The 141438-nt window shown below is 41.0% G+C and overlaps 12 protein-coding genes across 36 annotated transcripts in view; 8 read left to right on the forward strand and 4 right to left on the reverse strand.

Moving 5' to 3' along the window:
• The first annotated feature begins 298 nt into the window (after positions 1 to 298).
• On the forward strand, positions 299 to 26743 carry LOC117901132 (gamma-aminobutyric acid type B receptor subunit 1). Of its 2 annotated transcripts, XM_034811773.1 has the most exons (17): positions 299 to 948; positions 11907 to 12164; positions 20570 to 20704; positions 20786 to 20956; positions 21030 to 21246; positions 21315 to 21480; positions 21559 to 21802; positions 21868 to 22017; positions 24333 to 24475; positions 24540 to 24663; positions 24723 to 24839; positions 24894 to 25101; positions 25170 to 25426; positions 25479 to 25616; positions 25678 to 25873; positions 26007 to 26076; positions 26372 to 26743. In XM_034811773.1, exons 2-16 carry the CDS (start codon positions 11910 to 11912, stop codon positions 26045 to 26047), a joined length of 2562 nt encoding a protein of 853 aa, XP_034667664.1. In that variant the 5' UTR covers positions 299 to 948; positions 11907 to 11909; the 3' UTR covers positions 26048 to 26076; positions 26372 to 26743. The 2 variants fall into 2 exon arrangements, with proteins under 2 accessions (XP_034667664.1, XP_034667665.1); XM_034811774.1 differs by lacking the exons at positions 299 to 948; positions 26007 to 26076 and having other exon boundaries at positions 11910 to 12164.
• Positions 22056 to 24287, forward strand: LOC117901133. Its single transcript, XM_034811775.1, has one exon. It carries the CDS (start codon positions 22087 to 22089, stop codon positions 24268 to 24270), a length of 2184 nt encoding a protein of 727 aa, XP_034667666.1. The 5' UTR covers positions 22056 to 22086; the 3' UTR covers positions 24271 to 24287.
• Positions 26744 to 29395: 2652 nt separating the features above from the next.
• On the forward strand, positions 29396 to 31761 carry LOC117900326 (protein yellow). The gene is made up of 3 exons (XM_034810656.1): positions 29396 to 29709; positions 30499 to 30904; positions 30974 to 31761. Exons 1-3 carry the CDS (start codon positions 29477 to 29479, stop codon positions 31649 to 31651), a joined length of 1317 nt encoding a protein of 438 aa, XP_034666547.1. The 5' UTR covers positions 29396 to 29476; the 3' UTR covers positions 31652 to 31761.
• Positions 31678 to 42057, reverse strand: LOC117900327 (anamorsin homolog). 2 transcript variants are annotated; one of them, XM_034810658.1, is made up of 4 exons: positions 42046 to 42057; positions 32523 to 32662; positions 31954 to 32447; positions 31678 to 31892 (listed from the first exon to the last, which is right to left on the reverse strand). In XM_034810658.1, the coding sequence occupies exons 2-4, from the start codon at positions 32656 to 32658 to the stop codon at positions 31779 to 31781; spliced, it is 744 nt and encodes a 247-aa protein (XP_034666549.1). In that variant the 5' UTR covers positions 32659 to 32662; positions 42046 to 42057; the 3' UTR covers positions 31678 to 31778. The 2 variants fall into 2 exon arrangements, with proteins under 2 accessions (XP_034666549.1, XP_034666548.1); XM_034810657.1 differs by lacking the exon at positions 42046 to 42057 and having other exon boundaries at positions 32523 to 32681.
• On the forward strand, positions 35385 to 38377 carry LOC117900325 (suppressor of hairless protein). The gene is made up of 4 exons (XM_034810655.1): positions 35385 to 35735; positions 36713 to 37593; positions 37656 to 37863; positions 37931 to 38377. The coding sequence occupies exons 1-4, from the start codon at positions 35385 to 35387 to the stop codon at positions 38237 to 38239; spliced, it is 1749 nt and encodes a 582-aa protein (XP_034666546.1). The 3' UTR covers positions 38240 to 38377.
• A 3204-nt stretch (positions 42058 to 45261) lies between the features above and the next one.
• Positions 45262 to 60708, reverse strand: LOC117900085 (myosin-VIIa). 4 transcript variants are annotated; one of them, XM_034810291.1, is made up of 11 exons: positions 60596 to 60708; positions 54258 to 54391; positions 53201 to 53461; positions 52263 to 52612; positions 51999 to 52199; positions 49543 to 51937; positions 48030 to 49480; positions 46611 to 47966; positions 46397 to 46543; positions 46210 to 46330; positions 45942 to 46148 (listed from the first exon to the last, which is right to left on the reverse strand). In XM_034810291.1, exons 2-11 carry the CDS (start codon positions 54273 to 54275, stop codon positions 45942 to 45944), a joined length of 6507 nt encoding a protein of 2168 aa, XP_034666182.1. In that variant the 5' UTR covers positions 54276 to 54391; positions 60596 to 60708. The 4 variants fall into 4 exon arrangements, with proteins under 4 accessions (XP_034666184.1, XP_034666182.1, XP_034666181.1 ...); XM_034810290.1 differs by having other exon boundaries at positions 60389 to 60669; XM_034810292.1 differs by lacking the exon at positions 60596 to 60708 and adding an exon at positions 60263 to 60368.
• A 279-nt stretch (positions 60709 to 60987) lies between these two features.
• Positions 60988 to 62490, reverse strand: LOC117901635 (transcription elongation factor S-II). 2 transcript variants are annotated; one of them, XM_034812466.1, is made up of 3 exons: positions 62372 to 62490; positions 62144 to 62230; positions 60988 to 62071 (listed from the first exon to the last, which is right to left on the reverse strand). In XM_034812466.1, exons 2-3 carry the CDS (start codon positions 62213 to 62215, stop codon positions 61202 to 61204), a joined length of 942 nt encoding a protein of 313 aa, XP_034668357.1. In that variant the 5' UTR covers positions 62216 to 62230; positions 62372 to 62490; the 3' UTR covers positions 60988 to 61201. The 2 variants fall into 2 exon arrangements, with proteins under 2 accessions (XP_034668357.1, XP_034668356.1); XM_034812465.1 differs by lacking the exon at positions 62372 to 62490 and having other exon boundaries at positions 62144 to 62365.
• Positions 62491 to 62795: 305 nt separating this feature from the next.
• On the forward strand, positions 62796 to 77644 carry LOC117900092 (ATP-dependent RNA helicase vasa-like). Of its 10 annotated transcripts, XM_034810312.1 has the most exons (9): positions 62873 to 63019; positions 66727 to 66803; positions 69740 to 69792; positions 69850 to 69952; positions 75703 to 75977; positions 76050 to 76793; positions 76852 to 77065; positions 77135 to 77403; positions 77488 to 77644. In XM_034810312.1, the coding sequence occupies exons 3-9, from the start codon at positions 69772 to 69774 to the stop codon at positions 77539 to 77541; spliced, it is 1680 nt and encodes a 559-aa protein (XP_034666203.1). In that variant the 5' UTR covers positions 62873 to 63019; positions 66727 to 66803; positions 69740 to 69771; the 3' UTR covers positions 77542 to 77644. The 10 variants fall into 10 exon arrangements, with proteins under 10 accessions (XP_034666202.1, XP_034666195.1, XP_034666196.1 ...); XM_034810304.1 differs by lacking the exons at positions 75703 to 75977; positions 76050 to 76793; positions 76852 to 77065; positions 77135 to 77403; positions 77488 to 77644 and adding exons at positions 66872 to 66901; positions 70140 to 71163; positions 72453 to 74592 and having other exon boundaries at positions 62815 to 63019; XM_034810305.1 differs by lacking the exons at positions 75703 to 75977; positions 76050 to 76793; positions 76852 to 77065; positions 77135 to 77403; positions 77488 to 77644 and adding exons at positions 66875 to 66901; positions 70140 to 71163; positions 72453 to 74592 and having other exon boundaries at positions 62815 to 63019.
• On the reverse strand, positions 65647 to 69167 carry LOC117900094 (plasminogen activator inhibitor 1 RNA-binding protein). The gene is made up of 4 exons (XM_034810313.1): positions 69020 to 69167; positions 67941 to 68741; positions 66415 to 66684; positions 65647 to 66343 (listed from the first exon to the last, which is right to left on the reverse strand). The coding sequence occupies exons 2-4, from the start codon at positions 68701 to 68703 to the stop codon at positions 65829 to 65831; spliced, it is 1548 nt and encodes a 515-aa protein (XP_034666204.1). The 5' UTR covers positions 68704 to 68741; positions 69020 to 69167; the 3' UTR covers positions 65647 to 65828.
• A 982-nt stretch (positions 77645 to 78626) lies between the features above and the next one.
• LOC117901079 (anoctamin-8) lies at positions 78627 to 116943 on the forward strand. 10 transcript variants are annotated; one of them, XM_034811692.1, is made up of 19 exons: positions 78627 to 78859; positions 79361 to 79762; positions 103557 to 103809; positions 103975 to 104345; positions 104407 to 104699; positions 105112 to 105267; positions 106540 to 106605; positions 109801 to 109936; positions 110001 to 110131; positions 110192 to 110476; positions 110534 to 110863; positions 110925 to 111296; positions 111361 to 111452; positions 111608 to 111712; positions 112060 to 112345; positions 113136 to 113234; positions 113550 to 114063; positions 114843 to 114988; positions 115049 to 116943. In XM_034811692.1, the coding sequence occupies exons 2-19, from the start codon at positions 79489 to 79491 to the stop codon at positions 115280 to 115282; spliced, it is 4143 nt and encodes a 1380-aa protein (XP_034667583.1). In that variant the 5' UTR covers positions 78627 to 78859; positions 79361 to 79488; the 3' UTR covers positions 115283 to 116943. The 10 variants fall into 10 exon arrangements, with proteins under 10 accessions (XP_034667583.1, XP_034667585.1, XP_034667584.1 ...); XM_034811694.1 differs by having other exon boundaries at positions 78648 to 78701; XM_034811693.1 differs by having other exon boundaries at positions 78651 to 78701; positions 79349 to 79762.
• A 20410-nt stretch (positions 116944 to 137353) lies between these two features.
• Positions 137354 to 141438, forward strand: part of LOC117900353 (protein shuttle craft-like) — an 8950-nt gene continuing 4865 nt past the window's right edge. Inside the window, exons 1-2 of the mRNA XM_034810700.1 lie at positions 137354 to 138316; positions 139471 to 140246. Of these exons, the coding sequence (XP_034666591.1) occupies positions 137369 to 138316; positions 139471 to 140246 (1724 nt within the window). The 5' untranslated portion in view covers positions 137354 to 137368. The remainder of the gene's footprint in view (positions 138317 to 139470; positions 140247 to 141438) is intronic.
• LOC117900355 (V-type proton ATPase 16 kDa proteolipid subunit-like) lies at positions 140589 to 141214 on the forward strand. Its single transcript, XM_034810703.1, has one exon. The coding sequence runs from the start codon at positions 140632 to 140634 to the stop codon at positions 141178 to 141180; it is 549 nt and encodes a 182-aa protein (XP_034666594.1). The 5' UTR covers positions 140589 to 140631; the 3' UTR covers positions 141181 to 141214.

Consider the following 141438-nt stretch of genomic DNA (forward strand, 5'->3'; position numbering starts at 1 on the left):
TAATGAAAAAAAAGAATATATAAAAAAAATATATTTAATTGAGTTTTCAGGCATTACCGTGAGTGAGTGCGCGAATTAAGAAGAGTGTGAAATTGTGTGTGTGCAGGGAAAAAAATTATCTCCGTGTAAATCCTATAAATTAATAATTCAGTTCGGTGTAAATGCAAGACAAACACATGGAAAATATATAAGAAAAATTGGAATGCCAAAGAAATATATTACAGTAAAAAATATATAGCAAAAGAGGCATCCCAGGATATATAGAGCAGTAATCAGGATTCAAACCAAAAGTTGATAAAGGAAAAAAAATCCAGAAAAAGCTCACGCCCCTCCCGAGTTTGTCCCTGTACTTTTCTTTACCTTTTACTTTTTGTCTAACTTTTTATTTTTTTTATGGTGAAAGTGCAACAACCAGAGATAAGAAGACACAGATAGTGAGTGGAAGAGAGAGCGAGTGTGGAGGAATACTCATCATTTGGGGATTACGGAATTGGTTTCATTAAAATGGATTTAAGCCAATGCCGATGCGCTGGGTTGCATTTGTGCATGGGATTATCGATTGTAGTGCGCAGTCATCAAATTATGTTTGAACAACAAAACCGCCGCCAAACCTGGAGCGACAACAATTGCTACTGCAACTGCAACAACAACAGCAACGTTCAACAAATTCAACAACAACAATAGCTTTAACACAAACACACAGACCCTCACACTGAGCATACATCGCATTGCGCCTCCAATCCAGTGAAGAGATAGATTGCGTCTTATGAAACAATTGAGGCACCGGCCCAGGCAGCTAAAGCAGCAGCAGACAACGACAAGGACAAAAACGAAGAGAAAGACTAAAAAGAAGAAGTTACAGCAACAGCAACAACAAAAGAAGCAGGCAGCAAATAGAAATAGCAGCAACCCAGAATCGCATCGCATTTTTAAACGGCAATACGCAAAGTAAGTGAAGTTTAAAAGAAGAGCAGGAGAAAAAAGGCAGGGAAAGGGGGATGGGAAAAAAGGGATGTGGAAACGTTGACAAAGTTAACCATACAGGCAGAGTACACCGCAAAAAGATATATAAATTAGACATAAATTCACGGATTCTAAATTAATTTACATATGTATGTATGTATGTAATATAATATAATATAATACGTATAAGGTACATATATAATATCTTAAAATATTTTTTTAAGGTTTCAATAATATTCCCACAACATCAATGAGCCGAAAAATGTAAAACAGATAAGCGTTATTAATTGGTATTTGTATTGCCAAAGTATGGTTTTAAAATCTATAATTACACAGACGCTTTTTATGCCTACGATTTTTGCGATTTTGGGACATCAATTAATTCTTGAACGTTGGCAACATTTTTGGTTACACATTTAGATTTATCTGTGACTATATTTTTTATATTTTTGGATTCCTTTTAAATGTGATTTAGCTGATTTTTCGCAGTAGCACATGGTCAACGTATGACCTTCGATATATCCATAGCTGGAAACTTCAGGAAAACGTTACCTCAGCTACACGTGTGCCATATTGAATATTTAACAAGGAGGAACGTTGTGAGACGTTCTTACGAGTGGCCACCTTTTATACCCAGTTCTATGTCAGTACGTACACATTTACATGCATACATACATATGTATGTACATATGTACATATGTGTTTAATCTGAGTGTTATAATAAGTAAGTGTGATATAATATATTTTTAACAGCGATGTATCCGAAAAGCATTAATCTTCAAAATGATGTAGTCCAAAATGTATCAGAACTTACCACTGCAGTGCACTGTTCAGTTATCCGCTTTTTAACAGAGCTGTTATATGCTCTGCATAGCAATGTGCACGTTTGTGCACTTTCTCAGCAATTCAAGTTTTTAGGATGAAACATAAGGTCTGAAAAACTCCGACTTCTTTTCAATGTTGACCTCAGTGAAGAAGAAAAGTGCAAAAGAAGATGTCAACTTCCATTGCATTTAAGCGGTAAAACATATCTCTAATTTTGAGGATGATAAAGAATCTTCTAAATAAAATTTAGAATTCGATTTTTCGATTAATTTGAAAAATTGCACGCAAACTTAAGACAGTTCGAAAGAAAATGTGCAGATTGGTGCAGAAATTCGTGTACAATCGTACAAATATAATAAAGTTGAGACACTGGAAGTGTCTCTGCACTCACGTGCAGTTTTCAATTTTTTTAAATCCAGGAACGCTTTGTATATATGTATGTATGTATAATATAGCATTGCTGAACATTTTCTCATAATTTTTTCTTTGATACAATATAAAAACGAGAAGGGACGTGTGAGACGCTTCTTACGCGTCACAACTTTTATACCCGGCACTCAGTACTACATCTGCACTTTAGCGGTTATTTGTCAAATTTTACATTTTTTCTTCATCTGTCATCTACATCAACAACACTACTCACGCCAACACGCTCCTTTAGCTCGCCACCCTCCCCTAGAAACACACACTGCAGAGTCGCGGCAGAGGCAGCGGCAGAGGCAGAGGCACTGACGTGTCAGGGGCCAGGCCATAAACTGCGCGAAGCAGAGTGTGCGGCTATAAGCTGCGGGACGGGGTGGGTTTGGACACTGAAAATTATTTTCTTCATTGTGGCTATAATAATGATCCAATCGGATCCCAATTTGGTGATCTAATAGATATGGTCATTCCCTATGAAAAGGCGTTTTTAGTTTTCTGTTATCTTTAAAATTGTAGATTTGGAAGGTTTTCGCCTTTTTGCGGGGGCGGAAGGGGGCGCGGCTCATTTTTGAAATACACTGGTTTCAGTGTGAGCATACAGCAGTCTGGTGCCAAAATTTGGTGGCTCTAGCTCTTATAGTCTCTGAGAACTAGCCGACAAACAAGACGGACAGACGGACGGACGGACAGACAGACATGGCTCAATCGACTCGGATATTGATGCTGATCAAGAATATATATACTTTATGGGGTCGGAAACGTTTCCTTCTGTGCGTTACATACAACCGTTATCCGCACAAATACAATATACCCTATTTACTCTTCGAGTACCGGGTATAACGAGAATTGACGTGTGAGACGTCTCTTACGCGTGACAACTTTTATACCCGGTACTCAGGCAGTTTTTTTTTTCGAATTTTACATTTGACATTTTAAATTTTTTCAAATTTTTGAAGTATGTACACTTGTATTAGTGTGAGCATACAGCAGTCTTAAGGCAAAATTTGGTGGCTCTAGCTCTTATAGTCTTTGAGAACTAGCCGACAAACAAGACGGACGAACAGACATGGCTCTAACGACTCGGCTATTGATGCTGATCGGGAATATATATACCTTTTGGGGTCGGAAACGTTTCTCTCTGTGCTTTACATATGTACATGCACTTTGTGCACAAATACAATTTAGTTTTTCAGTGTGTGTGTGCGGGTAACTAGGTCACTAGGAAGTTAGTCCCCCTGTTAGGCCCCCCCAACCATCACAATCCCCATCCCTCTTTTCCACTCACCTTCAAAAGGTGTCAACTCGCAAAATCTCCAACCACACCCCAAAACCTAGCGGCAACTCCCTCCCAACCCCTCACAACATGATTAACGGTTCAGTGCGATTAACTATCAAACAATTTTCGAGTGTTGGAAGGGGGACGGCTGGATGACTGGTGAGATGCTCATGCGTGTCTGTTCATGTGTGCGCCTCTGAGTCTGAGTGTATAGCGAAATTATGTTGCCTACTTTCGAGGGCACTCATTCAATAAACGCCGACAGTAATATGCAAACGTACCCCTGTGTAGATGTGTTAATGAGTGCGTTCATAAAAGTGTGCATATACCCAGTCGGACCTAGTTGCTTCCAAACAGTACTTCTTTATCGCTACCTTTTCCACTAAGCATTAGTACACAATGCGTGACTTTTTTTTTCAAATTTGAAGGGGTGAAACACTTGGGAATCAGTACCTTTTTTTTCTACATAGGTAAGAACGGTTCTTTTGAAACGTATGTAGAACTGGTGGTTGTTTTAAATTCGACTTCGTGAAACACTCGGGTTTCCCATCCAGTGTAGAAAGAAGCATTACAGTACACATCTTTGGAATGCATCTAAATGCGTCCCTTGGGAATGTATGGAGCATGCATATAATATCGTGCCACAGGAACCTATTAAAAACTTTTTCGCAACTGTTCAATGGAATCATTCCAAAGCACATCTGTGGCATGCATAAAAGAGCGTTCTCAAACAACTCAAAAAGAAGAGATGTTGGCTATGTTACAGATAAATGAAGGCAAACTGTAAACATGTACAATAAATTGTACAATAAATGTGCATATCCATATTTTGAAAAATATAAAAACGGCATAGAAATATTAATGTAACTACATATGAATATAAAAAGGAGATCAGATCAGTTTGAATATTATTTAATAATCATTTTTAATATAACTCACCGCATTTCTGTTAAGGTACGGTGCAACCCTTGCTTCTTTTGCTACCTGATCGATGATACTTACATACCTATGACGACAAACAGATACAGTTATATGTGGTTCTACATAGTCTACCAGGGAGGGGTGCAAGATCGATTCTTTTTCGCAACCACTTCAAGTCGGTCCGACTGGGTACTCCACCTTTCGCACAGACACACGCACGAAAGAGGCATATGTACATACATACAAGGCTACAGAGACGCTTCCGGCGACACAAATCAACTGGTAGACACGTTTGTGAGACGCTTCGTACCCGTCACTCAGTGAGTATATACATGTGTTGTATGTATGTATGTACATTTATATGGAAGTAGCCTTAGTGTAATACACATGATATGTATGTAATATAATAGACCCACCCCAAGAGAGCAGAGAGAAGAGAGCATATGTAGGTCAAAGAGGAGATCGCGAGAGCGAGAGAGCGTGGAAGCGTCAGAGCACAGCGAAAGAGCGGTCGGCAATCCGTTGTCAGTCGTTTAGTTGTGCAGTCGTTGCTGTCGTAGTTGAAGAAGCCGTTGAAATATGTTCTAGATACTCCGGTATCAGTTATAAGCAAGCGTACGCAAAGGTGCTGGAAGGGATGGGAGGAAGCCACTGCAAATATTCATTCTGGCTATAATAAGGATCTGAGGCGATCTTAATTCAGGGATCTGATAGATATGGCCATTCTCTACGGAACTGCGTTTTTAGTTTTCTCTTATCTTCAAAATTGTGAATTGTGGGCCGTGCGAAATTTTGAATTACACTTGTAACAGTGTGAGCATAATTAAGTCTGGATGCAAAAATTGGTTGTACTATCTCTTATGGTCTCTGAGTACTAGGCGCTCATAAGGACTGCCGGCGGATGGACAGACAAACATAGCTATATCAACTCGGCTATTAATACTGATCAAGAACATTCGAACACAAACCTTATTTACTCTTCGAGTACCGGGTATAATAAGAAACAAACTAAATCTATTAGCACGAACAAAAAAGAGATATTGGAAACGGTAGAAAAGCAAAATCTAAAGGGGAAGATAAGAGAAATAAAGCCAATAGGAGCAGAACTGGGAGTTCTGTTAAAAACAAAACCAAAGTAAAACCGATAAGACTCAGGCGCTGAAGCGCAAAATACCTTTTCGCAGAATATGTTCAGACGAAAACGATCACGTGTGAGATGCGAATGTAACTTAGTGTGATACATTTTTATATACATATGTACATATGTACATACATTATGTTTATTTGAAATTTTAAATTTTTTCTCTCTTCTCTTCTTACACCAACACGCCCTTTTGGCTTGCCACACTTCCCCAGACTCTCACACTGCATGAGGCAGGGGAAGCCCCTGCAAATGAATTTCGTCATTCTGGCTATAATAATATTAATCCAATCTGACCCTTATTTGTCGATCTGATAGATATGGCTATTCTTTACTGACACATGAGTCTTCACACATTTGGTGACTCTACCTCTTATGATCTCTGACATACAGATGCTCATCAAGACGGACGGACAGACAGACATGGCTATATCGATTCGGCTATTGATGCTGATCAAGAATATATATTCATTATGGGGTACATACAGTTGTGTTCAATGAAATAGTAGTGCCGCACCCCATCACTTTCACAACTATTTTTGAGACCCTTCCACTCTTTCAAATTAAACAATTTATACCTTTTTGAAAAGATTGGAACGTAAGCATTATAAACCCGATGAAATCTTATTCCATTTGTATTCCATCTTCTTGTTTTACATGAATTTAGAAAAATACCCATGAAAACTGCTGTTCAATAAAATAGTAGTGCTGGGTGCAAGTATTAAAAAAAAATTAAAAAACAAATTAAATCAATTCAAAAGAGTTACCATCAGTAAGCTTAGTTTATATATTGAATATTTTGATGAAAGAAATGTTTGAATATAGCGGTACTTTTGTTTTTGGAGCGTAGAAGTAATCATTGAACGGTCCAATATGGGAGACTTTAGAATTAGACTAAAAACTAAAATCAGGAGGTATAATGGAATTCAAAACTAATTTGAATGTGCTTTTACTGTTATATTTAATAGTTTAAACTAAAAAATGCACCCTGAAAAATGATTTTTTATGCGAAAAAATTGTGTTTTAGTAGATGGTCGAAGGCAAGGTCAAGGTCTTCAATATCCTCAAAAATTATGAAAACAATTTTGTATCACACTGTAAGTGTTATGGCAGCTCGTTGACGAATGACTTCATATTATTTAATTGCAAGAAGTCCCAAAAAAAAAAGCTACGCGTTTGTCTCTGAGAGTATAGGGGTATACAGCTAAAGTTTGCAAGAACGCATGTGGCTGAGCTGTGTCGCAGTGACAAAAAAATACTTTTGACTGATGAGTGTAAAGTTGTATAATATGGTAAGAAATAACAAAAAGAATAGGTTTGGCGTTCACAGACATCAGATTAGTGTTCAAATTCTTGAAAAAAACGGTATTGGGCATGTTGGGCTGATCCTTATGAGCTCCAGTCCTCATGAAGTGGTACTTCCTAGCCTCCTAGTTGGAGCATTTTACAAAATTGTGTGGGCCAGCATGCTTTTTCATACATAACATTCATATTCCAGTTGAAAAAACCTTTGAAAAGGAGCTTTCAACAAGATAATGATCCTAAATACTCAAGAAAGCTCGCCAACTGGGTGGGTAAATTGTTTTTCATCTAAAAAGGTCGGCGTTTTTCGATGTTCAAATCAGTCCCTGGATCTGAATGTTATCAAAATCTTATGGGGAAATGCCAAATGCATTATAATAAATGCAATTTCGGCATCCAGAGTAAGGTTAGAGCCAGTGGTTGAAAAAGGATTGGCTAAAATCCTATTGGAGCTTGGGCAGGACCTTATTAATTCCTTCCAGGCGGGAGTAAGGAAGTAACTAAATCAAAATTATTAAAAAACTAAATATTAAACCTCAAGAAACATATAGAATATGAAAGATAGGTATTAACTTAAGTTTCGGTTTTTTTTTAGATTTTCAAAAAATTCACTACTATTTCATTGAACAGCAGTTTTCATGGGTATTTTTGTAAAGTCATGTAAATCAAGAAGATGGAATGCAATTAATCCAAAATTCCTTCTGGTTCGTAATGTGTACATTCCAGGCTTTCTAAAAAGGTATCACTTGTTTAATTTGGATGATTGAAAATGTCTTAAAAATAGTTTTGAAAGTGGTGAGGTGCGGCACTACTATTTCATTGAACACAGCTGTACATATGTACATATATCCCATTTCGAGCACAAATACAATATACCCCATTTACTCTTCGCGTATCGGGTATGAAAACGAGACCAGAAAATATAAACAAAAGAAACACAAACTAGAAGGAACGTGTGAGACGCTTCTTACGCGTCACAACTTTTATACCCGGCACTCAGTGCCACATCTGCGCTTAGGGGTTATTTGTCAAATTTTACATTTGTTCTTCATCTGTCATATACATCAACAACACTGCTCACGCCAACACGTGCCTTTAGCTCGCCACCATCCCCTAGAGCAGGGCTCGGCACCTATACAATTAACGAGCCGTTTTTGCGTTTGTGTGTGAAGACGCACGCAAAACGGAACATTGGTATTGGTACGAATCACTGTAATACGCTTGTACGTGAGGGCAGCGCAGCCGCAGCGCAGCAGCAGCGCCTTGTCCCGCACCCATGGGATAGGGCCGTGCCGAGCCCTGCCCTAGAGCCACACACTGCAGAGTCAGGGCAGAGACGCGGCAGAGACAGAGGCCGCAAACACTACGCGAAGCAGAGTGTGAATGAGAGAATGTGAAAAAAACAAATATAAGCTGCGGGACGGGGTGGGTTTAGCCACTGCAAATTAATTTCTTCATTGTGGATATAATAATGATCCATTTGGATCCCAATTTGGTGATCTGATAGATATGGTCATTCCCTACAGAATGGCGTTTTTAGTTTTCTAAATTGTAGATTTGGGAGGTTTTCGCCCTTTTGCGGGGGCGGAAGGGGGCGGGGCTCATTTTTGAAATACACTTGTAACAGTGTGAGCATACACAAGTATGGATCCAAAATTTGGTGGCTCTAGCTTTTATAGTCTCTGAGATCCAGGCGCTCAACAAGACGGACGGACGGACGGACGGACGGACAGACGGACAGACAGACATGGCTCTATCGACTCGGCTATTCATGCTGATCAAGAATATATATACTTTATGGGGTCGGAAACGTTTCCTTCTGTGCGTTACATACAACCGTTATTCGCACAAATACAATATACCCTATTTACTCTTCGAGTACCGGGTATACAAATAAATAGAAACTGCTCATTTATTTATTTGTTTCGACAAATCGCAATTGAAACAAAGCTGAAAAGCTTTCAAATCAAAACTCAAATGGATACCGCACACAAGTACATACCGCATACACATCAAAATAGACGCAGATACACACACAGAGACAGCGAGCGTGAAACAGAGAGACAAATAAAAACCTCAGAAAAAGAAACAAACGTAGGGAAAGATACAAAAAAGACAAATCGAATGTTACAGCAAAAAGAAAAGCGAAATTGCGAGAAAGCGAGAAAAGCGATTTCTATTAAATCCAAGTTCAATTTGGTCAGCACTCAAGTGAATTTTTATAGAATTGATTTGGCTTCCAATTGCGGACTATCACCCCAAATAAACTATTCCTATTTACATACATATGTATGTATGTACATACATAAGATAGGAGGATAAGCCTGGGGGAATGTTCTGTGTGGATTCAGATTCTGATTTGGTGTGGCAGCAGCCACTGTAGTTCCTAATGAGATTTGACTAATTAATACAAAAATGTATTTTAATGTGGAAGGATTCCGGAGGTGGTTTTAATTGAAATGTAAATAGTCGATTTATGGTATTATTGGACTACGTGCTAATTGTGATACGCTTTGTCGTTCATTCGATTTTTTCAGAAACAACAAAAACAACCTAAGATAACACTACCCGACACGATTTTCCCTAAAGGAACCAAACCAACTTTTTCTGAAAGAAAAGGGGCTTAGAAATGGTCTGATAATACATATATTTTTTTCTATGACAGAACTTTTTTTTAAGAATTAAAAAAACCGGTATTGTTTCTTAACGTTTCGTTTAGAGGTAGCGCCTTTTTTCACATAACTTAAGTATTTTACATCTGGTTGTAATGGCTTATCCATTCTATAAAGCTGATAAATGCATCCATAATGTATCCCCAAACACTTACTGGTTTTAGTGTATCGTTTGAAAAATATTAAGCTTTTAAATGCAAAAAATGTACGAAATGTTGATTTTAAAAACTCAGGAAAAGTAGAAGAAAATTGTTTCCTGTCTTATATTTTGTTGGCGTAGTTTAAGGTATTGCTCATTGAAAAACCATGGAGAATCGGCTGAGTTAAAATTTTTTGACCAAACCCTCAATTTTCCGTTAACATCCGTTAGGATATTTTTGAACTTTGGTATTTTTTTTTAAATTTTTTTTTGAGTACTCAAGCCAGAAATACTCTTTCCAATGTACTTTTCAGAATGGCAATATAATTTACAATATAATCAAAGATACTTAAGTTATCTACAAAATCGAACCGGTTTTTCTAAAAAAAGCAATGACAAAGAATACCAGTTTGTTTAAATTCTTAGGAAAATTTAGTTTAGTTCCTTGAGAAAAAAAAGTTCAATATAGTCGAGTAGTGTAATCAAACTAATGCAGAAACAACAAGGGAAAATCAGCCAAATTTAAACAGAAATCTTTGATAAAGAACTCCTAGAATATCATTTACATTTGTTCGAGTCGTATTATATCAAGCTTGTAATACCTACAATACTTTTTAAATTAATAAATTTAAAAAAACATTTTCATATATATTTTTCTCTTTTTACTTCCACAATTAAAGACAACAATTATGTGGCAGCAAAATAAGAAGATTTCTATTTTCCCAGACATATTTAATAAAAGAATGCTCCAAATTTTTTCTCCGGATTTCCCAAAGAAATATAAACCCTTTTCATAAAATAAAATATCTTTTTGACATAAAATAGGAAACAAAACCTGAAGCTAACGAAATTTAAGCTGCAATCCTTTCAAAACGAGAAGGGACGTGTGAGACGCTTCTTACGCGTCACAACTTTTACACCCGGCACTCAGTACTACATCTGCAACTTAGCGGTTATTTGTCAAATTTTACATTTTTCTTCATCTGTCATCTACATCAACAACACTACTCACGCCAACACGCTCCTTTAGCTCGCCACCCTCCCCTAGAAACACACACTGCAGAGTCAGGGCAGAGGCAGCGGCAGAGGCAGAAGCAGTGACGTGTCAGGGGCCAGGCCATAAACAGCGCGAAGCAGAGTGTGAATGAGAGAATGTGAAAAAAACAAATATAAGCTGCGGGACGGGGTGGGTTTGGCCACTGCTAATTAATTTCTTCATTGTGGCTATAATAATGATCCAATCGTATCCCAATTTGGTGATATGATAGATATGGTCAATCCCTATGGAATGGCGTTTTTAGTTTTATTTTATCTTCGCTCTTTTGCGGAGGCGGAAAGGGGCGTGGCTCATTTTTGAAATACACTTGTAACAGTGTGAGCATACAGAAGTTTGGTGGCTCTAGCTCTTATAGTCTCTGAGTACTAGGCGCTCATCAGGACGGACAGACGGACAGACAGACAGACATAGACTCGGCTATTGATGCTGATCAAGAATATATATACTTTATGGGTTCGGAAACGTTTCCTTCTGTGCGTTACATACAACAGAAATAAAGCTTCTAAATAAGACAGGAACCATGATATGGATATGCAGAGTGGATATCTGTCTGTATGGAAACGTTAAAAGGTTATCCCACTAAATGATGCATTAAAGTGGTCTAAATTTCACATATCAATTGATTTTTAAGCACTGATTCCATTTTTCCAATAAATATTTTATACTTTTCTCTGAAGCTTTTAAGCTAATACTAAGCCCATAACAATCAATCGAAATTAACCATCTAAATCCATATAAAAATTGTGATTGCTCAAAAAGGGGATTGAAAGTGCTGTCGATCGTTGAACGGGCATTGGTGCACTTATCTTTAACTTCATCCAAGATCACAACGCTTCTCTTAAATATATATCCACACATTATATCCACACACACGTTTGCCCATCTAATCATAAAAATTGTTTGGCACATAAAACGAAGCTAAACGCTTCGTCTGTTTCTGGTTTTATTTTCTCTCTCGTTTTGATTTTCATCGCTTTTTGGGCTTGGTTCGCCCTTAGCCGTGGGCTCTGCGTTCGGGTTGGGGTGTTGTCCTTCTTATTTTTATATTTTTCTGTTTGTATTTGTATTCCCCGATTTGTATTTTTCTGTATTCTCGCTTTGGCAATTCGGTAATCACATTTCCAGCGTTTTATTAGTTTTGCTCATCCTCGGGCTTTTTCTCAGTTTCACTCTCTCTGTTTCCATTTCAGGATATGACAAGTGATGGTGCTGTAACGTTTTGGATATTTTTGCTTTGTTTGATCGCCAACTCGCCGCACCTGAAGGAAGGCGAGGCGGGTAGGCCCGATGAGCTGCACATAGGTGGCATCTTCCCAATAGAAGGCAAGGGAGGATGGCAGGGCGGGCAGGCATGCATGCCGGCCGCAAAAATGGCACTGGAGGATGTCAACATGCAGCCAAATCTCCTACCCGGCTTCAGGCTCATCCTCCACAGCAATGACAGTGAGGTGAGTACTCAAAATATAGGATAAGCTGTCTAGCAATACCGAAATATGTAAATATTTTTGTACATTCAGTCATATTCTCCTTGGCATATGATACTTGTATGTACATACATATGTATATGGGGTCTGGTATGCTCAGACTTTTCCCATTGGGTGCCACTTATGTTTTTTTTTTCTTTTTCTGTTTCACTATTCCACTGATGCCTGGAGTGTGCCTCACCAAATGGTAGGGGCTGGCCGTACTGGCATTCATTAGCATATTTCTCTAGAGACTTTGATCCGGTCTGTCCGGGCTTCGGCCTCCCGGTTTTATTATGATTTCTGTCAGCCAACTAAAGGGTATTTATACTCAACAGTGTTCCACCAATTAAATTCTGCGAAAATTCTGAGCAATTCAGCCAGCCAGTCCTTCATGTAGAAAATTACCATCTCTAGCAATGCACGCATGTATTCATTCACGTATGAATATGTGCATGTATGAGAGAGAGAAATAAGTTTTGAATTCTGTACTTCTCATCTCATCTCTTTTTCGTTTTTTCTTTTGTCTTTTGCCTGCATGTGAGCAGAACATGTTCAGTAACATTTTATCTTTTACTTTTCAATACTAATATAACTTCCCGTGCGTTGGTTAACTAAATTCTGCCCCACACTTCAGCAGCAGCAGTAACAGAAATCTATTTGCCACAATTTTCCCTTCTTGGGATTAACGACCGTACATAAATTGTAATTGAGTTTGAGGTATACGAGGTGACGGCCGGTCAAGATTTGAAGCTGAGCGTTAACCATTACGCAGGAATTTACATTCATCAAACTAGAGTTAGGATAAATCGCTGTTTTATGTGTGTGTGTGTCATTTGTACTCAAAGAAAAGATATTAAGGCTAGAGCATATGGTGAAATTAACGTGAATTACAATGAACAATTGGAGCTAAGGATACTTAAGAAAGAAAATGTGTTCCCTATTTCCAAAAACTTAAAAGATTTCATTGGATTTCATCTATATATTTAATGATTAAAGGTGTAAGATAGTATATTTTTTAACCTTTTCTACAATTTATTGATGTTTTTGACTATCAATGATGATTTAACTAGTTCTGCTAATTAGTTAATAAATAGGACCATAACACTACTCGACAAAATCAAACTTTTTGTTTCCTCGAAAAACCAAACCGACTTTTTCTGATAGATATCGGGTACTCAATTTTTGTGAAAAATACCGCACAAAAATCAACATTTTTGCATTTCAAAGCTAATATTTCCCAGACGGTACGCTGAAATCACAAAGTGTTCGAGTCTACTTTTTAGCTGTATCAAGACGCTGTTCAAATAATCCAAGTTCTTTTTACCCAGATTTAAGATACTAAAGTTTAGATTAGATTTTAAGTTTTTTCTTCATTTGTTATCTACATCTACATCACTTCTTACGCCAACACGCTCTTGTAGCTCGCTCCCTTTCCCTAGACCCACACACTGCAGACTCGCGGCAGAGGCAGTGGCCGCACACAGCAGAAGCAGAGTGTGAATGAGAAAATGTGAAAAAAACAAATATAAGCTGCGGGACGGGGTGGGTTTAACCACAGCTGAGGCAGTGGCGGAGGATCGGCAGGGGCAGCGCCACACACTGCGCGAAGCAGAGTGTGAATGAGAGAATGTGCAAAAAACAAATATAAGCTGCGGGACGGGGTGGGTTTGGCCACTGCTAATTAATTTCTTCATTGAGGCTATAATAATGCTCCAATCGGATCCGAATTTGGTGATCTGATAGATATGGTCATTCCCTACGGAATGGCGTTTTTAGTTTTCTTTTTTAGTTTTAGTTTTTAGTTTTCGCCCTTTTGCAGGGGCGGAAGGGGGCGGGGCCTTCCTTCCATAAAAGCTCTAGCTTTTATGGCCTCTGAGATCCAGGCGCTCAACAAGACGGACGGACGGACGGATAGACGGACGGACAGACAGACATGGCTCAATCGACTCGGCTATTGATGCTGATCAAGAATATATATACTTTATGGGGTCGGAGACGTTTCCTTCTGTGCGTTACATACATTCACTTTGTGCACAAATACAATATACCCTATTAACTCTTCGAGTACCGGGTATAAAAAATGCGGGACGGGGTGGGTTTAGCCACTGCAAATGAATTTCTTCATTCTGGCTATAATAATGATCCAATCGGATCTTAATTCGGTGATCTGATAGATATAGTCCTTTCCTACGGAATGGTTTTTGTTTTCTTTTATCTTCAAAATTGTGGCTGTGGGAGACTTTCGCCCTTTGTGGTGGCTCTTTTTTTAAATACCCTTGTAACAGTTGTAACATACAGAAGTCTGAATGCAAAACTTGGTTGCCCTATCTCTTATGGTCTCTGAGTACTTAGCGCTCATAAGGATGGACAGACGGACAGACGGACGGACAGACAGACATGGCTCAATCGACTCGGCAAAAAACACTAAGGTACTGATACCGGGTATAAATAATAATATACATACATAAATAAATAAATAAATAAAATTGTTGTGACGCGTTCAAAGCGTCTCAGACGTCCCTCCTCGTTTCTTATAAATTCCTTAAAAAATCAATTCTTTGCAGTGGGCAACGCGAGCACATCCAATTCAAAATGAATTCCCAGCCAATATATTTCAATGCTTTAATTAATCTCTTGCAACTCGAATCCCTCGAAGCATATTTAATGGCAGAAAATGTAAAACCTTAAACTGTCAGACAAATGCCGTCGCCACCTACCCACCTACCTCCATCCCCAAGTAGCCATATAAAATGTCGTATATCATATTTAATGGCCAGTAGGAGAGTTTCCAAGGGACCCTTTCTCGAAAGGAACTTTGGTCCCTGAATAAAATACCCCTATCAATGTGTACAGCCCCCAACCCCAACCAACTATCCACATTTACACAACTATTTTTATTTATTTAATATTTTTGCTTTTTTATACCCGGTACTCGAAGAGTAAATAGGGTATATTGTATTTGTGCGAATAACGGTTGTATGTAACGCACAGAAGGAAACGTTTCCGACCCCATACAGTATATATATTCTTGATCAGCATCAATAGCCGAGTCGATAGAGCCATGTCTGTCTGTCCGTCCTGATGAGCGCCTAGTACTCAGAGACTATAAGAGCTAGAGCCACCAAATTTTGCATCCAGACTTCTGTATGCTCACACTGTTACAAGTGTGTTTCAAAAATGAGCCCCGCCCCCTTCCGCCCCCGCAAAAGGGCGAAAACTAAAAACTAAAACTAAAAAAGAAAACTAAAAACGCCATTCCGTAGGGAATGACCATATCTATCAGATCACCAAATTCGGATCCGATTGGAGCATTATTATAGCCTCAATGAAGAAATTAATTAGCAGTGGCCAAACCCACCCCGTCCCGCAGCTTATATTTGTTTTTTGCACATTCTCTCATTCACACTCTGCTTCGCGCAGTTTGTGGCCTCTGTCTCTGGCACGTCTCTGCTACTGCCGCCACTCTGCCGCGTCTCTGCCGCGTTTCTGCCCTGACTCTGCAGAGTGTTGCTCTAGGGGAGGGTGGCGAGCAAAAGGAGCGTGTTGGCGTGAGTAGTGTTGTTGGTGTATATGACAGATGAAGAAAAAATGTAAAATAACCGCTAAGGTGCAGATGTAGTACTGAGTGCCGGGTATAAAAGTTGTGACGCCTAAGAAGCGTCTCAAACGTCCCTTCTCGTTTTCTCTTAATTTTAAGGGTCCGCTTGCGGTACAGTTGTTGCGGTTTTCACTACTACTTTGGTTTTGGCCCTGGTCTAGTCTGGTGGTCCTCCTGTGGCATGCGGTATGTTGAATGGCAGGAGTGGGGTGTAGGGCTTGAGGCATGGGTGCTGTCTATTTATAAGCGCGGACCTCATTAGTTTTAAGTGAGCGAAAAGCTTAACTACTTGTTTTGAGTTTTGAATGAGGTCACTTTACCGCGCTCGCGAGAGCTCGAGCTCTGTCTCACTCTACCTATCACTCACTCTACCTATCGCTCTCTTAGCTTTCAGCTCATCATTTGAGTTATTTTAATTCAAGGCTGACAAGAGGGACACAGACAGACAGACAGACAGTCGGACAGTACATATTATACTTTCACATACTCGTGGCCAGTAGTACGGACAGATGGCTTCTGTATAAGGGAGTAGTAGGGGAGTAGTAAATTTTATTCAGTTTCAGGACTGGTATGGTCTACTCCCCGTTCTCGCCTCGCAGGCTTTGAGCATCCAATGCGTTCCGCTGCGTTGCGTTATGTTTGTGGTTTTGGCAAACAGCTTCCGTTAAATGCTGCATAATTAGTTGCTATCTCCCTGCCACATCACATGGCACGGCGACAAGCGGCAAACGACGCACGGAATGTTTGCCATTGCCTTCTCATTCCAATCTGACAGCTTCAGGCTCAGAGTCAGCTTCAGAAACAGCCCGAGCTTCAACTTTTAACTTTGCCTTTAGCTTGACCTACTTTGATGTGTGAAATGTCCCAACGAAGCATGCACAGGGAGGGCCACGGAGTGGTAAGAATAACAGATTGAAGGGTAGCAACGAAGCTGGAAATACTCTTATAAGTTCAGGGAAAACAATGAATAAATTCCTTGTCTACGATCTTTGGCAGCATTCATAAATACTATATTTTGACTTTCAACTGCGAGATTTATTTTGAATTTTCTTAAACTAAAATTAATATTTCTTACTAATTACACATCGCGACTAAATCAAACTTTTGATTCCTTACGGAACCAAAAGAATTTTTGTCTGAAATTAGATTTGGGGCATTAACATTTTTTAATGAAATATGTTTTTTTTCTATTGCAGAACTTTTCTTTTAAGAATTTTTAAAAACTTATTTTTTTACCCGTTACTTGAAGATTATATTGGTTATATTGTATTTGTGCCCGAAAGTTGATGAAATTTGTTATTTAAAGCACAGAGGGAAACGTTTCCGGCCCCATAAAGTATGTAAATTCTTCTCTGCATCAATAGCCGAGCCTATGTCTGTCTGTCCGTCCTTCCGCCCGTCTTGATGAGCGCCTGGATATCAGAGACTATAAGAGGTAGAGATTCCAAATTTTGTGTGAAGACTCATGTGATATCACACTGTTACAAGTGTATATCAAAATATCGCCCCGCCCCCACAGAGGGCGAAAATCTGCCACATGCTTAATTTTGAAGATAATTCCGTAGCAGTTCCGTAAGGAATCTATCAGATCACCAAATTGGGACTAGATTGGATCATTATTATAGCCAGAATGAATAGCCCGTCACAGATTTTTTGCATTTGCGTGTTTCTTGTTGCTCATTCTCTCTTGCTCGCACACTCTGCCTCATGCAGTGTGAATTACTAGGAGGGTGGCGAGCTAAAAGGGCGTGTTGGTCTGAGAAGTGATGTTAATGAAAAATGTGGAAAAAATGTAAAATTTAACATTCGAAAAAACCACTAAGGTACAGACAAGTTTACTAAGAGATTACCGGGTATAAAAGTTGTGACGCTTAGGAAGCGTCTCACAAACGTTCATTTGTTAAAAGGTAGCCGTTTGTTCACATAACTCAAGTGTCTTAGATTTGGTGTAAAAAACATTTCCATTCTGAAAATACCGTCTGGGAAATTGGTTGGTTGGTTCCTTGAGGAAGAATCGTGTCGGGTAGAGTTATGGGATGAGAAATTACCTTAATATGCCCCAACTATGCTGCTTTCGCTGCCTTGCTAACTTCTCCACATAGATCTCATAATACCCTCTGTTAATAGTATTACCTACAGAGGGGTAACTATTTAACAAGAGCGCTCGGACTCGCCCTGGCAGTGACTCTGGGTCATAATGCGGCATGCCTCGGGTCTTGGCACACATACATAAAAATAGCCAGGCATACACATAGATGATGTTGGAGGGAGCAGCACTTCCAGTACCAGTAAATCGTTGTACAGGATAATGCTTATGCATAAGCAGTCCACGAATACGGAGCCAAAGCAGCAACTAAAAAAAAAAACAATTATAGCAGTTGTTTACACGCAAGGCCCTTAATAAATATGAAAATTGTCGTCAGCGTAGCGCAGGAAGAGTGGGTGGCATCTGTTTGGTGGAGCCGAAAAGGAAGTTGAAGAGGAAACTGAAAAAAAGAGTTTGGCATGTAAATGAATGAATGGAGAGAATTAATAACTGAATGAATGAATAATTCATATGGTCAACGTGGATATACGAGGCCGGGCTGAAAAACATTCGGCCTTCCTAAGAATAAAACATTTTTTATACCCGGTACTCGAAGAGTAAATAGGGTATATTGTATTTGTGCCGAAAAAATGAAACACATAGAAGGAAGCGTTTCCGACCCCACAAAGTGTATATATTTTTAATCAGCATCAATAGCCGAGACGATATAGCCATGTCTGTCTGTCCGTCCGTCTTGTTGAGCGCCTGGTTCTCAAAGACTATAAAAGCTGGAGCCACCAAATTTTTCATCCAGATGGCTGTATGCTCTCACTGTTAAAAGTGAAAAAATATATATAAAAAGTAAAATAAGAAATTTTGAAAAAACCGTTAAGGTTTACTACTATATAAAAGTTGTTTTCATTTGTCAACATAATCTCTATAGCTCTTTAGCTCTATATACCTTTCTTAGCATTTCTCAGGCTCATTTCGTATCATAATGGATAGATGTTTTTTAATGAAACTGAAAAACTTAGTTTCTTGTGGTCGTTTCTTTTTAAGCATTCGCATTAAATATATGTAGTTGTTTTTAGAATTGCTTGATGGCAATGTGAACATTTATTAAGTAATGCTGAACTTATATTTATTAAAGTAGATCCAAGTTTACATTTGTTACATTAGGGTATTCTTAATTATGCGCGTTAACAAAATGATGCGTGACTGCTTAAGTACGAATGGCCACTTCGACTGATCTCTCCTTCTCGCTATCGGCTCTCTCAGAATCAATGGCCGCTCTCTGCAGGCTCTGCAAAATCATAAAGCAACTATATAAGGAGGTCTCGTCGGCAAAATTAAGAAATTCGTGCGAGTGAAAAGTGCGAGTGAAAAGGCTCTCGCTGTATGTGTGAGGGCAACGACAATGGAGTGTGCTGATTAATCATTTAAAGGCAATGTGAAAAAACATAATAATTGTTTAATAATTTAATTTTGAAGAGTTTGCTACATGATAGTGGTCTTTGCTTTGAAAAAATAAATATTTTGAAAAAATGTGAAACAATAGGTTGGTTTCCATTGTTGATCGCCATTGATTTAGTACGATTCTGAAGGTAGATAATGTGGATATTCCGTGTGTATTCCATAAAAATGGCTGTATGGCTTTATTAGCTGGGAAACCCACTTTGGCCGACTTTGGCTCAGAATTATCCTCAGAAACACTGTGCTTTGACTGCTTTTATCTCTGGTGGACTTGGTGCAGAACTTGGTGGACTTGGTGTCCTTATTTTCGTTGAACCACACAATAAGGACACCTTCAATAACAGTACTCGACACGATTTTTATTTCAAATGGTGCTAAAACGTTTAAATATTAATTTAACCCCCATGTGGGAAGGGAAAAATTAATACAATTTCGAAAAACACATTTTACATTGTACATACACACATGTATTCACATAAATACATAGGTACATATATACATATGTATTCTAAAATTCCAAAATAAACTTTGTGAAAATAAATTTACCACATTTTAAGTGCTTTTTTGCAACAAATATTTATTTTGAGTTTATTGAACAGCTGGTAATTGGCAGCAGCTTAGCATTATTTTTTTGTCTATTGAAATAAGTTGCAAACTATTTAAACCTAATAATACAATCCTTATTGCTACACAAAATTAAAATTCTGGGGTTTATGGTGTGTATGAAACTATGGAATATTTAATTTACCATTTATTTACATTTTACAGTTGAAAATCGATTACATTTAATAAGAGTTTAACCACTTCCTCCGCAACAAATCTTGTACATTAATCGACACGAATTAACGTTTTACTAAATCATCCGGAGCACTCGTAAATCTCACAGCAATTGAATCAAATTAATTATTATTTCCCCTTCGCTGACATACAGAAATAAATCACACAAGAGCCGAATTTTCACATAATAAAAATCGTTTTGTTTGAATTTTTATAGCTGCATAAGAACCACTACAATATAAATAATATTCAATAGTACCCCATACATATGAGAGTAAATATCTGAGCCAATAATTCAGAACTTACTTCCCCTCCGCTGACAGACAGAAATAAAAAAGAAATTCACATTTACATACATATTTAAAATCAGAATAGCATTTAGCCGTAGAAAATAAATATGTACATATGTATGTAGATAATCGTACATATAATTGTTCTGTTGGAAAGCCATCGAATGAGGTTGGAAAGCTAATTCACTTTCCGTATTTATATTATTGCCATTGCCATTGACAGTGCGAGCCGGGACTGGGCGCCAGTGTGATGTACAATCTGCTGTATAACAAACCACAAAAACTCATGCTACTAGCGGGATGCAGCACTGTGTGCACCACTGTGGCGGAGGCTGCCAAAATGTGGAATCTCATCGTGGTGAGTGTGCTGCCTGCAAAATTGCATAATGGAATGCAAAATGCAAATTCTATAACGATGCTCTTTCCACACTCTCCACAGCTATGCTATGGAGCGTCGAGTCCTGCCCTGTCCGATCGTAAGCGTTTCCCAACGCTTTTCCGCACCCATCCATCGGCCACAGTGCACAATCCAACTCGCATAAAATTGATGAAGAAATTCGGTTGGTCACGCGTGGCCATCCTACAACAGGCCGAAGAAGTATTTATATCGGTATGTCTCTGCTCTGCTGGTATAGCTGGAATAACAAAACATTGCATTACATTTACATTTACATTTTTTTCAGACCGTAGAAGATCTTGAGAATCGATGCATGGAAGCTGGCGTTGAAATTGTAACTAGACAATCATTTCTATCCGATCCAACAGACGCCGTACGTAATTTAAGACGCCAGGACGCACGCATCATTGTGGGACTCTTTTATGTGGTCGCTGCCCGTCGAGTGCTCTGTGAAATGTACAAGCAGCAGCTCTATGGGCGGGCACATGTATGGTTCTTCATAGGTAAGTCTCCGTTCGTGTCATGTGTCCTTTCACTTATGGGAAATTTATGCGAATTTCTTTCTGTTCAGGCTGGTATGAAGATAATTGGTATGAGGTTAATTTAGTATCTGAGGGCATCACCTGTACCGTTGAGCAAATGCGTATAGCTGCCGAAGGACATCTAACGACCGAGGCTCTCATGTGGAATCAGAACAATCAGACAACAATATCCGGTATGACTGCAGAGGAATTTCGGTAAGGCCTTTCATTTATACATAGTAATAAAATACGGGTCGGTCATTTTAGTAAAAATATATCTTTATCCAATCTTAGACATCGACTGAATCAGGCTTTAATTGAGGATAACTACGACATAAGTCATGGTCGCTATCCGGAGGGCTATCAGGAGGCACCCCTAGCCTATGATGCTGTCTGGAGTGTGGCACTAGCTTTTAACAAAACAATGGAGCGTCTAACGATGGGCCAGAAATCACTGAAAGACTTCACCTATACGGACAAGGAAATTGCCGATGAGATCTATGCGGCCATGAATTCAACACAGTTTCTGGGTGTGTCGGTAAATATTCTAAAACATATCTTTACATCTATAAAATGTTCTACAAAGGATTAACTTTTTTGTAGGGCGTTGTGGCATTCAGCTCGCAGGGCGATCGTATTGCCCTCACACAGATTGAACAGATGGTAAAGGGCAAGTACGAGAAGTTGGGCTACTACGACACCCAACTGGATAACCTTACCTGGTTGAATACCGAGCAATGGATTGGTGGCAAGGTGAGCATTGTACTATCATTCAAACCAAACAAGTTTAGGCTTAAAGCATTCTGAAAATCAATAAGCAAAATGTCTGACAAAGATAACAAGCAAAAGAAACCAAATAATGGCTCAAAGGATACTAAAAACGCAAGTTCCAGCAAAACGCCAGCTCCTCCGGTTAGTCCAAAACCAAAATCAAAGCTCAAAAAAGGTTCAGATACAGTAAAACCTCTCGAATCGAAACAAACAACTGCAGATTATCAAAAAAAGGAATCAAAAATATATGAGGTAAAAGCAGCTACAGAAAACAAAGAAGGAAATGCATTGCCAAGGATCTCCGAACCTTTGAGAGATTCAGAAAATAGGTCCAATCATCAAGAAAGGGAAGCTCTTGAAGAAAGCCAACAAAATGTGAACATCAAAACTAAAGCAAACTTTTCAAATGATCGGGAGTCAGTGGATCAAAATATTACCACAGAGAGAAGCACAGATGCAGAAACTACACAGAAAAAATTAAAATATCTTGATCTAATTGAGACGAATGAAGAGCGGCAAATGAAGGATTATGAAAGTCTCGAGAGTCCTCATACGAACGCAAGTATGCAGACCTCTCAACCACAGAGCGATTCAGATAACAGTTTTCCTCATACCGAAAGGGACTTACCACACTGCGGTGAAACGGTAACGGACCGCAACAGTAATACGCTTCAAGATATCCCAAGTGTTAGGAGATCATCGTTGGACAGTGTCAGACATGAACTATCCATTGGTTTTTTATATCGAAGTGGCAAAGGACGACCTACACCTGATATGACTAGAACTCAGTTTCTAACATCAGAAGATATACAAAAATGGTATGCCCAGCGAGACCTGGAGGAATCTCAGTTGAGAAATCGCAGCAAAGTCAGAACTTTAGAAGAATTACGGGGTCCCAAGGCAACAGGCACGCGCCAGTTATCTGAAGAAGGTCGGGACAGTGTATTGTCTATGGAGGATGAGAGTGTTGATCCGCTTATAAAACATAAATCCATTAATACTAAAATCTCTCGAGTGCCTCAAAGATGGGAACTAGATGATTTTGATGAAATTATCGTATACGCAGCTGAGGAAGAAATGGCAAAGAATACGGAAATAATAGAAGAGAAAATAGAAGAGATCTCTGAGGAAATAAAAAGAGAGCCATCCATATCGCAGATACACTACCACTGTTACGGTCTCCTACGCGACATTGGGGTTAACACAGTAAATCCTTGCGAACCGATTCATGATGATACACTGTTCGATCCGATAAAGCCCTATAAAATCGAAATGAATCACATTAACGAACTTTTTGCAAGGACACAGGCGGAGTATGGGACATATGAGGTGGAAACTGGCAGTAGATCCTACTATGAGGGCTGCAAAAACCATTTTCTGGGTAGAAATCATTGGAATAGACTCTTCCGTGATGACTTCCAGGGTACATACCTAGCTCGACTTCCCATGCACTGGATTTATACGGTTCTATGTGCCGTCGGATATATATTATTTGCGTGTCTCTTCAGCATGGCCTGGATCGATCATGTAACAGAGGTAACTACCGAAAATAGACCAGTTGCAAAGATGGTGCAACCCTATCTAAGTCTTGCTACGATTTTTTCGCGAAGGCTTACATTTGATCCGCGAAACGATACAGATGTCAATGATATGTACACCAGGACATTGGCATTTTTCCATCGATTTGGCGACTCGGGGGAAAATGAACGCTTTGGTCCATGCACAGCAGATCAAAAGTTTGGCTATCAAAGCAGTGCGCCATGTGTTTTCCTCAAAATTAATCGTCAAATTGGTTTCAAAACTGTTCCATATACACATTTCGATCAGGTGGATAGAGAAAACAACAAAAGACCCCATGACATCATATTAAAGAGTCTCTTAAGGAAAATTACAACCCAAAAGACATGTGGGAATCGCATTTGGTTTACATGCACCACCAAACCGAAGAATAAACTTAAAATTGAGTTTTATCCAGAGGCAGCCGTCAGAACGGAATACACGGATATTGAGGAGAAATTTGTACAAAACTCTTTTGATAGAGATGATCTCCACCGTATTGTGGCTATCAAGCTTCGAAACCTGAAGGCAAACGAAAGAGTGGACATCAATTGCAAGATCTGGGCACAAAATATTCATCACAATAGCAAAGATTTTGGTCAGGTCTCATTTTATGTGATCATGGGACATGAACAAAATCGTCAGAGGGTGCAGAAGGCACTCATATATCACGATTAATTGCGATTCCTTATGAGTAAATCTCATGAACATTCATTTCTTATTTTTATATCTGCATTTAGGTTCCTCAAGATCGCACAATTGTTACCCATGTCCTACGCACAGTCTCCTTGCCATTATTTGTGTGCATGTGCACCATCTCCAGTTGCGGCATCTTTGTTGCATTTGCCTTGATCATCTTTAATATATGGAATAAGCATAGAAGGTAACTGATCATGAATGAATTATAGATTTCCATCTATCATTCTTAATACCTTTCAAATTTCCAGAGTTATACAATCCTCACATCCCGTTTGCAATACCATCATGTTATTTGGTGTCATCATCTGTCTCACATCAGTCATCTTATTGGGCATGGACGGACGCTTTGTTAGCCCCGAGGAATACCCAAAGGTAGGTACTGCAAAATTATTCAAACTGTAACTCATATTTGTACCATCTACTATTTTTAGATTTGTCAAGCTCGAGCTTGGTTATTATCCACCGGTTTTACATTAGCCTATGGTGCCATGTTCAGCAAAGTCTGGCGTGTGCATCGTTTTACAACAAAAGCGAAAACTGACCCGAAGGTATAACTAAAATTAACACTAAATCTCCAAATTTAATGTTTTGCGTTTTTGCAGAAAAAAGTGGAACCTTGGAAGCTATACACCATGGTTTCGGGCCTCTTATCAATAGATTTAGTGATATTACTCTCATGGCAGATATTTGATCCGCTGCAGCGTTATCTCGAAACATTCCCACTCGAAGATCCAGTATCTACAACTGATGATATTAAAATACGTCCAGAGCTTGAGCATTGTGAGAGTCAGCGAAATTCCATGTGGCTGGGTAAGTACATATATTTCTAGATTATAATTTTCCGTCAGGAACTTACGAAGAAATACATGTACTTACAGGACTTGTCTATGGCTTCAAAGGACTCATTCTGGTTTTTGGTCTCTTTTTGGCCTATGAGACGCGCTCCATTAAAGTGAAACAGATCAACGATTCACGGTATGTGGGCATGAGCATCTACAATGTGGTCGTTCTTTGCCTGATAACAGCGCCGGTGGGCATGGTCATTGCATCGCAACAGGACGCATCATTTGCCTTTGTTGCTCTAGCTGTGATATTCTGTTGTTTCCTAAGCATGCTGCTGATTTTTGTGCCAAAGGTGAGTCCACAACGAATAACCTTTAACATTTGATGCAAATGTGTGCTTGCAGGTCATTGAGGTAATACGACATCCGAAGGATAAAGCCGAGTCGAAATACAATCCCGATTCGGCCATATCAAAGGAGGATGAAGAACGCTATCAGAAACTGGTCACGGAAAACGAGGAATTACAACGATTAATCACACAGGTAAGCAAATAAATGACAAATTTGGGTTACTCTTACATTTTTTGTATTCATCAATCCGTAGAAGGAGGAAAAGATACGAGTCCTACGACAGCGGCTCGTGGAGCGCGGCGACGCCAAGGGCACAGAACTGAATGGTGCAACGGGCGTCGCTTCTGCAGTGGCAGCAGCGGTAGCCTCAACGTCGCAGCCCGCTTCTCTCATCAATGCATCCACATCCGCACATCCCACACCCGCAGCCACACTCGCAATCACACAAGGTAAGTGATCCACACACACACAGACTTATGCAATGGAATGGATGTGCCCTCCTCACCATAGATATTTGCATGTTGAACTAGAATGTTGTATTCGCTTGATATGATTAATTGTAATGTTTTCAATCTCAATTAGAAATTTTGGCCATTTTCGTGGGTATTGACACACTTGATTAGGTACAACGCCGTAGAAATGGAGTTAAAAGGTTATTTGCTTTCTTTATGCTATGCAAAACTCACACGCCTGCACCTTAAGCACTTAGTTTAATACATATGTATATGTATTTTAAAACACTAAAACAAACACGAAATTAAAATTCTTATCAATCTTTTTACCGGTAAATTAGTTGGTGTTGCTAGTGGTGCGACGGTATTTGCAAGTATCGATTTAGCATTATTCGATATGTAGCGTCTCTCTATCGATGTTTCAACATTTTCTATTGATAATAACCGAATTTGAATTTAAATTGAAACTAATTTAATTGGGATCTTCTTTTTCAGATACTCATGAGCAGCGTACATGAAAAAACTTGTCAATTTCGTTTGCGTGATAGGTAAATTATACAAGTGAAAGTATGAAGTGCATATAAAAAGGATGAAAAACGAAGAAAAGAACAAATTTAATACAAAAAATATATATACCTAATAAACTTTGTATCAACTTTAAGCTGAGCTAAATAAGTGAGAATTGGTAGCAGCAATTTTGTAGATTAGCTGAAATATGTATTGTACCTTAAACGTGTTTAGCATTAATATGGAAAACGAAATACTTTTAACTTACAAATAACTAAGATAAAACGAAAACCCAAAAACTCTACACTAGAATCTCTAAGCAAATTGTTAGGCTTTAAAGTTGAAATATAAAAAAAAAACCCAAAAAAAAAACAAACGTTTAGAAAACCGAAAACAACAAAAAACAAATCAGGCTAAAGTTAGTAATTTTTAAAATGCAATATGGTAAAAGACAAAAATTGTTGTTTTTTCGGCACATAAATAATGCTATTGTTTTCGTTTCGAACATATTTTGCTCAGTGCTGTCTCCTAGAGCTCTATTAATGCATAGCCCACACACAATATGTATTGCCCCTCACCCGCCATCCACCCCTCACTCTCCACCACATTACCCATGGCGGCCTTCTCTTGAACTTTTGTTATTTATTACACGTCTGTATATCTGAACCAGGTCGCGGCAATACAAACCAAACTCCTAGACTCCAGTAGCCAAGCCCAAAGATCTATCTTGGGTCTTGGTTCTTTATAGATAAGTTAGCTTTAGGCATTTTGTATAGATCCAAATGCGTATGTATGTCCGTATGTTGTGTAAAATCGCACCCGAGATCAAGTTTTAATAGTTTAAATTTCAGCGAATCGTAAATAGCACAAATCGAATGGAAGAGTCTAGCAACCTTAGATATTAAAAGAAGATATATATTATATAAATATATAGCTTAGTCTAGTGTAGCCTCAAAAGTTAATATTATATTATGGGATGGGTCAAGGTCAAGGCTCAAGCAACGTTTTAATTTTTATGTACTGTTATTCATACGTGTAGAAGGAAGCAAAGGAAGCGAATGAGCAAATAAACTAAATGTTAATGAGAAATTTTTGAACATACTGTAAGTTCTAAAATTGCATTTATAAATTATATATATTATACACAGGAAATGAAGGAATACCAAGGAACATAAATGAGCGTGTCGTTATATAGGAATTGACTTTACTTAAACTAAAATAAAAACCAAACAGAAAACTGAAACCTACTGAGACAAATGATGATGATGAGAACTCACTTCTCTCTCACACCACACTTTCTCTCTGTGTCTATCACTCGCTATATCTGATCAAATTGGAACACTTTTATAATTCAATGACACATTTAAGCATTCGCAAACACACAAAAAATTAAATTGAAATATGAAGCAAATCAATTCCGAAAAAGTGCTATAAGAAAAAACGCATAGAAAACATAAAATTCCTACGAAATGAAAGACTTTAAAATCTAAGCCGTTAAAGTGAAAGGGAAAACCAAGTAAATCATAACAAAGCAAAAAACGAAGGACACGATAAATCAATGATGAATATATACTACATAACAATATATAAAGATATATGTATGTATGTATATATGTACATACATACATATGTATGAAATTTACACATGGCAAAAAACATCTTATAGTACATTGATATTTGTTAAGGATTGTTGGAATTTGCAGTTTAAATTGGATTGAATTGTATTTCGGTATACATTTAGGGAACGCTGTTAGGGTAGAAATCATGTATGTATGTGTATATTGTATATAGAAAATTTAGCTGCGACTCCTTTCCACACAATTCCACAAAACAAGCCCCCAAACCAAATAAAAATTCTTATGTGTAACCAAATATACTTCAGTTTGATTTTCAATTTTGGCATTCCGTTAAAAAACAATTATTCACAGATCACAACCGAATGAAGAACTTTTAGGAAAATAAGACACACTTTAGCCAAGCTAATTGTTGTATAAAATAAATACGATACATAGAATAAACCAAAGGCAAAACGAAAAATAAATAAAACCAGATTTATTTCCCATGAAAACAACACACACCCCAAAAAAACAAAGAAAAACGTAGCAATATGAAGAGGAAGCCCCAAAGAAAATAAAAAGAACCTTTAATGCAAGAAAAACTCGGTATGTTCTTATGAAAGTAACATTAACGAATAACTTAAAGTTTAATAAAAATGAAAATAAAAGAGAATTTTACTGAATAAAAAACAATACACACAAAAACTGTATTTTAAAAATATCTGGATAGTTTTTGTGGCTTTGGGAGGTCTTTGATTTCAGAATGGATAAGTGTAAAAGTTATTTTTAAGTATTTTTCATTTAAATTATATATTATTTTTTTGCAGGAATTACTCTTATTTTAATTGAACTTGCTTGTTGCACTCCACTCTTGCTGTGCATTTTTAATGAGCGAATCAACAACCTTTCTGCATATCTGAATACAAATATATTTATTTGAATTATTAATATTGGAAACGTGTTGCTGGGGGAATTAATTTCAATCGGATTAGGTAAGCAAATAATTGAATTTATGCAGGTAGAAAAACACACAAGTCAGATATGAGATCAAATTCATTACATTTTCCAATATAAAAATTGTGCAACCTATTTTCAAACCAACGATCCATAATGTCTGCGCCACTCGATCTTATCGGTTCACTGCACTTATGATTTTATTCCAGATGAGCAGACAGACTGCATCCCGAAAGGTTATAAATAATATCCCGAATATATATAAAATATTACCAAGTGAGAGATGCACACCCGCATCGCAACGCATTTTTTTCCTTCCGCTTATGTTGCTAATTTTAAGCATCCACTCAGCAGCGGAAACATCTACAGACACACCGATCTTCCCACAGCTTTTTGGTATAACAGTTCAAATAGATTATAACACTCACCTGAGCTGAGCTTAAAGCTTGGCTGTAAGCATATTACGCTGCTCTTCCAGCAATGATCTTGCACTCTGCGCACAAAGCTCGCATCGAACGGTTATAAAAGCGAAAATCGGACCGAAACGACAGTACTTGGAACAAAATCAAACAGTACAAAAAATATGTATACCATACGAATGGTGAGCGTGGGGCTATTGTTGTGCCTGATAAGCTGCTGGAGCTGGAGTGCGATGGCGAAGCTGGAAGAGAAATTCTCGTGGAAGCAGCTGGCCTTCGACTGGCCCAGCACAAAGGCCGAGGAGGCGGCCAAAGCAAACGGACACTACATCGAGGAGAATAACCTGCCGCTGGGCGTGGAGCGTTGGCAAAACAGAATCTTTGTCACTGTGCCAAGGTAATTTACCGTTATTACCATACACGTATTTATTTTATGTAGTGATCAACAGACCAAAACCCAATTTGTGATTACCTCTTGCAGTTGCTGTTCGTTTTTTTTCGGTTGGTAATTAAATGTCAGGCTAGTCTTGCAAACTCACTGACTGACTAGCTCTACAATATAAACCGGTTTCCCCCTGTTGGCTAGGGTAACTTTTCTACGTAAATTTTCCTTTGTATAAAAAACTATTTTGCATTTTAAATGTTAGTTTCTAAATGCAAATGCTCACGTGAAATTGATTTATAATTAATAAGAGAAAACATTTAAGCACTTGACCGGATTTAATTAGAATCTTTTCATAGAAAAAGGTCAATAAAATCAGACGGTATGTGACGTCAGCCCTATTGGGGGGTTTACCTTAAGAAAAAAAAGAGTCCAAATGAGATAAACAAATTTTTGGTTGTCTAATAAAAACAAGAAACAGGGAAATCAGGGAATTATTAATTATAAGTTGGATGACACAACAATTTGAAGATAAACTCTCAGATATGAGTACAAACAAGAAAAATTGTGTGATATAGCCTTAACGATTTTCTTTTAATTGTTAGGATTTCTTATCACAAAGGTTCTTCAATTTATTTTTATAGCTTTTCCAGGGATCGCTATAAAAAACTTACAACCTTCGCTTAGAAATACTTTCAGTTTCCGTTGAGTAAATTAATCTAGTTCTCAATCTATAAAAAATTTTCATGCCTTTAACTCTACAAAACCTATTTTTTAATTTGAATTTCCTTCTTCCCCATCCAGATGGAAGGCCGGTGTTGCTGCCACCCTCAACTACATTGATCTCACATCGACTGAGAAATCGCCAAAGCTACATCCCTATCCCAGCTGGGAGGCCAACAAATTGCCCATCGATGTCAAACCGCAGGATCAGAAGACGCCCTCGGGTGGACGTTTGGATGCTGACAAGGCGCAGGTTGCTGACATTCAGTTGAAGGACAATGCCACCATCATTTCCACATTCCGCATTCAGGTCGATGTCTGCGATCGTCTGTGGGTGTTGGACACTGGTCTGGCTGATATTCTGGGCAGCCCCAAGCAGATTACACCGAACTCCATTCTGGTGTTTGATCTCAAGACTGATACACTGCTGCGTCGGTTCACCATTCCCGCTGATCAGTCCAAGGAGGATTCGTTCTTTGCCAATATCGTGAGTAATGATGACATGAAAAAGTGATTTACTTACACTACGGAGGGTATTCCATTTATCCAATTGCAGGTTGTGGATGCAGATCGCTCAGAATGCCAGGATGCGTTTGCCTATGTGCCCGACTTGGGTGCCTATGGTGTGATTGTGTACTCGCTGCGAAAAGACAAGTCCTATCGTGTCAAGCACAACTTCTTCCACTTTGATCCACTGCAGGGCGACTTCAATGTCGGCGGCGTCAACTTCCAGTGGACGGATGGAGTATTTGGCCTGGCCGTGGGTGCCATGAATCCGGATCACTCCAAGGATATTTACTTCCATGCTTTAGCCAGTACCAAAGAGTTCAAGGTGTCCAATCGTGTGTTGCAAAACGAATCACATGTCACGGGTGGCGATTCCTACTATGACTTTAAATATGTGGGAGATCGCGGCATGAATGGCCAGTCCACCGCCGAGGTCTTCGATCCGGAAACGGGCGTCATTTTCTACACGCAAGTGAACAAGGATGCCATCGCCTGCTGGAACATCAAGCGTCCCTACACGCCCGACACTCAAGGTCTCATTGACTCCGATTCGCATACCTTGGTCTTTCCTAACGACATGAAGATCGATAGCGAGGGCACCATCTGGGTGCTGTCCGACAGGATGCCAACGTATTTGTACAAGGAGCTGGATCCTTCAGCCATTAACTACCGCATATTGATGGGAAACAATCGCGATCTTATCAAGGGTACACCGTGCGAAATGTAAGCAGCCTACAGACATTCGTTGTTTGATTTGAGCCGCGATGAATTTTTGTATTTACATAAGGCTTTAATTGTTGGTTAGTAAGTCAGCTTAATAAACTATTCTCAATCTGATAGACTGTGCGCATTAGTTAAATGTCCGACTTCAGCAGATTATTAGCCAGCTGCACCTTCTCGCCCGGCTTGAAGGCAGGCATGCCTAGGTAGGGGCAGGTGGAACAGCGAAAAGCGTCGCCCAGGTAGCACTGCAAATACACAGATCATAAATTTTCGAAATGCAATAGTAATATTTTTGGCCTAACATACACTTCCGCAGCTGGATTTGACATTTTCAGTGGCCGTTGTGGCTTTCTTCTCGCTCTCCAGCTCATCGGCAAGGCCGCAGGAGCAATTCTTGCAGGCCTTGCGCTTGCCCGTGGTGCTGCAGACTTTTAGAACAGCCGGATCAGGCTTCAGTTTGTCCTCCTCATCCAGTAGTTCTTCCTCATCGATTAGCTCCTCATCGTCGCCGCTGATTTTCCACACATTCAGAGCACTGGCGTTCTTTTTGGCAAACGAGAGGCGGGCCGAGGAGCCAGTTTCGTAACCGGGCTTCTCTGCTGTCAGAGCATCGGTACCCTCACTGCAGTTGATGAAACCAGAGAGTTTGATTTCCTGCATCAAGCTGCCGGCAGGGCCAATGAACGAAAACAAATGGAGTTTTCCGCTGGGCTTCAGCATGTGCAGCAGCTTTACGAAATTGTCGGTTAGCTGGGCGCACTCAATGACAATCAGGTCGAAGCTGGAGTTGGCGTAGGAGGCTGAAATGGGATGCCGGTCGCTAATGAATTTGCTGACTCACACGGAGCGAAAGCCCAATTTCACACGAAACTTACAAAAAGAAAGGCGATGCTCATTTTCCACAGCCACCTCGCCCTCGGTGGCGATTTTCAGCAGCTCCACACGCTTGTCCAGATCTTCGCTATCAGTCCATATGTATAGAGATTTTTTCAGACCCTTAAATTGTTCCATTTTTCTAGAATGTTTTTTTTTTTTTTTTTTTTTTTTTTTTTTTTGATATTTAATCGCTACTGCGAAATTGGTTGGTCGCAGAGATGAGTCCGCATTGACCAGGTACTTCAGTTTTGTGTTGAATATTATAAAAAAGTTACTGAAAATTTTGAACTCAAAAACGAGTTGTTTGCCGAACGAACACTAGAAATAGAAATTATTATTTTGTGTTATTTAATTGCTACCGCGATATTGGATGGTCGCACGACGATGAGTCGTGACCAGGTACTTCAGTTCGATGATGGGGCTGTCAATATTTTCTTGACTATCGATGGTTTTTAGTGAGACCATGCATGGTGTTGCATTGGTAATTCTTATAATTTAAACAATATGATGCTTAGTTTAAAGTGTGGTCGTGTGTAAGAGTTTAACAAAATATATAGTAGTGAAATAAATTGATGTGTGTTTTTTTTTTGTATATAATCGCTAGTAGCGTGACCGCAAGATTATCGATAAAATATACCGTAAGGGCCTCGAAAATATACCGAAATAAATTTTTTCTTTTCAAAATATACCGTAAAGTAAACTGATGGAAAATGTATTTATTTAATTAAATTTATTTATTTAAATAAAAAACGTATCAAATCATCTTCGTAGACCTTAAAAGACAAAATATTATTTTCCTTTATATTCGCCCTATTCACTATCGTCATTATTTTCAATTTCCTTTGGATTAAGGAATTCGGATTCGAAATGTTTACAACCATTTTTATACCCGGTACTCGAAGAGTAAATAGGGTATATTGTATTTGTGCGGATAACGGTTGTATGTAACGCACAGAAGGAAACGTTTCCGACCCCATAAAGTATATATTCTTGATCAGCATCAATAGCCGAGTCGATTGAGCCATGTCTGTCTGTCCGTCTGTCCGTCCATCCGTCCGTCCGTCTGTCCGTCCGTCCGTCTGTCCGTCTTGTTTGTCGGCTAGTTCTCAGAGACTAAGAGCTAGAGCCACCAAATTTTGGCACCAGACTGCTGTATGCTTACACTGAAACCAGTGTATTTCAAAAATGAGCCCCGCCCCCTTCCGCCCCCGCAAAAGGGCGAAAACCTCCCAAATCTACAATTTTGACGCTTCTTACGCGTCACAACTTTTATAACCGGCACTCAGTACTACATCTGCAACATCAACAACACTGCTCACGCCAACACGCTCCTTTAGCTCGCCACCCTCCCCTATAGACACACACTGCAGAGTCAGGGCAGAGTCGAGGCAGAGTCAGCGGCAGAGACGTGTCAGGGGCAGAGGCCATAAACTGCGCGAAGCAGAGTATGCTGCTATAAGGTGCGGGACGGGGTGGGTTTGGCCACTGAAAATTAATTTCTTCATTGTGGCTATAATAATGATCCAATCGGATCCCAATTTGGTGATCTGATAGATATGGTCATTTGGCGTTTTTAGTTTTCTGCTATCTTTAAAATTGTAGATTTGGGAGGTTTTCGCCCTTTTGCGGAGGCGGAAGGGGGCGTGGCTCATTTTTGAAATACACTTGTAACAGTGTGAGCATACAGAAGTCTGGATGCAAAATTTGGTGGCTCTAGCTCTTGTAGTCTCTGAGTACTAGGCGCTCATCAGGACGGACAGACGGACAGACGGACGGACGGACGGACGGACGGACAGACGGACAGACAGACATGGCTCAATCGACTCGGCTATTGATGCTGATCAAGAATATATATACTTTATGGGGTCGGAAACGTTTCCTTCTGTGCGTTACATACAACCGTTATTCGCACAAATACATTATACCCTATTTACTCTTCGAGTACCGGGTATAAAAAAAATAATTTAAACAATGTTATGATGCTTAGGGGGATGGGATTTGATCCCTATTCTAGGCGGGCGAGCTAAAACTATGTATAAAAGGATGTATATGTGGATGACATATGTAGAAAAAGGTTAAATTTGAAAAAAACCACTAAGGTACAGATATCCTACTGAGTACCGGGTATAAAAGTTGTGACGCGTAAGAAGCGTCTCACACGTCCCTTCTCGTTTTATTTAAGTTTTTCATATAATGGTCAGGGAAATCCTCTCCTGTGTCTAAACGGTCAGGGAAATCCGCTCATGTGTCTAAACAGTCGGGAAATCCTCTCGTGCGTCTAAACGCTCGGGAAATCCTCTCGTGCGTCTAAACGGTCAGGTTGTGACATGTCACGACGTGAAACGAAGAAAACTCGGTCCATGCCCACCTCTAATTTCAAGTGCTGTTAGGCGGTGAAGATATCGCCGGTAGGTGTCAACTATCGTAAATAACAAACCATCGATGTATCGATACAATCCTCACAAGTCGCTTTTTTATAAATTGATTATAAATATAACTCAAGCGCTAGTTACAGCATTAAACAGAAGGCAGCCGCTGCAACCGCTAGTCGCTAGAGTCAGGTGCTTTTCAAAATAGAAATATGTGATTACGGCGTCCAGTACAAAAATCAAGCCTCCATCAGCGAATCCGACCATTCCGCGACCAAGACGAAGAGAGAGAGAGTGCGTGAGAGAAACGACAGCTGCTGGCCGTGTGTGTTGGTGAAGGATAACAAATACAAAACATACAACAACAACAAATATTACACAAAAAGTGCCAAAGTTATAAACGAATTTGCCAAAAAATAAAACAAAAAGAGCCAACCAATAGCAAGCAACCATTAAATTTCATAGAATTCTATGCAGAAGACATGTGCATAAATGAAGAGCTACAACCAATTTAATTTGAACGCCGTTGCCCCGCCCGCCATTGCCTACGAGAACGCAGCCGCAGCAGCAGCCCTAAATTCAAGCAATTCGCCCCTCGATCACAATCAGCAGCAGCAGCGTCAGGACATGCCGCACTTTGGACTGGGCAGCGGTCCTCAGCCGCCGCCGTCGCAGCAGCAGCAAGTGCACCATCAGCAGCAGCAACAGCAACAACAAATGCAACTGTCCATGTTGCCGGGTCCGTACCGGCCGCACATCGAGGAAAAAAAGCTGACGCGCGATGCCATGGAGAAGTACATGAGGGAGCGTAACGATATGGTCATCGTGATACTCCATGCCAAGGTGCGATATGACATGGTGTTGGGGATCTTTTGGTGGAACTCTCGAAGGGATTTTAGGAAGTATAAATGGGGCACTTTGGGTAGGTTCAGGTTAAAAAGGTGGCTGGTAGAGTTCTTAAAGTTCGTCAATTCAATTGAAGAAATTTAAGAGTAGTTTGTTTTAACAATGTTCTTACAGGATATAGAAATGATTTCCAGGAAATACTTCACTAATTTATGTGGAAGTTTATCCTGTTGGAAACATAAACATTTACAATTTAGATATTAGGTAATTTAGGCCAGGAAATTGTTTGTAATTTGTGTCAAATTTCGGTTTGAATTGAATTTCTGATAGATACTAACCACCAATTCAAAGATAAATCTTATTTCTCAGATACTGTGATGACCATAGAATGTTCTTCGACATTACTTACCCATCCAGATGAAGATTGTTCTCTCATCTGTTTAAAATATTCCCATTTAATTCCCAGTCCACTCTATAGTATACTAGATACCCTTTAAAAGAATCCTTCAAGTACCGAAATGTTCTTCAAGTAGGTTTCAAAATTATATTCCCATTCTAATGGGTCAATCAGAGTCACCTCCTCCATGAACACCCGCGCCAAAGTGTCCGATTCGTTTGTCCAGCTTTAAAGTGTTACATTTTTGCGGCTTTGGCGAAAAGCTAAAAAAATGAGAATAAAATTGTCGCGGTTGCTTTTTAGTGGTGGCGATCTTCAAACGGCGGCGACTGCTGCCAAATGGGAATCCTTCACACTCCAGTGAATCCAAATTGAGCAACGCAGCGCGCTCGGTGCGGTTCCCCGTTGCCCGGTTCGGTTCAGTCCAGTCCGAGCCGAGCCGCAATGAAAATAATCGAAATTAATTACAGAAAATTTGCAAAGCTGCATAGCTTGCGGTTTTGATACGATTTGCCGATAATCCGAGCGAGTAACAATTTGTGCTAATTGAATTTTTCGCTCTTTCGTGTGTTGCCAGGTGGCCCAGAAGTCCTATGGCAATGAGAAGCGCTTTTTCTGCCCGCCGCCCTGCATCTATCTGTTTGGCAGCGGCTGGCGACGGCGCTACGAGGAGATGCTGCAGCAGGGCGAAGGCGAGCAGGGGGCTCAGCTGTGCGCCTTCATTGGCATTGGGAGCAGTGACCAGGACATGCAGCAGCTGGATCTCAACGGGAAGCAGTACTGTGCTGCAAAGACCTTGTTCATTTCGGACTCGGACAAACGCAAACACTTTATGCTGTCGGTGAAGATGTTCTACGGGAATGGCCACGACATCGGCGTTTTCAACTCGAAACGGATCAAGGTGATATCAAAGCCATCCAAGAAAAAGCAGTCACTAAAGAACGCTGACCTGTGCATAGCCAGCGGCACAAATGTGGCCCTCTTCAATCGCCTGCGCTCACAAACCGTCTCCACTCGGTATTTACATGTGGAGAATGGACACTTTCATGCCTCGTCCACCCAGTGGGGGGCATTTACGATACACCTGCTCGACGACAACGAGTCCGAGTCGGAGGAGTTTCAGGTGCGCGATGGCTACATCCATTACGGTGCCACAGTCAAGCTGGTATGCTCAGTCACAGGCATGGCCCTGCCGCGCCTCATCATACGCAAGGTGGACAAGCAGATGGCGCTGCTGGAGGCCGATGATCCTGTCTCCCAGCTGCACAAATGTGCGTTCTACATGAAAGACACGGATCGCATGTATTTGTGCTTGTCGCAGGAGAAGATTATCCAATTTCAGGCCACGCCGTGTCCCAAGGAGCCAAACAAGGAGATGATCAATGATGGTGCCTGTTGGACAATTATTTCCACGGACAAAGCCGAGTACCAGTTCTACGAGGGCATGGGTCCTGTGGCGTAAGTTAAAGCTTCTCTTCTCTGTCATGGCTTGATTTTATTGGACTTTTTTCTTCTTTTAGTTCTCCAGTCACACCTGTGCCCATTGTAAATTCTCTTAATCTTAATGGTGGCGGCGATGTGGCCATGCTGGAGCTGAGCGGCGACAACTTTACGCCCCATCTGCAGGTGTGGTTCGGTGATGTGGAGGCCGAGACCATGTATCGCTGTACGGAGACGTTGCTCTGTGTGGTGCCGGAGATATCACTTTTTCGCGGCGAATGGCTTTGGGTGAGTGTCTGCGTGGAAATAGTTTATCTTCCATTTGTATCGCTATCTATAACTCTGATTTTGATAGGTACGACAGCCCACACAGGTGCCCATTTCGCTGGTGCGCAACGATGGCATTATCTACGCCACGGGCCTGACATTCACGTATACCCCAGAGCCGGGGCCGCGGCCGCATTGCAATACCCAGGCTGAGGATGTGATGCGGACACGGCACAACAACAACAACAACATCTCGAACATCAGCAACAACAATAACGCGGGCTCACCGGCAGGTGGCAGCTTGCAACAGCAGCAGCAACAACAGCCACAGCAGCATCAAGCGCTGCCCTCCATCTCAGAAGTGCAATGGAATAGTCATGGTAGCGGCTTGTCCTGAGTGCAGGACATTTGCATCCTACATTTATGTCTGCTAAGTTTTTTATAGTTTCCATTAGAGACCTTAGTTTGTAGATTAACGATTTTTCTAATTCTAATTTCTCCCCTCTCATGACGCGACGCGAACAAACAAACAGAAATTCCTCCTCTCTTGAGACACCTACTATTTAAAATCATCCTACAATTAGTGCTAGTACCGAACCAATAGATGTGTAAATGGAATACAAAAAGCAAAATTTGTATATATGTAACTCGAAAGAGCTCACACACTGACACCACGCCACACGCATATGATATACATATGTATATATTTGTATAGAATATATATATATACTTGTAATTCTAGTTAAATATACATTTTTGTATAAGTATATAGCAGATTTTTTGCCAGCGGTTGCAAATATTTTTTAAAACTTTTATTCTTGTGAACTTCCAAAGAAATGTTAAAGAAGCCACCACAAACAGAATATATAAAACTCCTTGAAAAAACATTAACACAAAAACATTTCATTAATAAATCCCATATACAAATACAAACTGCATTCCTGTAGGAATATTGTCTGTATATATAAAATTTGGTGACATTTCTGGATTTCTTTGGCCCATATCTTTGGAACTTCTCAACGATTGAAGGACCGCGATATTATTTTTTGTATAATATGAAAAGATAGATAAAAGCGATTTGTTTTTAAGCCCAGACAACAATAATAAAAATAAAAAAACAAGATCGAAAGACCGAAATTATGACGACAGAAAAAGTAAAGCATGTCGTCAGTTTATACATATGTATATGATTAACCATGATTTAAAATTATTCTAGTCCACCAATTTTCATTGGATGGTCGGTCTGAGGAGTGTTTTGGGTGGTGCGCTGGAGGAGGGCAGGGTAAATTGCTGTGGGAATATGACCAGATATCGTGTGAATATTTTTAAACAAAACAAGTGCCCCTCTTCCCACGATGGATGGCTTGGCCCTTCTCCTACTCTTTCCCCTTCTTACGGACTTCAGTTTAATTACAGTTTGGTCTGGAATCGCTGAATGCCAAGTCAAGAAACTTGTGTCTATGCCTGTGTGTGTATATATGTATAACACTATTGTTTCCGTTTTTCGGCCAACGTTAAGGAGCCGTGTTTTCTCACAGCCCAAAAAGCAGTGTCTTACGCGACTGCTGTGGCTGCCACTGCTGCTGCTGTGAGAACTTTTACTGCCTTTTGTTGAATATTTATGCATTTTGTTGTTGTTGCTTTTTACAGATTTACAAATTAAGATTCGCAGTTTTAAATTAAATATCGCTTACTTCCGCTTTGGATTGTCGGATAGAGCGGCACTAAAAACTAATCTCTCAAGTTGGGAGACAAAATTTCTTATCGGAGCGGTAGTGCCAGAAGCAGCCAAGCAGGTCAACCCCTAAGAGTCGCTGCACTTATTCGATGGGAAAACAAAAGACTTAAACAGCAAACTCGCTCGTCACGTGATGTGGCTGAAGAAGTTGATGATGATGGAAAAACCACCACCAAAATGTGTCTCAAGTTTTGTAATTGGAACTGCAACTTCTTAAGGTCGCGCGTTGTCCTATAAGAAGCTGAATATGAAATTAGTTTGGAATTTTTAATGAACATTTCCATGAGGCCTGGGCCCGAGCCGACCCCATCTCCGTGTACTACCTTCAGTCTGGTTGGAGAGTTGGGGGCGAAGGTGCCTTGATTGCGGTCGGTCTTTTAGCTGGAAAGGGGGAAGAAAACAATTTCTAAAAGTTCTCAGGACTGCTCGACAACTAAAAAAAATCGTAGTTAATTATCTCGAAGAAATCTAAGTCTATTCCCGTCTTGAGTTGCGCCTCCCCGTTGACTGCTGCCGTTTTTCACACGCTGTGTGGAAAAATGGAAATTCTCCGCAAAATACAACGCGTGGGAAATCGGTTGCGTGGGAGCCCAGCCAAGAAAAAATCAGGGGAATTTATACATGCAAGTCCATCCTAATATATAGTAGACCTACAAAATATTCATACCAGAGTACTTGTATATACATATACTGCTAAGTGCTGTGTTGTCTGTTTGTTTTAGTGTTTAATATATGGAAAATACAATTCCTAGGTCAAGTTGGATCGATCGATTCAAAGTGACATTGAAAAATAAAAAGGAGGAGGACTGAATTAGTCTGTGGTGGCGGTTATAGGTATTCTGCAATTAAATAGTAGGATTTCTTTCATATTTCTTTAAGTTAAACTTGATTTTGTTTAAGAGAATTGGGATTTAGATGTGTGAACTTTTTGATTTTTGAAGACTTATAGACCAATAAAAATACTAGGGCGAGATTATAATTTATTTGTGTCTTATCTCTTCAAGTACTTACCTAATATATAAGTTTTGGTGTACGTTACCTGTTATATTGCATCTTTTAAATAATACGCCATCTAATAAGTATATATGTATATTCCTCAAACTTGTCTTTTATAACCGTATTAAACTTTCAACGTTTTACGTTGATTGTGTATCATCGTGCCTTTATCTGCAAGAAACTCTTGTACTTTATGGATCGTCATGCATCTTCGACTCCTTTAAGTTTTAAGAAGATTTCAAATAGTTCAAATTCAGGCAATTGAGCCAAAGGTTCTTCAAAATCCTTTCCACATTGACTTCTTAAGATCTTTTATATCTTTGCAAGAGCATTTTTCCCAAGCACTAAAACTCAATTTTGCTTTTGGGCAACACACCCAACCCACCATCTATGAAGATATTACCCGGGAATCGATTAAATACCCAATTGCTTAAATATTTTAATTCATAGTGAATGCTATTGAACTATAAGCTGAATCGAATTTAACGGATGCTAGAAAACTTGTACTTTTTAATAATCCATTTCAGAGATGTCAATAAGCAAGTGATATTGGATATTGTATATATCCATTATTGATGCTCTTAACTCTTAACTTAGCAATATTACACTACTCTACACGATTTTGCCGCTTCGATCCAGACTAACTTTTTCTGAAAGATATAGGGCTTAGAAATGGTTTAATGATAATTTTTTATTTTTTTTCTATGGCAGGATCTTTTTTTCACATAACTTAGGTATTTTACATCTAACAGCAGAATTTAAAAAATATTCAAAAAAAAAGATTGACCAATAGAAAAAACAAATTCTTAAAAAAAATTAAAACCCTCATCCTATCAGAAACGAGAAGGGACGTGTGAGACGCGGTTATTTGTCAAATTTTAAATTTTTTCTTCATCTGTCATCTACATCAACAACTCTGCTCACGCCAACACGCTCCTTTAGCTCGCCACCCTCCCCTAGAGCAACACACTGCAGAGTCATGGCAGAGACGCGGCAGAGGCAGAGGCAGAGACGTGTCAGAGGCAGAAGCAGAGTGTGAATGAGAGAATGTGCAAAAAAACAAATACAAGCTGCGGGACGGGGTTGGATTAGCCAATGCAAATTAATTTCTTCATTGTGGCCATAAAAATGATCCAATCGGATCCCAATATCTGATCTGATAGATATGGTCATTCCCTACGGAATCGCGTTTTTAGTTTTCTTTTTTCTTCAAAATTGTATTTTTTGAAATGCACTGTTTTCAGTGTGAGCATACAGCAGTCTGGTTGCAAAATTTGGTGGTTCTAGCTCTTATAGTCTCTGAGACCTAGCCGACAAACAAGATGGACAGACGTACAGACAGACATGACTCTATCGACTCGGCTGTTAGAGCAACATGGAGTATACAGAAAATTATATTTCAGTCATGGCTATCAATATTAGCCAAAAACTTATATTTACAACTTTTGTATATAAAAGTTACAACTAACACTTATTTTTGATTTTTTTCAATAAAAATCAAAATAAAGAGTTATTTTTAATTTATATTTTAAAAATCAAAAAGAGTTCTTTTTGATTTATACTTTAAAAATCAAAAATAAGAGTTAATTTTGATTTCTTTAATAAAAATAAAAAATAAGAGTCTTTCTTGATATTTATTATAAAAGTTGAAAATAAGAGTTATTCCGTAACTTTTATTTTAAAAGTTCAAAATAAAAGTTAACTTGATTATCCTTCGAAGTGAGTGGTTTGTTATCATAAATGTATGTATGTATATTCCTGATCCTTGAGAAAATACCTTTCATGTGATACATCGCATGCCCTTCATGGACGAATTTTAAGGATCTCACTATTTTCCTTTATATTTCGTTTTGAGCTTTCATAATATGTTGCAGTACCATGCGGTGCATTACTTTGAAAAGAAAACCTATAAAATCATATCCCAAAAATCACAAACACCCACTGTAAAAGAAAGAAATGGGAATTATAACGAAATTGTGAATTTATTCAATATTTATTTAGTTTTAAAAACATAAGTTGTTTTATAGAACTTGCGGACAAATTGCAGCGCAAGCCCGATAAAATAAGTTTCAGTGCCGAAAATGCCCTTTCAACGCTGACTTGTGTTGCGGGAACACAATGTATGACCTTTGCCAATTCATATAAGAGGGGATATATGTATTTCTTTTCTTCCCAATAATCCATAATATTGGCATTTATGTCTATTGGCTTCGGAAAATAATTCTTTATTTCATTAATGGCAAGCTGAACTTCATGTTCCTCCTCTTCATCTGACTCCTCATTGCCTGAAGCAAGCTCAATGGAATTGAGGAAAGACCGATCGATAGAGCGCGAGATAAGAGCTTACATATGTATATGCTACAACTTCAGTAACGAAGAAGGTGACATAAAGAACTGGAAGAACGGTCGCTGCAATGCACTATGGGACTTTTACCATTTCTTCTGGCAAAAAGTCTAGGCACACCCTTTCTTGCAATTGCATAGCATAATATTGCATTGATTAACAAACTTCATTAATATGTTATTCGGAAAAATTAAAAAAAAAAAAATTTGTATATTATACACTGAAGAGAATGCGTTGCCACGCCCATTTTCTAACATACCATCGTCTCATTAATATGAGCTTATTAATATAAAAAACTACATAGAACAATTTTGTTTCGTTTTCAATTCATTAAGTTTGGCCACAACAAGTGGTCAATTTCCCCACAGTGCAATGGGTATGCGAATTCGGTAATCAAAGCTTTAGGAAAGTGCGCAGTGCGAGTAATGAACAACTTATGTTTTTAACTGTAAACAAATTGCTGACTTATGGAAACAGAAAGACAATGACTGACCTTTGCCAACATATTATGAAAGCTCAAAACGAAATATAAAGGAAAATAGTGAGATCCTTAAAATTCGTCCATGAAGGGCTACGATGTATCACATGAAAGGTATTTTCTCAAGGATCAGGAATATACATACATTTATGAAAACAAACCACTCACTGCAAAGGATAATCAAGTTAACTTTTATTTTCAACTTTTAAAATAAAAATCAAAAATACCTCTTATTTTCAACTTTTATAATATAAATCAAAAAAGACTCTTATTTTTTATTTTTATTATAAAAATCATAATTAATTCCTATTTTTAATTTTTTTATAAAAATCATAATTAATTCCTATTTTTGATTTTTATTATAAAAATCATAATTAATTCCTATTTTTGATTTTAAAAGTATAAATTAAAAATAAATCATAATTTTGATTTTTATTGAAAAAATTAAAAATAAGTGTAACTCGTAACTTTTATATATATAAATCGTAAATAGAAGTTTTTGGCTAATATTGATAGCCATGACTGAAATATAATTTTCTGTATATTTTATGTTGCTCTAACATATGTCCTTCTCATTGATTTATTTACTTCAATTTAGCCTTCAAAACTGTTATTTGCGGTCTCTGCTATTTACTCTTCGAGTACCGGGTATAAAAATCGGTTTGGTTCGAAGCGGAAAAAAAGTTCGATTTTATGGATCAGTTTTATAGGAGCTAAGACTGATAAATCCCTTTATTCACATTTATCCCCTTTATTCTAAACGCAGCCCACATCAAAATATAGAAGAAAGTAAATTTAATGTGTATATAATTTATTAAATAGTTGAACATTTCTATGTATTTGATACAAAACGTCATCAGTACAGATATGCATTTAAGATATACAAAAGAGATAGATGCAAAATGAGCAGATACAAATGCTATAGAAAGTGCATATTCGGATTCAATAATTTGAGTAAACTGTGGAATGTGCCATAAGAAATTGCCTGAAGCAGTTGTGTTGCAAAATGTATAATAGAAACAAAAACGAGTAGGAACGTTTTTGATACGCTTCATACGAGTCACAACTTTTATACCCGTTACTCAGTCAGTATATGTATAGGTACATATGTAACCTTTTGATTTGTTCGAACTTTACATTTTACATTTTTTCTACATCGGTCATCTACATCTACATACATACTTTCTCACACCAACACGCCCTTTTTAGCTCGTCACCCTCCCCCAGTAACGCACACTGCATGAGGCAGAGTGTGCGAGCGAGAAAGCATAGCAACAATAAGTAAGAGCGAGAAGGGACGTGTGAGACGCTTCTTACCCGTCACAATTTTTATACCCGGCACTCAGTACTACATCTGCACCTTAGCGGTTATTTGTCAAATTATAAATTTTTTCTTCATCTGTCATCTCATCAACAACACTGCTCACGCCAACACGCTCCTTTAGCTCGCCACCCTCCCCTAGAGCAACACACTGCAGAGTCAGGGCAGAGACGTGGCAGAGGCAGAGGCAGAGACGTGTCAGAGGCAGAAGCAGAGTTTGAATGAGAGAATGTGCAAAAAACAAAAATAAGCTGCGGGTGGGTTTAGTCACTGCAAATTAATTTCTACATTGTGGCCATAATAATGATCTAATAGGATCTCAATTTGGTGATCTGATAGATATGGTCATTCCCTACGAAATGGCGTTAGTTTTCTTTTATCTTACAAATTGTAGGTTTGGCAGGTCTTCGCCCTTTTGCGTGGCGGAAGGGGGCCAAGACGGACAGACGGACGGACGGACAGACAGACATGGCTCAATCGACTCGGCTATTGATGCTGATCAAGAATATATATACTTAATGGGGTCGGAAACGTTTCCTTCTGTGCGTTACATACAACCGTTATTCGCACAAATACAATATACCCTATTTACTCTTCTAGTACCGGGTATAATAAGCAGAGCTGCTGGAAAGGGTAAGTGTCATTCTGGCTATAATAATGATCCAATCTGATTCCAATTCCCAATTGATCTGAAAGATATAGTCCTTTCCTACGGAATGTCGTTTTTAGTTTACTTTTTTTTAATCTTCAAAATTGTGAATACAGCTGATTTTCAGCCTTTTCGAGGGCGGGGCGGGAAATACACTTGTAACAGTGTGAGCATACAGCCATATGGATGCACAAATTTGTGGCTCTAGATTTTATAGTCTCTGAGATCCAGGGGCTCAACAAGACGGACGGACAGACAAACATGGCTATATCTATATAGCTATATAGTTTCCTTCTCTTCGTTACATACATCCACTTTTCCCCACAAATACAATATACCCTCTTTACTCTTCGAGTACCGGGTATAAATATTGGACAAAAGTTGATTTTGATAGCAAAGCGTTGAATGAATTCTGAGTGTGGGTGGTAGGAATGGGTAGGAGTAGTTGGAATGCATGGGGGAGTTGGTGGGGGAGTACTTACTTAGAGCTAGAGAGTACTAAGGTATGTGTATAAGTTATTGCAAGTTATCATTTATAATTATTATAAATATTTGCTGTGTGTACGCTTTTTACTAGTTGGCTCGTATTGTTCGATTCTTATTCATGTTCGTCAGCATCAGCGAAATGTACGAGGTCAACAGATCGTCCATCTTGTAGCCCAACGATGTTTCGCAGAGCAGCTTCGAGCCTCGCACCAGATTGCCAATAGTCATGTGGAAGTACGTATTGCCGGACGACCAGTTCGAGATGCGTGTAAAGGGATGCGTGACCAGGATATCCTAGAAAGCGAATAAATATATAAATACAAGCAAACATTGGGTATCTATGGCAAAGACTCACCTTGGTCACGGGATGTATGAGACTCACGCCGTGTTTGTTGATTGCTATAAGCAACATTTCCGGATAATTCGGTTCGGTGGTTTGTTTCACCTCAAAGAAGGCAGAACCAAACGTGGGCCATCTGTTCGGGTAAGAAATTACAATATATACATATATATTTTTTAACAATTTCTAGTCTAAAAATTACCTGTAGACAATCTTCAAGAAGGCCACCTTGGCATCCTCTGAGGTCATTCCACCATCCTGATTATACGAGGCCACAATGGAACGCTTCCATTCATTGGTGCTCTGCATTTTCATAATATCCGATGGAATAAGTTCCCTCAGCATTTGTCTGCAACAAAAATAAATTATTAATAGATGAATTTATAAGGATAAAGACATCCCTCCCTGCCACTTACGGTATGGCCTGCAGTTCTGTTTTATTTTCGCCAAATCGCACGCGGAAGACTAATGCAGCCAGCTTGGCTGCCTCCTCCCTGGAGCACTTGTGATAGCCGCGTAACAGCTTGGGTAGCTCCTGGTGATAGTGGAATATAAGATCTGCATTGCGGTCCTTGCCTGGCACTGTGTTCGTCCACAGTTTCTTCATGAAGAACACCTGATAGGTAAACTGGGGATTGGCACCGTCGCGGATGGGTCGCGCCTTCTTTATCCAGTCGGTCAGATGGCGCACAAAGTCAAAGAAGAAGTCGCCCTCCGGCACAGAGATCACCTTGTCGGCAATCTTCACAAACAGAGAGAAGCCCTCGCTGGTGCGCAGCGAAAGACGCTGCGAGATGTTATTGCAGAAATCCTTGGCTCGAGTGGAGCTGTCCACCTCGAAGGCTTCGTCCGTGTCGTCGGGAAAGTAGACCTTGTGGAAGATTTGCGTTGTCTTGTGCTGTATAGCCTCCACTTCCACTTGATGCGGCGGATATTTGCGTTGTCCATGGCGTATGGTCTTCTGCAGGCGATGAATAGAGTCCTGCGAGATGGGATGCCGCCTTGTGCGCAGGAACAGCGACAACTCCTTCAGCAAGCCTTGCGAGCAGGCGAACAGACCCGTGGCCAACCACATTAGCTCCCATCCCCTCTCTTCGGACATGCGATTGCGATTGTCGGTTAGCTGCTTCATCAGCTGGCAATAAATCTCGTCGCGCAGAATCTCATGCTTGAGCGGTCCATCGAATATGTGATCCGTGATCTCGTTACCCATGCGGGGCCGCTTCGAGGGCAGATCCCCCATGTACTTAAGTATGGCGGCAAAGGCAAAGCAGGCCTCCTCGGCCAGCTCCTCTTTGCTCTGCAGCTTGCGCAGCAGCGGCAATTTGATGGGATCCCTCGAATAGCGCCACAACTCCTCGTTCCGCTTCGAGCTGAGCGTCAGCGTCTTGGACATGGTGCGCTTGGGCGGCAGCCGGAAATGATCCAGAGCGTATTCCATCAGCGTATGCGGTCGATCTCTCGGTTCAACGGCTACGCCATTCGAGGCCATGCTCAGGCGGCGTCCGTGATGCGCTGCATCCTCGATGTTGAACAAGGCGAGTATGTCCTGTGGCGGTTTGCTGAGAGTCGGCAGTACATAGACCGTTTCCGCGGGGAAATCGCCACGCTCCTGCGAGCGATCGCAGCGTCCTATGCACCAGCCATTGTTTAGCACAGATTCGCCGCACGATTCGTCCTCCAAAATGATCAAATCGCCTTTAAAGAAGGACAAGAAACTCGTTCCATCCGACGGAGCGCGATAGTCCTGCAGGGCAATGACATATTTTGAACTGAAAGGGCAGAAAGAGGAGTATAAAATGGTTTATAATTCCCCTATCCTTCCCGATACTAACCGTTTTTTTAGGCCATCTAGGAAATATACCACCAGATCCCTGATATCCTCTGCATTTGGACTCTGGAATGTAAACTCTTCACCGCGCACTGTGGACAAACTAAATGTCTGTGTGAACACCTTGGTTGTCTTCTGACTGGACACGGCTGTGATCTCAGGGAAGCTCAGCTCCAGCAGCACCTGCTCCTGATCATCCACCACATAGACGCCCGTCCAATTGACGGCTATGATGACATCATTCTTCGGCAGATTGGGTCCCGAATTGCGATAGGCCTCGTAAAAGCGCGAGAAGAGCAGAGGCCACTTGTACTTGGCGTAGCTGACAATATCCTCCTTGATCTTGAGCGCCGCAATCTTATCCTTCACATAGTAGGACTTCTTGTAGGCCTGCAGCACAAGAGCAGCCCATCGCTCGATGGCCTTGTCAACGCCACTCAAACAGAAGTCGGGTATAAAGTTGGGCAGCAGCGTAAACAGCCGCTCCATGGACATGTCCGTGCCGTATTCGATGAAGTATTGCTGGGCCGCAATCATGGCCAGATCCTCCTCCTTGTCGCAACGATATTCCCCGAATTTGACGCCTCTCACCACCTGCTGATAGATCAGATTGGTGGCCACCTGATCGTGGGTGGGCTCGTGCCAGGGCGCGAAGATCTCCTTGCGGAAGAACAAACGCCAGGGTGCGTTTCTTTCCTGTGCGCCCTGCTCCTTGGCATATTGCTCGCACTGGGAAATGGCATCCATCACATGATCCCCGCCACTGCCCAGCGAACTAACCTTGTCGAAGAGAGCAATGTACAACGAGAATCCAAACTGATCCTTGAGCGTTATCTTGTCCGACAGCTGATTGCACAGCTCCCTGGCCGTGGTGGCTGAGTCCGCGAGCAAAGTCTTGGTATTTCCATCCATAAACGTGATTGGCAGCATGATGGGCTTCTTTGATTTCGTCGCCTGGAGCTCCAGCCAGGAGGGCGGCTGATTGCGCGTGCCATTGTTGAACGTGCGCTTAAGTCGCTCCTCGCAGTAGGGAGCATAGCCGGGCGGGCCCTCTCGTATAAAAGCCCGCAGATAGTTGACAAACTTCTCCGATGGCGCAAAGCAGCCCACGCATAGCGACAGCAGTATCCAGCCACGGGCATGTGAGGATTTCAAAGGATTATTGGTCAACTGCTTGCATATCTGGCAGTAGATTTCATCGCGCAACTCGGCGCGCAGTATGCCATGGCCGATTATGAAGTGGAGCTTCTCCAGGTTCGAGGTGGGGCGCGACTGCAGCCAGGACTGGTAGCTATCCGCAGTGTACTCATCGTCCTGCAGTCGTCGGCGCACATCTTCGCCAAGTTTGTTCTTACGCTTCAGCGTCAACGAGACGAGTTTGTGGCGTATTGAGCGTGGCTTCTGCTTGAGAAAGGCATCCGGATCCAGGCCCATCAGTTGAGCCTCTTGGAATTCCTGTGAAATTAAACATAAATCTTAGAAACTGTACACTCAAAGAAATTGCACGGAACATTTACCTTACTCCTGATGAAATTACGTCCCAATGTGGCCGTTACCTTGGACATCACCGATGTGGTGTCCATGCGATCCATTGTATGATATTTGGGCTCTGGCATATCCCCCGTGAAACGCAGTATGGTGATCCACAGTGCCTGGGCGGCTAATTGATCGCCCTGTGTGTGCAGCGGCAGCAGGGGATGCTTCAGGGCCTTCTTGGCGTACTGATGATTCACGTTCCCCTGGAAGTAGGTGGCTGCGAATTTCTGAAACTTGAACTCAGACAGATCCTCCTCATCCTCGGAGACATGCAATTGGGCAATGATGTCCTCCTGGTTGGCGGCCTGTCCCTGGGGCAGATCCATGAACACTGAAGTCTCCCTTCCGCCATGTGGCGTCGGAGCATCGCTGCTGGAGTCGGGTAGAAAGTCAAACATTGCCTCCACCAACTTGCCATCGTCGACGGGCTCTTCCTGCTTGCGTGCCGCATCGTTGATGATATTCATCTTCACCTCCACGCGGCGTCGATCCTCCAGCTGTGTGGCTATCTCCCGTCGCTCCAGTTCGTGCAGGCGATCGCGGTAATGCTGCTCGGCAATTTCCCGGGCATGCTTATTGCCACGATGCATCAGCTCCTGCTCCTCCATTTTGCGCAGATGCAGGACCTCCGCGAATTGCTTGTGCTCGAGGCGCAGCTTGCGATAGCGACGCATAGCAATCATGCGCCTCACATGCGACTGTATCTTGATTACGGCCCACATCTTGTGGCCGTACTCGCGCCTCACTAGATACCCTCTGGCATGGGCCTGTAGTCCCACAATGTGGCCCCTGAGATGACGGAAGCGATGCGACAGAACACGCGATCGTATCAAAGCCTGCAATCGCATGTAGCCCACGCGCATGTTCCTGTAGCGCTTCCGCTGCGCATAGCCCTTCCAGAATCTCTGCACACTGATGGCAGCAGCCCTCAGACGCAGGAAGCGCCGGCGATACACCCACCCACGAATGCTACGCTGCAGTATGAGGATCTTTCGCGTCAGCACACGATCGCGCTCTTGCTCCAGGAACAGATCGTGGGCATCTTTCAGGAAGACCTTCGTGTGTCCCAGCTGATAGTCGGATTTGCCCAGGACCATGGCACAAATGCGTGACGTGGCCACCTGGCAATCGGTGCGATGAGCGGGCGGCACTCCCGGTATCAAAAACCGATATCTCTCCACAAACTCACGGAACCCGTGACGAATGGGATAGCCAGCTCGACGTATCCGTATGGTTTCCATCATGCCAGAGTATCGCAACTGACGACAGCACAGACCGCGATCGAACATCATGGGTTTCTTTAGCTCGTTGGGCTTAATGCAGCGTATGAAGAAGGGCTGACAGCTGCTAAGGGTCTTCATCAGGGCATCCAGAGACTTGCGGAACTGCGTGGACAGTGTGGGTGTTCGCTTTCGCGTCTCGGCGCCCATCTCAATATCCTGAGCAAAAATCTGCCTGAGAAATTTGTTGCCACTCTGGCTAACCAAATGCAACAGATCCGGACTGAAGGTGTCCCTGTTCTTGTCCAGAAAACCCCGCGTATCGTAAAATACCACACCCGCAAAGTGATTCAGGCCAAAGCTGGTGTTTATGTCCGACTTGGGCTTCAGATAGTTCTTGTGCGATCCATGGGTCTTGTGCAGCTTGGCCAACATCGTGGTGTCCGTGCCCTTGGGGAAGCGCGCCTCCTCATCAATCAGAGCCATAATGTTCAGCTGCTTGATAGCTATCAGATCGAGGGCATCCTGATTGTCCACAAACTCAATGTGCTGCCAGTTGATGGCCTCGTGGTTGTACTCCTCCTGCTCCAACTTGAAAATGTGCTGCACAAAGAACTGCTGCAGATTCTCGTTGGCATAGTTGATGCAAAACTGCTCAAAGCTGTTCTGATCAAAATTTTCAAAGCCGAAAATGTCCAGCACTCCGATGGCATTGCGTGAAGTTGCTCGCGGCTTGAAAATGGCTGTATTTATCTTCCTCACAATATGCACAAAGAGTCGCCCGTATATGCCCTTGACAAAGGCGTCGCGCACATCCACCGACTGGTCCCGCGAGAGGGTCGACACCACCGTCTCGCCATGTGCGAACAGTGTGCGTCGCGTCAACGCATCAATCAATGGTTGTATGGGCAGTCCTAGAAGTCCAGCCACACGCTCCACATTTATGTGTTCGGGTATCTCTGTTGCGTCCAGATTATCCACCACCGTGGCCTTGTACTTGATGTTGCCACAGTGCAGTAGAGCGGCGAGAAGTTTGATTATCTCCCAAATCTCCTGATCCGAAAACAGTAAAACCTTCATGGCGGATCGTATATCAGAGAATTCAGCGGCATCATCGCGTCCCTCGCAGGTTATGCTATTACCGCCAGTCAGATATCTGTCAAGGAACGAAAGATTCAGTCATTCGTAGCCATTAAAGTCTGCACATTGCCTCTCACTTGTAATCCGCAGCTGCGCCCAAATCGAGGCGACTCTTTTCCTCGGACGAAAGACCAGCCAAAATACAATAAAACACGTGATAATTACGTTCGCTGTGATTCTGGGAAACAATTCGTGACTTCTCCAATAGATATTGCTCGATTTTGGCACCCTCGATCACACCATTCGCGCTAAAGTGTATATCTATATATTTGCCAAATCTGTTAATAAACAAAAGATCGATTAGCCATGAAAAAGATTCCTCTTAGGTCTAAGATATTTACCTGGAAGAATTATCATTTCGTATGGTCTTGGCATTGCCAAACGCTTCTAGTATGGGATTTGCCTCTAGGATTTGCTGCTCAATCCACGAATGCTTGCCACTGATAGCCGCCAGATATTGTAGGATCAGCTTAGTGCTTTCCGTCTTGCCCGCACCCGACTCACCCGATATGACAATGCATTGATCCTGGAGGTAGCGTTTCATATGCGCATACGCATTGTCGCCAATGGCAAAGATATGCGGTGGGAGTTCTCCTATTTTGCGCTCCTTATACAGTTTGATCTGATCACCCGTGTAGATGGGCAGGATCTGGTAGGGATTGACGGCAACCAATATGGAACCGGTATAGGTCTGAAAGGCAGGAGTAAAAATGCAAAGCTTATCTTTTCATGCTTTTAGGTTTATTTTCATAAGGAATACCTCTTATTTTCTCTTGCCGTCAAATGGCAAGCATTTACTGATAAATACCTAATGTGAATTGGGGCATGATAAGGAATTTCGATAGTACACTACCGATCATTGGAATAGACTCAAGAATTCAGCTGCGAATGATAATGGAAAAAATATATTTTTCTAAAAATTCTTAAAAAAATCTCTGCCATAGAAAAAAACCATAATTCTTAAAAAAAAAAATTTGAAGCCCTGTCTCTGAGAAAAAGTCGGTTTGGTTCGAAGCGGAAAAAAAATTCGATTTTGTCGAGTAGTGTAATCATTCGTAGCTGGATTTAAAAAAAAAATTAATATTGAAAATTCTTGAGTCTATTCCAATGATTGGGAGTGGTACACTTCAATAAAGATATAATATATTCCTAGTGGGGTCATATGTGTCTTTTAATGAATTTACTGCGGGTTAACCAAGGAACTTATTATTGATTCAAAGGATTTTTGCATTTCTACAGGTAGATAATGGTCAGTACAATTTTTTGTTGCTCTACTCACATAAATTAGATTCTCCTTGTAGCGTATAAGTAGATTCCGCAAGATGCCAGCTTCATGAAGATCGCCAAGCGATATCATATCCTCCACACCCTGGACGGAGGACGCGTGCATGGCCTTGATGCGACGCTCGGGGGCCAGCCAGACCTCGTCGCCATCATCGTCACGCACTTGGATGCGTCGACCCTCCGCGGAGATGACACGTGCTCCAATGGCCACATCGAATTCTCGTCCCGAGGCGGGCTCTATCCAGATGTAGTCACCCTGTGTGGATCGATGGTCACAAGTTTTAAAATTTTTTAACAATTTGGATTTCGACTTTACGACGAGGCTGACTGCCACATTTGGTTGTCATGGACAGAGAGCCCCAAACCCAGAGCAATAAAAAACAATATCTTGACGTTGTTTGTTGTAAGAATCGGTGGAGCGGAACGCAGCAAAAAACAGCAAGAGCAGAAAGAGTGATACCAGGGACAGACCTAAACGATGGTTAATACAGTGGTGTGCAGATATTGACACAACAGGTGGAGTAGGGAGGGGATCACTTCAAGGAATATTTTCAGGGAGTGAAGTGTTACATTTTCCATTATCAAATTTACCCCATCGAAAAACCCGTTGCCTGGTTTCAATATTTCTGCCCACCACTGTGTACGGACGCAATGGGAGACAAAGTGAGGTAAGGCTCACATACCTCACACGCATTCACATATACATGTGCAACAAACTTCCGCTTTTTGCTTCTTCACTGTGTTGCTCCTACTCCTTTTTTTTGTACAAATTAACAAGGTGTACAAAAATGTAAGGTTGATGCATGGCTGACTTTCAAACTTGCGCTCTGTCTTTCGACAGCATGTGCTTTGGGTTTCCTCCTGCACTTAAATTAGTCAGAGCAGTTACCGGATAAGGTCTCACCTTAAATCTATTCACTTTGCTTTTGCACATTGAAAAGGAAGAGCAACATATGTACATATGTATGGATGTATGTATGTAGATGCATCATTATAGATGAAGCAAGATCTTGGCTCTTTCTATGAACGTTATGTACTCTCTTCAAACTTACACGTGTTACAATCACCATATTTGTCGTCCTTCATTTACTGTTCCCGGGGTTTTGGCATCCAAATTCAAAGCTCCGTCGTCTGCTTCTTCCTTGATTCTTTGCCTCCTTCTTCTACTTTTTCTAGTGGTGTTGTTCTGTTCCATAAAAGAGAACAAGTGGAAGAGAGTTAGCCATAGGCAAACAGCAACAGCAACAAGTTAGCGCCTGCCTGCGGCAACTGAAACCGGCTTTGGAAAAAACACGAAGAATTAAGGTGAAGTTTACGGTAAATTAAAAGAATTCACAACTTGTCGCTGTCTTCGTTTGTGGTCCGTCTTAGTTGTATTCTTTTTGTTGTTTTTTCTTCGTATGTCTATTTCTCTATCTGTGTATATCTCTGTCATTCCTAGTCAATTTCGTTCTTTCTTTACATTTGGCATAGCCTAACCAATTCACATGCTCGGCTTACACGCACCCACAGTCAAAGCAACAGTCAAGCACTACTCCCACATGACCCAAGGCCAGTGTTTTATAATTATTAAACCCATTGGGAAAAAGGTAGTTCTAGGATGGAGGGTAAAAGTTAAGGTTTAAAAAAGCAAGAACAGAAAGAGTGATACCAGGGACAGACCTGAACTATGGTTAATACAGTGGTGGGCAGATATTCACAAAACAGGTCGAGTAGGGAGGGTATCACTTCAAGGAATGTTTTCAGGGTGACAAGTGTTACATTTTCCTTTAAAAAATTTACCCCATCGAAAAACCTGTTGCTTGATGTCAATATTTCTGCTCATCACTGTTTACGGGCGCAAACGTTGAGATCCATTATACATATGTATATTTAAAGTCACTAGAAGTTCGCAAATATTTCCTCCTCTAGGTTAAGAATAACCTAAATACAATTTAAAACTGTAACCAAAATTTTTTATTTATTCTTAACCCATCTGAAACTTTCGGTACTTTTTCCAAGCACCCAGCAATCACACACACTCACTCGCAGATTCATATAGACTAAACTGAGAATAACAATACCCCCCCAAAAACACTAACAACAAATTACTCACCAATTCCTAAGCCATTCGTTACTTTCGATACTTCTTTTTCTTTCCCGAAATCAAATCAAACAGTCCCATACGTGACTGAAAAAATCTTCATAAATTATAAACTCCATAGACATGCAAAAAAGGCCAACCAGCTATTTTCACTTTTTAGCGACAATCTTCCGTGGCAGTCCCCAAAGCCAATAAATACGAGAACCCAACCGAAAGCCTAACCGAAGGTCTCTGAATGGTTTGGGTTTGTTATGCAAATTGTTTTAGGGGGGGTTTCATAAAAATGTACTTTCATTACTTTATACGGAGAGGCACGGCGGGACAACGTCATATACGATTTAGGCAATAGAAAACTACAGGTCCATAACAATACATTTCTAGACAGAAAAGAAAGGTGTTGAAATTGATGGACTCTTCTCAGGGGAAATCTGCGTGATAAGCTAAATGGAATCAATTCAGAAATGAAAAACATTTCCATTGTTCATCCTGAAGTGGAAATTTTGAAAATATCTAAAGGGAAAAGGGGAGTTGGACATTGATACTCGTAGATGTGGATATTGAGAGTGCAATGGTAATTGTTTTAAGAGAATGATATAAGAAATAAAGATAGGAGACGATCGCATGCCATAATAGGAAAAAATTAACGACCACATGATTACTTCCAATGATAATTCCTTGAATATCGAACATAATATAATTCTGCTATACAAACGATCATATCGCAAAGAATTTACCTAAAAAGATAACATTACTTGCGACGTATGTATGTATGTACATACATATGTACATACATATGTATATTTAAAGCTCTTTAAGCAGATCAGCTTTATAGCTACTGGATCATAGGAAATTCTATTTGTCATCATCTTTTTACTTGAAAGTCCCCAACCTCGCATAATATTTTGTATCTAATAGCTAAGAATAGCTTTTTAATTTAACACCTGTGAACTCTCCACCTGCATATCATAGATATACCATAAAGAGACCCCTTTGAGGAGCAGGCCATTATGAGGCAGTATCTCGTGGAGGCTCAATTTCCAGTCGGTGGCCATTTGAAACCGCCTTCCAATTGGACACCCCATCCATCATTTAACACATGGCTAACAGCAGCGACAGAGGCAGCAACAGCAACAGCGGACCCTGCCGCATCCAACACCAGGTATACATACGTACATATGCACGAGTTACTCATTTTTAGGCGTCTCTCTATAGGTGGGATACAATCCTATCGCGAAGGTAATTGCAACATGCCAGACAAAAAACAGCAACAAAAAAACAATGGCAACCAAATTTAGTGGCACAAAAAGAGAGGCGGCGGCGGCACGTAAACCAGTCTGGTTACGCTCTGGCGGTCAAAATACAAGTATACCCCATAATGCAGAAGCAGTAGCAGCAGCACATAGGGAACTTACACTCCCAATCAGGGGAATAGACTCACGAATTTTCAATATTAAAATATATTCTAAAAATCTAAAAAAAAAATATATTTTTCCATTAATCAAGACTCTCTTTCTTATTTAAAAAGTAAAGAATTAGACTTCTAAGTAAAAAGGTTTTTTTATTTAACTATTTTTTGTAAGTACCAAAAAAATAGGTCCAGTTTTATCGATCACTCGAATAGACTCAACTTGCATATTAGGCAAACTTGTTTGGAATTGCTTGGTAAAGTCCTTCAGGACATTGAAATGAAAGGGATTTCAAAGGGTTCAAGTTATGGAAGTTTCAAATATCATAATAAAAAATGTAATACAAAGCTTTTGCCTAATATTAAAGTTTAGTCTATTCGAGTGATCGCTGAAACAGACCCTATTTTTGTGGTATTTACACAAAAAAACTCATTTAAAAAAAAACTTTTTACTTAGAAGTCTAATTCTTTACTTTTTAAATAAGGCAGAGAGTCTTGATTAATGGAAAAATATATTTTTTCCATAATCATTCGTAGCTGGATTTTGACAATAAATTTTCCTATTGAAAATTCGTGATCCTATTCCACTGATTAGGAGTGTATCTACAAGCCACACATAAGCAGACACACGTACAAATGTACATACACATACATACACTCAGTAGAACATCTATGGACGGTCGAAAACGTGAGCCGGAAACTCTAGTGAACAGTTCATATTTTTGAAAAATCAATTGAATCTCTTTGGATCTTTTGTGATATATGTACATACATATTTACATATATGTACATATGTATGCTCCTATTCTCTTTACAGTGATTACACTTTACCTATACTGTATGTACATATGTATGCATGTATGCAGATCTGTACATATGTATGTACATATATATGTATGGATAATGGTTTATATATATATATGTATGGATATGTACATACATTATTTCGTATGGAGATTACCGTGAATCAGTTCTTTAGAGTTCAAGCATTTAGTTGAAACACACACAGACATACTAATAAACATTTAAAAATTCGAGTATTGCTTAATACCCATGCCGCTCTTATCGGAGAAACTCGCGTAAGTGCATGCCAGATAAGAACATTAAACAAGGTGTGAGGGAAGAGTGCTTGGTGCGAGAGTGCCATATCAGCACAGACATATGTACATATGTACATACATACATACATACATATGTATCTCTGGGCATGACCGAAACTCTACAAAAAACTGAATCAACCGTACAGAAGCGCCTAAGAGTTTCCGCAATGAAAGATTCCAAGAGATTTTGCATCAATCCATCCAACAACCCGTCAATGACTCAACTTTATCACGTATCTTCCAGGTGGTGAATAGAGGAGAGGGATTAGGTGAGGCGACAGTGGAAAGGGAGAAATGGAAAAGAGCAGCACGTGAGCGACTTTTAAGAGAGTGCGTTCGTTGTGTGTGAAACGTGTGCGAGTGAGCCAAAAGTTCATCGAGAGTCATTAGTGAAAGTCCGTATGTACATATGTAAATATGTACATATGTACATATATGCTCAGCCCCGTACAATTACGGTATATGCATACGTACATATGTATGTTCATATGTACATAATTATGTATGTATGTACATATGTACATATCAACGTGTATGTAAATACATATACATACATATGTACATAACCTTTATTCCGCTTATTATTATTATACATTAGCTGTTGTTCAAGTTGACTTTGACATTTACCCTAAATTGTGCTTGTTTGGTTGTGCAATGATCGCGCTGAGAGCAAGTACATATGTATGTATGTATGTACATATATTTTTCGTTGAACACGCTTTTGCGTGTTGGTTGCTTAGGAGAATACATATGCATGTATGTATGTATGCACATACTGCACACATACATATATACATATGTACATCAGGGAACTGTCATTCCAGTGGTCATCTTGAATAAAATCTCTCTGTATTGTGCATACATACGTACATACATATATATGTACATACATGTGTACATACATGTGTACATACATATTAATCCCAGATGTACAACTGATCTTCAAGAGGACGCTTATATGTAACAAACCTTAACCAAATTGTGTAAAGTTTTGAGCAGATGAATAAGAATTATAATGGGAGATGTAAATTACTTAATTAATTACTATACAATTGTTATCATTATTATTTTCAATTGTTTTGTGGTATGTACTTTACATTTTTTTTAAATTGGTTTTCAAACTTTTGTTTTGTTTAATATTGTTTATATTTTCGTATATGTATGTATGTACACATATATTCAATTTTAAAGTCTTTTTAACGTATTTTTTCTTTTAAAGTCCATTTACATATGTACATATGTACATACATAAATACCCCTTCTTCCCTCACTTTTACTCATATTGGCATTCTACACTGAAATTTCTTTCACATTTTGAAGTCTTACATTAGAAAATCTCCTAACCACATAAAAACCACCCAAGAAACAAAGTTAAACTGGCTTAAGTATTATTAGAATTCTTGTTTGTTGCATTTTTTACTATACATACTTATATACATATGTACATACAAATTTAGAAACCTCAAGTTTCACCAAACAAACAGAAAGTCGCGAAAGTCTCAGACACCAATGCGGATGGGAGGGGGCCGGCCGCCACCCAACAGCAGCTTTATTAGGGCTACCGAAATGGAAACGCAAAAAAATGGTTTGTGTTGTGGCTGAAAGAATCCACAGTTCAACAAAACAACTAATGAGAAGCATTTAAGGGAAAAGGGTTTTCGGATCTAGTCCCCTGGCCACCCTATAAATGTCCCGTTGCGCAACAACAACACCAACAAACCGGCCAAACAAGTGTGCATGTGTGGTGTGTTGATGTGATATTCGAATAAGAACAGCCAGGTTCAAGCTCAGGGAGAGAGAGAGAGTGCGTTCGACTTCTATGAAACTAAAACCAGACAGCAACAGGCGGGTGAGAGTGAGAGGGAAGAAGAGGGGAATCTGTGTATATGTTTGCTGCACTGTGAGCCGCTCTTTACGCATGCTGCTCTCTCTTGCTCTACCTTCTTCAGCAGGTGGCTGTTCAGGTATGGGTGTGTGTGAGAGTGTGTGCTCTGTGGGTTGTCGGTGAGTGTGTGCATGTTAGTACCGTTCTAGCCAACGAAACCTGAAGCGTAGCTATAATTTTTTGGTCGGAGAAGAGGGGCTTAAGGCAATAAAAAAAGAAAAATGCAATGCAGCCACGTCGCGTCTTAGAATATACTAAAATCAATGATAATTAAAATGATGATGCTCCATTCCTTTAACTTGACCCTTGTCATTTTCTCTTGCTCGGTTTTCTAGCCACCAACACTCACATTCACATGCACATACACACAGGCGATTTAGCTCTGTCTTGCAGGGTTAATGCACTCTTTTTTTCTTTTAAACATTCTCTGCTGCCTATTTCTCTCTGTTATTTTGCACAATTCTTTTCTGGCACAACAACTTAATGTATTGTTGTATTATTTAGCACTTGGGTCACTCGGTTTAGGCCAGTTTTGAAGCGGGATATTTTTTTTCAAAAACAGGTTATATAAATAGGTCACGCACCAACAATAGCAGGAAAAGTGCAGCGCGCCGATTGTTCTCAATCTAACAGGTTAATTAGTTTTACTCGACTATTGAACATTTTCATGCGTTTGTACATTATTATTTCCCTTTACACTGCAAACTTACACCACAATTAACCGGGGAATAGATCAAAACCGATCGAGTGAAAAATTCTTGGAGCAAATTATCAACATTTTATTGCACTTATTTATTTATATCTCTCGGATGAACGCGCACAGGTAACAATATGGATTTCAACCGACTTTTCTGAATTCAGAAAAATATTAAACAATATTTATTTATTAGTTTTCCGCGTCCAAAACATTTTCTTACCGAGCTTTTCCGAACAATGTTTTTAAAACCTGCTTTTAAGATTTGTGTAATTTTCGAAGAAAAAAAGGGTAAAGACTACAGGTAAAACGGAGAAGAAAGTTGACAAATGCGAGGTAAAATCCACCCCATTACCTTGTATACCATTGCACACGTTTAAAAATATCCCGACTCATTTTTGCGTTTCAGGTCTGAGCAAAAAGCTACCCTAGAAATATCCCGAAAATACTTTATCGCTTTCAAAAATACCGTAAATATACCGACGAACAGACTTAACCCCCTATAAATATTTGACAGAAAACTGTACCTGCAACAACATAATGTACTAATATTATCTTCCCTCGCAAATACCCTTCTTCGTTATCATCACCGGCACTCAAGCACAGAATTGATTGTTAGTTTTATTTTATCAATAGTTTTTTTATTGAAATTTCCTCTCTTGGTGGTCAGTGAATATGCGCTTGCTCAAGCGGGCAAATAGAAAAGAGTAGCTCGTGTCTTTACAAAGTAATAAGAATATGTAGGTTGTTATTTGGATACAAGTGGGGTATGTTGTAGGGTGTTAGGGTGTTTCAAGGGTTTAGTTGGGATTACAGGCTGGGACGGGGCTTAGCAGAACTTCCAGCGGTTGCCGCACTCGTTGCACATGACGAAAGTGGTCATAGGCTCGTCGGCGGAGCGCGTCTGCAGCTGGTTGTAGGTGCAGTTGCGCTTCTTGCACTTGCCGCACTTGAGGAGATCTGTCTTGGTGCCCTGTACGGTGGCCAGCTGGGCATCGTTTATGGCCTCCTTCACGAACTTCTCCCGCAGCTTCTTCATCTCGTCGCTGGCCATCTCCTCGGGAGTCATTTTGGCCAGCTGCTTGGCAGAGACGGCGCCGCACATGAAATTTCCACGTAGACCCGGGTTCTTCGGGTCCTTTAAATTGGCCACACGCGAACGAATGCGATTCTTGTACTTCATGTCCGTATTCTTGAACTCCGAGTAAATGGCGTCCTCTAGCTCGGCGGCCATTTCCTCGGGCTCGGCACAACCTTCGGGCACCTCTCCGTTCTTCAGCGCGGTGGTCAGCATTTCGCGACACTTCAAGCGCACGGCATCTGTCATGCCGCCGGATGGGAAGGACGTCTGTGACGACGATACCTTCTTCTCGTCGCGCTTGTCACGCGAGGAGGAGCTGCTGCTACTACTAGACTTCTCCTTGCTGGCCGACTTGCTCGAACTCGAGGACTTTGACGCACTATTGTTCAAGCTCTCCTTGCCGGCGGCAGTGCTGTTGTTTGGGGTGGCAGGGGCCGGGCTGGGCAGAAAGCGTTTCCAGTTCTTAATAAGGGTTTTGGCCAGTGCAATCACCTCGTCATCCTTGCTGCTTTTGCGCAGCTCGTTGACAGTCATGCCGATGCGCGTTTTAGTCAGGATCTCCAGATTAATGTTCAGCGTTTGCAGCGCCTTCAGAAGATCCAAAGCCTGTTCCTGTCCCTGCAAGTGGGGTGGGTTGGGAAGAAAATCTATCAAAACAACTCAATGGATGGTGTGGTGGACGCTACTTACTGAGCCATCGCTAGACGTTGATATCTTGCTCATTTTTTTCTGAATGCGAAAGACTTCATCCTCCACGCTCATTTTGGCCGCCAGAAACTGTATCGCATATGACAGAAGAGAGGTTAAGTTAGCGGCGTTCCTTCGCTGCGTGAAATTTGTTTCAACAACTCAGCAGCAATATTGCTTTAAAGCTTAAACGGAGAACTAAACTTTTTCCCTCCAATAAAAATTGTTTACCTGATTTTTTTTCTATATGTATTAGAGCTGGAGAAACATCGATGTATGGCAGCTGCTGTCATCGATGTTTGCTGTCAAGCATGAGTCTACTACATGGGGATGCAATTTTTGACAGAGACACCTGGCGGTCAAAAAAGGTAGTGTCACACGTAAAAGTTCAATAGGATTCTTATGTAAATTAAAATGATTTATTTATTTATTTTACACAAACACATACATATATTATGTAATTTATTTGACACAATTAAATAATACTTTCTATTTCTAGTGTTCGTTCGGCAAACAACTCTTTTTTGAGTTCAAAATTTTCAGTAACTTTTTTATAATATTCAACACAAAACTGAAGTACCTGGTCAATGCGGACTCATCTCTGCGACCAACCAATTTCGCAGTAGCGATTAAATTAAAAAAAAAAAAAAAAATTAAATAATAAATAATCCCCAGAAACCTACAATTTTTCCCATATATGCTATCGATTGATAGTACAATTAAATAACTGATATACAAAATGGCCGACAATGCGGCGATATTTAAAGATCTTCCTTTCCCGTTCCTCCCGTCCTTCTGAACCAACGATACGATAACGTGTTGTGAATCTCAAAGATCGTAGCTAATTTGACTTTATTGAAGTGTGCAACTATTCGAAAGGTGAGTCTTGCGCTGCTGATAGTGTTTTGTCATTGAATTCCAATAAAATACACCAATGCAAGGTCCAGATGTACATATGTGCCGCTTAGCTGTGAGTGAAATGTGCTGAACGGTGAAATAGTTTGCTTGCAATGCCACTAAATATTGAATTCACAAAATCCACATTACACTATTTTTTTATTTTATATCTTATTCTGCACACCTAAGTTTACATTAATGAAGCTGCAAGCATCTTTACGTTGTCCCTTTCAATCGCCAATTCGCCTATCGTCCGTTTTCACTTGACAGTTGTCCGTTGAATTTACAGTAATGTCGCAAGATTGTCGAATCTCCATGGTTCATGGTTTTCTGTGCAAGCTAGATCAATATACACTACATTTCGACAACTGCGACAGTCCTAATCATTGAATGTGCCGTCGCTGATCCGAGTTTCCCTTTTGCGCGTCCGTTCTTTCACCATTTAATCAAACAAGCACATATGTATGTATGTATGTACGTGTCTGCGGAGTTAACCGAGTCAGGAAGTGATACAAATATTGTATCAAGGTGGGATTTGTGCAAATTATATTCGTGTAAGTTACAGGCATTTTATGTATAATTAATCTGTCTACAATTCAAATAAGAAAACGGATTTGTGCGTGCATGTGTGTGTGCGTGTTTCCTGGCTCTTTCATGGTTTTTTGCATTAAATTTTGTGACTAATTATACTTAAAATGCAACAAGTTAACAGTTTTGTTGCCCCAACAATAATTTAATAAAGAAATATTTACATTTTTACCGAGAACTCGGGTTAAGCGTTTCTTCGTTTACGGCTGGTGCTCTCTTTTTTGTTGCATGGTGAAATTTAAACATACAAACATACATATTTACATATGTACATATGTATGTACGCATATGTGTGCAATTCAGAACCCTATCAAAATGACCAAATTTAATGAAAGCCTTTAGTTTAATTTCTTTTGGTGGGTTTTTATGCGTATTTTTAACGAAAGTTCTTGTTCCAAGCAGCGTCGGTGTAGTGAAGTTGTACATACATATGTGTGTATGAGTGCAATTCTGTAAATTTGCATGCAGAAGCGTGTCATGGTGTGTGTTCGCGCTTAAACTAGACTTTTTGGTCGTTTGCTGACTGATTTCAAATTTCTGTGTAAATAATCAAAAAATCACGAACTTACATAGTTGCATTTCTCTGAAATAGCGGTTGGCTGTTCTTCTAGAAATTTTGAACACCCCACCCCCACCCCATCAACATCATTTTCGAGGAGTACATTTTTTTGTGGTGTTTTCTTTATTTTTATGAAATATTTTTTCTTTCTTTTATGTTTAAACGAGTTTCTCAACAGTGTCGCGGTTGAATAGTTTTTTTTCGCTTTGGGTCAAAATACAATACAATATTTCTAAAAATCTCGTGAATTTTGTTCTTCTAAGTGGTTTTTTCCCTATTCGTTTTTGCTGTCATAAAGTTTTTTTTGTATTTTTGCAGTTCTCGTATCCTATTATGAATATAGGTTTTATTAATTTATACAATTTCTCATTGTAAAATAAAACAATCTTGCAGGGGATCTTAAAATCGTTTTTTTTTTTGCGTGTTTAGGATGGTTTTATTCTTTTCATTGCATTGGGACCTTTTGAGGGAAAGCGTCCTTCCCCGTAAATCTACTTATTACATTTTTATATTTGTTCCAATAGTTAATTAGAATATTGTTTTATTTATTGTTTTTGAGTTTTGTTTCATAATTCTTCTTAAAGTTATTTTGTGTTTTTTAATTTGTTCAGTATGCGGGTTCAGTTTTTCGTTTTTATGTTTTGTATTGTTTCTATAATTAAAAGTAGTACATATGATGCATATTAATTTGCTTTATAATTATTAAATGTAAATGTATATTTATAGAATCTGCATCGAGAAACACAATTACGGGGCTTTAACAGTTGCTATTCCTTTGCTTTTCTCCAACTAAAACTTTTTGTAATTGTCAATTTTTTTGTTTCCTTTATTTTAAATAAAACTGTAACATGGTAAATAAAAAAGTTCCCTCGTGAAAATTGTATTGTTTTAAAGAGAACAAAAAAATCATATGAGTAATGAAAATGCGTTTACTGTTTTTTTTGTCTGGCCTCTCCTCTGCCCTATTTCGCTCTTCTCCCACAGCCGCCAGGCCGATGATGTTCTATATTTTCCCTTAGTTACTTTTTAAACGCGATGTAGCTACTGTGCTAGTACTATTGTTAGTAGGATAATTGTTGAGTGTTTGATAATAATAAAAAAAAAACAAGTTTACAGTACATTTTTGTCTGTTACAAATTTCTCTTTAAGCCACCAAATGTCGATTGTGAGTGGATTTAATTTCAATTCACAATAGGATGGGATGCGTGTGTGTGTTGTGTATGTCAGTGTGTGTGTGGCTTCTCTTCTCTGCTCCTTTTCTTCATCTTCGGACTAGTCTATACGAAGTCTCAGCTGGATCGCGATTTTACATGTAAAATTAGTGGGCGCCACGCATAAACTAAAATTGCTTTTGTTTTCTTCATATATTTCTAAATATATGTATATTTTATTTTCCATTTTTGCATAGGTGTTTCGTGTTGTTGTTTTGTTGCTTTTGGCTTTTCATGGCGGCTACAACTGGTTTTAGAAATTTGTTACTTCTATTTGTCTGTGATATATGTAATTTATTAGATTTTCATTTTGGTAACCAGAACCTCCAGAGCCTGCCTCTAGCTAGTCCTTCTAGTCCAACGTCGCCACATCGCGTTCAATCCCAGACGACTAGTCACCAAAATGTTTATAAAACTTGAAGAACCTCCTCCTTTAGGCCAGTGTTGGGAACTGGCGCTCATCGTTCACCTTGGGGGCGGTATTCTGCTGCCGCTCATTACCGAAGCGCTTGGCCAAACCGCCAGGAGCACCACCACCACTGTTGTTGGCTCCGGGCCCACGGCGCTCAATTGGTGGCCGGTTGGTTGGTGCCGATGGGGCACCACCGCCAGCAGCAGATCCCTCGTCAGTGTTCTGGCGAGGACCCGATGGCGGGCCATCACGGGGTCCATCGCGTGGTCCACCACGGTTACCGCCCTCAGGACGGGGTCCGTCCCGACCAATACCACCGCCGACACGTGGTCCGCCACGACCACCGCGACCGCCAAAACCGCCTGGTCCGCGACGACCGTCGTTGAAGTTAAACTGGATGTTAAGAACGCGCTGCTGTCGACCAACGCGCTGTGGATACATGGCAGGGTCATATTCAAGTTCCTCTTCGCTCTCGTTCTCCTTCTTTTTGTTACTGGTCAGAACGACCATCTTCTTCCACTGCGATGTGTCTTCACCTGAAGAAATGAACACAAGATTTAAATTAGGTTCCATTATCCATCACCCCCCCTAGGGTTATATTTCGCACCTTCTCCGGCCTTGCGTATGTTGAAGGTGGGCTTAGTGCGCTGCCCCTGCTGTGCCTTCCATTCGTCTAATGTCAGCTCTTTGGTCTCTTCCTCGGCGGCTGCCTGCGGCTCGCTCTGCTGCTCATTTCCAGACTCGTTGGCCTTGTTGTCGCCCTCGGCATTGTTCACACTTGTCTCGCTTTCGTTCTTGTTCACATCATCAATGGCCTCCTTTACCGAACCCCAATTGTGGGCACCAGCTCCATCGCGCTTATCAATTGCCTTAACACCTGCGAAATAAAGCAATGAATTAATAAATCTATTATTTACAGGAGAGAGAAGCCAGAAAGGTCTAAGGATCAAAGCCAGCAGATAGTCTACGGAAATTCGTGAATCTTTCCAGCTAAAAGTAAGTTTCTTTGCTGAATTCATATTTTGATTTCACCCTAATATTTGTTAATTTTACTTTTACAAAAGCAGAGCGCTCCGCTTTTTAATATTTTGTTGGTGAGTGGATATATTTGTTATATTTGTATTTATTTGTTTTTTTTCTTCTTTTTTGTTTTGTTTTTTGGTCGAGTCCGATTGTGATTCAAATTTCAAATCAACTCCATTTTTATATGACTGAAACTCCATCACTTCAAGGGGAGTTACTTTCTCGTCTCTAAAGTTGTGTACTACCTTTGCATGGTGAAAAATAAGAACAATTTGCTAAACGTTTTGTGCTGTAAACAGATTATATGGAATATAAAACTTCCTCTATACGCGCACGTTAATTTTCTTCGATCTGAAAAATGGGCCTAATAAAATCATTATATTCTTGCGTGGCGGTAAACGAAGAAGAAAACGTTGCCAGAGAAAGACGCGCAAGCTATTTTTAAAAAATTTTCAAATTTTCCCACTTGGCATGTGAGGGGGAGATTTTCTCTTTGCTTTTGCTTTTCTTAAACTTTTTGAGATTTTAATTTTGGATATTCCAAAAATGAAATGGGTAAGAGAAAGACAGGAAGCGTCGGATATATGGGATGTATAAAAAGTTGTATGTTTTCTGATAAATATTAATTTGGCTGATCCACAGCGACCACGTGAGCTGAGCGAAATTAAAATCTATTTCGTTCTCTGCCTTGTGTCTCTCATTGGTGCCTTAATTCGACTACACGTTTTGTGTAATTGTTAAAAGTGGAATAAAGCAAAAATAATGATTCTGAAATATTGTGTACGTTGTTTGTATGTTTCGTTTTCTGCGAACTACAAATAACTCTTGTACGCCTTGAATCAAGAAATATAATAATGCCTGCACTTGTCATAATCATGATAATTGAATAGGTATAAATATTGGAATGCTGTGTCGGCTACCCCTGACTTTGCATCCGCCCGCTGATTTTGTTTTTGGTTGTCATGGAAAAAATGATTTTTTTTTTCATTTCGTTTTCAGTTAATTTCGTTTTTTTTGTGTTTTGGTGGGCGGGCATTCTGTTTGTGGTTATGTTTGCCATGTATGCCATGCCTGATGTACCCCTACGCCCTGGACTACTTTATTACTCACCAGTTTTGTCGGATCCAGACTGACGATCGAATTCCCGCTTCCTGTTCTGTCCATCATAGTTGCGATTTTGGCGTGGAGGGCGATCACCGCCAGCACCACTGTTGCCCTGGCCACGATAGGGACGAGTCTGACCATCGGGTGGTCCACCAGCGCCATTCTCACGGACATTGCGGCGATTGTTGCGCTGCTCACGTGTTTCGTAGTTGCCATTTCCATTGCCACCGCGCTCGCCACCACCATTCTGTTGACGGAAGTTCACATTGCGTTCCCGCTGCTGACCCTGTCCCCGTTGTTCCCGCTCTTGTCCCTGCCCTTGACCAGAGCCGAACTCACGTGTTCTGTTGCCAAAGCTGCCACCGCCTGGACGGGCAGCAGCGCCGCCCTGCTTGTAACCGCCGCTGCTGGCACCGGTGTTGTTGTTGTCTTTGTTAAACTGTTTGTCCGTGGTCGAAGCGGGCTTCTTGCCCTCGTTGTTGTTATTTTTGTTAAGAGCATTCGGTTTGTTCTCCTTTTCGGCTTGATTTGGTTTCTTAGCATTTGGTCCTCCGCCAACGGCTGCTGTCTTGGCCACCTTGGCGGCGCCATTCTTGGTACCTCCCGATGCGGACACTGCACCGCCCGCGGCGGTCTGCGGCTGCTTCTTCTTGCTGGCTGATGTTGCGGCTGCTACTGCAGCGGTCGCCGCAACAAGATTATCTAATGGATCGCTAACATCATCGTCCATGAACAAGAGTTCATAACGATTTTTACCGGCACTATCCATGATTTGAGGTTTCTGTGGCTAATAGCTGCTTTCCTTGCCTGCAAAAGAAATTGTACACAGTTCTAAATTGATTTTTCTTTCCTGCACACCCTCTCCACACACACACGACACACGGCACACGATGATTTATGCAAACGAGAGTTGAGTTTTCTGTCACACAATGGAAATGGGGGAATCGCTTGTAATGTCGCTTGGGCACACGGAAATATAGATGTTTTTCATTTGCCAAATATATTTAGTGTGCTGCTGGTGCGTGTGGAATGAAGTTTGAGGTGTTTTTTTTTTTCAATTTTGCTATGCGCGAAATTTTTCTTACTTTTCTCGCTGACTGTTGGTGGCTGCTGCTCTCTAACCTTAATTTTCAACGTTTCTTCTTCGCCTCGCTGCTGTATTACCTACACACACACGCTACGACTGCACACGCACATGGCCTGCTCACGCACACAGCTAGGCAAGCCCACATGTGTTCTTGGTATACATAGAAAAAACAGAAACTCACGTTTTTGCTGCCCGCGTCGCCTGGTGAATGCCAACTATCGGTCGGTTTGTCAGATAAGGAATGTGGGTGGTGGCTACTCTGTCCACTATTGAAGTGGCAATCTTGCAAATTTAGCCGGATCAATCGAACATTTAAAAGAAGACTTGTATATCGTCAATTGGGAAAAAGCTGAAAATACATGCAAACTACAGGAATGTATTAAATTAAATTAGATTGATTTAATTGTGGATGAAAGCCGATTCTGTGTTGAGGGTTTACCGACAATCGGTTATCGGTCGCTAAGCATGTAGCGCAAAATATATAAATTGATTATTGTTAGCAATCTTTTACATCTGTTTCTTTTAAATATTTAAAGAAATTGGTGCCAGATAAGTTGCTTTCATTGATTTTTCATTTAATTGCTGTGCTTTAAGGATTTAATAAAAAATCTATCGATTAATTTTTCGTTGGCGCCATCTTTAAATTTTTGAACATGCTAAGAATTAATTAATTTCTTGGACAACTTTGATGCTTATGTTTTACAATTTTATCTTTCAGATACTTATAAAAAAAGGTCGAATCTTACCAAAATGTCTGACTGGGAAGGCGAGGTACACATTTATTTTTAAAACAGGAATAGCCCATTTTCTAATGTACTTTTAATGCAGGAATTTGAACCTGCGAAGGGAGTTGCTGCGATATCAGTGCAAGCTTGGAGCGACGAGGAGACACCCCAAAACACCGCAAGACGTGGAGGTGGTGGTGAAGATGGTAAAAATAAATGCCTTTCATTTTCTTCCCTGATCTAGCTAAGAAGTATTTTTAAGCTTAGACTTAAGTACATATATGTATGTTTGTTTTGTGATGTGCTTTGTTTTTTCGTTGTCCACCCAATATCCCTGCATGGTCGCTGGGATCGTCACATCCAATATCTTCTCTTCATAACGCTCTGTATCAGTCAATTGTGTGCGCATGAAGATACCTTCAAGCTGCGACAGGGATGTGGTGATCTCCTTCCTCGATAATCTCGATTTGCGGGCATTCACGACAATGGCGAGTGTGCGAGAGCTTCGAGACTACTTGCTCACGGCCTTCAACGAGCTTGTGACCAGCGAAAGGGATGCACTGCTGCTTCGGGATAGAGGGGAGCGAGAGAAGCTGTCGCGACTGAATCGTGAATCGACAGCCAAGTCCAAGCGCGTTCTAGCGGAAATCAACAAAATGCTTAACCAGTCCGAAGCTGGGCAAAGTCAGGTGAAGAACATGTTTAGGCAGCTCCACGATATGAGGGTAAATGAGCAGCCTCAGTTGAATGATAATTTTGATGAATTTATGGTGCCCAGATCTCGTCCGAGCAGAGAAAGACAAAGGAGCTCCAGATGGCGTGGATCTGTAACCACGTCCTCCGAGGAAACTGAAAAAATTCGGCAGATCAAAGATCTCTACATGGCCAGCATCGCCTTGTATAGTGCGAATGAGGAAACTGTAATCCGAAATGAACTCTCGTCAGAAGATGAGACTGAAGCAGAAGAAGCAGGAGCAGTAGCAGCAGCAACAGCTGCAGAACCATTTCTGGCCACTTTAAGCGCGGAAAAATTTCCCCACTGGCTCAGTGAGAACTTTATGCAGATGCACACGATACGATTGGTTAACATGGGCGTAACAAAAGAGCTGCACTGTCGACGAGCCTGGCCTGATGATGGACATGCACTACCACCGGCATGGCGGGACGACCGACAGCCCAGACTTCTGGGTTTTTCATTTTTGGCCGAGTCTAGTGAGCTGCCAGCAGTTGAACATGGCATGGGATACACAAGCATACCGGCAGGCAGCCTGGCGAACAATGTGGCGCGTGAGCAGCAGTCTCAGAATCGGGACACCACCGATATAGCATACTTCAGTCGCTACGGGTCGTGCGAACAGGACGACGGTGCACGCATCGCCTTATCATCAACCCCAATAACACCTAACATCGACTACGGGTATTTAACACAATAAATCAAGCCTATCTCTCTTTTCCTTCCTATTCTCTTGGATTGTTTTCGCCACTTCTAATTACCTTCTGTATATATATGGGGGGATCTTCTGATGTTGCAATCAGATCTTCCACAATGCCTGAATGTGTGCAAAATTTTGAATAACAGGAAACACAATTTTTTTCATGCAATTAAATTATATTTTCTTTTATAATTATAATTTTCTCCGGTGCATGAACATAACTTAAAACATTTTGTTTGTTGTTTGACACTACGTGTTTTTTGACAAACTTCTGAGATGAGGGTTACTAAGGGATTTCGTACTTTTTATACCCGGTACTCGAAGAGAAAATATTGTATTTTTGCGAATAACGGTTTTATGTAACGCACAGAAGGAAACGTTTCCGACCCCATAAAGTATATATATTCTTGATCAGCATCAATAGCCGAGTCGATAGAGCCATGTCTGTCTGTCCGTCTGTCCGTCCTGATGAGCGCCTAGTACTCAGAGACTATAAGAGCTAGAGCCACCAAATTTTGCATTCTGACTTCTGTGTACTCACACTGTTACAAGTGTATTTAAAAAATGAGCCCCGCCCCCGCAAAAGGGCGAAAACCTCCCAAATTTTGAAGATAAAAGATTCCGTAGGGAATGACCATATCTATCAGATCACCAAATTGGGACCCGATTGGATCATTATTATAGCCACAATGAAGAAATTAATTTCCAGTGGCTAAACGCCGTTCCGCAGCTTATATTTGTTTTTTGCACATTCTCTCATTCACACTCTGCTTCGCGCAGTGTTTGTGGCCGCTGCCTCTGCCTCTGCCGTGAGTTTTCAGTGTGTGGGTACAGGGAAGGGGGGCGAGCTAACGGAGCGTGTTGACGTGAGAAGTGTTGTAGATGTAGATGAACGATGAATAAAAAATTTAAAATTTGACAAATAACCGCTAAGTTGCAGATGTAGTACTGAGTGCCGGGTATAAAAGTTGTGACGCGTAAGAAGCGTCTCACACGTCCCTTCTCGTTATTAACTCCAAAAGGGCACTAAAACTCCGTGCTTAACCTCCGTGTAAAACAAGCCAAATATAATTCTCTCCACATATATGTAGGTTCATTTGGAAAATCGTTATTGTATTATTCGATGCCACCCACACTGTTCTTTCAGATCAATCCACTGATCCACAATCCTGTCTCTTTTTCGGTTATCTTTCTATCGCTTACTTTTCTAATCTTTAATTCAGAAGTTCAGGCAGCAGCTAACGCAAACCCTTAATGTATGTACGTTTCACAGCTTGGCATTCCACCCGACATCGTCGAGTCTGCAGCCCGATGAGGAGAACACTCCTATGATGACAGGATCCGGGAGTGCACGCTCGTTGCCAGCGGAGGTTGCATTGGTGGACGTGGACAGCGGCAATCAGCAGTCGATGGTTATGTCCCCCGCGGCAGAAGATGTCGTTTCAACGGTGGCTCGCTCTCGACCTGGAGTCACACCGTTTCGCCCATTGTTGCCAGTGATCGACGAGGAGCGTCGCTTCTCCATGTTACCGCGTTTGCTGAAGAAGTCGTTTGATCCGCCCCCAGATTCAGTCGCAACAACAGAAGCAGTATCATTAGAAGCAATAGCAGGTTGCCCACCAGAAGTTTCCGCAGGAGGACCGTTAGAAGCAATAGCAGAAGACACAACAGGAGCAGCGGTAGCAGTGGGAACTGCTCCTATTACACCACCACACACTCCGCGACGTGATTGGAGTAGCATATTTCGAGCGCGTGATCAAATACCGAGCTATGTCGAAACGCGAAATGTCTTGGCACCAAGAAACCGACGTCCACGATGCCAGAGATTACCGGAAACGCCGCCAAGGGACAGATTGGACGAACAGCCGCGATTGCATCATGAGATCACAACGAATTTTATGGCAAATTTACTGCAAAGAGCGACAGAAATGGTCAGAGCTCCACTTCACTCCAGCTCCACTGGCTCCCCCACTGCTCCGAATTCCGATGGGGTGCGGCCTCAGATGGAAGTGCTGGAAGAGCCAATGCAAGCAGAGCCGCCACTACAGCCAGCAATATCGCGATTTGCTTTAAACGCGGAAGCTGCTGATTTTCCACCGCCGCTTCTAGAACCTTCTATGCCAGAAATCCTGCCTAACATTTCGGAGAACGAAATAACGAATATGGATGTAACGGACGCCCGGCAGGTGGCTGTGCCATTGCAGATTACCAACGAGAATAGACAGCAGGCGAATTATTTGGCCGACTTGAGTGTAAACGCAATCGTCACTGATGTGCAAATTCTGCCACCATGGAACATGGACACCGGGAGCCTGGCACTTCCAGCCATAGATCAGACACGAGAGTCAGCTGGACTTCCAGCCATAGAGCAAGCAGGAAAATCAGCAGAAAATCTAGCCATGTATCAGGCAGGAAGATCAACAGAATTTCCAGCTATGGGTCATGCAGAAGGATCAGCAGTTCAGAGTGCGGAAAACGCAGTCGTGTCAGTGTCGTCTTTGCAGCGGACAGAAACCACCGCAGTTCGTCGGAACAGACAACACATGGAAGACATGGCATACATAGCGCAGCACACGGACATGCTTCGTGTGATGGTCGATCATCAGAAGTATCTCACCGATCAGCAGCATCCCGGAGAAGCGATCAGACCCAGTTTTGGCTTATCGCAACAGTATCGCGCACTTGCCGCTGTGGAGACCTACGATCCACATATAATTTTGAACATGCCAATATCAAAGGTGGAGCTAGTCCATGGTCTGTTAGAGGCACTCATCATGTTGCCACGGGTGGACTTGCAGAATGCTCCGTTCATCAAGAACCGCATTAATGCGGCGAGAGCCTTTCGCTTTCTTCTGGACTTGCAGGCGACGGGCATTGTGAAACTAAGCGATAAGGGGAGATTCTGTTGTTTGCTTTGAAAGGGCGAGAGAGGGAGAAAGAAAGCTAAAAAAGCTAGTCTATCGATTTTATTCTGTATGTGTATCTCCAAAGTTGAATAACAATCTGCCAATATTGAACAGAAAATTCTTTTATTAATAGTTGTACAAATGTGTTTTAAGGTTTATACCGTAGTGTTGTACCACCAAGAAGGATGTTTATTGAATATAGATTGTATATACCCGGTACTCGAAGTGTAAATATGTTTGTCTGTCCGTCTTGTTTGTCGGCTACTTCTCAGAGACTATAAAAGCTAGAGCCACCGATTTCGCCTCCAAACCGCTGCTATGTATATCACACTGATACAAGTGTAAATATTTCAAAAATTAGCCACGCCACCTTCCGCCTCCACAAAGGGTGAAAATCTGCTGTATCCACAACTTTGAAGATAATAGAAAACAAAAAACAGAATTCCGTTGGGAATGACTACATCTATCTAACTGATCATTGAATTGGGATTATATTAATTAAATTTATTTGGATGGCACCCATCCTGTCCAGCAGCTTTTTTTGTTATTGTTTTTTGTTGCTCATTCTTTCTCGCTCGCACCCTCTGCCCTACGCAGTGTGTGTCACTGGGGTCCGTGTTGACGGGAGAAGTAATGTAGGTGTAGATTTCAGATGTAGGAAAAATGTAAAATGTAAAATTCGAAACCAACCACTAAAGCACAAATGTACTGACAGTACTGGGTATAATAGTTGTGACGCGTACGAAGCGTTTTTATACCCGGTACTCGAAGAGTAAATAGGGTATATTGTATTTGTGCGAATAACGGTTGTATGTAACGCCCAGAAGGAAACGTTTCCGACCCCATAAAGTATATATATTCTTGATCAGCATCAATAGCCGAGTCTATGTCTGTCTGTCTGTCTGTCTGTCTGTCTGTCCGTCTGTCCGTCCGTCTTGTTGAGCGCCTGGATCTCAGAGACCATAAAAGCTAGAGCCACCAAATTTTGCATCCATACTTCTGTGTGCTCACACTGTTACAAGTGTATTTCAAAAATGAGCCACGCCCCCTTCCGCCTCCGCAAAAGGGCGAAAACCTCCCAAATCTACAGTTTTGAAGAGAGCAGAAAACTAAAAATTCCGTAGGGAATGACCATATCTATCAGATCACCAAATTGGGATACGATTGGATCATTATTATAGCCACAATGAAGAAATTAATTTGCAGTGGCCAAACCCACCCCGTCCCGCAGCATTCACACTCTGCTTCGCGCTGTTTATGGCCTCTACCCCTGACACGTCTCTGCCTATGCCTCTGCCTCTGCCGCGACTCTGCAGTATGTGTCTATAGGGGAGGGTGGCGAGCTAAAGGAGCGTGTTGGCGTGAGCAGTGTAGTTGATGTAGATGACAGATGAAGAAAAAATGTAAAATTTGACAAATAACCGCTAAAGTGCAGATGTAGTAGTGAGTGCCGGGTATAAAAGTTGTGACGCGTAAGAAGCGTCTCACACGTCCCTTCTCGTTTTTTTTTGTAAATTAGTTCTCTGTTGTACTTTATTTGCATATTTATATCCCTACTGTCCTTTATTTTAATAGTTATTTAATTTAATATTTGCTAAAAATGCATTTATAATTCAGGCGAAGGACGTCGTGGCGGCTTTAATCGCTACCGTGGCGAACTTGGCGACCGTGGAGATCGTGGCGATCGCAGTGAACGTACGGAACGTCGTCGTCGCAACAACAATGATGAGGATGACCTGAATAACAACAAGGGCGATGAAGACGGCGAAGATGGCGAGAAGAAGCGCGAGTTCTACATCCCGCCGGAACCATCCACCGATGAAGCTGAGATTTTCGCCACCGCCATCTCTTCGGGAATCAACTTTTCGAAATATGATCATATTCCGGTGAAGGTAAGTTTCTCGCCACTTACATACTTGCAAGAGTAAAAGAAAATACTAAACTAAATTGATATTTGTGCATAGATAAGCGGAATTGATCCACCAGCTGCCATTAAAAAGTTTGAGGATGCAAAGTTGCGGGACATAATTGCGGCAAATGTGACGAAATCTGGCTACAAGTTGGCCACGCCCATTCAAAAGGTTGCCATACCGGTGATTACTGCTGGCCGTGACCTGATGGCCTGTGCCCAGACTGGTTCTGGCAAGACGGCCGCTTTCCTTTTGCCAATACTCACCAAACTATTGGACGATGCCACAGATCTGGAGATTGGTAAGCCACAGGCTGTGATCGTGTCGCCCACTAGAGAGTTGGCTATTCAAATCTATCACGAGGCCAGGAAGTTTAGCTACGAGTCGTACTTGAAGATCAGCATTTTGTATGGCGGCACCTCGGTCAAGTACCAGAACGAGTCGATTATGATGGGATGCCATGTGCTGATTGCCACCCCAGGGCGTCTGCTCGATTTTGTGGAGCGTGCGTTCATCACTTTCGACGATACGCGCTTCCTTGTCATGGACGAGGCTGATCGTATGCTGGACTTGGGTTTCTCGGAAAGCATGCGCAAGATCGTCAATCACTGTACGATGCGCGCCGCGCATCAGACCTTGATGTTTTCGGCCACCTTCCCGGAGGAGATACAGCGAATGGCTGGCGAATTTCTGAATAACTACGTATTTGTGACTATTGGCGTTGTAGGCGGCGCTTGTTCCGATGTCAAGCAGACGATCTGTGAGGTCTCAAAATACAATAAGCGCTCAAAGTTAATAGTAAGCACTTACCTTAGCCACAACCATTAAATCTATTAAAACTGACTCATTTTGATAGGAAATGTTGAAAGAGAGTGCCGATGGCACTATTGTCTTTGTTGAGACCAAACGTGGCGCCGATTTTCTAGCCTCGTTTTTGTCGGAAATCAAGATTCCCACAACTTCGATACATGGAGACCGACTCCAAAGTCAGCGGGAGCAGGCTCTACGCGACTTTAAGAGTGGCAGGATGAAGATTCTCATTGCCACATCGGTTGCGTCTCGCGGTCTAGGTAACATATTTACAAGATGTATATGAAAATTCAGTTTTTTAAAGTGCATTTTCCTGTCCCATCAAAAAGATATTAAGAACGTGAAGCATGTCGTGAATTACGACATGCCCAAGGTCATTGATGACTATGTTCATCGTATTGGACGCACAGGCCGGGTTGGTAATAATGGTCGCGCCACGTCCTTCTTCGACGTAGAGCATGACTCGGCCATTGCCACCGATTTAGTTAAAATTCTGGAGGGTTCTGAGCAGGAAGTACCCGATTTTCTGCGCGCCCTGGACAGTGGCTATGGCGGTGGTGGTGCCTCCCAGTTTGGGGGCCACGATGTTCGTGGCAGTGTAAGTAGATTTGAAATAGCTTTGAACAAGAATTGATAACAATATTTACTAATGATGATTCCATTTCCCACTCTCCAAAAACAGGGCAATGCTATCAAGGACGTTTGTGCCGTCGAAGAAAACCAGGATTGGGACTAAGTAGATACTTCAATTCCATTTAATCGGACTATATAAATATAAGCAAACTTATTATTAAATAATATCTTTCTATACTTAAAATAAATATATTCCCATTAACAGCTCACATATTCAAATAAAAAAATAATTATTATGATCAATAATGTAATTTACTTGCAAATTAGATTGTACAGTACATATTTCCGCAATTTCTGGGATTGGTGTTAGTTGTAACTATTATTATTTTAATTATTTAAAATTAAAATAATTTTTTAAAATGGCATAAGCCATGGTGCTGAGCGTTAAGTTCTCATTTCCGAACAAACGTCAGCGGTTCAAATGCTACTAATGATAACTGAAATAAGATTGCCAAGTACCCAGAGAGGAAATTTAATAATTGACTGCGAAAAAGACAGATCTTAAATAAAAGTTAAAAGACGTCTGAAAAAAAAGACAAAAAAAAAAATTATTTAAAATATAAATAGAATATTTCTGTTTGAACTTATTGAAAATGATTGAGATTTTGTTTTGAAATGTACTACATATGTATGTACATACATATGTGAAAGCTACGATGTGGAAATTCCTAAAGGCATTGACCATATCTTTAATCCAATAATAAGTAAATTCACCCACCACGTTTGAGTAAATATATACATATGTAGGTAATATTTCCCCATTTCCTTTGCTTTATCTGCGGCGCACTTCATTCTCTTCAAAACAACATACCTTTCGGCCTCTGCCGTTGCATCATGTATAATCATATGTTTGTCTTTGTGGGCTCATCCTGTATGTTTCATGTATGTTGTTTGTCTCCGTCTGCCTTTCCCTTTACTCTCTCGCTCGTTGGCGCTCTCTCTCCGGCGGCTTGAAGCCGGCTTTTCGAAATGCCTCGTCTGACCTCGCCCTGCGTCTGCGAATCATCCTACCCGCCCCGCCCCACACAAACAAAAGCGTTGCGTCGTTGAGTTTTGTGTCTTTGCGGCACACGCACAGCCGAGACAAAATCAATAAATGACAAAGCCACCACGCCTTTGGCTTGGCTGCTCTTCGTGGTGGGATTCCACGTTGCCTCGGCCATGTGGAGGCAGACGGTTTCAGTCTCTGACGGCATTTCCCAGCGTGCAAGCAGGAGCATTCGGCCTGCTTCCCAACTTAAATTCCAACAAAAACAAAGAAAAGTAATATTAAACAGTTTATTAATGAAGCGAAATAATATACTTGAGAAATAGGAGCGAGAGATAGAATGGCTTTGTGTCCGAGAGAGCAAGTGAACCAAATTACAATTTTCAGCCCATTTGGCTTGTGGATTAACTATTTTTAGTGTGTGGTGTTTTTGGTAATTGTTTAACCTACATGCAAGAAGCGATTATGAAATAAGCAAACAGTTTTCAGTGTTATTCTCCTGAAGGGGACCGAAAAGGTTGTTCTTCAGCTGTGAGAAAAACTACACGTAGTAGTTGTACGCACTTTGGATTGTTGGGTGGGTTTTCTTTTTGGGAAGAGTCTTCGTCTTCATCGCTATCGTTGTCGCTGAAGGTAATGACTTAACCCACCCTTTTATGTGAAATCGACCAACCCACTTTTGCAAGCTATCAAAGGCTGCCGACAAAGTCTGCGCAAAATTTCTCTTTTTACACATTTTCCCTTTGTTGTTTGCGTGTTGCATTTTTCTTGGCAGCACGCAAACAAAATTTTGTTTTGTTTTTTAAAGCTTTTTTCCAACTTGATTCGAGTTTTTCCTGACTAAACTTTCGGTTTCGGGCTCTTCGCTTGTTAGTGAGTGTATCCTTTTGACCCAAGCAGTGGACTAATTTACACGGAAAAGGTTTATTCTCAGGCAAAAATTGTAAAACATTCAATTGAAAAGCGTCAAACCGAAGACAAATTAAACATCCATCTCACAGCCACAAAGTACACAAAAATTGAGTCAAAACAAATCAGCGAAATTGATTTTGGCACCACAGGATGAGCCAAGGTTTTGATAGTTCACATGGAAGTGGAAGTGTAGGACCCAGGGTAGCTTATCCAGCGCGTCAGTCATCGGAGGATGTGCCCGAGTCTACAGCCACAGCAACGACGGAAACAATTGGAACACCAACAACAACAGCCGGAGATGGACAACAAGGAGCGGGTTTCGGAGCTGGAGGTGAGGATGATACTACCGATGACAATTTCGAATCGAATTTGCGGCGTCGCAAAGGCAAAATAATATCCTGTGCCAAAGAGACCATCGAGAATGGTAAGTAGTGCCAAAGACAAGAAGACACAAAATATTTACTTTTTAATATACATATCTCTTATATACATATGTATGTATGTATGTAATTACGTACATATGTACTCTACCTACCTCAACCTACGTATACATATGTATGTACATATTTATATATGTATTTGTACATGCTTGGCATGTGTAAGCAGATGAACATTTGAGTGGCAATTGCTTTCCGCAGCAATCTACAGAGCCATCCGTAGACGAAGAAAAACTCATGGACCTATTCATTTGTCTTGGATAAAAAATATTACATTTCATAGGTAGAGGTGGAGGTAGAATAACTTTCCGATTAAAAGGCGTGTGCCTGCTATATGCTACTGGGGTGAGGTCCTGCCATATCCGTTAAACGTATATTTTGTTGCCTTTTTTAATCAAAAATGCTTGATATGACTGAAACTTTGATTGGATCTGAGTTGTGTTTTATGAGTTGGCTTCCTGCAGCGCAGGAACTTTCAACATTGAATGTAAGTTTTCGAAACTTTAGAGTCACAGCCTGTGACATTAATTTTTAAACCATTTAGGAAAAGTTTTTCTAATATTAATTATACATTTCACAAATGGGAGAGAGTGGTTATGGTCTTGGAAGTTTTTTTCATTTTCTGGTCTGGAGTTTTCTTGTGAATAAGGAAGGTTTGCATAGATATTTCTTGCGTTCAGGGAGGGAGGATATATTGTGGATAAACCAGTTCCTTTAGGTTTTACTCTAAATAACAGTCGTAATTGGTTTTGGGCATACATACGTAGATGGGTTTGAATAAGATGAGACTTTCTTCTAAATGCTAATTGTACTCCCATTTAACGAAATATAAGAAATTATCTGGGAATTTAAATATTTAAGACCTACTACTATTTTTGTATTTAACCATCCTGGGAAAGGATACCAACTCAACCACAATTTAATGTTCTACATATTTGCCAATGTATGTATATGTTTTTTGGGGAACAACAACCTCTAGTTGACCTACTCGTACCATTCGAAATTAATTTTGAAAGGGGAAAGCGGAAAATCTAACTCAAGCAAGCGAAACTCCTGGTGTTCTTGCACGAACCAACTATCAAACGAGAAGGGACGTGTGAGACGCTTCTTACGCGTCACAACTTTTATACCCGGCACTCAGTACTACATCTGTAACTTAGCGGTTATTTGTCAAATATTACATTTTTTCTTCATCTGTCATCTACATCAACAACACTACTCACGCCAACACGCTCCTTTAGCTTGCCACCCTCCCCTAGAAACACACTTTGCAGAGTCAGGGCAGAGTCGCGGCAGAGACGTGTCAGGGGGAGAGGCCATAAACTGCGCGAAGCAGAGTGTGCTGCTATAAGCTGCGGGACCGGGTGGGTTTGGCCACTGAAAATTTCTTCATTGTGGCTATAATAATGATCCAATCGGATCCCAATTTGGTGATCTGATAGATATGGTCATTCCCTACGGAATGGCGTTTTTAGTTTTCTTTTATCTTCAAAATTGTAGATTTGGGAGGTTTTCGCCCTTTTGCGTGGGCGGAAGGGGGCGGGGCTCAATTTGAAATACACTGGTTTCAGTGTGAGCATACAGCAGTCTGGTGCCAAAATTTGGTGGCTCTAGCTCTTATAGTCTCTGAGAACTAGCCGACAAACAAGACGGACAGACGGACAGACGGACGGACGGACGGACGGACAGACGGACAGACAGACATGGCTCAATCGACTCGGCTATTGATGCTGATCAAGAATATATATACTTTATGGGGTCGGAAACGTTTCCTTCTGTGCGTTACATACAACCGTTATCCGCACAAATACAATATACCCTATTTACTCTTCGAGTACCGGGTATAATTACCCTAAAATGACTTTCAGATTGTCGTACTTCCTGTCCTTTGGCAGAGTCGTCGCCGAGCTTCAGTTGTTGCTGTCAACATTAGACAAATAAAACTAACTTTGCCATTGGATCCCCTCACTGTTGTTTTGTGTCTGATGGCGGGTGAAGACGCTGCTCCCAACGGAGTCTTTTATGCTGGTGAAAAAGTCGTCGTCGGAAGTAGAAGGAAGGCGCAGTTTGAATTATTTATGTAGCCGTCGACAAAGAAAATGCGCTTCAAGCGATGCACTCGACTTGCCCCTAGCTGCTGTTGCTGAAGCATGAGGATGTAATATAGGGGCTCCAATTCTTATTGGTTGCTCTTTAATTGATTGGGCTGGGCGTCTGGCTGATGGGCGATAAAATATCTTTGTTGTGGGGCTCCCTGCGAGTACCCTTTCATGGTCTTGTCTTGCTTTGCACTCGGTTGCCGGAGTGAAAGCTATCTTTATTTGTAGCAGAATGAGAAAATGGATTAAGAAGTTAGGTTCATGTGCTTGCCCCATTCGAACTGGTTCACTTCAAGTAGACGGTAGGCTGGGCTGTGGGTGAGGGTTTGTTCCCCTTGCATATTTCCACTTTGGTGGGCAGTTAATTAATTTCATTAGCTTTTATCGGGTCAAGGTTGTGCTTGTCATCGATTTGAAATGGGTTCAGTGGGTGGTGTGCGTGTGCGTGTGCATGAGTGAAGTGTGTTATGTAAATCATATGCAAGGCATTTCTTATTATCATATCCGTTACTATAGAAAGGTGACAGGACTCTTCAAGCCAGTGAATAGAGTTTCATGGGGGCATATGTGTTATGTACATGTGTAAGTATGTATAAAAAAAAATAGCACTACTCGACAAAATCTAACTTTTTTTTCCTCAAGGGCCCAAACCGCTTTTTCTGATAAATATCGGGCATTAAATTGGTTTAATGAATTATGGTTTTTTTTCTATGGCTGAACTTAAGAAATTTAAAAAAAACGAGTAGGGACGTGTGAGACGCTTCTTACGCGTCACAACTTTTATACCCGGCACTCAGTACTACATCTGCACCTTAGCGATGTTTTGTCAAAATTTACATTTTTTCTTCATCTGTCACGCTCCTTTAGCTCGCCCCCCTTACCTAGACCCACACACTGCAGACTCGCGGTAGAGGCAGTGGCCGCACACAGCAGAAGCAGAGTGTGAATGAGAAAATGTGAAAAAAACAAATATAAGCTGCGGGTCGGGGTGGGTTTATGCAAGGCAGAGGCAGAGGCGGAGAAAAGGCTGGGGCAGACGCCACACACTGCGCGAAGCAGAGTGTGAATGAGAGAATGTGCAAAAAACAAATACATATAAGCTGCGGGATGGGGTGGGTTTGGCCACTGCAAATTAATTTCTTCATTGTGGCTATAATAATGCTCCAATCGGATCCCAATTTGGCGATCTGATAGATATGGCCATTCCCTACGGAATGGCGTTTTAAGTTTTCTTTTATCTTTTATTGTAGATTTGGGAGGTTTTCGCCCTTTGGCGGGGGCGGGGCTGATTTTTGAAATACACTTGTAACAGTGTGAGCATACAAAAGAATGGATGCAACATTTGGTGGCTCTAGCTTTTATGGTCTCTGAGATCCAGGCGCTCAACAAGACGGACGGACGAACGGACAGACGGACCGACAGACAGACATGGCTCAATCGACTCGGCTATTGATGTTGATCAAGAATATATATACTTTATGGGGTCGGAGACGTTTCCTTCTGTGCGTTACATACATTCACTTTGTGCACAAATACAATATACCCTATTTACTCTTCGAGTACCAGGTATAAAAATACCGCACAAAAATCAACATCTCTGCATGTCAAAGCTTAATATTTCCAAGATACGCTAAGACCACAAAGTGCTTAGGTCTACTTTTTAGCTGCATCAATCAACAAACAAAGTTCTTTACAACCAGATCTAAGACACCTAAGTTAGATTCTAAAAATACTTAAAAAAAAATTGTGTAAAAAAAAGGCCATTTCTAAGCCCCATATCTTTCATATAAAGTGGGTTTAGTTCCTTAAGAAAAAATCGTGTCGGGTAGTGCTATATAAGAACTACTTGATATTGGTTATTACGGATCCCAATTCTACGTATTTGTCTTTTTTCGCATGTTCAATTATAATTGTATTAGAATTATAATAATTATTACTACAACTATGTTGAGAAAAGGACACATCCAAAAGTACTTGGAATATTAAATGACCAAGATCTAACCAAAAGTCAGCTTCTTTCTCAGGCGCATCGTAAGTTCTTATTTTATCTGCATCATCATCGCTCATTTCATCATCGACAGGGCTGACTGCGTCCTAAAGGCCATTTGGCCGACGTACTCAAGGTGGGCAAGGTAGTTAAATCGGTTATCTAACATCACGCCTAGATACCTGAGTGAGTCCTGTGACCTGATAGTAGCGTCACCCACCTGAATCGTCACGTGCTCCACCTCCACCCGGCTCGTGATGAGAACTGCCTCAGTTTAATGGCTAGCCAACTCCAGTGCTGCTCTTTTCATTCAGTTGGCAACGGTCCGGACTGCCTCGTAGGTCGTCTTCTCTATTTCCTGGAGCTTCTTGGCCCCCATGATCAGGGTTAGGTCGTCCGCGAACTCAATCAACTTGCATCTCTGAGGAAGCTGAATCCTCAGGATTTCGTCCTACATTATATTCCACAAAAGATATCCTAGAACAGACCCCTGTGGAACTTCGGCTGTCATCCTGTAGAGCTTCGGTCCCTCCTCAGTCTCGTACCTCACTACCCTATCCGACAGATATTTATCGACTATACGTAGCAAATAGGTTGGATTCCAGTTCTCGCAATCGTCTCCTTGATCCGACTCCAGCTCGCAGAGCTGAATGCGTTCCGGATTTCCAGGGTCAGTTGGCTATGTAGAATAATCTCCAGGACTTTGCCGACGGTATCCAGCAGGCATATTGGCCGGAATGAGGATGTTTCGTCCGGCGGCTTGTCTTCTCTCGGCAGAAGGTCTAGGCGCTGCGCTTTCCACTGCTTGGAAAATACTCTTTCCGGTAGGCAACTATTGTAGACATTCACCAAGAGCTCTGGCCCGGTGGCAGCGACAAGCTTTAGGGCCTTGTTGGGGTCCCGTCTGGTCCTGTGGCTTTTTTGTCTCCGACTTTCCTTATGGCTGCTGCCACCTCCTCCATAGAGATCGGGGTCCACATTTCGAGGTGTTCTCGCCAGACGCTCACCTCTTGTTGTGGGTGCTGTGGGAATAGAGCCTCAACGCCTGCTACGAACCAGCCTCGGGCACGTCACTTCTGGCACTGCCTGACTTCTGATCTTGGTAACGACCTTGAATGCCCCCCTTGGGTTGAACTCCGCCTCCTCGCATATCTGCCTGAAACAGGATGCTTTGCTTCTCTTTATGGCTCGCTTTACTGGCCGGAGATCCTCTCCCACGGAATCGAACTCTGGCCGACCCCTCGCTCTCTTGTAGCACTTCCTTGACAGTAGGCATGTTTTTCGCCGTTTGGAAATCTCCTCGTACCACTAGTAGCAGGGCGACCCTTGTCTGCTCGGCTTCCTTCTTGGCAGTGCCGCGTGGATGTCTCCTCTAGGTGTTTTCCAAGTTTCAGAGCCAGGATGTCTGCCGTTTCGCCAGTCGAGCTCCAATTGGCGTCGAGAAGAGAATCCTTGAACGTCCTTCCACTTAGTCCCGGTGGTCTTGGCTTTCCATCTCCTTCGGTTCTCTCCGCAAACGAAATGGATCGCCTAATGCTCGCTGAACGTGAACTTCTCGCTTACTCTCCACGTCGCCCATCGACAGAGTGAGCTGCTCATGATGGTAAGATCGATGATCGACCCGCGCATATCTCCTGAAGGGGGGCTAATACCGCTTGAAGTAGCCATGGCTTGTTAGGAGTTGACCCAGCCTTCTCTGCAGCCATGTGCTAAGCTGGGGGATGAGGCGTCTGGTCCACATCCCTTTTCCCGCTGGATTCCAGCTCCTTTGCCTTATTGCTATGCAGCCCTCTTGTCGCTCGCGGGCTACCGCTTTGGCGGTCCATATACATATTTCATAAAAAGTTGGTCTGGATCGAAACGGCAAAATCGAGTCGAGTAGTGTTATTGAATTGGAAGTAGATAGGATCATATAGTTTGCCATGGCCAACCCCACAACGTCCAGTAGCTTTGCGTATGCATGCTTCTTGTTGCTCATTCTTTCTTGCTCGCACACTCTAAGGTAAAGATATGGTGACTAAGTACCGGGTTGTGACGCGTTTGAAGCGTCACACAAACGTTCCTACTCGTTTGCGTTTGCGTCATGCCACCGACTGGGGAATCTCTGTGCTGTGGCTACCATCGGCATTGATATGCGCCACCGCCACAACTACCCATCAACTTATTCATCTTTTTTCCATCATCCTGACAATTAACCCCTTTTCGTCCTCTTTGTGATGTGGTTCATGTGGGAAAAATATATTTATGTGCTTTTCAAATATTGTGGAATTTTATTTAATATTTATTATTATTAATATATACAAATATAATGTATTTGTGCTTTAATTATTTTTAGTAAATATTTTAGTTCCATTCTGCCTCGCTGGTACATATTCTTTGTATACATTTAACCATTTTATTTAGGCAGCGATATTCAAGAACTTCGAACAATCGAACTCTGGCCGACCCCTCGCTCTCTTGTAGCACTTCCTTGACCGTAGGCATGTTTTTCGCCGTTTGGAAATCTCCTCGTACCACTAGTAGCAGGGCGACCCTTGTCTGCTCGGCTTCCTTCTTGGCAGTGCCGCGTGGATGTCTCCTCTAGGTGTTTTCCAAGTTTCAGAGCCAGGATGTCTTCCGATTCGCCAGTCGAGCTCCAATTGGCGTCGAGAAGAGAATCCTTGAACGTCCTTCCACTTAGTCCCGGTGGTCTTGGCTTTCCATCTCCTTCGGTTCTCTCCGCAAACGAAATGGATCGCCTAATGCTCGCTGAACGTGAACTTCTCGCTTACTCTCCACGTCGCCCATCGACAGAGTGAGCTGCTCATGATGGTAAGATCGATGATCGACCCGCGCATATCTCCTGAAGGGGGGCTAATACCGCTTGAAGTAGCCATGGCTTGTTAGGAGTTGACCCAGCCTTCTCTGCAGCCATGTGCTAAGCTGGGGGATGAGGCGTCTGGTCCACATCCCTTTTCCCGCTTGGTTCCAGCTCCTTTGCCTTATTGCTATGCAGCCCTCTTGTCGCTCGCGGGCTACCGCTTTGGAGGTCCATATACATATTTCATAAAAAGTTGGTCTGGATCGAAACGGCAAAATCGAGTCGAGTAGTGTTATTGAATTGGAAGTAGATATGATCATATAGTTTGCCATGGCCAACCCCACAACGTCCAGTAGCTTTGCGTATGCATGCTTCTTGTTGCTCATTCTTTCTTGCTCGCACACTCTAAGGTAAAGATATGGTGACTAAGTACCGGGTTGTGACGCGTTTGAAGCGTCACACAAACGTTCCTACTCGTTTGCGTTTGCGTCATGCCACCGACTGGGGAATCTCTGTGCTGTGGCTACCATCGGCATTGATATGCGCCACCGCCACAACTACCCATCAACTTATTCATCTTTTTTCCATCATCCTGACAATTAACCCCTTTTCGTCCTCTTTGTGATGTGGTCCATGTGGGAAAAATATATTTATGTGCTTTTGAAATATTGTGGAATTCTATTTAATATTTAATATTATTAATATATACAAATATAATGTATTTGTGCTTTAATTATTTTTAGTAAATATTTTAGTTCCATTCTGCCTCGCTGGTACATATTCTTTGTATACATTTAACCATTTTATTTAGGCAGCGATATTCAAGAACTTGTTTCCTAGTTTATGTCTCGTTATCAGTTTTCCCATTGCTTTATTTTACGCTCTTTATGGATTTGCCCGATTTGTTCTTCATTAGTTTTCCTCTGGCTTAGATTTCCCTTTTGAGCTCTTTTAAAGCTGAGTATCATTCTTGAGTTGGATGCACGCTTGTGTACATATTTGTTTTCGCATTTGGATTTCTTTAGAAACTTGGAACCCTTTTCAAATGTTGGCAAAGAAGGCACAGACCTTCTAGCATTCACTTTTCCTGCCTTCAGGCTGTTTGGGCTACGTTTCCAATTTCATTTCAGTAAGGTTTTGTGGTAAAAGTGGACCAGACCCATTGATCTTGAGGCACAACAAATTTTCCTTGGCCGCTGAGAGACTCACTTTCTTGTGTGTATGTAGAAACGCAATCTAAACCAAACAAAAGCCCTATGTAATATTTATATAGCCGACTTCTTCGTTGTTTTTCTGTGTGTTTTTTATATCTTTATATTACAGCCTTTGTCTAAAAAAAGCTTTTGGCACAGCGTGTGCCAGATATGGAACACAAAAAACACATCAAACGAGAAGGGACGTGTGAGACGCTTCTTACGCGTCACAACTTTTATACCCGGCACTCAGTACTACATCTGCACCTTAGCGGTTATTTGTCAAATACTCATGCCAACACGCTCCTTTAGATCGACACCCTCCCCTAGAAACACACACTGCAGAGTCAGAGGACACAAACTGCAGAAGCAGAGTGTGAATGAGAGAATGTGAAAAAAAAACAAATATAAGCTACGGAACGGGGAGGGTTTAGCCACTGCAAATTAATTTCTTCATTGTTTTTGGTGATCTGATAGATATGGTCATTCCCTACAGAATGGCGTTTTTAGTTTACTTTTATCTTCAAAATTGTAGATTTGGGAGGCTTTCGCCCTTTTGCGGGGGCGGGGCTAATTTTTTAAATACACTGGTTTCAGTGTGAGTATACAGCAGTTTGGAGCCAAAATTTGGTGGCTCTAGCTCTTATAGTCTCTGAGAACTAGCCGACAACCAAGACGGACAGACGGACAGACGGACGGACAAACGGACAGACATGGCTCAATCGACTCGGCTATTGATGCTGATCAAGAATATTTGTATATACTTTATGAGGTCGGAAACGTTTCCTTCTGTGCGTTACATACAACCGTTATTCGCACAAATACAATATACCCTATATACCCTATTTACTCTTCGAGTACCGGGTATAAAAAGTGGGTGGAAAGGCTTTGTTTGTGTCATAATTGCAGTTTTTACTTGCACACTTAACGAGATGTTGAAATGGGGAATGCACTTGAATTTTGCGAGTAATTGGGGAAAGAGGACACAGACCCTGAGAAGAGACCCCCAATGGAGATTAAGCCCATGCTGGGGCGTGCGCCATTATATAGCCATTAGTTTCTCGGCTGCACTTTGGCTTAGCTTCAACGGCAAACTGATTTTGCAAATCAGAAGATTTTAATGGCCTTTTCATTGTTTGTGCTGCCGCTTGCTGTGCTGCATTCTTTATGGCGTTTAAGTGCGCATCCGTTTCCCTTTGAGAAATTGATGGCAGTTCCCAAGGCGAAGCGGAACCTCAAAAATAAAACAGAGAAAAGAAAAACATGAAGAAAAGGGAGTGCCAAGGAAAGCAAATATGCGTGCTTTTTCCTATAATTTGCACAACGTGTTTCTAATAAATCATATGGATATATATGTACATACATATCTTTATATACAAGCTCCCTGCCGCCCTCAGATTCATATTTTAGTGGTACATTGCATTATCAAATTACACAAAGCTGTCTGTTTATTTGAAAAAGGTCGTGAGGTCACGACGTCGTTTTTTTGGGGGATCCTTACTTTTCCCCATTCTGCTTTTTCATCATTCTTTGTAGGTACTTACTTTATCCCCACCCCATCCGTCACTGCATGTTTGTCATATTGTATTGGATCTTAAGAATTCTCGTTTACAGCATATAAAAATTACTTTTCATATACTTAGATAGTTCATTGACATGAAAGTTAAAGCTGGCAGTGGCGGGGATTTGATAACACTACTCGACAAAATTGAAACTTTTTTCCGCTTAGGCTATATTGTATTTGTGCGAATAACGGTTGTATGTAACGCACAGAAGGAAACTTTTCCGACCCCATAAAGTATATATATTCTTGATCAGCATCAATGGCCGAGTCGATTGAGCCAAGTCTGTCTGTCCGTCTGTCCGTCCGTCCGTCTGTCCGTCTTGTTTGTCGGCTAGTACTCAGAGACCATAAAAGCTAGAGCCACCGAATTTTGCATACAGGATTCTGTATGCTCACAATGTTACAAGTGTATTTCAAAAATGAGCCCCGCCCCCCTCCGCCCACGCAAAAGGGCGAAAACATCCCAAAGCTACAATTTTGAAGATAAAAGAAAACGCCATTCCGTAGGGAAGGACCATATCTATCAGATCACCGAATTGGGATCCGATTAGATCAATATTATAGCCACAATGAAGAAATGAATTTCCGCAGCTTATATTTGTTTTTTTCACATTCTCTCATTAACACTCTGCTTCTGCAGTGTGCGGCCTCTGCCTCTGCCGTGTCTCTGCCTCTGCCTTGTCTCTGCAGTGTGTGGCTCTAGGGGAGGGGGGCGAGCTAAAGGAGCGTGTTGGCGTGAGAAGCTATGTAGATGTAGATGACAGATGTAGAAAAATGCAGCTTAGCTTTCTCTCCATACGAGCAATGCCTTAAACGACGCCCAATCAATGCACCTGTACATAAAAAAGGGAAGACAAAAAAAATTCCGCACAAAAATCCAAATTTTTGCATTTCGAAGCTTAATATTTGTCATTTAAAATTATCATTAACCATTTCTAAGCCTCATATCTTTCAGAAAAAGTTAGTTTGCTTCAAAGCGGAAAAATCGTGTCGAGTAGTGTAATTTGATTAATGCGAGTAGCAGCGACAGTTGATTAAAATTCAAATACATTATGGATATGAATGATAGATTTTAACTGTTGAAAGGATGAATTATTTTCACTGGGAATCAAGGGTAAATGACAGATGTCTGCATGAGCAGTGAGCACGGTTGTTGATTGTTGATTATATTTTTTTTTGAAAAGCAGTAGTATACCTTTAAGCATACAGCAGAGTCTCACAAATTAGAACTCGCACTAATTAGAATTGTCCAGAAATTTAATCCCACCATTTTAATTTAAAAAAATTATAATTTCCTATGTGTTTCATACATTTTTTTACGTTACAATAACGCATGCATTTCTGGGATTATTTAGCATTTAGCAAAAAATGTCCAGAAATTAGAACCAGCCCAGAAGCAAAGTGGTTTTAACTTGTGAGGTTATGCTGTAGCTCTAAGATTCTACTATATAGTATACTATAGGGAATGTAAGCTTATTTATGCATTTTTGATCTTCAATAGTGAAGCTCCTTTTAGTCTCAATTTCATTTGCATTAGATCTAAATATAGTACTGCAAAATGTTCATGCTCAAATGTTAATTTGAGTTAATGTGAGTTCGTTCTAATTTTGTTCTGCTGGATGTTCCTCCACTGTTGTTACTTTAAGAAATTTGGCAGATCTGTTTTAAATAGCTAATTTAATTCTATGATTAGTGGGAGCTTTAATCTATCAAATCTTATCAACATGTAAATTTTAGTAACTTGTTAATGAACCACCAAATTTCCAAATTCATAGCCAACCCTTATACCAATCAGATCGTTTATTGCATGAAAATACCAAAACACCAAGGATAGAGGATGCCGAGCTGTCTGTGTTGCCATCCGAGGTTTTAAATCTTGATATGCAAATTTGTGGCAAGTTTTGTGTTGGGTGTCTACCATTCCATGCACCACAAATGGAAGCCTCCTAATATAAATAATCTTGCCCTTGGCAAGCTGGCTTCCTGATTGCCTGGACTATCTGTATATGACTGTGCCCCAGCAAGTTGCAACCGGATGTTCCCGTTCATATGTATATATGTATGTAATTGCAATATGTTTGAAGGAAGCCTGCTTTAAACCTTGCCTGACTGACTGTCAGGTGCTGCTGACATTGAGAGAAGCTTAATTTTCAGGCAGAAAAAACTCGATAGTCCCCACGTGTGGTTTTCGTTGATTTGTAGCTCCGTTCCAGGTGCATGGGCGGAAATTTCTTTCATTTGGATCTCCGTGCTCTGTGTGCATGTGCGTGGCTTATACCCTAAATTGGCTGATAATACGATTGGCTTCTGTCAACGGTTGTCCGTCCATTCCACTCGAAATCACCACCTGACCAAAACTTGTTTCCTTTAATTCTTCATTGATAATTTTCGATGCGAATCGATCCAATTGTAAAGGTTCTCTGTATGTTGCAATTACAATTTGTGGCTTGTAATTCAATTAGAAATAATTCCTCTGAGACTTTTTGTTTAAATGGAATTCTGGAAAAGCATCTTAAGTGGAAGGAAAGGGGAAAGCTTAGGACCATTGCAATGGTCAATGCATTGACGGCTGAGAGCTTTAAAACTAATTAATAATGTGGATTAAAATATATACGACAAAATCGAACTTTTTTTCTCAAGGAGCCAAACCATCTGATAGATAGCTTACATTACTTTTTTTTAGTGAATTATTTTTTTTTTTTTTTATGGCAGAGCCTTTTTTTTAAGAATTTTTAAAGTCTGCTATATTTTAATACCCGGCACTCGAAGAGTAAGTAGGGTATATTGTATTTGTGGGGAATAACGGTTGTATGTAACGCACAGAAGGAAACGTTTCCGACCCCATAAAGTATGTACATCAGGGACTGCAAATAATGATTATTTATTATTTTTCAAATTAAAAAATCATTCACTTGCGGAATCTTTGAGGCTGGCGGACATGTGTCAATATTCATCTTTAAGGATAATCTATGCATATCCACCATGATTTAAGTGTGTTCAAGTAATATCGAAATACTCACAATATAATGATTAATTTGCAGTTATATTTTACTACTCAATCAATAATGATTATTTTTTGAGCAAACAAAATAAAACTCAAGAAATAATAATGCTCAAAAATAAAACTCAACTTTAAATTGTGACTCCATCTTACGTTGGAAATGGCAAAATTATATTTATTCTTCATCAGTGAGACAAGACCAAAAATATTAAAAAAAAAATTTAAAAAAAAAAATTAAAAATACAAATACATATATCTTAGTGCAATTTATTTATATATACATACATATGTATGTACATTCACACTCTGCTTCGCGCAGAGTGCGGCCTCTGCCTCTGCCGTTTCTCTGCCTCTGCTTCTGCCGTGGCTAAACCCACCCCGTCCTGCAGCTTATATTTGTTTTTTTCATATTCTCTCATTCACACTCTTCTTTTGCAGTGTGCGGCCTCTGCCTCTGCCCCGTCTCTGCCTTTGACATGACTCAGCAGTGTGTGGCTCTAGGGTAGGGGGCGAGCTAAAGGAGCGCGTTGGCGTGAGAAGTGTTGTAGATGTAGATGACAGATGAAGAAAAAATTTAAAATTTGACAAAAAAACCGCTTAGGTAAAGATGTAGCACTGAGTGCCGGGTATAAAAGTTGTGACGCGTAAGAAGCATCTCACACGTCCCTTCTCATTTTTTGTTTAATACAATATAAAAATAAAATAAAAATGCGAGCTTAAACTGAAGAAAATTAGCTTTTTTAAAATACCTTACTCTCACTAATATGAACTACTTATTGTCAAAGAAGTTTTTTTTGCAACTTATTAATTTTTGCCACAAAAAGTAGTCAAATCTCCCATAGTCGTCTGCTACTCGGCCAAGAAATTGGCAAAAAAATGGGGAAACAAAAAAGAAAAGAGCGATTCATGAAACTAAACAAATGTGCTCTTTGTATGTACATATGTATGTACTTGTATCTGTAGGAGTATACTGTGACGACTATTGTCCACAATCCAGCATTAATGTATATATTACGAAGGAATGCATTCCTTGAATACTCTACAATATCTATGCAGTATATTGCTTCCGGCGGGAACCGAACACTTTGTAATGACAAATTTTCGTCACAAACATGGACTTGTTAAAAAACTAGCCATTAAGCATATTATGAGGTCAATCTTTTATTTTCAAACTCACAAACAACTTTTTAATACCTGTCTGAATCGAGAATGTAGGAAAAAATTTACTTAAATTGTTAAATTTAGCAATTTTTGTACTTTCAACTTCATGAAAAAAATCAGTTTTCCGATAACTTTATATTTTTTGTAGCAAACAGCTGACTTTAACAGCTGTTATCTTAACAGTGGTGCGCACTGTTGTTTTTCTGGGTATGTTACATTACGGACTGATGTTATTCCTATGTATATCTGTTAAAAAAATATTACTTTTTTGACTTTTGACAAATGAGTTTCGGCCAGGAAAAGTGGTCAAATGCCCCATAGTGGAATGTACGGAGCTCTAGGCCGCGAGTGTTTTTGCCACAAGTGCACTGAAATGCTGCCAAAAATGGCCAAAATAGAAATGAAATATAAAAATCAATGAGGCCAAGTGAGGTTGTATGTGTCTGTCCGGTCTGTCTGAATGACGAGCAACTTTTTTAAGCTGCTTCACATAAGTATGGGTAGTACTTTAAACAGTGCTTATTCGCTACTTTAATTTAATGTTTAAATATGTGGAAAAATCGTTGAAAATAAATAAATCTGAATACTTGTATTACTCGAGAGCTGTGTACAGTATTTTATGATTTGAAGTATGAGTACATTGGCTTAGGTAATAACATCTCCATAGCTATGGGTCAGTGAAAAGTAGTAACCTTATACTCCTTATAAATTTATGCTGCGCAGCTTAAATTTAATTCAAAATATTTAATTTTCTGATATATCGGGGGGAAATATAGCAAATTATATTCTCAGGGTCTCAAAAAAGTAGGCTACACTTATTGGATAGCCTTAAAGGCAAAGCCTCCGTTTCTGCCTCTACCATTATAATGGTACCTAATGGTACCCTAATGCATTAGAGGCAAACATTTTTCATGGAGTGTTGGTGAATGCTTGAGCCTTGCCATAAATCATATTTGTTGTCAATCAGGAGCCCTCTCGTGCGACGCACAGCAAACTTTATTGCCATTAAAACAATTGAACTACATATATCGAATTGTTTGTTCACCTCTCGCACGATTTCTTCTGCACTTTTGATCAGGAAAGTGGCTGGCTTGGATTGTGATTACATATTTATTGTTATATTACAATTTTTTTTTTCTCTTATTTCCACAATTTTGAAGATAAAAGAAAACTAAAAACGCCATTCCGTAGGGAATGACCATATGTATATATCATATCACCAAATTTGGATTCGATTGGAGCATTATTATAGCCACAATGAAGAAATTAATTTGCAGTGGCTAAACCCACCCAGTCCCGCTGCTTATATTTGTTTTTTACACATTCTCTCATTCAGACTCTGCTTCGCACAGTTTGTGGCCTCTGCCTCTGACACGTCTCTGCTTCTGCCGCGTCTCTGCCATGACTCTGCAGTGTGTTGCTCTAGGGAAGGGGGGAGCTAAAGGAGCGTGTTGGCGTGAGAAGTGTAGATGACAGCTGAAGAAAAAATGTTAAATTTGACAAATAACCGCTAAGGTGCAGATGTAGTACTGAGTGCCGGGTATAAAAGTTGTGAAGCGTAAGAAGCGTCTCACACGTCCCTTCTCGTTTATTTTAGTTTTACACTCATATTCAACCGAGCCTGTAGTGCCGGAAATAAAATATCTGAACATTAAAATCGTCTCTCACTGCCGTTGGCCGAAACCACGGTACCTTAGAGAAACTTAATAATTTACAGGCATAGAGGAGAGAACAGGCGACACTCTGAGCTCTCTCTCTCTCTCTCTCTCTCTCCTCTCTCTCTCTCTCTCTCACTCTCTCTCTCTCACTCACTCTCTCTCTCTCTCACTCACTCTCTGGCATTGGGTGAGGGATTTCTGAAATGTTTTGATGGCCTTTGAGGGAATTTTTTTTTTTTGAGTCTCAGTTTCACAGCACTGCACAGAAATTACGAAAAAATTAATAATGATGTATCAGATCATATCATAATATATCATGAACATGAACGCTTCACTTTACTTTTACTTGTTTTGCACATGTTTAGGGAAACATTTGTGAAGGCTGTTTACACTTTCATAATACGCTAGACTCGAGATGGCTCAATCTTGTTAGCTTGCAAAACTTTATTTGTAATAACGCACGAATTGAACGGTATCGGTAATGCTCTTATAAACATGACTTCTTTATGAAATCGATTACATCCTTCGGTGGCCAAGCAAACAAGCTGTCAGGAATGTGTTAACGCGACTGTCACTTTAAATCTTGTGCATACATATCTCCTTGATCTTTGTGATGCATTGCAGTCTGCAGATGGTCCTTTTGACCAGGCCAGGCAAATGCCTTGCTGTGCCCTAGTAAAATTTTGGCTGCCCATATTAAATATCCAATTTGGTTGAATGCGTAACTAACCACACGGTCTCTCACTTAGTCCGATTAAAACTGAACCTGCATATGAAATATGCTCCTCACACCCACAGCTCCCTAGAGAGAATCTCAGCACCCAGGGAGGTACTATATCTAACCAAGAAGACGAGGGGTCCACCCACTCGACTCTGCGATATTTTACTCTTCAGTGTCGCCAGTGTCCCATACACAAATGCAATTAATTTATGCTGACCAAGCGTGGGCTCTTCAGTGTCCACTGTCCTCTGTGGAGCAGGACATGGATAGGAAAAGTTTGGCTAAACTGAGGAGGAATCGAGAGAGCAAAGCGGAGTACGGTGCGGTCCGGCTCGGTCCGCCTTGCCTACATTAATCACAAGAAGGATTCACCAGTGCATCAATAAAGATGTGCGACAAAAGCCATTAAAGGACAACTACTCGAACATACAAGCAAAGGAAGGCAACAAGAGGGCACTCACACAGACGAGACAGACGAGTGTGTGGGGAAAAACTACGCGAGGGGGAGGGTAAAATTTACCAAACCGTAGTGCGAGTCGTCCGAGTCCGAGTGCCCTATGTACGTATGTAACCTTAGTGTGATCCATATGTTTCTTTGTATGTAATCTTATGTTTTTTTTAGAATTTTACATTTTACAGTTTTTCTACATCTGTCATTTGCATTTCGTCAATCTGGCTACAATATTGATCGAATCTGATTCGAATTTCCTAGCAGAGATTCATTGTTTCATTGTTTTTGGGGTATAGCGATTAATTTGAAGTATCAAAAAAAATATATGCATAAGTAGGTAAAAGAAGTGCTGCTGAAATATCATCAACATTCCTTATTTGTCTGTACATACATACTTACCGAATTATAAAATAATGCATAAGTAGGTACAAGAAGTGCTGCTGAAATATCATCAACATTCCTTATTTGTCTGTACATACTTACCCAATTATGTGCTTAGCTTAAAGAGATATCCATAGAATTTATTCGAAGGTTTTGCTCCGATCAACCCCTTTAGCGGTGACCTCTTTAAAGCAACCATCTTTACTTTGTGACATTTTGTAGCAAGGGAGAGCTGCACCTTGTGACTTGGTACTGGACAGAATACGTATGCTTCATGTGCCTCATCATCAAGTCCTGACTTGCCCGGTTCAGCCCACACCAACAAGGGGACATGTGCTGTGCATCGTGTCGACCCGTGAAGTGTTTAGAACCCCTAAAATGGTACCTGACTTGACGCGGTGATTAGATGATATCCGATGATGGTGGAGGTAAAAGTAGATCATCAAAATTACATCATCTAATTTCAATTAGACGCATTTCGAGCTCCTGCAGTTAATTAGGTGAAGCATTCACTGTGCTGAAGCGTGTAGAGTGTTGAGCGTTTGCTAATGAGTACCTCTAGTCATTCCTGTTCTGTTGCTCTAGCCCATCATCATCATCATCATCATCAAGGTTAATTAAAACATAAACTGTTTTAACTGAATTTTGCAGTGAGGAACAACTACCAGGCATGGGTGGGTAGAAGGATGGATAGATGGATGAATGAATGGCTCTAAGCTGCACCAATCACTCAAAGCTCAAGTCTCGGTAGCTGTTTATTAAATTTAAGCCTTCACAGCTCCACCTCCTCCTTCTTATGCAACAAATTTCTGGAGGTCGGATCCGGTTTCGGTTTACGGGTTGGGGTTAAGTTCTGGGTTTCTTCTGCGTTTGGTTTTGGCACCCAAGCGAGCCACAAGCTGATTTCGTTAATTATTCAGAGCACAGCTAGCTGTCATACCCTGGGGGATTCCCACTGCTGATTTAACAGCCGAATGTTTCTCTAAAGCATGTACCGACTGTATAGTGAATTGTGTGTAGTTCCATGTTGATGTAGGTCTCTGATGATTATTCTCTGTGCTCTGTTCCTGATGTCCAGATTTAATCACATGGAATTGGGTTAGATTGGAATTGACTTAGATCTCGCTTTATTCCTGAAATTAGTTTAACGAAACTTTCGCACGATTTCTTCTGCACTTTTGATCAGGAAAGTGGCTGGCTTGGATTGTGATTACATATTTATTGTTATATTACAATTTTTTTTTTCTCTTATTTCCACAATTTTGAAGATAAAAGAAAACTAAAAACGCCATTCCGTAGGGAATGACCATATGTATATATCATATCACCAAATTTGGATTCGATTGGAGCATTATTATAGCCACAATGAAGAAATTAATTTGCAGTGGCTAAACCCACCCAGTCCCGCTGCTTATATTTGTTTTTTACACATTCTCTCATTCAGACTCTGCTTCGCACAGTTTGTGGCCTCTGCCTCTGACACGTCTCTGCTTCTGCCGCGTCTCTGCCATGACTCTGCAGTGTGTTGCTCTAGGGAAGGGGGGAGCTAAAGGAGCGTGTTGGCGTGAGAAGTGTAGATGACAGCTGAAGAAAAAATGTTAAATTTGACAAATAACCGCTAAGGTGCAGATGTAGTACTGAGTGCCGGGTATAAAAGTTGTGAAGCGTAAGAAGCGTCTCACACGTCCCTTCTCGTTTATTTTAGTTTTACACTCATATTCAACCGAGCCTGTAGTGCCGGAAATAAAATATCTGAACATTAAAATCGTCTCTCACTGCCGTTGGCCGAAACCACGGTACCTTAGAGAAACTTAATAATTTACAGGCATAGAGGAGAGAACAGGCGACACTCTGAGCTCTCTCTCTCTCTCTCTCTCTCCCTCTCTCTCTCTCTCTCTCACTCTCTCTCTCTCTCTCACTCTCTCTCTCTCTCACTCACTCTCTGGCATTGGGTGAGGGATTTCTGAAATGTTTTGATGGCCTTTGAGGGAATTTTTTGTTTTGAGTCTCAGTTTCACAGCACTGCACAGAAATTACGAAAAAATTAATAATGATGTATCAGATCATATCATAATATATCATGAACATGAACGCTTCACTTACTTTACTTGTTTTGCACATGTTTAGGGAAACATTTGTGAAGGCTGTTTACACTTTCATAATACGCTAGACTCGAGATGGCTCAATCTTGTTAGCTTGCAAAACTTTATTTGTAATAACGCACGAATTGAACGGTATCGGTAATGCTCTTATAAACATGACTTCTTTATGAAATCGATTACATCCTTCGGTGGCCAAGCAAACAAGCTGTCAGGAATGTGTTAACGCGACTGTCACTTTAAATCTTGTGCATACATATCTCCTTGATCTTTGTGATGCATTGCAGTCTGCAGATGGTCCTTTTGACCAGGCCAGGCAAATGCCTTGCTGTGCCCTAGTAAAATTTTGGCTGCCCATATTAAATATCCAATTTGGTTGAATGCGTAACTAACCACACGGTCTCTCACTTAGTCCGATTAAAACTGAACCTGCATATGAAATATGCTCCTCACACCCACAGCTCCCTAGAGAGAATCTCAGCACCCAGGGAGGTACTATATCTAACCAAGAAGACGAGGGGTCCACCCACTCGACTCTGCGATATTTTACTCTTCAGTGTCGCCAGTGTCCCATACACAAATGCAATTAATTTATGCTGACCAAGCGTGGGCTCTTCAGTGTCCACTGTCCTCTGTGGAGCAGGACATGGATAGGAAAAGTTTGGCTAAACTGAGGAGGAATCGAGAGAGCAAAGCGGAGTACGGTGCGGTCCGGCTCGGTCCGCCTTGCCTACATTAATCACAAGAAGGATTCACCAGTGCATCAATAAAGATGTGCGACAAAAGCCATTAAAGGACAACTACTCGAACATACAAGCAAAGGAAGGCAACAAGAGGGCACTCACACAGACGAGAGACAGACGAGTGTGGGGGAAAAACTACGCGAGGGGGAGGGTAAAATTTACCAAACCGTAGTGCGAGTCGTCCGAGTCCGAGTGCCCTATGTACGTATGTAACCTTAGTGTGATCCATATGTTTCTTTGTATGTAATCTTATGTTTTTTTTAGAATTTTACATTTTACAGTTTTTCTACATCTGTCATTTGCATTTCGTCAATCTGGCTACAATATTGATCGAATCTGATTCGAATTTCCTAGCAGAGATTCATTGTTTCATTGTTTTTGGGGTATAGCGATTAATTTGAAGTATCAAAAAAAATATGCATAAGTAGGTAAAAGAAGTGCTGCTGAAATATCATCAACATTCCTTATTTGTCTGTACATACATACTTACCGAATTATAAAATAATGCATAAGTAGGTACAAGAAGTGCTGCTGAAATATCATCAACATTCCTTATTTGTCTGTACATACTTACCCAATTATGTGCTTAGCTTAAAGAGATATCCATAGAATTTATTCGAAGGTTTTGCTCCGATCAACCCCTTTAGCGGTGACCTCTTTAAAGCAACCATCTTTACTTTGTGACATTTTGTAGCAAGGGAGAGCTGCACCTTGTGACTTGGTACTGGACAGAATACGTATGCTTCATGTGCCTCATCATCAAGTCCTGACTTGCCCGGTTCAGCCCACACCAACAAGGGGACATGTGCTGTGCATCGTGTCGACCCGTGAAGTGTTTAGAACCCCCTAAAATGGTACCTGACTTGACGCGGTGATTAGATGATATCCGATGATGGTGGAGGTAAAAGTAGATCATCAAAATTACATCATCTAATTTCAATTAGACGCATTTCGAGCTCCTGCAGTTAATTAGGTGAAGCATTCACTGTGCTGAAGCGTGTAGAGTGTTGAGCGTTTGCTAATGAGTACCTCTAGTCATTCCTGTTCTGTTGCTCTAGCCCATCATCATCATCATCATCATCAAGGTTAATTAAAACATAAACTGTTTTAACTGAATTTTGCAGTGAGGAACAACTACCAGGCATGGGTGGGTAGAAGGATGGATAGATGGATGAATGAATGGCTCTAAGCTGCACCAATCACTCAAAGCTCAAGTCTCGGTAGCTGTTTATTAAATTTAAGCCTTCACAGCTCCACCTCCTCCTTCTTATGCAACAAATTTCTGGAGGTCGGATCCGGTTTCGGATTACGGGTTGGGGTTAAGTTCTGGGTTTCTTCTGCGTTTGGTTTTGGCACCCAAGCGAGCCACAAGCTGATTTCGTTAATTATTCAGAGCACAGCTAGCTGTCATACCCTGGGGGATTCCCACTGCTGATTTAACAGCCGAATGTTTCTCTAAAGCATGTACCGACTGTATAGTGAATTGTGTGTAGTTCCATGTTGATGTAGGTCTCTGATGATTATTCTCTGTGCTCTGTTCCTGATGTCCAGATTTAATCACATGGAATTGGGTTAGATTGGAATTGACTTAGATCTCGCTTTATTCCTGAAATTAGTTTAACGAAACTTTTTTTTAATTTTTTGCTATTTATATAGATTTATTTTTTGCTGACATTGCATAGCTTTAGGACTTTCGAATGAGTGGTTGAATGGGTGTGTCCAGTTATATTTTTCACGATTTATTCAAAGTCTCAATTTTATTCATTGCTGATATTAGATTAAGAAATTTCCCATACAATATTCAAGGTTAACATATTCCATTTTATTTTAACCATATCACGTAATACGTAAGCGCGTACCCATTCCGTATATCTAGTACATACTAATCTTTAATATCTGCTACTGCAATCTCACAAGCAATTTAGCTTAATCTAGACCTGCTCCTAACCTTCATTGGCAGATGTCAGCTATTCTACACCAGCTATAAAGTTTCCTGTTGTGCTACTCCTTTATTGCTTTGGAGCTTCATTATTTCATCCCTCATGGTTTCCCAATTATTCAGAGAAGGGCTCGCAGGTCGGTGTTGCATTCTTTTGTCACAATTTTATGAGAAATTTGTGAGGAATAAAAAGACAAACCTTTGGGATCCCCCATCTTATGTGTATCTTGGTTTATCCTACCCATGGGTTGGACCAATGCTGGAGCGGGATTCATTGCGTTTTATCAAATAAAACGAAAAGAGACGTGTCAGACGCTTCTTACGCGTTACATCTATTATACCCAGAACTCAGTAAGACATCTGTACCTTAGCGGTTTATGTCAAATGTTAAATTTTTTCTACATATGTCATCTACATCTACATAAGTTCTCACGCCAACACGCTCTTTTAGCTCGCCCCCTCCCCTAGAGCTGCACACTGCGCGAAGCAGAGTGTAAAATGAGAGAATGTGTAAAAAATAAAAAAAGCTGCTGGATTGGGTGGGTTTAGCCACTGCAACCGATCGGATAGATATGGTCATTCCCTAGGGAATTCCCTCCAGCCATCCATGGAGACAACAATATAATCTATTAAATCAATTTGTTGCATAAATATCCACATTTGCCACATAAGATGGGATTGACGCTAGTAAAGCGATTCAGTAACCAGAATAGAAATTTTTATATTTGTTTTAATGTGTAATTAATGTTGACAGAGATAGGGAGCTCATGTTGAGCCAAGAACAATTGATTTGGGTCTTTAGAAATTCAAGGCATTGCTCAAAGCATAAAGCAATCATTTGGCAGAGCTTTGGGATTTCATTTTTCAATTAGGATATAAGCGTCTCCGAAACTACACTTTTTTTAATGGAGGAGCTCCCTTACTTTCATTAAACATTCAATTTTTATCGTTAAAATTAGAAATGGATCTATGAGAGCCTTTGTGGAGTTAAGAGACTTTTTGGTAATTTATTTTGGTCGAGTATGAGGTTTTCATAAGCTAGATTGGAAATTCGTTGTTATTTGGCCAACATTAAAAAGCGATTCGATTTTAATACTTGAAATTAGAATAAATAATACTCGGATCTAAAAGAAATTATGCAGTAGAGGATTATGGGTGAAATAATAGGTGTAATCAAAGTGTAAACGAGAATAGTTATATTTATTTCCTTTAATAACTTTCCGCTTCGAACCAAACTAAATTTTTCTGAAAAATATGTCGCTTAGAAACGGTTTGGTAATATTTTTTATATAGCAGAACTTTGTTTATAAATGATTTTTAAAATCTGGTATTTATTTGTTTTTAGTTCTTATTTTAAATGTGTTTCTTTTTTTCACATAACTTAAGTATCTTACACCTGGTTGTAATGAACTTACAACTTATACCCAAACATTTTGTGGTTTCAGCTTCCCGTCTGGGAAATATTAAGCTTTGAAATGCAAAAATGATGATTTTTGTGCGGTATATTTTTTGAAATTTTGACTCGAAAAACTCAGGACAAGTCGAACAAAAATTATATCCTGTGTCCTCTTATTATACCCGCCACTCGATGTACATACATATGTAACGCACAGAAGGAAACGTTTCCGACCCCATAAAGTAGGCGCTGATCAAGACGGACGGACTGACAGAAATGGCTATATCGACTCGGCATTTAATGCTAATCAAGAATATATATACTTTATGGGGTAGCAAACGTTTCATTCTGTGCGTTACATATGTACATCCTCTTTCGAGCAAAAATTGAATATACCCTATTTACTCTTCGAGTGCAGGGTATAAATATGCATTAAAATGTAAAAAGGAAATTAAAAATAAACTGAAAATGGTTGGTGAGGGATACAGGAGAAAAGATTTTCTGCTGGCCTTAAAGCGTAGTCAGAGATTTAAACAGAAATCATAGCAAGTCGCCTACTACTTTTTCTGGTTTTACGCTTTCTTGCAGCTTCCCGCCATATTCGCCGCAAAGTTCCCTACGCTGGTCATTTGATGACGCCGCGTCGGCTCTGGCTGAATAAAATCCCAACACAATGTGACGTAGTCATTGAATTTCCCGAGGATTCCCCTGACGAGGCACTGCGTTGGCTGCTGGCACGCATTCGGTCGCAACCGCCGGCCGGGCTAGGTCTCCTGGTGCAGGTCAAGGCACATGAGAGCACGCGTCGGAATGCCTTCTATGTCAGTGCCCCCGTGAATGTGTAAGTGGCGCAGCCCCAAGCGGTGACTATATTAAATGAGAGCTTTAGTTTTTGTAGTTTATTAAACGTGAGAAATGCAAATTTAATTATTTATATTTTATGCATTTTAAATGTTTGTGGATTTGAAAATATTAAATAATTTTCAACTGAAATACTTTCTCAAAGCCTTTTTAAAGCCGCCGAGGAGGCCCGCCTGCCCAAGCGTCTGCGTCCGGATCTAGGTGGCGCCCTAAGGGAGTTTACCACCCGCGAGAGCCATTGTTTTCTGCAGTTGAGAGGTGACGTGGCCAGCACCGCGCTCTTTACCTCGCAAGAGCGTCAGTGGCTGGTGTTGCAGGTGCTGCAGGGCCTGCGTGCCGGCTGCAGTGACATCGATGCTCTGCATGGACGCGCAGCAGTGGCCGAGGGCCAGAGCATTGTGGCCGCCTGGCAGGAGTCGGGTCTCATTACACAGGTCTTTCCGCTGCACGATCCAAGGTCGTTGACACAACTTCAGACTCACTGGGTGAAACAAATATTTGCACCGCAACCTTTGGGTGAGTCCGCTGTTTTATGCTTCTGTAATAAATCAAAACATACCACTTATCCTTCTTCCAGATGACATTGCTGCTTATTTTGGGGTGAAGGTTGCCCTCTACTTTGCCTGGTTGGGTCATTACACGTGCGCCTTGGGTGTGCCGGCTGTTTTTGGCACAATTCTTTACTGCATTCTCTGGGGCAAGGGTCAAACGGCACAGGACATGGGCCACGTGCTCTTCTCGCTGTTCAATGTGGCCTGGGCTTCACTGTATCTGGAGGCCTGGAAGAGGTACTCTGTGGAGTTGGCCTTTCGCTGGGGTACTCTGTCCACGCCGCCCGAACTACTCGAGCCACCTAGGCCGCTGTACAAGGTAAGTTTTCTTCAACTGATTGATGGTTAATTTATACCCGATACTCGAAGAGTAAAATGGGTATATTTTATTTGTGGCGAAAAAATGTTACACACAGATGGCAGCGATTCTGACCCCATAAGGTATATATTCGTGATCAGCATCAATAGCCGAGTCGATATAGTCATGTCTGTCTGTCCGTTCGTCTGTCCTGATGCTGATCAAGAATATAAATACTTAATGGGGTCGAAAACGTTTTCTTCTCTTCATACATCCACTTTCCCCCACAAATACAATATACCCTATTCACTCTTCGAGTACCAGGTATTAAAAAACAATAAAAAACAAAAACAAGAGAGGGTAAAAAAGTTGTGACGCGTAAAAAGCGTCTCACACGTTAGTACTCGTTGAAGTTCTTATTATTATTTTTTAGGGCCCTTTGGAGGAGAACAATGTGACAGGTCGTCTGGAGCCCAAAGAGGCGCCCGCCTGGCAACGACGAGCCTTTCGATATTTGGTTAGCTTTCCCATTATAGGATGCTGCCTCTGTATGGTCTTTGCTGTGATGTTTCTCATGTTGCGCTTTCAGGTAAGATGCGAATTTTAGTATTCAAAAAAGTTTTAATCGATTCTATGTGTGTGTGTGCTGTGTGTGTGGACTGGTCTTTCAAATACTCTTGCAAAGTTGGTAAAAGATTTAGAGGTTTCGTTGTGTTTGTATGAACTAAAATATAGAGTAAAACCATTTAGACATTGTCAGATTTTTAAAATAATTTATTCTTCAGTGAAGTAAGCTGAAAACGAATTTTGGAGAATGATTCAAGGATTCTTGAGTTTTCGAACTTCTTAATTAGCGTAGATCTTAATTGGCGAAGATTTAAGAACCCCGTTAAAAAAAATATCACAATATCATTCTCGTATTCATATCATATGCAATATGCATGCACAATTTTTTATAGAATCATTTCGATATTATACTCAACGTAGTTTAGTTTTAGTTGAATGCTTCAAATATTTCAATATTCATTATGCCATGCTAAAAATAACCCTCTGATTAAACGCTTGGCTGACTTACGATTGATTTGCCATTTCTCACTTCATCAAAATCTAGTTAACAGCCAAAATCCAAGCAAAAAAAAATGATCCTAATTGAACCAACAAATCTACAGCTATTCACCTAAAGTGCTTCACAAAAGCTACAGAATCGTTAAGGAATATTATTATTACGTAATCATATTTGTATGGGTTATGGAAATCCATATACAGTACTTCACGAAAACATAAAGCTTTATTTGCAAGGGTATTTTTAAGCACGTTTTGATCAAGCGCGCCGAACCCACTCGTCCGCCCAGCCTCATGGTCCTTGCGCTTGTCTGTTTGGGGCCAATTTGCGCGAGTGTTGCGAGGATATGCATAAGTGTGTTTGTGCTCATGTGCGTGCTCGTGTATTGCCTGTTTATCAATTTGCGCTAACATTAGTAGGGCTTCTTTCTTACGCTTTTTCGAGCACTCACGCAGTCACACACTATCACTCACAAAAACAACAGCAGCACACGGCCACACACATGGGCACTCTCATATTTTGGCTGGTTTGCGCTTCCACTGTGCATGTTGCTGCTGCTGCATCTGTCATTGCGTTGAAATTTCATGCACACACTTTTATTTTCTTGTTGTTGTCTCTTTTTTGTTTGCACTTTATTTTTTCTTCTTTTTAGTGCGTCTTTCTTTGCAACGAATACGGTTAAAGAAGCAGTGGAAATGAATACGTTTATCACCCGTCACGCCTTATTAAATTGTTTTTACATATCTGTATATTTTCCTTTGGACTTTTCTGTTTCGGTTTCTTTTTTGTACTTCACAGGAGTGGCTGGATCACCATAAAATACCCGATAAAGGAATTGCTCAATGCATGTATAATTTGCACAAGGTTCTTATTCATTTTTTAACTTGCAATTTACTTGTAATTAATCAATGTCTGTAAGTTGTTTGTATGTTTGACTCGCTCATGTGTTGTATCTTAGTCGTAGATAGTTTCTCATATTTACGACAGTCTCTAGGAATTGTAAATTAAAGTATGTAGGGGGAAAGTATAGTTGCTGATCCACTTTATCAACATATTCACAAAATCAAGCATAACCAATCATCCATCAGTTTCTATTTGGAAAGGTAGTTTCTATTTTAAAATGTTGTTTCCCCCTATTGGATTCTTTTATTTTAGTGGTTCGCCGCTAAAACTGTTTCCCCAGATCCTAACCATTCACAAAGATAACTCTACTCGAGAAGATTTTGCCATTTAAATTCACGCTAGGTTAGGTTAGGTGAAGGCGGTAGCTGGGGGGAGAGAAACACCCCCACCCCATCTCACTTGGACTGATTATGGATCCGATGTGATGCCGCATGGGCGCCAACCGCTTCTGCTGCCTAAACCGTGGTGAGCAGTGACAAAAGAAGTGGTGGACCGATTCCTCCTCTTCCTCGTCTCGACAACTTCTGCAATCAATGTACAGCCTTTCCTAGCGTTTTTTCGATCGGCATGGCCATATAGATCGTGTGATCCTGCAGGTGCTCGTTTGCTGCCAACGCCTGTCTGCTTTACGCTCGAAAATTTCGTGCGTGGAGCCTGCACGTTGCCAAGGGCATCAGTACTTGCTCCCTCTCCGGTAGGAGAGGTTAAGTAGTGCCTTGCCTGGCTAGTTCGTCGGCGGCGTCGTTCCCATTTATGTCCTTGTGTCCGTGGACCCAGATTAGGAACAGGTCTAACTTGTCTGCGGTCTTGTTTAGAGACCTACGGCAGTTATATACAGTCTCTAAATTGGACGAAATTTAGCCTAGTGCTTTAATCGCTGCCTGGCTGTCTGAGAAGACATACCGAGTGTCCGTCTAGAAAAATTTGGGAGACCATAGAGTTGGTAGCCAACACTCTACAGTGGTCTGGAAGCCTAAAGCAATGGCTGATGTTCATCCCGTCGCAGTAACGCCATCGTCCGATGGCTTTTCTCCAGGTATAGAGGTCCACTATGGCCTTCTTAACCCTGTCCTTCATGCTCATTTTCCAATCGAGCTTCCTGTCGTTGAGCAATCCCAAATATTTGGCGGTCCTGCATTGAAACATCTGATCGATAAGGCTCACCGTCCGGGAGTCAATCCCCAGGTCCGACAGTGCTCCCGTGATGGCGGCCGGGAGAATGTTGTTTAAAGCGCTCTCTATGTCAAGGAAGGCTGTCAGGGTGAATTCCTTGTGCAGAAGGGAAGATTCTATGATCGATGTGATCGTGTGTAGGGCCGTGTGCGGAGGGAGTCTGGTTGGTAGTGCCCCAAGTACGTAGAGCATATCCTCTGCGAGCTCTTCTGGCCTTCGAGGCTAACTGCAGTATGCTCTTCGTTACTGAAATATGGGAGCAAAAATAAGTGCAACTCTCTTTTTGCAATAAAGCAGGTTCTTGTTTTACCTTTGTTATCAGCTACGTATATCTTATAGTCTTGAGTCCTCAGGGCGGACACCCTGTTTCCGAGGATCCAGGGCTCCTGAATGAGGACCATATCGGCTCCACCCTTGGCTAGGTGGAGCAGTAGGGCAGCGCATGCTGCCTTACAATGATGGAGGTTTATCTGCAGGAGTGTCAGGGGCATTCCTGAGACTCGCCTCCACCACTGTGATATTGGGGGAGAGCTAACACATATGAATGTACTACATGCATACATATATGAATGTTGACTGAGTCCGGATATAAAAGTTGAGACGCGTGCGAATGGTCTTTCAATTAAAACTTGACGCACTTTAAGCATTTTTGCATTGGCTATGGGGTCCATTATTTCCATACGGTTTCCATTTTCCCCCTACCATTTCAACAATAACTTTGTCGTTAATTTAAATTCACAGCTAGCGATAAAGAATACCGCCTTAGCGCAACCAGAGAAAGTATAGAATGAGATTTATCTAGTGGGGAATGTAAGCTTGATAGAAGAAACTGTGGATGAAACTAAACAATTTTACTCCTAACCCTCAAATATCTGTAACCTTCAAGTGTTAATTGTCGGACAACATCCAATCTACTGGGAAATTAACTTTAATTGGTCAACTTTGCTTAAAGCAAAAGACCGTTTTACAAATGTACACTGGATCTTTTTACGCTCTGACCTGACCAGCAGTCATAAGCTCTGACCGTTGATTACATTGCTACCTGTCTTTTGGGGGGCATAAGGATAGTTGGATTTAATATATGCTAGCGAGTGAGGAATATCCAGGGGAGCCCTTGAAACTCTATGTTAGCCATTGGAACTCTATGAATATTGACACATCTTTTAACTGAATAGAACAATAACGATTACATTCCATATGCAAATATGCTATAGAAAACGTTAGTTTATGATGCCATAAATTCTCATTTAGTGCTTCCGTATAAGATAAGATAGTCTCCTAAGATTAATAAAGTTGTTGGCTACTTTAAACTTGCTAAAGAAGCACCTTTAACAAATACTTTTTATTTTAGATCACTTGAATAATATTTTTATAGAAATGTTGAGAGGAATAAGGGCATTTTAGCAACATTTTAGAGTACGTGCATTGTATTGAAATTTAATTTAATGGAGACATTTATTGGATGCACTGACAAGACTTTCTTTTTTTGGTGAAGGAAAAAAAGGAAATGTCCAAGTATGCTGCATTGAAAAGTACTCTCAATAATATTACTTCGCCATTAAAATGGCGCCAAAGAGAACTCAATTTTATAAACTATCGCCATGTTCAGAGCTCCTTCACTTCAGGATTAGCAGTGGCCTTTTAAAGAGCCTTTCCACCCTTGCAACAATCCACTCAGCCAGGTGGACTGAAGCTTTGAAGGTGGTGCCAAAGGGAAACCACAATACCATCGGAAAAGCCTGTAATATAATCAAATTCGCTGGGTAAACATTCAATATGCTGCATTCTATTAGCAGTCGAAAAGGAAGTGCGGACATGATTAATAATTGCAGCTTAATTAAGAGAAAAGTGGGCTTGGCGACACCGAAATCGTTGGGTGGAAAGTAGGTGGCAAGAGAGTGTGCGCGTGGGATACAAATTATGATGATTGATATTTGTGTTCGAGGGATAAAAGTTTTACTTTTCTTACTCAAATTATTGAAGGACTGGTGGGACTCCAAGCTGCCGGAGGATAGTGTCCTATGCTGTCTGAGTGTCATACCAAAAGTACTCCTAGCAGGAGCCATCACCCTCATGGATGAGGCTTACTTTAAGCTGGCTGTGTGGCTCAATGATAAAGGTGGACTATCCATATTTTGTACATAGTTCTATAACCTATAATAATGTATTCGTTTTATGCACAGAAAACTATCGCCTGCAATCGAAATATGAAAATCATTTGATAGCCAAAGTCGCGCTATTCCAGTTTGTCAACTCCTTTCTATCGCTCTTCTATATCGCCTTCTATTTGCGCGATGAAGAGAAGCTCAAAGAGGTAAGTAAAATCCATTACACTTTGTTGAACTCGTTAAACTTCCTGTATCTTTTCCTTTAGCAACTGGCTGGCCTGCTCATCTCGAGACAAATTATTGGAAATCTACGTGAATCGGCCCTTCCCTATTTTGTGGAGCAATATAAACTGGCCAAATTGAGTTTCAACATGTGGGGCGCCCTGAGTCCCACGCAGAATCTGACACGTAGTTTGGCAGAGGAATTGGCCACAGCCGAGGCAGAGCTTAAGGCCGAGGCCTCTGGCACGCCCACAAAAACCCATCAGCAAAGTCAAAAAGCGAGTAAAAGAAATATTGGCCAGGCTGAAATTGAGAGTTCGTTGTATAAGGTGCGTCGGTTGTGGTACTCTTTCGATTTCTAATAATTTCCCTATTTGTAATGTCAGTACGATGGCACCTTTTCCGATCACCTGGAGATGCTGGTGCAAATGGGATATGTGGTGCTCTTTTCGGCTGCCTTTCCACTGGCTGGTATGTGTGCGTTGATCAACAACCTCATGGAGATACGTTCCGATGCGTTCAAGCTGGCACATGTGCACCAGCGACCGTTTGGACAGCGAGTGGCAAATATTGGCACCTGGCAAAATGCTTTGAGTATTCTCTCGCTGGCAGCTGTGATTGTGAACTGTGCCCTGATTGGACTCTCTGGTCAGGTGTCGAGGCTATGGCCAGGACTAACCACAGCCCAGACAATTATATTGATTGTCACACTCGAAGTGAGTTAAACGATTCTGACCGTGCCATTCTGATGCTTTCACATCTAAATTATATACCTAGCACATCATGTTGGGGCTGCGGCAGGCACTCACCTGGCTGCTGCCAGAGTTGCCCTCTTGGCTGGCAGCGGAAATAGCCCGAGCCGAGCATTGTCGACGGGAAATGCAATGCAAGGGCACCTCGCCACGTCCCACCCCGCCGACACCACAATCGACGACCTCCACGCAGCCGGAACAGGAGGGCTCCGGTGGAATGTTGCAAACGGAGAGCGGCGCCAACACCACACACGATCAGTCTATGGACAGCCAGGTGGCAGAGGATATGCTGCTCTATGGGCACGAGTTTGCTGCCTCCGGCTATGGGCGCAACATCGAGGCGGATGTGAATATTTATGAGAATCGTGATTCATCGCCCGATTCCCCACCCTCTCAGGTGCGAGGTCTTTAAATGTTGTAACTTTAGAAATACATATTATATTTGGTATACCATTTTATAGACCAGCACCATACTTATTAGACCGCTGCACGAGTCAACACCACCGCATGGAGGCGCCTCCCTTTCCAGTCTGCATTATGATGGCAATGGAGGGTGAGTGCCTTCGCCTCATCATAATACTTATAATAGAAAAACACTTGGAATTTTTTCCTTCAATCTTTTACTGTAAATTTGATTTTCTTTATGCATTTCTTTATTACTCATTCTCCAATTTATTTTGCATTATTTCTGATAAAACAATTCTTTAGAGCTTGTGTTAGAAAATCTCTGTACTTTATACCGGAAATACCACCATTTATTGGATATTCTGTGCGAAATCTAAGCCTTATGACCAAACAACAGCAACAAATCGGGTAAATGTTGGATCGAGCTCAACTAGATGAAGGATTTTTTTTAATGCTGTAAATTCAGAGATTTGTTACAGGTTTTAGTTTGATTAAAAATCAATGAATCAATGGTAAATCAACTAAAATCTGTAACAAATCTGCTTCTCTTTCCCTGTGTGTTACAGCCTTCAAAATTTGATTGTAATGCAAAGCTTTCGAAATGGGCTAAGCTTACCCTATATACTAGTCAATTACTATTACCCTATTACTAATGTCAAGCTTACAATTTATTTACTCTCTTTGTACTCTCCTTTTTCTTACACTTTAATACATTTTCCACGTTTTGTATATTCGCTATCTTTTATGGCACACAGAGCATCCGCCAGCACGCTAGCCCTAAACTCAGCCGCATATGCTGCCCGGATGCAACCGATACATTTGCCGGAAATACCGCCGTTCCGTAAGAAATCAAGCGACTCTGCCGATCACACTGGCAGCAGCAACAGCAGCAGTCCCCAGCGTGCTACGATGCGGCAACTATCAGCGCAATATCAGCCGCAACAGCAACTGCAGCAGCAACATCAACAGAGGATCTCGGAGATACCGCCCTTCAAGACACGAAAAATATCGGCAGAGAGTGCAACACATTTGACAATGAGTGTAAGATCTTGGGGAAGACTCTACAGTCTCTCTCTACTACAAATTCACAATGAGTATCCTTAGACTGTCTAAGACTGTGTCGGCCTGTAGCTGCTCAATTTTATGTCTGTATTTGTAGACTCTTCCAATTACTAAACAAAAAGACCCCGTCGATACCTGCAATCACTTTAACAATCTCGATACGTGTGATTAATATTACAAAGGCTGTTCTATAATTTCTTACTCATTTTGCTAGACTTTGCGGAAGAATAATAAGCTTAGCAGAGAATTTGAAAACCGAACATAGAACATAGAACAGAGTAGGAAAAGTGTTCTATATTGGGTATAGGTGCATTAATTCGACGTTGTTCAAGTTATTAGTCATCAAAATCTACGAAGAGACACGTAAAATTGCTCAACCAACCCTAAAACATGAAAAAATCTTAAAAAAACACCTGAGTGTTCCTGAGTTTTTCTAAAGTCATTAATTCCGATGTGCCGAGTGCCGATGATACGGCACCATTTCTAAGCCCCATATGCTTCAGAAAAAGTTAGTTTGGTTCGAAGCAGAAAAATCGTGTCGTGTTCTTCATTGGAAGAAATCCAATTTTTCAGCACAACTTCCAGGGCAAACCATAGGAAACCCCCATAGAATGTGGTAGCACACCCTTGATGCAGTTTAAAAGCTCCCCCTCAAAGAAGTTTTCTCAAATCCCAACAAGTACATCCCCATTACTAAGCCAAAAGTCGTAATACGAAAACAAATACTCACTCTAACCTAACCACCCCACTTGACTTTTGCCGTTTAAAGGACAAGCTACACATAAAACTCCATGCACCCGAATGGATGTCACGTTTAAAAGTCAACGACAATGCGAATCTGCATAGAAGCATAGATTGTATTGCCAAGGTAGTGCAGAGATACAAATACAATATGTATAACCATATATTATACACCCAAACAGAATGTGTTTGTTGTTCGATATGTATGTTTTTGATGTTGTGTAGAAGAAGCTTAATCACACTCAAAAGACAAGCTGGCCTTTCACCCATTTCACCCACTAACAAATGGCATGAACTTCTTACAGCATACAACCAATCTTCATAGCTTATTACAGTATTTTAAAAAGCTTTTGATGTGTGTAGTTATTGAGATATTCATATGAACATATGTACATCCAAAGCAAAATAATATAAACTTCCATCTGTAATTTTTCAACTTAAGGAACTCGGAAACAGTGACGATACCTCGGATATTTTAAAGCCTGCCCCATCGTGGAGCAACGTGGCCCTGAAAACGGGTACTCCGGGAAGCTTGTTGGCCACCCCACCAGCCTCGCAGCAACAACAGCATATAGTGGCATCATCCTCCTCATCGTCGGGCGGCGGTGGGAGCGTTTTCAGTCCCAGTGGGCTAGGACCTAACGGAGCCTCCGGTAGTATCAGTAATTCCCAATCAAGGCCCAGTGTGGGTGCCCTATCAAATTCGTCATCCAGTTCATCGCATAAGCAGCAAAAGAAACTGGAGAAGGAGGAGAAGGAGAGAGAAAAGAAGGAGGAGAAAGAGCGAGGAAGGGAACGGAAGGAGGAGAAGGAAAAGGAAAGGAAAGAGGAGAAAGAAAAGGAGAAGCAAAGGGAGAAAGAACGGGAAAAGGAGAAGGAACGAGAAAAGGAGAAGGAAAAGGAAGAGTCTGCCGCTGCCTCCACATCAGCGGGCGCTTTAGATGACGAAGCGAAGGGTATGACAAATGCTCAACTTAATTCGATCTTTTATTATACCCGGTACTCGAAGAGTAAGTAGGGTATATGGTATTTATGGGGAATAACGGTTGTATGTAACGCACAGAACGAAACGTTTCCGACCCCATAAAGTATATACATATTCTTGATCAGCATCAATAAACGAGTCGATAGAGCCATGTCTGTCTGTCCGTCCATCCGCCTGTCCGTCTGTCCGTCCGTCTTGTTGAGCGCCTGGATCTCAGAGACCATAAAAGCTAGAGCCACCAAATGCTCACACTGTTACAAGTGTATTTAAAAAATGAGAACCGCCCCCTTCCGCCCCCGCGGCAAAAACCTCCCAAATCTATAATTTTGAAGATAAAAGAAAACTAAAAAAATTCCGTAGGGAATGGCCATATCTATCAGATCACCAAATTGGGATCCAATTGGATCCGTCCCGCATCTTATATTTGTTTTTTGCACATTCTTTCAATCACAATGTGCCTCGCGCAGTGTGCGGCCTCTACCTCTGACACGTCTCTGCATCTGCCTCTGCCTCTACCGCGTCTCTGCCGCGTCTCTGCCCTGACGCGAGGCGAGCTAAAGGAGCGTGGTGTTGGCGTGAGAAGTGTTGTAGATGTAGATGACAGATGAAGAAAAAATGTAAAATTTGACAAATAACTGCTAAGGTGCCGATGTTGTACTGAGTGCCTGGTATAAAAGTTGTGACGCGTAAGAAGCGTCTCATACGTCCCTTCTCGTTTTTAGTCTGCTAATGTCTTGTTTCGTTTTTTAGCGGCTGAACTAGCGGCCAAGAAATCGCGCCTCAAGCAAAAACTGGTGAAAAGTGCGAGATCCGTGGCAATATTCTCGCTAAAACTAAAAGAACGAAGACAGCGGGAGGCTGAAAAGGCAGCCACCATAGCTGTAGAGCATGCCAAGGTAGGCAACTGAGACTGAAACAGTAACCTAACTTACCAACTAATCGAACTAATAATTTAGGCTCTGGCTAAGCTGCCAATTCACCAGGCAGTGGGAGGGGAACTGTCTCTTATACCCATCGAACAACTGATTCAAATTGAGGATCTCCAACCTGCGATCAAGCCTTTAACAGCAAACGTATCCACAACGACAGCACCGACATCCACATCGAGCCAGGCAGGCACATCGATGCAGCATCACCATCAATACCAACAGCAGCAGTATCATCATCCACATCCGCACACAGATGACTAGACTTCTCAAGAGTTGAAATTCATTAGCAGCAGCAGCACAAACACAAACACACTCTGTAAATAGTTTTTCTATGCACCCTTTACCCCCTCTACCCATCTAATTAGCAGAGTTCTAGTCAAAGTTACCGTGAGCAAATTGGCTGAATGTGTGTCTTATCCACAGTTGGCAGGAATTAATTAGCTAAACCTATTAGTAGAAAGCAAAAGAAACCCAACTTAATCTACCAACAAAAGCGGGCAGATCCATTTCGATATCTGAAATAGTATTTTGCACTCAACTTTAATAGAAATCGCAAATATTGTACTCTCCAAAAAAAATCGAGAAGGGACGAGTGAGAGAGAGAGAGCATTTTACGCGTCACAACTTTTATACCCGGTACTCAGTACTACCACTGTACCTTAGCGGTTTTTTCCAATTTACAATTTTTTCTTCATCTGGCATATACATCTACATAGCCTCTCACGACAACACGCTCTGTTATCTCGCCCACCTGCCTTAACGAAGCAGAGTGTGGAGTATGGACCGGGTGGGTTTAGCCACTGCAAAGGAATTTGTTCATTCTGGCTATAATAATGATCCAATCTGATCCCAAATTGGTTATGATAGATATGGTCATTCCCTACGAAAGCGTGTTTTTAGATTCCGCTTATCTTTAAAATTGTGGATACAGCAGATTTTCGACCTTTGTGTGGGCGAAAGGGGGCGGGGCCAATTCTTGAGATACATTTGTATCAGTGTGATATCACAGAAGTCTAGAGGTAAAATTCGGTGGCTCAACCTTTTAGAGTCTCTGAGATCCAGGCGCTCAAAACGACGGAAGGACAGACGGATAGTCGGACGGACGGACAGACGGATAGACGAACGGACGGACAGACTGACATGGCAACAACGACCCGCTTGACGCTGATCAAGAATATAAATACTTTATGGGGTCGACAACGTTTTCTTACATACAACCACTTTTGTGCACGAATACAATCTATCCTATTTACTCTTCGAGTACCGGGTATAAAAAAAATAATTGTGAAAACAATTTTTGTTCAGCGTTTTAGCAGTTAATGTGTTTCTGGTAGTTATTGTTGTCAATTTGTTACAGCACGCAAAGAAGTGTATCAAGTGTTATGTTATAAACTTATGTTGCCACTGAAACGAATATTTTTATACATATGTACATACATACGTATATATACATACATATACATATACAAAGATGAAGCAATCAAGCAAACACACGACGCATGAGCAAACACCCAGCATGCATAACCGTGAGATAATATCGTCCATTGTTCCTTCCAAATACAAGGAGCCTTTCGCACTCGCATAAATTCCAGCTTGCTATCAACAAAAACAAAATTATATTTATCAAATGCTGCAAATGTTTGTCATAAATTTACTAAATGTTTTTTTCAGCTTGAGAATCTAACCAAAACGAAACTCACAATTAAGTTAAATTTTCGAATGCAAACACTCTACACAGTCCCACCCACATACACATACACACACACACACACACACACACGAATGATATTTGTAAATATTTGGTAGAATTTAAGAGCATAAATGAAGTGAAGGTCAAAAACAAAAATTTAAACCATTACAGTAATACTATTAATTGTACGTGCTCTTGCGTTGGAAAAAAAACAGAACGAAACAAAAAGAAACATAGCAAGTTAAACTAAAGCAAATTAATTTGAAAAAAATTTAAATGTTGTAGTATTATTCCATTCGGGTGCCAACTTGGGTTTGTGTTTGTTGGTGGCTCAATTTTAGGAGTGGCTGCAATTAGTAAAGAACTGGACACATCGGATTGGAAGAACTGTAATATAAAATATTTTACACTTTTTAATATTCGTACCTAAATAATTGTACATATGTATATATTTTCTAGTGATCTACTAGTATTCCAGCAAATCCTCGTAAATGCTGCAGTAAATCACCCAGTTTTACAGACGAACTTTACGTTCCTTAACTCTTATTAATATTACACATTTTTTCCTATCCCTATCCCAATCCCCTTCCTTTTTTCTGTTTTTCTTGTTCTTTTTGCTATCCTGATTAAACAATCTCATCGTACTCGTCTTCGTAACCAAGGAGAACTGTGAAATATGTAAACAGTAAACAGTAGAGAAGTAAATCGTGTTAATAAAGGTCAAGGATAATGGATTGCTTGGGGTCAGTGATGGAACTTTTCCAGAATTGATTGCACTTGCACTGCCTGTGGTTTAATCATTACGTTTAAATCTAATAGACAAGCTCCTTCGATCCCCCTGCCCTGCCCACGCACTTGTTAAGATACAAGTGTTTCCAGAGTTTTTTAATACCCGGTACTCGAAGAGTAAATAGGGTATATTGTATTTGGGGGGAAAAAATGTAACACTCAGAAGGAAGCGTTTCCGACGATCAGAATTAATAGCCGAGTCGATATAGCCATGTTTGTCGGCTAGTTCTCAGAGACTATAAAAGCTAGAGCCCCGCCCCTTCCGTCCCTACAAAGGGAGAAAATCTGCTGTATCCTACATTTTGAAGATACGATTTTATTTTTTGTTTTTTTTGTTTTCAACTTTATTGAAGATCTGTCTTTTCTCAGACAATTATTAAATTTCCTCTCTTTTGGGGGGTTTGGCAATCTTATTTCAGTTATCTTTATCGGTTGTTGAGTCCGAAAATCCTAAGCAGGCTGCTGGATATGATGTTATGTTATTATCATTACTTGCATTTGAACCACTGACGTTTGTTCGGTTCGGTTGTGGCAGCCAGATGAGAGTTTAACGCTCAGCACCATGGCTTGTGCCTGAAGATAAGATAAAACTAAAAATTGCATTACGTATAGAATGACCATGTCTATCAGATTAAATGGGATCATTACTAAGCCAGAATGAATAAATTGATTTTTTTTTTTTTTAAATTTCTCTCATTCCACACTTTGCTAGAAATTTACATTTTTCAAATAAAAAATTAAAAAAAAAAAACCTCTAAGGTACAGATGTACTACTGTGTACCGGGTATAAAAGAAGCGCCACACACGTCCCTCCTCTTTTTTTTTGTCTCAGATTTTTTTCTTATTTTGCAACAACATTTTTCATTTTGTTTTATATCCAAGCTTAACGAATGGTGGACACGGGTCAAGTCAGCTTTCCACACAAACACACAGTAGGGTCTCTGTCTCGTCACTCGACACGTAGGGGCTTACGATTATCTCGGACCCCATACCTCGTTCATCGTCATCAACACTTGTCATTGTTGCAGGTGAGCTTTTGCTGTAACTGATTTGAGTTTTTTGATAGCAATGTCTGAACCGCGCAGAGCGCAGAGTGTAGCAGTCGTTGACCATTTAACCGCTTGACAAACGCACTCCTCACGTACGGCTAATTAACGCGCTTTTTAAGACCTCGCTCCCGTAATCCTCTGCTCCCATCTTGACCCCCTGCCTCCCTTTCACTTCTCTGAGAGAGAGGGTACGAGACGCATTACGAGTGCGTTATGGCATGGTGGGTCTTTGTGGAGCGACTGGAACGCTTGTCTGACGGTTGTCGTCTCTACTAAGTGGTGTATGTTTCACATGACAGATAACGTTGTTGTGGGATGATAAATTTGCCAAATAATTTGCATCACTTTGTGGGCAGTGCAATATGGGTAAAAAGCCCGATTTTTTGGCAATAATCTAAAAAATAATGCTAGACCTAGACAAGTTGGAGGTGTTCGTTAGACTAAAGTAGGGGTCATTTTGACCCCGCCTACCTCCCGCCCCCATACGAACTGGAACCAATTTACGACGTATTTATTATAAACGAGAAGAAGACGCTTCTTACGCGTCACAACTTTTAATCCCGGTACTCAGGCAGTATATCTGTACCGTATAGTTTTTTATAACCGGTACTCGAATAGTAAATAGGGTGTATTATATTTGTGGGGAATAACGGACGAACAGGCAGACATGGCTGTATAGACTCGGCTATTGATGTTGATCAAGAATATATATACTTTATCGGGTCGGAAACATTCCCTTCTGTCTGTTACATACATCCACTTTGGGCACAAATACAATATACCCTATTTACTCTTCGAGTACCGGGAATAAAAAATGTATTCAAAAGATTAATTATGATAAAATATCCTCTAAAACATGTTAAAACTTTAATAAAATATATTTTATTAAATAATTGAATGATTGATTGGTTTAGTGTAATTTGATTGGAATGGCTCAAAATTCGATTGCATTACGCTTAGTACTTGTTTACCAAAGCAATAAATTTGATAATTTTCGTTTATATGTAATAGTTTAATCTTTAGTTTGTCAGTTTTCGTCAATAATTTCTAAGGTACAACATTTTATTGCGTCTGCTTCACGATTGTTGTTGCTCCAGACCTCCAGCTGCGCAGCATGAGTGAACCCATAAGCATCTGCAAAATTTAAAATAATCCGAGACGGGGCAAAAACGGGCAAAAAGAACCTTTGTGAAGTGGTGTGCTGAACAAAATTAATATTCCCTAGAACACACGTGCAATTGTTAGTACCAAGTTTAAAATATACACGAACAAATCATTGGACAATTAAATAACTACTTTACTAACTACTACTAACTTTATTTAAGCTTTGAAATCGAGCTACAATTGCTGCAATTTGCTCAATATTTCCCGCACTTTTTCACAAGTCAAAGCATCTCAAAATCAGCCGACTTTGAAAGTGCGCAAAAAATGTATGGTATTCCGTAAAAATCTTCTAAAACCAGTTTTATTCTATCTTGATATTCAGGAATCAGAAAATTTTAGTCGCATTCAAATATTTTACCCCAAAAAATTACATTAATGTAAAAAATTCGGGCTTTTTACTCATAGTGCAGTGGTGAAGTTTCAATGGGCGGATACGTCTACAATTAGGAGAAACTGTAAGGATCTACAAACCAGAGATATAAATAGCTAGAAGATAAAAAGCTTCTTCCTTCTTCTTTCATGCTATAGCAACAATGGACGAATGGAATTTGCTGCTGCTTAACCGGAAATTGGAGACGAAACTAAAGACAACAACCAAAAAAGCCACTACAATAAGTGTCTTGCAATAAACCTAAAAGAAACACATGCACAAAAGAAAAAATAAAAAAAAAAGACAAGAAGGGACGTGTGAGACGCATCTTACGCGTAACAACTTTTATACCCGGCACTCAGTCAGTGTACCTGTATCATATTGTTTTTTTTTCGAATTTTGCATTTGACATTTTACATTTTTTCGACACCTTTCATCTACATCTACATAACTTCTCACGCCAACACGCTTCGTTAGCTCGCCCCCCTTCCCTAGACCCACACATTGCAGATCCACGTCAGAGGCAGAGCCTCGGCAGAGGCAGCGGCCAGCGGCAAATGCAGAAGCAGAGTGTGAATGAGAGAATGTGAAAAAAAACAACAAAAGCTAGCTGCTGGACAGGGTGGGTTTAGCCACTGCAAATTAATTTCTTTATTCTGGCTTAAATAATGATACAATCGGAAAAATGATACAATTCGGTGATCTGATAGATATGGTCATTCCCTGCCGAATGTTTTTAGTTTTCTTTTATCTTCAAAATTGTAGCTTTTGAAGGCTTTCGCTCTTTTGCGGGGCGGGGCTAATTTTTGAAATACACCGGTTTCAGTGTTAACCTAGAGCAGTCTGGAGGCAAAATTTGGTGGCTCTAGCTTTTATAGTCTCTGAGAACTAGCCGACAAACAAGACGGACAGACGGATAGACGGATAGTCGGGCAGACGGACCGACAGACATGGCTCTATCGACTCGGTTTTTGATGCTGATAAAGAAAATATGTACATATATACTTTATGGGGTCGGAAACGTTTCCTTCTGTGCGTTACATACATTCACTTTGTGCACAAATACAATATACCCAATGTACTCTTCGAGTACCAGGTATAAAAGCACCTCAACAGGAGCTGCTAACAAATCAAAATGAACAGCTCAAAAATGAATCTGCGCAAGAGCCAAACGGAAAAGTAGCACCAAGATCTCCAAAAACAAATAATGTAGAGGAAACCATAACGAGCTTCATACATACATACATACATAAATATGTACTCGTATGTACCCTAGAGATCGCGAAGGTTACCCGGCGGCCGAACGTATTCATGAATCATAGTGGTGGTGCTGATGGTACACAAACAGACAAGGCTTTTTAAGCGATATTACCGTAAGATAATGGACCCAACGAACAGCAACTAAAGCAACAAACGCTTTTTTATGGCGTTGTCTGGGACACCGCAGGTTGTTGGAGAAATCTCTGCGGAGTCTGTGGAGTTGTGCACCTGACCCGAAAATGTTTCACATTGCGCGAGTTACAGTTAAATGCCATTTTTTCCCCTAAATTTCGGTTTTGTTTCTTGTTGGAAGGTATATGGTTACGAGCGAGAAAGCCAACCTCAAAGGGGAGAGACATGGGATCTCCCATCCAGTAGCCGAAAACTTGTGTGTCTGAAAATGGTTGCTCGGGCCATTAATTTATTGTTGGTCAGAGAGAGAGCGAAGAGGATGCCATCGAAAATAAAATGAAACGACAGAATCGGCCACGCCTCGAGGGCGCAACGGTAAATGGCCCCCAAGGTGTTATTTTTGTGTAATTAAGTTTTTTTTTTCTTTAGTCCGAGTCCACATCTGAAGCTACATGGTTTATTCACCTGTTGCAAAACCCAGCCACTGTGAGCTTAAATTCAAATTATAATTGCTATAACACTTTGTGGTTATTGCTGTTTATCTTAATGCAACTTTTTAAATCACTTTTAAGATTCAGCCGGTTGGGGCTATTAAAGTATATATAGTAAGGCCCACATCACTCACACTCACACTCTCGTCTCTCGATTCTATTTGGTTTGAATGCTATAAGTTTTGAGGTATGTGAAAATTAATTACGTTTAATTAGCCATTCTCTACCGACATTCACACGAGAGCGCACTTGCTCAAGTTGCCGTTGACAGCCTTTAATTGTTTTATAATTTACATTTTCGTTTATCCAATACACAAAAGCTCAATATAATTGCTTAGAGTACAAAGAACAGAAACGAATACAGCAGATTCTCAAAAATTAGAACGCTCACAAATTAGAATTGTCCAGAAATTAGATCCGACCATTTTAATGCATTGGCGGCTGTAAAATTATAGCTTGAGGTTCTAATTACTGGAGGATTTTTCTTATAACCTAGCCATTTTTGCCATTTTGGTTGAAGCTATACTATAATTGGGAGTCGCCAAGTTATTCGTGGTGGATAAACGCTTGATATGCTGGTTGAGATTTATGACAGCTGATGACTGAAGGTCAAATAACAAAATAAAAAATTTAAGTTAAAAACGAGGACGGACGTGTGAGACGCTTCGTTCGCGTCACAACTTGTATACCCGGTACTCGGTAGTACATCGGTACCTTTCTTTCAAATTGTACATTTTACATTTTTTCTACATATGTATCGTACATCTACATCACTTCTCCCGCCAACACGCTTCTTTAGCTCGTCCCCTCCCCAAGAGCCGCACACTACACGAAGCAGAATGTGGAATGAAAGAATGTGCAAATAACAAAAACGGGGATGGACACTGCAAATGAATTTCTTCATTCTGGCTATAATAATGATTCAATCTGATCCCAATTCGTTGATCTGATATACATATATAGTTATTCCCTACAGAATATCGTTTTTAGTTTTCTTTTATCTTTAAAATTGTGGCTGTGGGAGAGGGGTGGGGCTCATTTATTAAGTATTAAGTCTGGATGCAAAACTTGGCTGCCCTATCTCTTATGGTCTCTGAGTACTAGGTAATCATAAGGATGGACAGACGGACGGACGGACACACGGACGGAAGGACTACAGGCCTATGACTACCGAGCCAACCGCGAAGCAGAGTGTGAATGAGAAAATGTGAAAAAAAAACAAATATAAGCTGCGGGACGGGGTGGGTTTAGCCACGGCAGAGGCAGAGGCGGAGGAAAGGCTGGGGCAAGAATATATATACTTTATACAAACGTTTCCTTCTGTGCGTTACATACAACCGTTGTTCCCCACAAATACAATATACCCTATTTACTCTTCGAGTACCGGGTATAAAAAAGAAATTAGAATCACCGCAGAAACAAAGTGGTTCTAATTTGTGAGACTATGCTGTTAAGCTTTTAACGCATTGCCCATTCAGTAGCACTACCTTTATAGCACACCTCCCAGGAAAAGAGATTAAGAAGAGAGTGGGAATGGAAATGGAACGATCGCTGGAATTGCATTTGAAAGGTCATACTGAACTGGTTGCTTTAATTGAATTTCAAACGAAATGTACTTGGGCATCATCCATTAGGGCTAGGTGGGCTCCACATTAAACGGAGGCTCTACTTTGAATCTTTAAGTCCCTCTCTTGTGGATCAATCTCTTTTGACAGCAATCAATCTGCGAGTTTTAGTTTATTTGTGCGAGTATTCAACTCAATTGAGTTCCAACTTTAAAAGGCCTAGCCTAGACCTTCTAAGTAATCACGATCAAATCTGCTTTCAAACTAATTTAAAACTAAACTAAAAAGAGGTTCAGTTGGGTAGCCATGTGGAATTAAAAATTGCCAGAATATTTGGTTGAGGATTAGTTTTCGGAAAATGTTGAATGACCCGTGAATCCCTTTTCGATTATCCCAATACTTTATCTGAAACTTCCACATTTAATAGGGCCAAATGGCTTTAATTTGCAGCCTAAGATTAGCAAATTATTGAATTTTTAACATATTATTTGTTGAATAATCATTCGCACCTATGTACTTTCGCTCCATGTAGCACCTCATATTCGGTTTGCTCACTTCACCCATAAGAAAACACATATTTCTGTTTTATTCCACATAGCACACATCTTTTTAATATGTCATTATGAATTTAATGGCGATTCTGTACCTAAATGTGTCCATGTGACACACCACACACTGAGTACTCGCCCCAGAGGTTAATATCTATCAACATCAATTGGCTAGAAGCAGCACTTAGAATCGCAAGAACTACTTTTTGTGCTCGAGCACAAACAGAAAATGGAACTTTTTATTCACAATACTCGAAGAGTAAATAGGGTATATTGAATTTGTGCACAAAAGTGGATGAACGCACAGAAGAAAACGTTTCCGACATCTAAAGTATGTATGTATGTACATTTTTGATCAGCATCAATAGCCGAGTCTATGTCTGTCTGTTTGTCCATCTGTCCGTCTTGTTTGTCGGCTAGTTCTCAGAGACTATAACAGCTAGAGCCACCGAATTTTGCCTCTAGACTGCTGTGATATCACACTAATACAAGTCCATTTCAAAAATTAGACCCGCCACCTTCCGATGGCAAAATGGCAAAAATCTGTTGTATCCACAATTTTGAGGAAAGGAGAACTCTGAAAACGCAATTCCGGACCATATCCATAAGATCACCGAAATGGGATTAGATTGGATCATTATTATAGGCAGAATAAAGAAATTCATTTTCAGTGGCTACCCCCTCCCAGTCCAGCAGCTTTGCTTATTTTTTGCACATTCTCTCATTCCACACTCTACTTCGTGCAGTGTGCGGCTGTAGGGGAGGGGGAGCTTGAGAAGTGATGTAGTTGTAGATGACATTTGTAAAAAATTGTAAAATGTATAATTTGAAAAAACCTTTAACTTACAGATGTACTACTGAGTACCGGGTAAAAAAGTTTCGACGCGTAAGAAGCGTCTCGGACGTCCCTCTTCGTTTGAATAGAACACGAGCTCAGAAAATATGAACACGAATAATGCTTTTATGTGCCCATTCAAGTAAATTTAATTACAGCAAGCCAAACTGAGAAAACGGCTAACGGTTAACAGTGATGACACCTAATGAACCTAATGACGCCCCATAGAATCTCACATAGAAATCTCTCATCTAGTGATAATTTATGGCACAGTTTGGCATTCGTATAACCAAAACGTGGTGCTACAGAGCTAAAGAGCTTGAGCTGGAGAACGCTAAGATCGCACAGATCTCTTCATTGTAGGCATGTTGAGGACTGTCAACAATTTTGATGAAAATAATTGGCCCATCAGCCGCGCAGCCGAGCAGCTAGCATCAGGAGCAACTGTGGGCGACGACGGCGTTCGTTCCCAATTACGGGACTGGGGGCGATAAAATGCGTACGTGTTCATAAATATTGTCAATTAGCGAAGGTACCAGACATCATCGATGCGCAAAAGAGCAGAACCGATCGACCCAAGCAGGCAGAGGAGATTGAAAGCTAATTGCCACTGCAACTTCAGCATCGAGTGGAAACAAGTTACGCAACAGTCATCAATGGGGAGATTGAGTTACATTTACGATCTGTCTGTACGTCCGTCCGTCTGTCTGTATATCTATCTGTCTGTTGCTTCTCCATGCAATGCCAATGCCTCCTAGCGGCGGCTGCTTTGATTGATCAAACGGTGACAATATGGCACTTACGGGTGCAATCAAAAGTAGGATGAATCGGTTCCCAAACTCCCTCTTTGACCGTTCTCCGCCTACCCGACAATCACTATTTTATAAAGCGTGCTGACTGCATAGCAAAGCGTTGCCATTGCCTGAATGCCGCTTGATTAGCTTCCAGCTCCCAGCTCCAGATGTATCTCTGACTTCACATTGAAGTGTTTGCCGAGGAGTAGGCCACTGCTACCTATTGATGAGCGCCTCTGGTTGCCTGCAATTCACATTCCTCCCTATGGGCATTTTCGATCTCGGCAGTTAATCCTTCACTTAATTAAATTAATTAAATGTTCCAATTGCTGCTTGGGGGATTCGAATGATGATGCGTCGGTGAATTATGGACATGCTTAATGCATAAGATTGAATGGCTGATGTTGCAGTGAGGATGTCTGCTGTTGGCTGTACAAAAGAGTGAAAGTTAAGCGGTTTACGGTAAGGATAGTCTGAAAAGGAGGTTCTAAATTCTCAGTGAAACCTTCTCTCTTTTGACAGACTTTACATATGGTGTTGTATAGTCTTTACCTTAAACTATTTAAATTTCACACAACTCTAAAATTCTTTGAAATATTCTTCGCATTCAGCACGCTTACGCATTTTCACAGCACTTCAAACTCCATTATATTTACACAACCTCTTACGACCATAGCGTTATACATATACTCAAATACCTCTGACAAGAAATGCCATCCCTCAAAAGTTTTGGCTTTTCGAAGTAAAGAAAGTGTTGGCCTGGCCATAAATGCACTTCACTTTAGTTCCGGCTACTCAGGCGGCAAAAACGTATTAAATAACCAAGTCAAATAACAGAGCCATAAACAGAAACACCCAGAAAATAAAACTGGGTGTTAATCAATTATATGTACGTCACTGAAAATTCGAGACCCGATAACTGGGTGACAACAAAAGCATCCGTCTCTGTCCGAACGATCGATCGGATGGATGGACAATGCCACGGCTTTGTGCCCAAACAGACCATGGATTTGTCTCGAGAAACAGTAGCTTCTCGATCAAATGAAATATATTGCTACACAATATTCGGTATATTCGTTGTTGTTGGGTTTATCTACCTATTTCTACACATTTTTACACATTTTTGTTTTAGTGCTTTTATATGATGACGCTAATGAATGCGTCGATTGCTGCTGCATTGTTCCTTTGGGGGCCGTAAAACATGAATAAATAAATTATAGACTCGTGACATCTATGAAATATTTTCGCGACTCACTAAAACCAATTTCACAGTCCACAATGTATACGAGTCGAGTGCCAGCAGAGAGACCACCATCGTCACTATGATCTGTTCCATTTGTGTTCGAAAAGATAATTGTCGGCTAATTGTCACAGCCAAAGGCTCCGGCAATAGAAGACGACAGCGACAGGACGGTGTCGTGGCTTGGCTTGGCGGTTGTCTGGTTGGGTTTTTTGCTGCGACGTTTTTGTCGGTTCCACATATTTTGAGGAAGGCGCACGCTGATTGACGGCGAAAATGTAACCGTCACAAGTTACATATGTGAGAAGCGAGAGAGACAGACAGGCAGAGAGAGGCCTCACGGGTGGAGGAATGAGATCTGTACAGCTCCTCCGGATGTGAAGCCGTGAGGATGTTGACGTTTAACTGTGTCGCTAATTGGCGATTTTATTTTCATTTTTTTCCTTCCACTCGATTTTTCTATCCACCTTGCCAGCCCGCTCCCGAACCCTTTTGACAAATAACAGTCAGCGGAGAGATATTGTCGTCTGGATGGACAGAAATCGGATTTCCTTTCTTCTAGCGGCTAGCTGTAAAAGAAACTCTGGAAAAACGGTTTCAATAGGAATTTAGGTCGGCACAAATAAATGTCGAAATGTATTAAACTCTCATTGCAATGGCCATTTAATCTCATTAAAATTGTTTATCAAATGTATTGCATTAAGAGAAGTTAATGACAGTTAGTCCACATTTTGTATTGGATTCAAGGTTAACTTCCTGGTTTCGATCTAGACACTATTATTTATGGACTAGCTCCACCAAAGATCTCTGCCATTCACTTATTTTGCAACTCTAAAGGGACTTCATTAAAGCATTTTTAGCAAATAGCACTACGCGACAAAATTGAACCGCTTTTTCCGCTTCGAACCAAACCGGCTCTTTCTGATAGACTGGGGGCTTTACATTTTTTAAAGAATTATGGTTTTGTTTCAATGGCAGAACTTTTTTTTAAAGAATTTTAAAGTCTGGTATTGTTTTAACGGTTTTTTGAAAGGCAGATATCTTCCTTAAACGACGCTACCTCTAAAAAACCTAAACAAAAAGTTATTCTGGGTAGAAGTTGAAAAATCGGTTAGTCGGGTTGTGTAGTCAACTAAATCATTTCCACAAATACTCGTCAACCTTTTCCTTTCATTAAACTAAAGAGACACTCCCTTGGGTTTTCGGCTCCCCGTGCTCCGGTCGGCGTCCGCCTTCATAATCTGGGGTTCATAGCCCATAGAGCAGGCCAGAGCACCTGCTGTCATCTGGTTCCTTACACAAAATCTCGACTTCTGGGTAAACATTTTTTAATAAATATTATAAAATGGGAGCTGCAACAATCTAAAGAAAAAAGCGCCAAGCAACAAAAATAGTTTACAAGAAAAACGATTAAATAAAAAGAAGTGGCGGAAAAAAACAAAACATAGAAACGCAGTTAAAGACCCTAAAAAATGTCAACTGTTTTTGCCGCTCTCCGCTTTCCAAGCTGCTGGCGGTGACTTTGACTCAAAAGTCTATCCATCCATTCATTCAGCCGGTAGATCCATAGGCTACACAGACCGAAACCGAACTCCAGAGTGCCTCATAGCGGTGCAGGCCTGCCATAAAACAATTAAGTTTAATTTTGTCACCGTGTGCCCCCAGGCCGCAAGTGGCACCCATAGGATCAGCAGCCGCAGCATCCCCGTCTCTGAGCAATTAACGCATGCTTCATAGTTGTTATTGTCCTTGCTACGTAGGTAATTGTCCACCTGTTGCCGCCTTTTATGACAGGAGATGACAATGGATGGATGGACGGGCGGACGACACACACAAAAAGAGGACCATAGATGCCATGCTCGGGATGCTGAAATATTTTCTATTTCAAATCAGTTAAATATGTGGAAAGAGGCTATAGGACTGTCAATATAAATTTGACATGGCAATCAATGTTTTTCTATCATAGTTGTTTAAAAACTCTTGCAGAACTGATTTATACAACTATGCAACAATGTTTGGTACTATTCAACGAGCATTTCCCAGAGTGTTAAAAAGTTTATTCCTTAAATATTTGCCTATTCCAGATATTTTATTTGGTTTACTGTATAAATTATTCAAGATATTCACTTGAGTCAGAAGAACCATTACAAATCGTGCTACTTTCTGCCTTAAGTTGTTCATGAAACTCCATTAATGGTCTTTCCTCTTAACTAACTTCTCTATCAACTAATCTTTTAATATAACAAATATGTTAAGATCCTTCAATAAGCACCCATTTAGCAGACTATTTCCAGTTAATTTTGGTTTGTGCTAACATTTAACATACTACAGAGCAAGACCAAGGTTGTTCAGTGCTTCCTTTCCCATGGGCTTCCTCACAACAGATCTTGGTCACTAAAGCCACCTACCATACCAAACCACAGCCTCAACCGCTTCCAGAGGTTTTTATGATCCTGTTTTTAGTTGGGATTTTCTTTTTCTTGTTTAAATCATTTGTTGATAATAATTATGGTCATTTGTGATAATTGTGGGCTATTGTGTCATGTCTCTCCGAGTATCTCGGAGGAGACTCGCACCGAGTTGAATTTTATTTCTTTTGTATTTTCCACCCAGTTGTTATGCCTCTGTCTTTACTCGCACTTTAGTAATAATTGTCATTAAGATAATTAGCTGCTTGGTATGTGGCTTGGCCGACGGCAGCTGTAGTTTTCAGTTGATTAAATGAAAAGCTATGACAAAACACGGACCAGCAACGCTCCACAGATTTACGATCCCAGATTAGACAGTGTTTAAGCTGAGAAGAAAAGTGAAAATCCTTTTCGAAAAATGTCGTTAAAAGGTGAGCGATCAACAACCTACCGCCGCTGCTTATCCATGGGTCGTAAAGTAAAGAGAGGAACAACGATTTTGTGAATGAAAATCTTGTTCTTTAATTGTGTGAAAATTTAGGAAATTATATGTTTGTGGGGAACGTATCGCATCGCTCACATCAGTCGACCCTCGAGTATTCGGAGAATTGCCAAAATGGAGACCACCGCCACCCAAATAGTTTCTATAAAGAACTCCCATAATTCAATTATGCAAATTTCGCACTCTCCGTTCGTCGGCCTCATCAAAGTCGGCGGCGCTTTGCCCCACTCAATGAACCACCAAAAACCAAGTTAACTCAAAGTCAAGCTTGTTTTGTTTGCGCGTTTTCCTTTCGCAGTGGGAGAGACTTGTTAACCTGTCACATCGTGAAAGATCTGATTGATTTTGCTCAGGAAGCCAAAAAAATCTAGGCATCTGGGCTGCCCCACGATCTTAATGAGAGAATAATGCAGCGCATTTAAATGTGTGCTGAGACCATTAAAGCTTGCGGCGAAAAAATGTTTGCTCTTGTGGTGTTGCGTGGTTTAAACAGAGAGCATACACAGGGCAAACGTGTTGGGTGATTATGTTATAGAATGTAGGGAATTTTGTAGACTCTACAATGTAGAGGAATCTCTAAAGTACTTACTGGTGTGAAGTTGTATGGTTAAAGACCGGCCTCTATTTTGATTGAGTCCTTTATCTACAGGAGGAACAAAATAAATAATATAAAATAAGGGAAGTGTCCCCGAATATTTGTAGGACATTGATACATTTTCTGTAGTCGGTACTTCGTATTTTGGAAACTAATTTTTCCGAGTGTCTCTCAGCTCTATTATGTATAAACAAATTTGGAGTTAATCGCTGATTTTCTACAACACAACCAACAAAAGCAACAGCCACAGAGGACAGACGACAAACAGACATAAGACTCGTTTTGCATTCAACAACTTCGCATTCCCCTTCTCCTCCGTAGATTTATTACGATGCTCCATACAATTTCTCAATAAGCAGATCAGCTCGATGGCCCTCTCGCTCGCACTGGTCCAGTCGATAAATATTAGGTCAGTCTATCGCACTCACTTCTCAGCGATTCCAATGAAATGTGTTTTTCGAATAAAAATGGTCCATGCGATGCGATCGAATTTAAATTGAAAAATTTGATTTTAATTCTAGCATGTGAAATGTGTTTTCATTAACATAATTAACGTCGAATTAAATGTTTAGTTATCGCCGTCGGCCTCTTTCTGCCATCTGCCTCTCTCTGTCTGGTCTCTTTCTTAGTAAACTTGTTTAGACTTCATTTGAATTGCTGTAAAAATAAAAGAAATTACATTTTACAGCAAAGAAAGGACCTATAAAATGGGTTGATGGAACATCACGGAAAGATTTCCACCGACATTGACAGCTATCCGTCAGTCCATTAAATTTGGGATTCGTGCTATTTGTGTGAAGAGGATTACTCTTTTTATGCTTACTCTTTTTTTTAGGATGAAATAAAATTCAAACGATCTCCGGCGTGTTTGTTTTTACACTCTACTATTGTGGGGGGTCTGTGGGGGGAGCGAGAGCTAGTGTTGAGAGTGTGGCTCTTGATTTATGCCTGTGGCCCATTTTGTATTGAAATTTGATATACGAGTATTCGAGCAAACGCGGTTAACTTTGCAAAAGCCGCTCCGATCTGCACCGCTCCGCACTTTTTTGTTGTATTTTATATTCGAATTAATTGAAATGATTGTGATCTACAACATCTCCACAGATACAGATACTTATGTATATATGCAAGTGTATATGTACCTTTGCTGTATCTGTATATAGGCGTGCATATAATTTATGAATACTGCTTTGTTCGCTCCACACTCTCGTTTGCCTTTGTCTCGTTTTCAGCGAACTTTTATACCATCTATATAACTTATATCTTTGCAGACAATAGTATAACACCTCCTAAACGCCTTTTGTTAACAGAGACTTTGTTTAATGGCTTCATAAATGTTGTAGGGCTGAATCGATGAGACATTCGTGGGCGTCCCATTTGGAATTTGCATGACCTTTTCGGTGACAGATTTTACGCTTCTAGTCCAAAGAGGAGCTCTTTAAATGAGGGTTGGGATGTTAACTAGCCTAAAACTGTGTGGGATTGGATGTATAACGAGAGAAATGTTGGGATATGGAGAGTGTGAGGAAGGCGTAGAATAAATTGTATGTTAATAAAATATATGTATTCGATTGCTGCTTGGTAATGGTATTTTGAGATAAAAGAGAATGGGATTATATTTGGAAAAATTGATTTAAATATAAATCAGATAGATTTTTCCTTTTATATACATTTTACATGTCATTCCATGGAATTGTTTCCTTAATTTTCTCTTAACGGCAATACCTCCTTTCCTTTGATCAATTATAGTATATTTTCTATGAATATATTTAGTAAAAAAAATGAGAAGGGACGTGTGAGACGCTTCTTACGCGTCACAACTTTTATTCCCGGCACTCAGTATGACATCTGCACTTTAGCGGTTATTTGTCAAATTTTACATTTTTTCTTCATCTGTCATCTACATCAACAACAATGTTCACGCCAACACGCTCCTTTAGCTCGCCACCATCCCCTAGAGCCACACACTGCAGAGTCAGGGCAGAGACGCGGCAGAGACAGTGGCAGAGACGTGTCAGAGGCAGCGGCCGCAAAGACTGCGCGAAGCAGAGTGTGAATGAGAGAATCTGAAAAAAACAAATATAAGCTGCGGGACGAGGTGGGTTTAGCCACTGCAAATAAATTTCTTCATTGTGGCTATAATAATGATCCAATTGGATCCCAATTTGGTGATCTGATAGATATTCCTTAGGTCATTCCCTACAGAATAGCGTTTTTGGTTTCCTTTTATCTTCAAAATTTTAGATTTGGGAGGTTTTCGCCCTTTTGCGGGGGCGGAAGGGGGCGGGGCTCATTTTGAAATACACTTGTAACAGTGTGTGCATACAGAAGTCTGGATGCAAAATTTGGTGGCTCTAGCTCTTATAGTCTCTGAGTACTAGGCGCTCATCAGGACGGACAGACGGACAGACAGTCATGGCTCCATCGACTCGGCTATTGATGCTGATCAAGAATATATATACTTTATGGTGTCGGAAACGTTTCCTTCTGTGCGTTACATACAACCGTTATTCGCACAAATACAATATACCCTATTTACTCTTCGAGTACCGGGTATATTACAATTATTTTGAAGAATTACATATATAAAATAGGAAGATTATTGAAACCGGTAAACATTTACGTAAAACTTATTAGATATACATATTTCTGTGCTTCAAATTCCACTTAGAGACTCTGAAAGCCCCACCCATGCTAAAATCTTCTGTTCACTTTATTTTCAACCTTGAGAATTCAGCAACCCCAAAAAGAGCGCTTAATCTTTACGCTAAAGTCTCTCTCTGTCTCTCTCGCTCTCTGTGCTTCATGGCACATACAATAAACTTTGCAAACTCAACACATTTGTCAAGCTACACATAACATAACGAGGCACACGAGAGTGGAGAGGAAAGGGTCCACGGACCCTACCCCCATCCCAAAAACCGAAACCAAGACCGACTAAGGCAATTAAACGGAATCCAAAAGGAGAACAACCAAATCAGTGGGGAAGGAAGGTGTGGAAGGTGGAATGGGGGGAGGGGGGGGGGGAGCAAAGATGATCACCCGCTGACAGAAATTCACTTGGCAACGCGGCTGATCATTAACCGATAACACATGACATTAAAGGGGTTCCACAAAGAAAATAAGTTTTAAATGCACACAAAATAAGATAAATATCGACCACCCCAAGTGAAGGAACTCAGGTTGAAACGAGCGGAAAATGAATAGTGTGAACAAAGAAGAAGAACGATGGAGAGACAGCGAGAGAGAGAGAGAGAGTGTGAGAGAGAGAGAGAGAGAGAGAGATTAGCGAGGGAGCCGTAAGGTACATCTAAAACAACTGAGATAGATATCAGCTTACATTGGAGCCAGACCAGACCAGGCCAGGCCAGGCCCCAAGCGACAGCGACTGGGAAGGTATTAAGGAGTTGGAAATTTGTCAAAATGTCAACGGGTGAAACAGTTTTTGAACAGTGGAAACGGTTGGGCCGCTGGTCCTCGTCCCCCCAAAAGGGGTATGGGAAGGTGGATGGGAAGCCTCGCTTGAGGCGACCACGTAGCTTTTGTAAAACAAACCATTAGCAGCTAATAAACATTAGTCATGTGAACAAACGAACTCTCAGAGAGCCGTCCCAGAGCTGGGCAAGATCACTGCTCTCGATGATTTAGTGAGTGTAATTAAAACTTAAAGTTTCTTTTGCTTCGTTTATATGTAAATGATCTCGCGGAATTCCACGAAGAGCAATCCAAACCGATAAACCGAAAAAAACGAATAAGAACAAGATTTTTTAACTAAAGTTGAGCAAGTTTTTTGGTGTCTTTCGGAATTCTGCTTGGTGGGTGGGGGGGTTCATTTGTGAACACTCTTGTAATTATAATGAATTGCCAGTTTAATCGAAATGTATGTGTATAGAAACGGGGTAATCTAAGCATAAGAGCGCGAGTTGACAGTCCGAGTACTATCAATCTCTGGGGCTAGGACTGGTAGTCTGATTGCCACTGTTCTGGGTTGTTCTGGGGAGCTCTTCTGATAAGATCTGTTGGTAATTGATCGCTTACAAATCGTGTACAAGTTTACCAGTCCGACCAGAAACATTAGAAACTCGAATAGGTAATTGTCAATTACGACTCGTAGAATCCTTTTTGAGTCACAGCCGAAACTCCATAAGGGATCCTATTCCTTTTCGAAGTAAATGTATACCACTTCATTTGTTTCAGCTTCAATCCCTTCCTTGAAGTTCTTTCTCTGACTGTTTCTGTGTGTCACCAGCTCATCTTTGTGGATCCTCCAAGTCGATGTCCGAGTTGGTGTCCTCTTCTTGGCATTCTGTTCCCCAACTGCAGTCCACCTCGTTATTTATGCCATTTCCATCCAGGCACAAATCACCCTGAGCATTTTGTTTGCACATTTTTATGGTCGCTACTGATGCTATGCATGCACCAGGGAATCCTGTTGGTGCGGACTGGCTCCGGAACTTGATTTGATTGAGCGAGTTTACATGAGCGAGGTTTTATGGGTTGTTGGTCTAGTTTGTAGGTGTTCGAGCCTGATGAAAAATTGGTGGCCATCTAGTCGGGCAACATGCTGCAACATTGTGTGCAGCGAAAGTGTAGAGAACTTTTGGGGTATGTGTACCCAGGAGCTTAGCAAGAAGGTACGCATGTTCATATATATGAAAATAGAACGGGGTGGAACGTGTGAGACGCTTCGTACGCGTCACAACTTAGTCATTCGACTTATATGTATGTATGTATGCATGTAAAAAGGCAAAGCTTCTGGATGGGGTGGGGGGCAGCCAGTGCAAATTAATTTCTTCATTCTGGCTATAATAACGATCCAGTATAATACCAATCTAATGCAGCGATCTAGAAGATATGGTCATTGTCTACGTAACTGCGTTTTTATACGCGGTACTCGAAGAGGAAATAGGGTATTTTGTATATGTGCACAAAGCTGATGTATGTAACACACAGAAGAAAACGTTTCCGACCCCATAAAGTATATATATTCTTGATCAGCATCAATAGCCGAGTCAATGTCTGTCTGTCTTTCCGTCTATCAGAGACTATTAAAGTTACAGTCACCAAAATTACACTGTGACAAATGTGTTTCAAAGGGCCAAAATCTCCTACATACATATATCCACAATTTTGAAGATAAGAGAATAATTAAAAACGCAATTCCGTAGAGAATGGCCACATCTATCAGATCACCGAGATGGGATTATGTTGGATATCACATGAGTCATCACATACAATTCGGCTCCCCGAGTACCGGGTATAAAAAGCATTTCCAAGAATATCCTTAAAGTAATTTAGTTGCATGTATTGATATGCTTTGAGACACTTATGCTCAGATTTGGATCTTCTCTTCTGACTTTAGTGGCAGGTGTAATGTCAGTAAAATTAAAAATCCTTGTATTATTAACCCTCCTTTTTTTCCTCAAGAAACCAATCCGACTTTTCTGGTAGATTCAAAGCATTCAAGCATTCAAATTTTTTAAGAGGCTCTGTTTTTTTCTTGTAGGGCAGAACTTTTTTGTGCGGAATTTTTAAAGTTTGTTATTTTATTTTAAAGGCAGTGGTTGGTCTTTTTTACATAACTTAAGTATTTAAAGTATGTAAAGAACATTGGTTGTCTGAAAAGCGGATTGATGCAGCTAACAAGTGGACCCAAACACTTTGTGGTTTTAGTAAAACCGCCACCTCTGAAAAAAAATATTTACAAAATGCAAAATTTTAAAAATATGTAAAAAAAATTATGCCATAGAAAAAAAAAACTGTTGTCAGACCATTTCTAAGCCCCAAATCTTTCAAAAAAAAGTGAGTTTGGTTCATTCAGGCAATATCGCGTCGGGTAGTGTAACGGGTCATTGTCATTGTATTTTTTAGGACCATTTTGGGCTAACTTTTAACATTTAAAGGATATATTCTGGTTGCCCTTTTGAAGGATGGAAGTTGAGAGATGGAAAGATGCGAGTTTATTGGACTTTTACCATTGCAGTTGCCACTTCAGAATGCCTCTATCGATGAACCTTATAATATGTCTTGACTTTAACTTGATAACTAGATAGAACTTTAAACTTTGAATGACTTCCTCGGTATCAACAGTAGCTCCTTAAAATGTTTACCCAATTAAACCCACGCAGCATTCCACATCGACCTCGCCCACCTAAATGACCGCACAGAATGCGAATGCTCATAACCGTAAGATTCACACATGTGCCTTTTGGGGATGGAGAAAGAGGCAGTCGAGGATGCTGTTGAATGAGGAACAAGAGAAATACATTTTGAAAACTTAACAATGCGCACCTTTTATTACCGCAATTAATTACAAAAACAACGCGGCCAAAGCAGAAATCTTAGTCACTTTATCTGCGATGCCAGCAGGGATGATCCCACAGAGAAACACACACAAAAAGAAAGAGAAAGACAGAGAGAGCGAGAGAGAAGATTACGGAAGAAAGAGAGGCAGACAGACGGAGCGATGTTAGGGCAGCGATAAGCTTTATGATAGATGTGACGAGTAAAATGCTACTACCAAATAGTTCTGGAGATTGCAGTTCCTCTCGTAAGTGGAAGCGCGACAGTTTGTCTCAGCAGTCAAGTTCGGTTAATTGGAGAGCCACAGAGACCCGGAGAGAGAGTGCGAGAGAGAGACTTGGTTGGAAACCTGTTTCTCGACCAATTAAACGCCAGAGAGCCAGAGGCTGGCTGCCTAAAAGTCAGGTCTTTAGACCTGGCCCAGAGACCGGAGACGAGCGTAGACGTTGAAGTCAGTTGTTGGCGCTTATCCCAAGACATTTCGTGTTCTGACGCGCACCGCGATAGTTCCCAGTCACTCTGAGCCGTCTCTTGCACCAGTAAACTGAGCAATCCCGAAAGTCTATGAGCAAGCCTGCAGTGCGGAGCAGGAGAATGGGTTTCAAGCTCGCCATGTTGCAACGAAATTACGAGATGTCGCCCTCGCCAGCGAGCACTTCCCCCACAAATGCCAACAGCTTCAACTCCACCACCACGAATAACACCACCAATGAGTGTCCCCCTGTGGGGGTCCAGGCACCAGCCCAAGTCACGGACTTTAGCATCAGTCGGATATTGGGGAAAGAGGAGCGGAAATCCCCGACAGATGCCACAACCAACATTCTCGATCTCTCCAAAAGTGCAACTTGCCCACCACAAGCATCAGCCCAAGTTCCGCCAACGATTGCAGCATCTCCGTATATGGGTTACTCCATGCTCCCGCCTGATCTGGTGGCCATGGCGAATGCCACCAAATTCTATGCCCAGTTCTTTCCACATATGCTGCCCGCCTATGCCGCTGCAGCGGCTGCTGCCGGCCTCAGCACTCCACCTACGTCACCCTACCAGCAACAACAGCAGCAGCATCTACAGAAGCGCTACTTTGCACCCTATGTGATCAATGGTCAGGCTTCACCGCAGCCGCAGCCGCAGCCGCAGCTGAACCCTAATCTAATCCGTCCAAAAGCCACAGCATGCACGCGGACGGACTGCTTGGAATGCCTGACCTACTACCAAAAGCTTCAGGATGGCTACAAACACACGCCCCTGGCATCACCAGCTGCCTCCTCCTTTAGTTCGAGTTCGAGTAGCTCCGCCGTTCGGCTCCCTGTGAGGAATCTGAGCAACACCAGCAGCACCAACATCTCGCTGACCACCGTCACCAATTTCAGTATGAACATGGCACAAGCGGCCTCCGGACTGATGCCAAAGATGGATGCCGTCGGCATGGGAGGCAACATCAGTTCCAGACGCCACAGCTCCATCAATCCCATTAACCCGTACAATCCCACTGCCGCCGAGGAGATCAGTTATAAGTGCAGGATATGCGAGAAGGTCTTTGGATGCTCCGAGACTTTACAGGTGAGTTTTAAGATAAGAAAAGGGAAACAGATTGTACTCCAAGATGGGATTTTAATGCCAAGAATAGGAACAGTAAAAGTAAGTAAATGGTTCAAATCAGAACTCAATTGTAAGAAAATGCAAGATTTGTAACGAAGAGAAAATAACAAGTTGTTAGATGGGAATTTCACACGATTTTTCAACTTTTACAAATTTGAAACTGGTTCAAAATGTAAGGAAAATTTCGAAGTGTGTAATGGTCATTCATGTAATGGCTTTACGTAAAGTATTTAAACAAATTTCCATAATAAATTGTTTAGCAATACAATTTGGAAATTAAGACAAAATGGGTGATAACCCATATTTCTAGCAACGCAAAACACTTAAAAATATTGCCTCTAAATTACTTTTTGGATATTCAAAAACACAATCTTTACATCATCCCTGAAACGTTTTCGAATGAACAAAGCTTCCAAAACTCTATTGATCTTATTTTTTGTAATATTAAGTGTTATTAGAAATTCCTTACACATACGAGTACAATATTTGTATTGTTGTAGAGTCGGATCCATTGGGATATGGATATCCATTTCTGGATTTTCATCCGATTAAAATAATCCGATTATGGCAATCTAACGCCAATTTTATGACGTTTGGTAAGGATTTGTCTGCCACTCTCTAAAATCATTAAAGGCCCAAACATTTTTCCCATAAACAGCAATAACCCTTCATATGGTCATAACTCAAAAGAGATGTTTTACACCCAATCCTCACTCTTTTCTCAAGCAGCTATAAGATCAGCAAAGGAAGGCGGGGCTTAGCCGGTTTAGATCAAGGGGCGGAGTCAACGAAACAGAAGAAAGGCAAAGCAAATAAAAGAGGAGAGAGAGAGAGAGACAGAGTGAGAAGAAAAGAGAGCGGCGGCTGGTCTTATGCAAATCTCGATAAGAGGCTAAAACGAAATGCTCAAAATGGAGGCAGCATTTCCCGAAAACAGAGGCGAACAAAGCGAGAACTGGTTTTACGCATGGGTGCAGGGCATTTACCAGATACTCGTAAATTTGAAAGAGCAAGCAAGAGGGAGCCACGACACGAGAAGCAGTCGACGAACGAGATAGCGAGATCCCCTCAGACAAAATGGCCAAAACATTGAACGATATTTCTCTCCCTCTCAGGCGCACGAGAAGACGCACAAATCGCCACGTTACGAGTGCTCGGACTGCGGCAAGGGCTTCTCCCAGCTGCGCAACTACAAGTACCATCTGTCCGTGCATCGCGGGACCAAGGAGTTTGCCGCCGAGTGCCCCGAATGCGGCAAGACCTTCAACGACAAGGGCTACCTCAGCAGCCACATGAAGATCCATCGGAATCGCAAGGAGTACGAGTGCCCCTACTGCCCCAAGTCGTTCAACCAGCGTGTCGCCTTCAATATGCATGTGCGCATCCACACGGGCGTCAAGCCGCACAAGTGTGCCGAATGCGGCAAACGTTTCTCTCGCAAGATGCTCCTCAAGCAGCACATGCGCACCCACAGCGGCGAGAAGCCGTACCAGTGCTCTGTGTGCGGCAAGTCCTTTGCCGATCGCAGCAACATGACGCTGCACCATCGCCTGCACTCCGGCATCAAGCCATTCAGCTGTCCCCTCTGCCCCAAAGCCTTTACGAAGAAACACCACCTGAAGACTCATCTTAACTACCACACGGGCTGCAAGCCCTACGTCTGCCCGCATCCGAACTGTAACCAGGCCTTTACCCAGTCCAGCAACATGCGCACCCATGCCAAGAAGTGTCAATACCGACCATTGGACTCTACTGCCCCCCCGTCCTTTACAAGACCCGTAAAGAAGCTGCCACTGGGGGGGCAGATGCAGCTGCAGGTACCCACCAGCCTGGCACTGGCCATGGCGGCAGCTCCAACGTTTGCCATGCCACCACCACCGCCGCCAGACCAGCAATCCCTGCTCAGCAATCTAAGGACATTCTGAGATAGAGACAGTTGAATGAGCGCAGGAAGTATCAAGAACCAAAAGTGTGGCATATATGTAAATATTATAGTTTGATATTATTAGTCTGACAAGAACTTAAGTTCTCAACGCCTCATAGACTAATCTAAATCTGTAAATGGTATATGTATGTATGTATACCTCTAAGCTTTGCTTTATCGAATATTTTAGTAGTTCTAAGAGTTTGTTTTTATGATCTGCTCTAAGTTTGAATCATATGGAATAATCTACATCTAGATGGCCTTTGCCTTCATATGTGATGTACTTCAGTAAAATCGAAGCAATAAAAAAGGAGAACATTGAAGAAAGAAATCACCGAAAGAGAGGCTTAAAATGGGTTCAAGAAATATGCATCTGGAGATGATTCTGTCGCCAATGGCTCTGCACCACACACGCGATACAATTCACAAAATGGAGCACCATCCACCCTATGCGCCCTTTTATGGGATTATGGGCGTGGTGTCGGCCATTGTGTTGTCCTCGTTTGGGGCTGCCTATGGCACAGCTGTATCCGGAACGGGCATAGCCGCAACGGCTGTTATGCGTCCCGAGTTGATCATGAAGTCGATCATACCCGTGGTGATGGCTGGAATTACAGCCATCTACGGGCTGGTGGTGGCCGTTCTGATCTCTGGAGTGCTGGATACCAGCGAGACCTATTCGCTATCCAAAGGCTACATCCACCTGGCCGCTGGGCTCGCCGTGGGAATGACTGGACTGGCCGCTGGATATGCTGTCGGTATTGTTGGCGATGAGGGTGTACGAAACACCGCCTTGCAGCCGCGTCTGTTCGTTGGAATGATTCTCATTTTGATATTCGCCGAAGTACTTGGACTGTATGGCCTCATTCTCGGCGTCTACATGTACACGGTGGATGTTTAATGCACTAAAACAAATTTGATGAAGCTGAGGAGATGTTGAGGAACACAGAGGCGACCGTGACCCCTTTCCCATCAACCCACGATATATGTATGTCGCTTAACTTTTTGCACATATTACCCAAAAAAATTGTTACACTTAATAAAATATAATTAAACCATATAAATAATTGAACTTCAACATTGTTTATTAAATGCTTTAATTTTCGCGCCTCGATTGCATGAAAAGCAACCCGTATTGTGGTATTTTTTCACTCAAAAA

Source organism: Drosophila subobscura, chromosome U (genome assembly GCF_008121235.1).
Source record: "Drosophila subobscura isolate 14011-0131.10 chromosome U, UCBerk_Dsub_1.0, whole genome shotgun sequence".
Lineage (NCBI taxonomy): Eukaryota > Metazoa > Arthropoda > Insecta > Diptera > Drosophilidae > Drosophila > Drosophila subobscura.

What these genes read in the sequence shown, in the direction of transcription:
- LOC117901132 (XM_034811773.1), top strand. Translation starts at nt 11,910, where the DNA reads ATGACAAGTGATGGTGCTGTAACGTTTTGGATATTTTTGCTTTGTTTG. An exon ending in ACATGTATGGTTCTTCATAG is followed by an intron (nt 21,247 to 21,314) that starts GTAAGTCTCCGT and finishes CTTTCTGTTCAG; the next exon opens with GCTGGTATGAAGATAATTGG. An exon ending in GCGAAATTCCATGTGGCTGG is followed by an intron (nt 25,102 to 25,169) that starts GTAAGTACATAT and finishes ATGTACTTACAG; the next exon opens with GACTTGTCTATGGCTTCAAA.
- LOC117901133 (XM_034811775.1), top strand. Translation starts at nt 22,087, where the DNA reads ATGTCTGACAAAGATAACAAGCAAAAGAAACCAAATAATGGCTCAAAG.
- LOC117900326 (XM_034810656.1), top strand. Translation starts at nt 29,477, where the DNA reads ATGTATACCATACGAATGGTGAGCGTGGGGCTATTGTTGTGCCTGATA. An exon ending in ATCTTTGTCACTGTGCCAAG is followed by an intron (nt 29,710 to 30,498) that starts GTAATTTACCGT and finishes TTCCCCATCCAG; the next exon opens with ATGGAAGGCCGGTGTTGCTG. An exon ending in ATTCGTTCTTTGCCAATATC is followed by an intron (nt 30,905 to 30,973) that starts GTGAGTAATGAT and finishes ATCCAATTGCAG; the next exon opens with GTTGTGGATGCAGATCGCTC.
- LOC117900327 (XM_034810658.1), bottom strand. Translation starts at nt 32,658, where the DNA reads ATGGAACAATTTAAGGGTCTGAAAAAATCTCTATACATATGGACTGAT. An exon ending in TGAGCATCGCCTTTCTTTTT is followed by an intron (nt 32,448 to 32,522) that starts GTAAGTTTCGTG and finishes ATCCCATTTCAG; the next exon opens with CCTCCTACGCCAACTCCAGC. An exon ending in TCAAATCCAGCTGCGGAAGT is followed by an intron (nt 31,893 to 31,953) that starts GTATGTTAGGCC and finishes GTGTATTTGCAG; the next exon opens with TGCTACCTGGGCGACGCTTT.
- LOC117900325 (XM_034810655.1), top strand. Translation starts at nt 35,385, where the DNA reads ATGAAGAGCTACAACCAATTTAATTTGAACGCCGTTGCCCCGCCCGCC. An exon ending in TCGTGATACTCCATGCCAAG is followed by an intron (nt 35,736 to 36,712) that starts GTGCGATATGAC and finishes GTGTGTTGCCAG; the next exon opens with GTGGCCCAGAAGTCCTATGG. An exon ending in TTCGCGGCGAATGGCTTTGG is followed by an intron (nt 37,864 to 37,930) that starts GTGAGTGTCTGC and finishes TGATTTTGATAG; the next exon opens with GTACGACAGCCCACACAGGT.
- LOC117900085 (XM_034810293.1), bottom strand. An exon ending in CTAGATGGCCTAAAAAAACG is followed by an intron (nt 47,967 to 48,029) that starts GTTAGTATCGGG and finishes CTGCCCTTTCAG; the next exon opens with TTCAAAATATGTCATTGCCC. An exon ending in TTCTTGAAGATTGTCTACAG is followed by an intron (nt 46,331 to 46,396) that starts GTAATTTTTAGA and finishes TTACCCGAACAG; the next exon opens with ATGGCCCACGTTTGGTTCTG.
- LOC117901635 (XM_034812466.1), bottom strand. Translation starts at nt 62,215, where the DNA reads ATGAGCGTGGAGGATGAAGTCTTTCGCATTCAGAAAAAAATGAGCAAG. An exon ending in CAACGTCTAGCGATGGCTCA is followed by an intron (nt 62,072 to 62,143) that starts GTAAGTAGCGTC and finishes CCCCACTTGCAG; the next exon opens with GGACAGGAACAGGCTTTGGA.
- LOC117900094 (XM_034810313.1), bottom strand. Translation starts at nt 68,703, where the DNA reads ATGGATAGTGCCGGTAAAAATCGTTATGAACTCTTGTTCATGGACGAT. An exon ending in GTCTGGATCCGACAAAACTG is followed by an intron (nt 66,685 to 67,940) that starts GTGAGTAATAAA and finishes TTTATTTCGCAG; the next exon opens with GTGTTAAGGCAATTGATAAG. An exon ending in CATACGCAAGGCCGGAGAAG is followed by an intron (nt 66,344 to 66,414) that starts GTGCGAAATATA and finishes TCATTTCTTCAG; the next exon opens with GTGAAGACACATCGCAGTGG.
- LOC117900092 (XM_034810311.1), top strand. Translation starts at nt 69,772, where the DNA reads ATGTCTGACTGGGAAGGCGAG. An exon ending in TGTCTGACTGGGAAGGCGAG is followed by an intron (nt 69,793 to 69,849) that starts GTACACATTTAT and finishes CTTTTAATGCAG; the next exon opens with GAATTTGAACCTGCGAAGGG. An exon ending in ACACCTAACATCGACTACGG is followed by an intron (nt 71,164 to 72,452) that starts GTATTTAACACA and finishes TACGTTTCACAG; the next exon opens with CTTGGCATTCCACCCGACAT.
- LOC117901079 (XM_034811692.1), top strand. Translation starts at nt 79,489, where the DNA reads ATGAGCCAAGGTTTTGATAGTTCACATGGAAGTGGAAGTGTAGGACCC. An exon ending in ATTTGCACCGCAACCTTTGG is followed by an intron (nt 104,346 to 104,406) that starts GTGAGTCCGCTG and finishes TCCTTCTTCCAG; the next exon opens with ATGACATTGCTGCTTATTTT. An exon ending in CCGATTCCCCACCCTCTCAG is followed by an intron (nt 111,297 to 111,360) that starts GTGCGAGGTCTT and finishes ACCATTTTATAG; the next exon opens with ACCAGCACCATACTTATTAG.
- LOC117900355 (XM_034810703.1), top strand. Translation starts at nt 140,632, where the DNA reads ATGGGTTCAAGAAATATGCATCTGGAGATGATTCTGTCGCCAATGGCT.